The sequence below is a fragment of the Peromyscus californicus genome, unplaced genomic scaffold (genome assembly GCF_007827085.1).
Source record: "Peromyscus californicus insignis strain IS unplaced genomic scaffold, ASM782708v3 Scaffold_21__1_contigs__length_65335640, whole genome shotgun sequence".
Taxonomy (NCBI): domain Eukaryota; kingdom Metazoa; phylum Chordata; class Mammalia; order Rodentia; family Cricetidae; genus Peromyscus; species Peromyscus californicus.
In genome coordinates this window covers 25,747,713-25,891,891 of record NW_026294514.1, presented here as the reverse complement: position 1 = coordinate 25,891,891, position 144,179 = coordinate 25,747,713, and the positions used below count along the sequence as shown (strand labels likewise).

General features: G+C 46.4%; 2 protein-coding genes and 1 long non-coding RNA gene across 6 annotated transcripts; 1 reads left to right on the top strand and 2 right to left on the bottom strand.

Moving 5' to 3' along the window:
- Nucleotides 1-83,159: 83,159 nt before the first annotated feature.
- On the bottom strand, nucleotides 83,160-85,474 carry Rpl37a (ribosomal protein L37a). Its single transcript, XM_052749822.1, has 4 exons — nucleotides 85,359-85,474; nucleotides 84,875-85,003; nucleotides 84,412-84,494; nucleotides 83,160-83,282 (listed from the first exon to the last, which is right to left on the bottom strand). Exons 1-4 carry the CDS (start codon nucleotides 85,359-85,361, stop codon nucleotides 83,219-83,221), a joined length of 279 nt encoding a protein of 92 aa, XP_052605782.1. The 5' UTR covers nucleotides 85,362-85,474; the 3' UTR covers nucleotides 83,160-83,218.
- A 116-nt stretch (nucleotides 85,475-85,590) lies between these two features.
- On the top strand, nucleotides 85,591-93,290 carry LOC128117662 (uncharacterized). The gene is made up of 3 exons (XR_008220881.1): nucleotides 85,591-85,886; nucleotides 87,164-87,317; nucleotides 91,092-93,290. It is a non-coding gene; the product is annotated as an uncharacterized LOC128117662 (long non-coding RNA).
- Nucleotides 93,291-95,350: 2,060 nt separating this feature from the next.
- Nucleotides 95,351-141,572, bottom strand: Smarcal1 (SWI/SNF related, matrix associated, actin dependent regulator of chromatin, subfamily a like 1). Of its 4 annotated transcripts, none has more exons than XM_052749821.1 (18): nucleotides 141,391-141,571; nucleotides 140,367-140,403; nucleotides 138,747-139,579; nucleotides 137,927-137,977; nucleotides 134,379-134,591; nucleotides 133,399-133,449; nucleotides 128,102-128,288; nucleotides 126,292-126,442; nucleotides 124,810-124,968; nucleotides 122,631-122,696; nucleotides 117,128-117,268; nucleotides 114,447-114,662; nucleotides 110,105-110,175; nucleotides 106,969-107,071; nucleotides 102,747-102,929; nucleotides 101,313-101,413; nucleotides 100,011-100,107; nucleotides 95,351-95,659 (listed from the first exon to the last, which is right to left on the bottom strand). In XM_052749821.1, the coding sequence occupies exons 3-18, from the start codon at nucleotides 139,519-139,521 to the stop codon at nucleotides 95,426-95,428; spliced, it is 2,799 nt and encodes a 932-aa protein (XP_052605781.1). In that variant the 5' UTR covers nucleotides 139,522-139,579; nucleotides 140,367-140,403; nucleotides 141,391-141,571; the 3' UTR covers nucleotides 95,351-95,425. The 4 variants fall into 4 exon arrangements, with proteins under 4 accessions (XP_052605781.1, XP_052605777.1, XP_052605779.1 ...); XM_052749817.1 differs by lacking the exon at nucleotides 95,351-95,659 and adding an exon at nucleotides 95,666-96,000 and having other exon boundaries at nucleotides 141,391-141,572; XM_052749819.1 differs by lacking the exon at nucleotides 95,351-95,659 and adding an exon at nucleotides 95,666-96,000 and having other exon boundaries at nucleotides 102,747-102,926; nucleotides 141,391-141,572.
- Between the last annotated feature and the right edge of the window lie 2,607 nt (nucleotides 141,573-144,179).

The following is a 144,179-nucleotide window of genomic DNA, read 5'->3' as shown; positions in this document are numbered from 1 at the left end:
TCTTGTTCTTCACACAGCACCATCTTGTCTCCCATAGTGTTCTGCAAGCACAAAATTCAGTGCTCACAGTAGCTGAGGTGTTATGCCCACTTTGGGCACATGGAGAAACTGATGCTCAAAACTTAAATGATTTGCTCAAGGTCAAAGAACTGGTAAGCAGTAGGACCTCTGAAGCTGTGACCCCTGCTTAGATGTTACACCGTCTCCCATTCCTTCCTACAGAGGTAATAGTGAGTGTTCACATGGGCCCACAGGAAGGCCACCTGGACCTGACTCTGCCATTCACTAGTACAATAGCCTTGGATGAAGTGTTCTCCCTCTTGGGGCCTAGGGACACTCGTTTGTCAAAGACAGTTTGGGACTCATGCTCCCCGAAGACCCCAAATGGATGGTATAGACACTAAACATGGAGAAGGAACCTGGAGTGATGTCCCAACAGTGAGGAGATTGAAGGCTAAAGGCAAAAAGCCCCCCAAGAGTGTCAGCAACCTCTGCTGGGAGAAGCAGATCTTCACCACTGGCCACAAGCTACCTGGAGGGCCATGTTGTCATGGGCCACAGGACCTCAAAATTCCCAATACCGTGTATTGGCTAAAGGGTCACATACGGTCTCTGTCTCCCTCAGGGGAAAGGACACAGTGTGAAGAAGGAACCAGAAAGGGACACATGGCAGGGCCAGGCAGTGTGTACACATGCAGGAGAGGACAAAGGAGGAAGGCTGGGGAGCGCAGGAAAGACTTCCCCACTGAGGAGCTGTCCCTCTGTTTGGGACTTTCTGAGGCTGATTCATAGATGGGTCACCCTGGAGCAGAGGGTTAACAAGATGAGCTGGAAAGCTGGAAGCTGTACATGGAGCACGTGAAATCAATGAGCTAGAAAAGTGGTTTTTCTCCTTTTACAATACGAGCTCTCAAAATATTTCCATCAGGAGAGTAAAATGGTTGTAACATTTTACAGAATTACCTGGGGCCAAGTATGACAAATGGCTGAAGACAGGGAAGAATGGGTTTAGAAAAGAAGCCACTGTGGATGGCCTTGCCTTCGCATCCCCAGGAAACCAGGGCAGAGGAAGGAGAAAGTGGAAGTGTGAACCAGGGCAGAGGAAGGAGAAAGGGGAAGTGTGAACCAGGGCACAGAGGAAGCAGAAAGGGGAAGTGTGAACCAGGGCACAGAGGAGGGAGAAAGGGGAAGTGTGAACCAGGCCACAGAGGAAGCAGAAAGGGGAAGTGTAAACCAGGGCAGAGGAAAGAAAAAGGGGAAGTGTGAACCAGGGCACAGAGGAAGGAGAAAGGGGAAGTGTGAACCAGGGCACAGAGGAAGGAGAAAGGGGAAGTGTGAACCAGGGCAGAGGAAGGAGAAAGGGGAAGTGTGAACCAGGGCAGAGGAAGGAGAAAAGGGAAGTGTGAACCAGGGCAGAGGAAGGAGAAAGGGGGAGCGTGACCATATGAAAACAAGAAGCATTTGGAGTTCTGAGCAGATGTTTCGGTGTGAAGGAAAAGACAACTGGTTGTGAGGTGAGTTTGAGGACATTTCTGGGGTTTTGTTTTTTTGTTTGCTTGTTGTTGTTGTTGTTGTTTTGGTCTCTCCAGGATGTTAAAGACAGGAAAACGTCAGTAAGACAAACTGAGAAAATGGCCTTCAACACACGTGTGAAGCGCTGGCACAGAGGTGCACACCTGAAGTACCAGTGCTGGGGAGCAGAGGCGGGGCGGGGATCCTTGGGGCTTACTGGGCAGCTGGTCTAACCAAACGGTGAACTTTAGTTCCAGTGAGGAAGCCTGTCTCAAAAAAGTAACTGGAAGGGGCTGGAGGGGTGGTTCAGGAGTTAAGAGCACTTACTGCTTTTCCAGAGGACCCAAGTTCAGTCCCAGCACCCATGTCAGGCAGCTCATGTCTGCCCTTAACTCCAGATCCAAGGGGATTCATTCAGTGCCCTCTTCTGTCCTCCAAAGGTACCCACAGCACGCATCACATACAGACACACAACACACATTACATATACACACAGAGACACACAGCACATGTGGAATATGCACACACAGACACACAACATACATGACACATACACAAAAGAGATACACAGCACACATGGACTATACACACAGAGACACTTAAACAAAACCAAATACTAATCTTAAAAAAAAAATAAAGTAGAGAGGCTAGAGAGTTGGCTTAGCAGTTAAGAGCACTGGCTGCTCTTTCGAAGACCCAGGATTCAATCCCCAGCAGCTCACAATCATCTGTGACTCCAGTTGCTAGGAATCCAGTACCCTTTTCTGGCCTCCAAGGGACCAGGCATACGTGTAACACACATACATACATGCAGACAAAAATACACACACACATAAAATATAAAATAATATTATAAAAATAAGATAAAAGTAGGGAGCAAATAAGGGAGGCACATTCATGCATGTGCACCCCATAAACACATGCATGCAGCAGCACGTACATGCATACTCATATCCCTCTAAGTAAACCTCTCGCTGGCACTAAAAAAAAAATAAAACAAATGGAACAAAAGATGTCAGCGAGAGAATGGAGAAAGGTGCTTTAGAAATGAGCACAGTGGTCAAGCGAGGCCTTACTATGCGCAGAGGACTCCCAAGAGAAGGCAAGAGTTTGCCCAGGCTTTCCTGGAGCTGAGATACAGGCTGTGTTTAGAAGCTTTAAGGGTTAGATGCAGAAAGTAGTAAGCTGGACTCCACATCTCTCCCCGTCAGTATAGCTGGTCCTCCCTCTCCTCCAGACAGGATGTGAGGTGGTCTCTGGGAGGGAGATGGAGAAGGGAGGGAATTTGGGTTGAATCCCTTAAAGCAGGCTCTAAAACAAGGGTGTGAGGCAAGTGGTTGACTTGGGGATTGATCCAAGGAAGCGGCAATAGGAAGTGCAGAAGGGAGATGTTGGGGGGAAGCCAGTCAACACAGGATGTGTTTTGGGCCAGGGACTGTATCCAGCGGAGACCCCTGAGGACCAGTAGAGCCACATCTCTCTCTCTCTCTCTCTCTCTCTCTCTCTCTCTCTCTCTCTCTCTCTTTCTCTCTCTCTCTCTCTCTCTCTCTCTCTCTCTCTCTCTCCTCTCTCTCCTCTCTCTCCTCTCTCTCCTCTCTCTCCTCTCTCTCTCTCAATAATTTATTTGTATTTTATGTGCATTGGTGTTTTGCCTGCATGGATGTCTGTGTGAGGGTGTCAGGTTCCCTGGACCTGGAGTTACAGACAGTTGTGAGCTGCCATGTGGGTGCTGGGAATTGAACCCGGGTCCTCTGGAAGAACAGTCAGTGCTCTTAACTGCTGAGCCATCTCTCCAGCCCGAGCCACATCTCTTCAATGTATGTTTCCAGAGAGGTGAAGGAACCGGGGCATTTCTCCCTTAGCTCGCACTAGCCTCTGGTTCCCTGCTGGCTGTGGGCATCCTGCAGGACTCTTCAATGGACTGTAGATTCCAGTGATCATGAAACCATTGACTCAACAACGGAAGGAGACAACACAAAGAGGTTGTGGTCAGAGTGTTGCTGTAACCTAGAGAAGCTGTCTGGAAGGTGACCCTAGCACAGAGGCCTCAGGTAGAAGTTGTGCACTAGTGTGTTGTGCTGTCTGGGTAGCAGGGGCCCCAGGGTGCTTATGGGGGCTGAGGTAGTCAGGTGGGGAGAGCACCTGTGGCTGGAACTTGAAGTTGTGCTTGCAAAACAGACAGTTTTTCTTAGACTGGGGGAGCTGGTTTAGGAGATGCATTGATAAAGCTTCAGGGAGTGAGCCAAAGTCTGCTGCAGACCGTCAACGACGCAACCTTGAGATCAAAGCAATAAACGCCATCACCGTCATGGATGTTGCAAAAGATAGCGTTTGGAGGCAATCTTTGGTTTCAATAATTTGTCTCTAAGGAACTTGATTAGACATAGTGAAGATGAAAGTTAATACCTCTACATTTTATCGATTCGTTTTATGGGGATGCATGCGTAAGTCAGAGGACAACGCATGGGAATCAGTTCTTTGTTTCCACTATGAGGGTTCCGGGGATCGAACTCAGGTCTTCAGGCTTGGCAGCAGGTGCCTCTACCCTCTGAGTCATCTCACCGGCCACTACACATTTGAGGACAAGTCTAAATAAAGGCCAGAATTTTGAAAACTGACCTGCTTTGCTTTACCAAACTCAGAAACTCACCACTGTCTGTGCCATGAGGACCTCACAAGCGATCAGACTCTCACTCTCTGATGGACTGTCTCTTGCTTAGAGCAGAGAGAGTGAGTTTAGGGATTGGGCAGAGAGAAAATGGAATTACATGCCAGTCATGATAATAAATGGAATGTTTTGAAGAAAAATCATCAAAGGTCCAAAGATGAAAGGTGCCAAGAGCCTGAGGGAGAGGCAGACAAATCCAGAATTGATAAGAATACAGTCTACGAGGGGCTTGCGAACAGAAGTGTGTCTTTGGCAACAGTAAGACATGGGAGGAAAGGGGTTTATACAGAGAAAAACAAAGGTCACCAGGATGTATCTGCACTTTCTCAAAAAACTATTAACATGTCAAACTGTGATTACAAAAGCCACGCAGGTGTAGCGCTGAACACAGGGCTGTCTCAAAAGCTTTGTTTATTCTACAGGCCTTAAAAGAATGTGTGCCAGGGTCACCTGGCGGGCAAGACGGCAGTCTTAACCAAAATGGCTGTGGTTGGGACAAACTGAGCCCCTGCAAGGCCTGCTGGTCTACACCGAAGGTGGACGGTCCTGTGCTATATCACTCTCCTGCCTATGGCCCCCGTGAAATGTGTGGCGTGAACAAGCCACCAAGTTCAAGATGATTGCAACTCTTTTATTTGGGTGGGGGGAACCTTTTCTGGTCCCACATTTTGGTCATAATCCTTAAAAGAAACAGGCAGTCGGGAGGGTGGTCAAGATTGGCCCCCACTAGTGATGGCGGTGAAGAAGATAGGAACAGACTAGATTCCCACCCCTCAGGATGGTCCCTGACTAAAGCAAGAGCTAATGCCATGAGGAGGGCTCAGGAAGGGCAGGGAAAATGGAGGAGAAGACTGCAAGAGAAAGCTTCCTCGTTACAGACAACCGATTTCAGTCAAGTTTCTAAGGTTGTTCAGTGGGGGAGAATATGCTCACATCCAGGGGAAACTGGACAGCCATGAGTAAAAGAATCAAGTTAACTCTCACCTTATATTTTATATAAGACTTAAAATGTACCAAAGAACTAAGCATGCAAGCCAAACCTCTAAAAACCCTTGGAAGAAAACATGAGGGAAGGAAATACCTTCCTAACATTAGGTTTGGTGACTCAGTAGGGGGAGGGGGTCATACAGACCTGGAACCCAGGGGACCAACAGTGGCCATCCTCCTGTTGTATGAGTAGGGGGAGGGAGGGGGAATGGAGGGGGAGGAAAGGAAAGAGAAGGGAGGCAGGGAGAGGTGGTCCTCAGAGAAAGGACAGAACCCCGGTGAACAGCCTTTGCACTAAGTTGAAGTATGGATGGGCCTGAGCACATTGGTACCTGACACACGGGCATCAGACTGTATGATGTCCTCTGGAAGCAACCAGAGAAGGGAAGAGCCAAGCTAGGATCAGAAGGGCTGGGGTTGGCTTGGTGGAGTTAGGCCCTGAGAGACCGATGAGGACACTAGTAGAGTCTTTTATTGTTTTTTTATAGTAAATTATTTGTATGAAGCCGAAGGCTTAATTCGGGGGCCAGTGAGATGGTTAAGTCAGTAGAGGTATTTGCCACCAAACCTGATGACTACTTGAGTTCAAACCCCAGGACTCATACGGTGGGAGGAAAGAACCAATTGCCCAAAGTTGTTCTCTGACCTCTACATGTGTGCCGTGGCAAACACATACCCGTCTGTCTATCCGTCCCAACCCACCTCGACATGAACAAATAAAGAAATGCTATTTTAAGAATATTTTTGAAAGACTCAACTCTGACTTTAAGCAGTCTCCACTACACATTGTTATGGTTCAAATGTAAAATGTTCTCACTGGCTCATGATGGCTCCCAACTAGAAGTTCTGTGTTGGGATATTGTGGAACCTTCAGACTAGGTGGGGTCTAGCTGGAGAAAATGCATTAGTCGGGGGCAGGCCTTGAGGGTGATAGCCCAGGCCCACATCTGCCCTCCTCCTTTCTGCTTCCTGGTTTGTGCCAAGTGATGAGCAGCCACACAGCAATGAGCTGCCCCTGCTCCCATGCCTCCTCTGCCATGATGGTTTATACCCGAATCCATAAGCCAAAACAAATCCCCCCTCCCTTAGCAGCTTCTCGCTGGGTATATGGTCACGAGCAACAAGAAAGGATCATGTCCTTAAGGGGTTTGGGAGGGCGTATCATACTCCATAGCTGTGACAATTTTTTAAAGCTAGCCTCTTTAAGGATAGGGCTAACTACAGCGGAACAGCAAAGAAGTTAAAATGAGGAAGGGCCGGCAGTAGTCAAGGCAGGCAGTGAATGACTAGAAACGGGGTGGCCATGGCTTTGACGTAATGGCGTGACAGAATCTTGGAGAGCTCCAGTATGATAAGAGGTGGGAGAACTCCCTTTCTGCTGATGGCACATAAACCCCTCTCTAGCAAATGTGCTCCCCACAACAGAAAATGTCACTGTTCCATCTCATTGGCCCCTGGTCGGTTGTGGGATTCTGGCCCTCCACGGGATCTCAGTCAGTTGAACGATGATCCCAATAAAAGAATGAAGAAGTGAAGGGAGGACCAGATAAAGCCCCGTTTCAGCCTGAGTTTTGCTGAAAACAGTAACAGAACAAAGGATAAAGTGCCCTGGATTACATACTATTGTGACTTTGTTTAACTTGGTGAAGGCAGTTGTTTAGCTGGGATAAAGGGAGTATGTTACTTGGCCATAAATAAATAAATGAGCGAAGAAACTTCTTGGCATTCGAAGTGATTTATAGTTGCGAAGCTGCTACTCAGAGGAGCCTATAAATGCCTTGCCACACAGGCAGGACAAATCCGACTTTCTCCTTTTGATGAATAATGAAACCGCAATTGAAATAACTGAAATCACTAGGTGCATTGCTCAGAGTGGGGGAACAGGGATTTAACCCAGCACTCTCCCAGACCTGTGCTGCTCACTGTGGGGGGGAGGGGTGGCTCCTACTCACATTTTCAACCCGGTCCACTCCTAAATGAGTCTTCTTTCAATCCGCTTGCCTATAACTGACATTTGGTCTTGCTTTGTGTTGCGTTTTAATTTTGTGCAAATTATACAATTCCATGATGAAACATATAATACAAAGACATCTTCTCCCACAAACAAAAGCATCCATTTATCCCATCTCCTATAACTATCAGAAATCCATGCCTTCCTTCTTGCCCTTCTGGTCACTGCTCTTCCCCACCACTCACTTGTCTGTTTCTTTCCCTGGTGTGTGTGGGGGGCTGTGTGGTTTCTCTGGCTCTGTGTCTCTCCTCTCTTCTTCTCTTTCCCCCAGGACCCAGAGTTCTATTCTTTGGAGTCTACCCGCTCTTTCTTTCCAGGGCCCTGCCCCCACCCTATCCCAGCAACCCACCAGAGAGCTAACCGGCAACTGCTGCGGCTCCCACTGTGGGATTTAAGCAAGTTCCTTAGGAGATCATCAGCACACACACTCTATGATTCAGCTCCATCTCACCGAAGACTCTGGTCTTCATGGCTAACCCATCCATTTCTGCTTTCTGGGTGTGACTTTCTTGTTTTTTCTTTTTTGGTTGGGGCTGTGGGGGTGCCTGATTTCTCCAGGCAGTTTTTCAAGCCTCGTGTGTCTGCTATAATTTTCACTTTTGCCATTGTGGCAAAACCTTACTAAGCTTTCCTTTGCAGGCGTATTTGGTGCTCTGTTATAGCCACATTTACCACTGGCTTAGCTTTCTGAATCCTTCTGCAGGATGGGTGCAGAAGGAAGTTTCAGAACACTTCTGGTTGGGGGACTCCTGACTCAGAGGCCCCCGTGGTCCAGCATTGAGTTTGTAGGGAAGCTGCCATAGCCAGATATTGTATAGGACGTGCCAAGGATTTAGGCACTTGCCCATAGATTTCCATCCCTATTTTATCCCAGACCACACAATGGTCTAGCTGCTTTGTTTTACAGATAAGTAAGCAGATCTCATGGCAAGACGATGGGCTGAAAGGGGAACCAATGTCTGAGGTTTTGCTCACTGTCCTGGGTCAAATCTATATGGATTCTCCTGATCCCCACCCCAGGCTTCCCAAAACACTTCCTGTCTCTGGGTATTCTTGCTTTTCCATATGAATACACATTGGATGCACACAGGCACACTCTGACTACCACACTCAGGCCCGACTCTGGAATTATAGGGTGCAGAGTAAAGTAAAAAGTGGGGTCCAGCTGGGGTTATTCCCATGAATATGCTGCTGTCTGGACCCATAGTGGATAATAGGTGATTTTCCAGGGAATTCCAACGTAAGCGCAGGAGCCCTGGGTCACTGGGTGGAGTGTGGGTAAGAGGCCCTTGCTCAGCTGCCCACTGAACAAGCCACGGCACCACACGTTGAGGAGAGACAGCCACACCTTGCCCCATGTGAGACATCTTGGGGTGCACACCCAGCTTGGGTCCTGTCTGTGCCTGCATCCATGTCAAGGCAGATTAGTAGCAGAACATGGTGCACTAACATGTCAGACAGAGAACAGCTGGGGATGGGACCGGAGACCAGACAGGCATCAGGAGCCAGGATCAGGGACAGATATATAGGAGTCATGCCTGGGAGATGGTGGAAGTTAGACCACATCAAGCCTTCTGTGAATGCCCATCTGACTTGACTTACAGATGCAATCATATGTGAGGAATCTCACGATGGGCTGGGCGTAGGGGCACATGCCTTTGATCCTAGGACTTGGGAAGCAGAGGCAGGTGGATATCTGTGAGTCTGAAGCCAGCCTGGTCTACATAGCAAGTTACAGGCCAGTCAGGACCCTGTTGGAAGAAAAGAAGGAAAGAAGGAAGGGAGGGAGGAAGGAAGGAAGGAAGGAAGGAAGGAAGGAAGGAAGCAAGGGATGGAGAGAGGGAGGGAGGGAGGGAAGGAAGGAAGGAAGGAATATCAAGACAGCAGAGCATCAAACCCAAGCCCAGAGCTCTCTGCCGCAGCCATGTGCCTATGCAGCCCCTGTATGTATGGTACTCAGGCCAAGCTCTGGGATTTAGAAGGTCCAGAGAAAATGAGAAGTGGGCTCAACTGCAAACTCCTTAAGGACAGTATATTGCTCCCAAATGACCCTCTAAGCCCCACCGTTCAGTGTCACATGAAGCTTATCCCTGCCTTCTTCCTGCTCCCGGCAGCCCTTGGACTCCATCAGCTCAGCTGTTCTTAAAGCCTCAGTCTACAGATGAGAGGGAAGACATGAGGCCCGCCTCCCACAGCAGCGTCCCGAAGCTTGTGTTTAGATACAGGCTGCTGTGGCTTGGCTTCCTTATTTGCTTATGATGGTCAGGCATGTCTTCTCCAGGATTACAGTAGGTAACGTTCTGATATAGAGGCGGCATGCTCAGTAAATGAGCCAGGACCAGGCACGGATCTGTGTCACATGAACATTCTCTAATCTGCATGATTATTAGCCTGTTTTAACTCAAAGCACCCTGGTTTGTTTCCTCTTAAGTAAATTTAAATAAGAACAATCTTATTCTGGTGGCATAAACTAGAGACCAAGACCACTTGCCTTATAGAAAACAATCATAAAAGTACATGGGGCAATAATAGCTGTATGGAAATCTAACCAGATCCGTAACTTTGCGGAAGCACACAGCCTGTGCTCTCTCTGTTAAAGAAGGGGATTAGCAAGCACTTAACAATGATACACACACACACACACACACACACACACACACACACACACACACACTTCTCTTTGATTTAATCTTCAAGGGGATAGTTCTGTGACATTCCATTCCATGTTGTTTAACTGGTCCCTGTATCAGTTAATGTCATCTCTTGTACTCTGGTCTGCTTGTCATACTTTGAGAAATACCGAACAGGCGGCCAAGAAGCGGGCAAGCCAAGATCCGTGTTCATGGACCAAGACTGCGAAAAATGTGAAGCCCAAACAAACCAATGCGGAATATCATCTGCAGACACAAGGGCTGAAAGAATGCAGACCAGTTGCCCCCACCCCCCAGGGATGGTCTCCGGGGAGAGCACAGGCTGGGTGCTGTGGCCCAAATGGGCTTCATCACATTAACAATGCTTAGGTTTTTAATTAAAGGTGCTTGACTCAAATGGGAATGTTTTTAGGACATTTATTCAATAGTCTTCATCCCTTCATGCATTTAAAGTTTTTCTTAGGGTTTAATAGAAAAGGGAAAATGAGATTAAAGGAAAAAATATTTGCTGGAGCAAAAGACTCACCACATGCCGGTCAGCTGCATGAGCCTGCTTGAGCTGCCCCAACCACTGACACATACAGGGACTTAATGACAGAAACTTCCGTATCCTTCCGGAGCTTACAAATGCCAGATCAATGCACCAGCCGGGGTTGGAGCGTCTCTCCTTCGCTTACAGATGGCTGTCCTCTTCCTGTCCTCATACTTCCCTGCGGGCATGTCTGTGTCTTGAATTCCTCTTCTTACAAGGACACCAGTGATACTGGATTAGAATGTGCCACAACACATCCTATTTTTTTTTTTAAATTCAGTTAACATTTTAATTTTAATTCAGTTACTTTTGTTTTTGTTTTTTTTCGAGACAGGGTTTCTCTGTGTAGTTTTGGAGCCTGTCCTGGATCTCACTCTGTAGACCAGGCTGGCCTCGAACTCACAGAGATCTGCCTGGCTCTGCCTCCCGAGTGCTGGGATCAAAGGCGTGCGCCACCACCGCCGGGCAATTCAGTTACTTTTAATTCAGTTACATCTCAAAGATTCTATCTTCACCCTACAGTCACATTTGAATTTGGGACACACCCACAGCTCAGCTCCTAACAAGGGCCTTAGGAGTCTCTTGACTCCTCTCCTTGCTGATTCTGATGCCCCATCCTCCTCTTCCTGACAACCCTACAGTTTCCTGATGGCTTTCTTACGTATTCTCCAGCTTTGCTGTCTTCGACTCCCACGTCCTGTACCCAGCCCACTGAGCCTCCCCTGTCCTCAGCACTTCAGCTCAGCCTTTCCCGCTGCTGCAGTATACACACCCATCTTTGGGTCTTCCATTCAGCCTTCTGCTCCATAGCTACTTGCGGCTCAAATTTCGGACTCATGGCAACACATGAAGACATCGCTTCTCTCCGATCCAGCCGTTAAACGCCTCCATCTTGTCTTGGCTATGTCTACCGTAGATGCCAACAGCATTCCTTTGCCCATTGTTGTTCTCAAATGAAGCCACCTTAAATAAGTCGTATAGGTAAGGATCATATTTAAGACTCCCCCAAGGATGTCAGTTGACATCCAAGTAGGAAGGGCAGAAAACTCTCTGGATGCTTTAAGTAAGAAACACGTGATACAGCACATGCTTGAACTGAAGGGCGAGTGTGAGAAGCAGGCAGAAGACGAGAGGAGAGCCAACACATGATGGACCCCAGGAACAAGAGCAACACTGAAGAAGTGATGTAGGAACGGAACCTAAGGTGGTTAGGTTTCCCACTCCATGGAACAACTGCATGGTACAGGCCCAGGCTGAGTTAAGGCAAGGATGTTCTATTCCTGCTAAGCCTCTTGTTCCCAATAAATCTTCAGCCAGCTGAGTTCCCCGTCCAGCAAAGGAATCTCCTTTCATATTGCTTGTTAGGGTGAGATTTGCACACATAAGCCCTTTCCTTTTCCCGGAGGAGCAGAGCTGTGGCCTTGGCCTTGCCGTTCGACACTACCATTGTTCACCGAAGTGGGTGTGGAAGACAGGTGACTACGTTCTCCGCTTGGGTAGATGGGCTTTCTCAGAACATAGGACCTGCAGCCTTTTCCAAATAGGAGGGAGCTGACCATTCTACCCAGTCCTGTGTTTGTTCAAGTGTCTACTTCCTAAAATACACACAAGTCAGAGTCCTAGCCCTGTCTCCTTCCCATGCCTAGGCCCACCCCTTCCCACCAGAAGGCAGCCATCCTTACATTGGCTGGTTCCTCACAATGTCTCTGTGAACAAGACCCAGCAAAGCCCTTCATTCCTGAAGAGAATAAACTCAGGCTCCCGCCTCGGCCTGCCTGCTGGAATTCTTACTCCTGTTGCAGCCCTGGCCCTTTGCACCTGAGACATTTTCCAAAGTAAGTTCAATTGTCCTGCCAATGGGGCTCAGACTGAATTCCTAGTTTTCTAAGAGTTTGCGTGGTCACGGTATGAGTCTCTGATCTAATACCCAAATGAACTTGATAACAAGGTTGCCTGCCCCAGGGTCCATGCCAAGCTGCTGTTGCTGGCGTCTCCTCTCGGGGTCACTGGTGTCTCCTCTTAGGGTCACTGGTGTCTCCTCTTAGGGTCCATGTCTTGGTCTGCTTTTGTCTGGGGTACGGCTATATGGACTGGAAGGAGCTATGGGTTGAGTTCAGATCCTTGTATCCATACAGCCCTCTCTCTGCTCCGGCTCTCTATAAAGCTTGGCATGTTGCTTTCCATCTGTGTAATGGCACAGAGGTTGAAAAATACCCCACCTGAGACAGACAGCCACGAGCTACTGGAAACCACCGGTGCAACTTCATCTGGAAACAGGGCTGTCCTGAGAGAAGGATTAAGGATCTTAAGATGAAGAGATTTTCCTGGTGGTTTTCAACGCTGTCACAAATGTCCTTATAACAGGAACACTGCAGGAGAGGACACATGCAGAAGAATCAGTAATATGACATGAGAGGCAAGTGGCTAGAAGCCAACGAGTGTCCGTAGCTCAGCATTCGAAGCAGGGAGTCTCTCTGTTGGAGGCTGATTGTCCTTCTCCCCAAATTTAGATGTTGAAGGCCCGGGCCCAGTACCTCAGAATGTTACTATCCTTGGAGAAAAGACTTTTAAGAAGTGATTAAATCAAAATGAGGAAGGAATGAGACCTATGTCCTGATATGGAGAAGAAGAGACACCCAGAGGAAAGCCATGTTTGGCCAAGGCCATGAGAAGGCAGCTGTCTGCACACCAAGGAGAGAGGTCACGAGGGAAGAGAGCCCTAAAAGCCTTGGTCTTCATTTCCCACCCTCAGTAATTTCTCCTGTTTAAATCATCCTGCCTGTGGCTCTTTGTTATGACAAACTTAACCAATGAATATGCCTGCCAACACCATGATTTTGACCCAAGAATGCTGAGTTCAGGCATCTGGTCTCCAGAATATGAGGACTAAGTTTCAGTTATTTCATGACACCCGAGTGGTGGTTCTCTGTCATGGCAAGCTCATGAAACTAATGTAAGAGATGGCATCTAGCTGACAGCTGATCAAAGGGGTCATGGGTGGACCTGTTTGGTGGTGGGTCAGTACTCTGCACATTTTAGTGGCATCTGAATTTCTTTCTTATAGAGACTGTTTTATATTTTATTTTTCTGCCCAAGTAGAAGAGAAAAAATACACTGGCCATAATGGCCTTTAGGGGCTATTGTCTAGGTTACACTTTGTTGTTTATTTCCTGCTTTGATAGTCCAGCTTCCTTTAATGAACCCCATTGATCAGGGTTCCATGGAGAGCCAAAACATTGTCTGTTCTAATACTTCTTATTCAAATTTTATCTGTCCTAATACTTCTTAGCAGTGGCTGTAGCAAAATAGAGTACTTACTCTACATAAGGCTTTCTGCTAAGTGCTATACCTAAATGTTTTATTTAGTCTGTTGAGAGCATCTTTAGTACAGATAGTGTTGTTATTCTAACCTTAAAAATAGGAAAGTTGAGAGGATTGCAAAAATGGCTCAGGGGTTAAGAGAACTTGCTACTTTTCCAGAGGGCCCAGGTTCAGTTCCCAGCACCCGTGTCTAGCAGCTCACAATTGTCTATAACTACAGTTCCAAGAGGTCTGCCATTTTCCCTGTTCTACATGGGCACTCTATGCACATGGTGCATGTACACACACTCAGGCACACACTTACACATATTAGATAGATGATAGATAGATAGATAGATAGATAGATAGATAGATAGATAGATAGATAGACAGACTGACAGATAGGGAAAATGAGACATACAAGGGTGAAAGTCTTTGCCCAAGGAAGTGGCAGAGTTGGAAGATAAACCCAGGATACGAATACCTAAGTCTGAACCCTTACCTGTCATTCAACTTCAAGAGGAAGTTCAGGGATTCATTTTGTCTTAGTTAACTCCAACTTTCCACTACAAGTTTGAGCAGCCCTGGACTCAACAGATGAATGGATGGATCCATGCATAAATGGATGGATGCATAAATTCATGGATTTTATAGGCAGATGGAGAGACAGAGGAATCCACAGCAGATGGATGGATGGATGGATGGATGGATGGATGGATGGATGGGTGGGTGGGTGGGTGGATGGATGGATGGGTGGGTGGGTGGATGGATGGATAGGTGACAGGACTTCTTGCATCTCAAAGGAAAGCTAGGAAGATGTTCTTCAGGACTGATTTGAGCAAGTTCTCTCAGCTTAACTCCATTACAATTGCTTCTTCCACAGACCAACCTACCTACCACCCAGCTCACCTCTCTGTTCTTGGCCTCTGTGATGCTGGTGCAGGCGATGACTGCATTGAAGCAAGTTCCTCTGCCTTCCTCATCCATTCAGCAGTTACCTGGTCTCCTCCATCCATAAGCGTGTAGACAAAGAGACTAGAACTCCCAGAAGCCTAGTGAGAAAAGTGGATCCAGTGAAACTGTCAGAATTGTGAGGGGTCGTGGACACACGAGGCAGTATTGCTATTCTAGTGTACAGAAGAAGAAAACTAGGTCTAGGGTTGTTAAAAATACTTGCCCCCATATCACGGGAAAAGGTGGTGTTATCATTTACTCTCACTTTCCTGTTCTTTCCACACCCTGAGTCAGTGAGAAAGTACCCTAACTCAGAAGGGAGAAGCTGGGGCTTCCAAACCTGCTTCAAATCCGAGCATTTATGGGAAGGTAGGTTACTCAAGTGGTGTAGACAGAGTTCCTTGGCCTGTACAATGAGACTCTTTATGGCTCAGGTTCTACCTGACCTCACTGACCGGGATCCTAAGATTCCTGGGAGAAAAGACCTAATTCTAGAGCTACATACTGAAGAAACTGACATGCACAAACCTTGTCTCATCTTGTTAGACCTGTCAGCCCAGGCCTTTTGTGGGAAGACTCTAGATCCTCAACAGTAATGGGGAAGAGTCTTAAGAGCCTTGACTCTACATCAGGGATGGTCAGCCTGCCTCCAGATCAGAATCAGAAAATAAAGGACAAGTAGCAATGAATCTGGACTCCCCGCTCCCTGAGCAAGGCCCATAACACCCTTAGAGTCAAGGACATATTTACCTGGCAGTTATAATTGCACAGTTTCAGTTGTCCCTGCCTTGTGATGGAAGCCTGGTCACCATGGAAACTAATCTCTTTTCTAAAGTATGTATTTCATACCTTAACCCCTACCAGGAATGCTCTCCCATGTGCCTTTCTTCTAAACATGTTTTTCCCTCTATATAGGCTGTCCTGGAACTTTCTCTGTAAACCAGGCTGGTCTCAAACTCACAGAGATCTGCTTGCCTCCACTTTCTGGGTGCTGGGATTAAAAGCATGCACCACCACTGCCTGGCTCCTCTAAATTTTTAAAGCACATCTGAATGGAGTGACACAGCATTTTGACCAGGGATTTGCAGTTGCATTTTCACTGACCTTTAAAGAAGCATGATCCCAAACTCTAGAAGAAGATTTCCCACACCTTGGCATTGCTTACACCATGAGCAAATTATTCTGTAAACTAGGGGGCTCTCCTGTGCGTTCTAGGATATCCATCAACATCTCTGGCTTGGACACAGTAGTTGCTAACTGTGCCTTCCTCCCAAATCATAACAATATAATAATCTGCAGACACTGGCTCAAAGTTCCCTTGAGCATAAAATCATACTCAGTTGAAAACCTTCTAGAAGGAAGAATGGTGATTGAGGACTCTCATATCCCCTCTAAATTTTTTTTTTAAGACAAGGTCTCACTATGTAGCTCTGGCTGTCCTAGAACTTACTACGTAGACCAGGCTTGTCTCTAACTTCCAGATATTCCCCTGCCTCTGCCTCCCAAGTCCTGGGATTAAAGGCATGCACCACTACAACAGGCATTACATGAAATTTTTATGGGAATCCCTTTTGGTAATGAAAATAAATTAAAACGATGGGTTAAAGACTCCTGAGATTAGAGGAAAATATATATTATATGTCTCAAATACATAAAATGTGCACACCTGAGAAGATCATTGGCAGGGCTGGGAGTTAGTAAAGCGCAGGCTGCATCAACATGCGGATGTTAGTTTAATCCCTAGCACCCACATACAAAGCCAGAGGCACCTCAGCCTTGGCCAGAGATGCTGCTCTCTGCAGTGGTTCATAGTTCATGCAGAGAGACTCCTAGCGGGCCCAAGTGCTGCGACTAAGTGCCTCTTGAGTGCTCAGCTCTAAATGGGACCTCTGTGTCAATTCCCTCTCCCAGGCTCGATGACGTCATAGAAGAGGAGTGGGAAAAATGGAGGAGTGAGAGGATGGGGACGGATGCTATGCAATGCTGCGTTGGGACATGACATGGCCATTGCGCCCACGCACTCCCTGCAGCTATGATCACCTGCACAGGATCAAGTCAACAGGGTCAGCCAATATTCCAACAGACACCGCTAATTATACTCAGTGGGCTGTTAGCAACATAAAAGAAGATATGAAGTGGGGAGGGGAACATGCCTGGGATTCCTGGGGGAGTGGGATGGAGGAGTTGGGGTGCCTATGATCAAAATGAATTGTTTACATGTATGAAATCGTCAAAGAATAAATAGAAGATATTGTAAGCACATACCTGTAATCCTAGAACTGGGGAAGTGGAGACAGGAGGATCCCTGGGACTTGCTGGCCGGCCAACTTAGCATTTAGTTCTGGGTACAGTGAGAGAACCTGTCTCTAAAAAATAAGGTAGGGCCAGGCGGCGGTGGCGCACATCTTTGATCCCAGCACTTGAGAGGCAGAGCCAGGCTGATCTCTATGAGATCGAGGCCAGCCTGGTCTACAGAGTGAGATCCAGGACAGGCACCAAAACTACACAGAGAAACCCTGTCTTGAAAAAAAAACCCAAAATAAATAAATAAATAAATAAATAAATAAATAAATAAGGCATAAAGCAATAGAAGACTTATACCTTACACACACACACACACACACACACACACACACACACACACACACATGCACACACACAGCTGCACACACATGGACATGTATTGACACATAGCAAAAAGAGATAATCTGCAAGGTTGGTTTCTGAAACATGATGCTGTGGATTATGCTCATTGTTGATAGTAACTAAGCAAAAAGTATAGTCAGGGAGATCAGACTGAGGATGCTGGGGGTGGAGTCAGAGAGATTCAAGCCAGCCACCAGGGAACAAGAAGTGCTAGAGGACAGGTAAAGCCATGAGTCACATGGCAAAACATAGACTAATAGAAATGGTTAATTTAAATGTAAGAGCTAGTTAGTAACAAGCCTGAGCTACCAACTCAGCATCTCAAATAATATAAGCCTCTGTGTGGTAATTTGGAAGTGGCTCCTGCGATGAAAAACTCCTACAACATGATGCACAGTGAACATTTATGTAGGCATGCACAATAACAGTGCCCAGCGGATCAGCTGTGGTCACGACTTTCCATCTCCTACTTGAGAATGGCTGCCCTCAAAAACACGCCATCCTCTGGTAAGTTGTTTGTTGTTATGGAATTCTTCTTCAGATGAAACAAAACAAATGAACCAAAAAGCACTGTGGACACTCCTAATAAGTTTGTTAGAATGTACAGATAAGGTCTTGAGTCTACAACGTGTCTGAAAATGGTACAAGACACTTGAAGAAGGGGGAGGGAGTGACCGGGCTGGCTCAGGCCAGAAGGTAGTTCTCCATATGTGAAGCCAAGAATAAATTAAATATGTCTGGGACTAACTGGATCCATGGAAAGAGACTTGAAATTACGACTGAGTCCTGGGTTCATCTCCTGATGATGGGTTGTGGCTCTCACATTCTCCTCTCTGACCGTTTCCTAAGAGGGGAATGGATCTCTGTGACAATGGCCTATGATGAATCACGCCTCCCTGTGCCCACTCCCCTTTGCTTTGTAACCTTGTAAGTTCTTCTACCAAGGGCTGCAGTCTGGTCCCCATCCTATGAACCTGGGCAGAACTGATACTCTGCACCCCTCTGGATGAGGACTTCAGTGGTCTCCAGGGTTGACATTCACTCCTCTGGGACACTGTCATTGCCACAACAAAGAGGCGCAGTCCAGCCTCCTTGAGGACAGGACCACAGCAGAAAGCGACCTGACCTTCTTCAGTGTCACCGCCCACCCACTGGGGGAATCCACAGAACTTTCTGTGTGCAGCTGTGTGGAAGGGCCCAGGGTTACCGAAGGAAGATGAAGCCAAGGACTCACCAAATTGTGAAAAATGATAAATGGCATTTATTTGAAACTGTTAAGTTTCGGGCTTGTTCGTTGTGTAGCAATAGATGGATGAGCAGCTTGGATTATACAGCAGGACTCTGTCTCCAACAGTAGGGACATTGAGTAGGAAGGGAGAGCTAACCAAGAGTTGTGGGAAAAGGTTGGGCTAGGGGTAAAAAGGAGATTAGCCACCACCCTATTGAGCACCTAATTGTCCAGCATAACATTGTCCAGTGAAGTGGTTAGTGACACTGGACTCCAGAGCTGCTTCTGCACAGTGGGACCTGGTGACACTGGGTGGGATCCTTCCCTATCCCGGCCTCTGCTTCCCTATGTGTAGAATAAGGTGGTGGGTTGAGATCGCTGTAGCTAAAACATGCGTGTAACTTTAGGATTCTAATTATTCGGATGTTTCTTACTTTCAATGAGCTACTCAATGTTGCAGACATGGGCGGCCTGACACATGACTTACACAGACAACAAGGCAGGGGCTGTTTCCCTACATTCACTCAGGAGTGGGAACCACTTGTGTGTGCTCGAATAGTCCAGAAACAGTACAAGTGTGAAGCTTTGGGTTAGAGACCACGAGATCCACATAAATGCGTTATTGCATAGTCTTCTGAGGCTTCCATGGCATTGGCATTGCCTTGCTGTTCCAATCATGTGTGGTTCTAGTCACATAAGATTTACCCTAGCTCCAGAATTTAGTGTTTTCATCTCTGAAATAAACAGATTGGAACGCAAGATGATAGTCTGGGCTTCAGTACTTTCCAAAAAGCGTATAGGTTCTGGGCTCTGGTGAGGTTCACAAAGATGCCAACCAGTCCAACCTTGGAAAGGGCCAACACAATTGGCCAGTGGCCAGTGTGCTAAGGCTGAGAAGTGAATATTAGTTGAAAGCAAGAGCTAATACATTTGGCCCATAGTGCAAGGACTGAACCGGGTCCTCTAAAAGGCTTGGCCGAACTGGAAGTTTAGATACTTTGGCTGTCAAAAGAATTATATCCAACTTGCTGAGAAGCTGAACATGGAAAATATTAATAGCAGCCATAATCACAGCAACCATTAGCTGAGTGCTTACAATACATCAGAGACTAGGCTACGAATGCAACAAGAATCTCAATTTAATCTAGGTAATTTTCCCTAAGTACTTCAGCTGGGAAGTGACAGAGTTGGATCAGGGAATAAGACCCAGGTTTATCAGACTCTGAGTTTTTCCACCTGGTACACTCCCAGAACCCCCTGGTAGACTTGGGGAAAAGCTTTGGCTCATTGTGGCTGCTCAGGGGAACTACTCAGTAGATCACAGTGTTTTTGATTTAATTGCCTTTGGGATAAACTGCTGATTGCCTCTGTTCATTATCCCACTTGAGCCTGTGCTAATATCTCAGGTAGCATATTGCTTACTTTTGCCTCACAGTGCCCGGTCGAAGCAACCAAGGGAGGGAAGAATTACCTGGACCCGTGGTTTCAGTCCATCACAGAGGCGAAGGCATGGGAGAGCGGCTCAGTCCATGGCATCAAGAGTGTGCGGTGAAGGCTGTTCACACAGCAACAATCAGGAGGCAGATAGAGTACTAAAACCAGGGGCCCAGCCATAACCTTCACAGGCCTGCTCCAACTCACCTGCTTCTGCCAGCTGGGCCTCACCCCCTAAAGGAACTAAAACCTCCCCAAATAGTGCCATCAAGCTAGAGGAGCAAACATTCAATACAACAGCCTGTGGGAAACACTTCCGATTCAAACCATAGCAGCTGGCATACCCATCTCTCCCCTCCCAGGAAGTCTTGCTAATATATCTACTTTGTAAACTCACTGAATCTAGATGTTTTATTTGGTACCCTAAGTTCTTCGGGAAACTATAAAGATGGAAATAGCATGGTGGACTGAAAGTTAAGACCAGCAGATGGCCACCAAGAAAGTAAGATGCACACACTGTTTATGATGCTCCTAGCATCTCTCAAAACTCAAAAGTATGAGTTTTGGCCATCCTTATTCAGAGACTATTGACTTGGGTTTAGAAGTCAGCTAAACCTGTGTTCTAATCATGATTCTAGCTTGGTCCAAGTTCTATTTTATTACTTCTTTAAGCCTCAGATCCATTGTCTGTACAAGGCTAGGAGTAAGTCCATTAGAGGTATTTGCTTGTTTGTTATTCTAAGAGATCATGCATTGTCCTAGTTAGGGTTATCACTGCTGGGATGAAACACCATGACCAAAGCAACTTGTGGAGGGAAGAGAGTGTTTGGCTTATGCATCCAACTCACTGTTCATCACTGAATGAAGTCAGGATAGGAACTCAAACAGCACAGGAACCTGGAGGCAGAAGCTGAAACAGAGGCCATGGAGGAGTGCTGCTTACTGGCTTGCTCCTCAGGGCCTGCTCCACCTGCTTTCTTATAGAACCCAGGATCGCTAGCCCAGGGATGGTACCACTCATAATGGGCTGGGTCCTCCCCCATCAATTACTAATTAAGAAAATGCCCATAGGCTTGCCTATGGTCTGATCTTACGGAGGCATTTCCTCAACTGAGGTTCCTTCCTGTCAAATGATTGAACTTGTGTCAAGCTGACATAAAACTATGCAGGACATGTGTCCACAGGGGTCAACTCGTGGACTGCTCCGATGGGCGGTGCTATTTGTAGCATGCTCTCATTGGCTGCAAACCTGGTTCCTTCTCATGTGTGTTAAGCCCTTAGACAAGTTCAAAAGTAAGCCTGCCTCTGGACTTTTAGCATTGTTCCCCTTCCTCTTTCATGATCAGAAGTAGGCCAAATGGCTTTGAACTCAAGCATAAGGAACTCAGCACTGTTAGCTACGAACCACCTAAGCAGAGAGCACCAAACTAGGCACAAGGAAACTGTCTCCTCCGTAACAGAGTCTGACAGCATAGTTGAGACTAATACCCACCCCAGGATTTTTGGCTGCAATAGTACAAGACTGTACACAGCTAAGCACATCAGTGACACAGAGGACACTCACAGATGTCACCTTCAACTCTGAGCCAAAGGTTCATCTCACCTCCAGAAAGAACCTATTCAGAGGCCCTGGGGTCCCAAAGAAATCGTCGTGCAATTGCAGACACAAATAACCTGCCAGAATCAGAGGAATCTCGCTGGCACTTGCTGGGGGGGGGGGGGTGCCACTGCCCAAGTGGTGACAATGATTTGTGTGTGGGCTGCTGTTTCCACGCATAGAGGGCAGAGCTCATGTTTGGGCTTGTCGGGTGTTTCCCACTCAATAAACAAAAAAAGGAGCCACAACAGGACCCAGGCAAAGTAGCGCAGGGAGAGGGCACCGACCAAGAGGTCAGGTTCCTGGGTCTGATTCCATGGTGACTGCTACCTACCTCCCAGCCTGACCTTCAGCAAGACCTCTGCCCTCTTGTGTACACAATAAGGGTGGTGCATCCAGCAGAGGTGTTTGAACTGGACCATGCAGGAGCCATGATTTCCCTCCAGATCTCAGAGACAGAGAATGATGATTCTTCCCTGGACGGCCAAATGATTGTTAGTATTGTCGAAGCGTAGACAAGAGGCTGAGGGTAGAGCAATTGTCATCCACGTAGGCCTGCCTGGCACAAAAAAGAAAGGAAGAGGAAGAGCTAGGAAGGAAGGAAGGCAGGGAAACAGGAGGTCTCCACTGTTCATCTGGTAACGTTGATCTACCTGTGTTACCTCGCCAGGACTCCTTCGTAAAGAGTGTGCAAAATGAAGGTGATGTAAAATGGAGGTGAGAGTTAGGCATTTTTCCCTAGGAAATCTATGGGAGAGCCTCGGGATCTGGAAAGAGGAGAGCTGGCACCTGTGGCTGAAGGTGAGGGAACAGCACAAGAGAGCCCCGAGTCTCAGCCCACCTCTCACCTGTCTTCCTGACTCACTGATGCCCCTGACCTCCAGAATTTCCAGAACCCCAGGACCACCTGAAGTCCAGACAAAGCCCAAAGGAGAGACTGGCCTGTGAGTGTGTTCTTGATGATTCCTCCTGGAGTGCCTCCCAGACCCGAACAAAGGAGCAGGAGACCAGGCCCATTAACTACCCGGGACATTCCAGAGCAGCTGTCAGGTTTATTCTCCAACACTGTCTACTTAGCCTTTTGCCCAAAGTCAACATGGCATGTGATGAAGCTTTCTTCTATTTGATTAACAGATTTCATTTTTCATAGAGAAAGCAGAGCACAAGGCCTAGAAAGTTGCAGTCCTCACGTTTGCAGCGGTATGGTGCATTTTCTACAGTTGCTGAGCCCACAAAGTCCACAGCTCACATTAAGGTTTGCTTTTAAAAAAAATACCCTTTAAGCCAGTCAGTGGTTAGGGCACACCTTTAATCCCAGCACTCAGGGAGGCAGAGGCAGATGGATCTCTGTGAGTTCAAGGCCGGCCTGGTCTACAGAGCTAGTTCCAGCACAGCCAGGACTGTTACACAGAGAAACTCTGTCTTGTGGGGGGAAAACCTTTAAAAATTACACACATACACATTTGTTGACTTTTATATTGAGGTACAGAAATTTATCTCAACTAATTTAGTCCAACAATAAAGACAGGGAACACTGTGACCCCCAGACTTCCCCTCCTCTGACCTCCTCTGTTAGGATTTGGTTACTGTTTGATCTACAGTTTTCATTTTTCTAGGCTTTTATTCTTTACCAATTTGTGCAGATTTTCAACATTATATATTTTTTCAGTACTAGGAATTGAACTCGGGGCCTCATGCATGTTCGACAAATTCTCTACCATTGAGCTAAATCCCCAGGTCTCTTTTTGCTTTGTATTTTGAGATAGTAGATCTCTAAGTTGTCTCAGCTGGCTTGGAACTCACAACTGAAGCAGGCCTCAAGCTCATGATCCTCTGATCTTAGTGAGCCAAGTGGCTTCAATTATAGACCTGAACAGCCCTGCCTAACAAACATTAGAATTCTTAGATCTATAGGAGAAAAAAAAAATCCCCCCTTACGCCAACAAACATCACCAAGTCCACTTGACACTGTCCAGGAACAAAGTCTAAAATGTTAGGTGCTGTGCTCATTCCAGAGACATACAGGTCATGCTGTTGAAATTTTCTCCATGTATGTGATACATGTGGGTGCATCTATGTACAGGTGCGTTCACCTGTGAGTGTGTACATGGAGGCCAGGGGTCAACATTGGGGTCAGGGGTTGGGTGTCTTTCTCTATCACTCTCCATCTTAAATTTTTAATTTTTGTTTTATTATGGGGCTGGGGTGATGGCTCGGGTGTTAAAACTCTTGCTGCTCTTGCAGAGAGGACTTGGCTTCAGTTCCCAGCACCCACATGGTGGCTCACAACTGTCTGTAACTCCAGTTCCAGGGTATCCAACATCCTCTTCTGACCTCTGCAGACTCCAGGCTCACATGTGGTACTCAGACGTTCAAGCAAACAAATACTCATATACATAAAGTAAAATAAAATTTTAAATTATTATCATATGTGTATAAGTGTGCATGATGTGTTGTGTGTATGTTCAGGTGTGCCACAGCACATGTGTGGAGGCCAGAAGACAACTTTGCCAAGTCTCCATCCACTGTATACAGATTCTGGGGATCCAGCTCAGGTCACCAGGATGTGCAGCACGCACCTTTCCTTACTGACTCAGCTCGCTGGCCCTCCACCTTCTGTTTTGAGACAAGGGTCTCTCATGGAACCCAGAGTTCACTGTTTTGGCTAGACTGGCTGGCAAGCAAGGATCAAAGGTTCTCCTGTCTCCAGTCCCCCAGCAATGGGGTTACCTATGTGTATCCCCGTGCCCAGCTTTTACGTGCTGTGGATTCGAACTTGGATCTTCAGGCTTGTGCAGCAGGCACTTTACCCACTGGGCCGTCTCCCCAGACCCTGTTGAAGAAATTTGCAATCGACTATGTGTGTAAAACAAAAGCCCAAACAGTGTCTCATCCCCGTGATTTCAGACCAAGTAGATTTTATGTTGATAAACATATATACACACACACACACCACACACACACACACACACACACACACACACACACACACACACACACACACATGTGTTTCATGTATAAATATGGAAAGAGCAAGTTATCTACATTGACGTAGAGCGGGGATAAGAAATACAAAATTAAGTTAATTTTGTCATTCTCACAGCTTCTTAAATGCATACTATTTGCAAGTATAGCTTTAAAATAACAATTCTTTTATATTTATATTTAATGTTATATTATTTTATTCTTTAATTTTTTTGAGACTTTCATGCTTATAGCCAATGAAATATAATTATATCCCCATCTCCCCCTCCAATCCCTTTATAAGTCCCAACATGACCCCTCCTAAATTCGTGCCTTTTTTTTCTTTTTCAGCCCACTGAGTCTAGCTAATACTCCATGTGTGTGCATGGGTGTGGGAACATCCACCGCAGTGTGGAAAACTATAAGTGGCCACATCCTCAGTAAAGAATAATTCTCCCTTGTCCAACAGATATCCACTACCAATAGCTCCTCAGTACGGAGTGGGTCCTGGAGATCTCCTTCCCATCTATTCCAGGACTTCACTTGGCCTTGCCTTGTGTAGATCTTATGCAGGCAGCCACAGTGCCACGAGTTCATGATTCCGACAGCCGTGTCATATCCAGAAGATGGTATTTCACATCATTCCTCTTCATCCTCCAGCTCCTACCTTCCTTCAATCATCTCTTCCATGATATCCCCAGAGCCTTCCAGGGAAGAGTAATACAGACATTCAGTTGAGAGTTAAGCACTGCATCTCTTTATTTTCAGCAAATTAACCAACTATTCAGCTCTCCATTTACAGATGCCCACTGTGAAAGAAGCTTCCCTGACCAAGGTGGAGAGCAGCCCAGGTCTACGGGTATAAACACAAATATTTAGAAGGCAGTTTGACAGCATCATTTAGCAAAATAACAGGCTCTACCCAAGGCCTATGACCTTCCCCACCGTGGGCTTTTGACCGAGATCACAGATGAGGCATGAAATCCCCTCCGATGGAGCAGGCCTCAAATCCAATTAGACAGCAGCTAGTTTTTCCATAGCAATCGCTCCACTACTGTACCAGTAGGTATATCTTGCCTGGCAAGTCAATAGTGTAGCATGCAGTATCCCATACTGGATAAGCATTGATGCCTTTCTTCCATAGCAGCCCGCACCCCACCCACTGGCACCATGAAAGCTAGCCAGCAGGGAGGAAGTTTCCTAGTCAGCTTATGATTGGTTTTCTCTATGCTCTATAGCCAAAATGCATGGTGTCTTCAGCAATAGAATCTTACCATGGCTAGGATAGGTAACCAAGAGCAACCGTGGGAGTGGAGGAAGCCATGGGTGAATGAAGTCCTGAGTGAATGTGTATTATTGATATGGACCTCAATGCCTCAGCCCCGTGGGAGTGCCAAAGCCTTCCTGGGGGTCTAAGTGCAAATAATTAAACCAACTGAGAAGGCTTCATGAGATTCTTACAGGATGTACAGAGGCACTGGGTTGAGCCAACCCCGAATCATCCCCAGTGAGCTTCACCAGGGAACCACGCTTCCAGGAAGAGATGTTACAAGTGAAGCACTCTCCATGGTGAAGCATCTCTTGGACAGTCCCACGTGTAACTGAACATTGCACACCTTTCACAAGTGCATCCTGGTCAAATCCTGGGAGAGTGTGAAGACCTGACATCCATGATTTACATCTGGTCACGGGCAGGAAAACCGAACATCCAGTAGTTTCCCAGCCCCTTCAAAAAAAAAAAAGTGAGGCTTCCTTTACTATGGAGACAAGTGAATAATCACCCACCCCAGGCCAGCCACTAAAATAAATCCCTTCCTACCAGCTGCTGCCAGCACCACCGCACACTGTTTCCAGCCCGTTTAAAGTTTGGGTTCATTCGCCGGGGCAGTGGTGGCGCACGCCTTTAATCCCAGCACTTAGGAAGCAGAGGCAGGCAGATGTCTATGAGTTTGAGGTCAGCCTGATCTACAGAGCGAGAGCCAGGACAGCCAAGACTACACAAAGAAACCCTGTCTATAAGGAGAGGGAGGGGGTGGGGAGAGTTCAGATTTGTTACTTTAAATCTTGCTATCATTTCAGTGAAAGTGGAAATGAGTCTGTTGGGGGCAGACACATTAGGTCTCTTGAATTAGCAAGAAAAGGGTCAGTGGTTACAATGTTACTGTCACACTGTGCAAGGGTCTCTCTTTGTGCTGGCTGGGAATAATAGCTCAGTTGGAGCCACCTTCCCTAGTATGTTGGAGGTACTGAATTCAATTCCTAGCCATACAAAATAAGAAAGAAAAATTAAGACTTTAAATAATTGGCATTTTTTCTATTTATATTCTACAATGCTGATTTTAAATAAAAACCTAAGAACAGACACTCGCCTGCAGAAGAATCCCTGAGTTGCAAAATTTGCATTTTGTGGTATTCTGTTTTTACCAAAGAGTAGAAATACTGCCCAAAACCAACTCAAAGTTTCTGATACATCTTTATTCTGATGACATTTGACCTTAATAAATATTGCCCTGTGCCTCCATCTCCTTCTAGGCCATTTTCACCATAAGCTGGTGCTAATACAAGAAAAAATAGGCCTTAAGAAAACATTCTTAGTCATACCATGTCTTAGAACCCCCCTGCCTTCTGCATTTGAAACCAGTTCTGACTTGAATGCCAATGGCCTTTCAGAGAGGACTTGGTCAATCATGTTGACAGAGGACATGAATAAGGGATCCCAGTATTCTGTGAGTAATCAGTTACCAGATTCTAAAACATGCTTATATTGTGTACCCACATGAGTGTCACCTGACTACGTAAACAGTGTGTCCACTGGATACTATCTGAATGGAGCAATGAGGTACAGAGGATGCATCTTTATATTTACCCGCTCTGCTCACACACATATTCCATTACACCATCAGTCTTCACTTACAAAAATACAAGTTCAAAGGTGAAATCATCGCTGGTTTTCAAGTAGCCAGCTTTAGTAGTTGATTCCTAGTCAACTGGACTAGGAAACACCTAGGAGACACACTTTGCGTATGTCTGTGAGGGAGGGTCTAGACTGGCTTCACCTGTAAGCGGCACCATTCCATGGGCTGGGGTCTTGAACTGAATGAAAAGGAGAAAGCAGCTGAGCACCAGCCTTCCTCACCTTCTGCTTCCTGAAGAGGCCACAACGTGACCAGCTCCCTCATGCTCCTGCTGCCATGATGACATATGGCACCCTCAAACTGTGAGTCAAGACAAACCCTTCCTTTCTTAAGCGACTTTTGTCAGTATTCTGCCAAAGTGATGAAGACCGCAGAACATTCCGCTAACCACAAAGTCCTCCCTGGTGGACCCTGTGACAGGGCGGACAGGCCAGGCTGCACATCTCTCAAGCTGGCTCTTGTTTCCTTGAGTCTCACTTGCCTGTCCTGTTCCATTACAGGCCACAGCTCTGTCCTTACACGGGAAAAGAGAACCTTTTACTGGCCGCCTAATGCTCAAGCCACGACCCCAAACATCCTTGTGAGTTCTCTCCTTACTTCCAAGTCTACATTAAGTCACCAAGCCCCTACTGTGTATCCTGCAGAAGTGTCTCTCGAGTCCTCCTGTGTCCCATGTGTACTACAGCCATGTGGCTGGGGCCTGCCCATCTACTCAATGTCTGCCTTGCGGACGTCCCTAACTGCTGGTTCTCTCCCGTAATAGAAGCACCCATCTACAGCCAGAGTAAGCATTCTAAGAAAGAAAGAGAGAGAGAGAGAGAGAGAGAGAGAGAGAGAGAGAGAGAGAGAGAGAGTCCCTTCATAACATGCTTATCATAACAGGCTTTGATACCCACCCAGAGGCCCCCAGATACATGCTTATTCTGACCTTCGCTTACAGAACTATTTCTGGGTTGGCCTCTGCCTGACTTATCAGGAACCTTCCTCACTGTTCACCTCCTGTTCAGTGTGCACTTCGACCTTTGCTAATTCACTATGGTTTCTTTCCCCTTCAGCTACTCTTGCTATTTCCCTGCTCTCTAGTCCAATTCTTACATTTCCCCATGGCTGCGTCTGTGCTGCTTCCATTATATAACGCCTCTAAAGCCCTGTCATAGTGATTTCTCTGTATCTCATGTTACAGTTGACATGCCAGAGAGCAGGCGCTCACCCTGTAGTACTTCAAGTCCCTGGCAGGCAGTCTCACGGTCACACTCAATGAAAATGAGCTGCAAGGACAGGCTCTTCCCGGTGCTCCCAAGTGTGTCCTCAGTTCACAGGCCAATAAGAAAAAAGCTCTGGGATCAATGATTGAATGAGTCTAGTGGTACCCGGTCCAACTCAGCATTTTCCCGGGGCTAGCCTTTTCTAATTCACTCACATTCATTAGCAGGCTGTGCTGGACTCTTTATTAGAGTTTCCTGGGCCAATGTTTCCCAACTTTCCATAACCATCAACAGCTCAGGAGACTTTTACTATTAGTAAAAATGCTAAGCCACACACGAAGACGGGATTTCAGGGACTTCCTCATGACCAGACAATGGTCTTGCTAGGACCAACCTGACTGAACAGACCGGCCGAAGCTGAATGAAGAGAGAAGAAGAAGTGGGTTCATGTATTCCGTTTCTGTTGGAGAATGTCACTGCTGCACGCAGGATGGTTCATCCGAAGTGAAACGAAAGCATTTCCTCAACGTTTACTCAGCACATATCTGAGCACACATCAGAGCGTTGAAAAGCCTCTGTGCTTTTAGAAATAAGATTAAGAAAAGAAGAAGAAGAAGAAGAAGAAGAAGAAGAAGAAGAAGAAGAAGAAGAAGAAGAAGAAGAAGCAGCCAGCAGTTTGGAATTGAGAACAAAGAGTCCCAAAATAGGTTCACTTCCACACACCACAGTCACTGCAAAACAATCCTTTGGAAAATTCTTTTTCCTTAACAAGCCTATTTATTTTGTCTCATTGTAGCCTTGCAACGATTCAAGAGTTCTTAGCAGCCTTCTGTCCCAGCTCTACATCCTCCATGTGTCTTTCAGTGCTATCTACCCATAATGCCCTGTTTTGAGATAGCGTCTCACTATGTTGCCACGGTTTGAAACTGTTCATGTTTGTCCCTTTCTCCCAGAGCTGGGGTTACAGGCATGTGCCACCATGCCCGGCTTTTCTGTATGCTTTGCAGCTGCTCTCTCCGTGTGCCTCCCAATCAGTCCACTGGAAGTTCCTTTGTGCTGCTTTCCTCTTGGGTTACAGGTCCCAGGACTCTCATGGGCCCCATGGCTTCTCCCTCAGCACCCTCGGCTGACCTTGACCTCACTCCTTCTCCCAATTCTCTGTTATAAACATTCCCCCCCCCCCCCCCCCCCGGTGCCCTGCAGTTTCACTGTGGTACATCTAAAAGACGGCTTTTCTTTGTCAAGTTTGGGGTTTGCTGTGATTTCTGGGCCAAACATCTTTATCACATGTTCATTCAACTTTCGTCCCTTTCTCTCCAAACACTCCACACCCAGTTGGCACCACGTTCTCTTCTGAACTTCTCTTCCATGCATGTTGGATGCTTCCATCTTATGCTGTCTCTGTTACTACCTGTCAGGTTCCACCTTGTCTCTAGCCAGGTAATCTCCCAGTTTTAGCTCCAACTTCTTGAATTCTTCCTGAGCTGTATCTAATATGCTATTTAATGTGTTCGTGAATGAACTTTTTTTGACTCTAAGAAAACACACTTTTTTTTTTTTTTTTTTTTTTTGGTTTTTCGAGACAGGGTTTCTCTGTGTAGCTTTGCGCCTTTCCTGGGACTCACTTGGTAGCCCAGGCTGGCCTCGAACTCACAGAGATCCGCCTGGCTCTGCCTCCCGAGTGCTGGGATTAAAGGCGTGCGCCACCACCGCCCGGCAAGAAAACATACTTTTTATATTTAAAATCTGACTGATTTTTACTTCTATTTCTAGATTCTTTGTGGTTTTCAAAAACCTTGTTTTATGTTGTTAGGCATTGTAACACTCCTAGTTCATGATCTAAGATGGCTCTATAATCTAAGGTTCTGGAAGGCCTAATCCTGCTGTTTGCTGGGCCTGCAGACTCTAGGTTACATTTTTTTCCCTTGTGTCTTACATGATTTAAGATTGCAAGCTCATCATCAGCGGAGCAATCTGGTATAATCAGCGTGTGTTTCTAACACGGTGTAATTGGCCCAGACCAAAGTTTATGTTATGTTATTTCTTAGCCTAGGGATTTCTAGGTCATACAAGAACTATTTATGTAAACCCTGACATACCAGAGGGTCATGATGGTGGTTTTGAATTCTTAAAGGAGATGTTTCCCTCTCCTGAGCTAGAGTTCATTTCAAAATGAGCAAGCTTCTTTTCCATGTTTTGCACTACAGATGGGCTTTTCATACTCTGTAGTTTTTTTTTTTTTTTTCAGGATATCATTGTCCTTCCAGGATCCTGAATTTGTATTAGTTTCAGGGCCACCACATCAGCTCTCACAAGCTCCAGACTTAATTTCCCATCCCTAGAGATGAACAGCAGAACTACTCACCCCATGGGAACTGTGAGGGTCAATGCAGACCTACCTTCTAGTTTTAGGTTCTCTCTTGGGATCTAAATAATAGGCACTATCTTTCTAAGTGTTTATCACACATGTTAACACACTTAACTCCTGTGACATTCCCTGAAGCAGGTGCTATAAGCAGCCTCATATTCGTATGAGAAAACGGAGAAACGAAGAGGTAAAGCAACAGATCCAAGGTCTCAAGGCCAGCAAGTGAACAAACTCAGATTTGAAAATTGTCAAACCAGCTTCAGTGCCCAGGATCTCACCAGTAATTTTCATTGCTGCTTTAATTAGGGTATTTAGGAGTTTGTCATTGTCTTGTGGTACTAGAGACGAAGCTTCACAAAAGCCAGGCAAGTGCTCCATGCCATTGATATCCAGCCTCATTCAGGTGCTTTTCTGACTGGGAACTATGTAGTCCTCACGTTGCAGTTTCACACAATTTCTTTCAATAAATCTGAGGTAAGAATAACTCTTAACTACACATAGTTTTTAATCAAAAAGATACTCTCCAGTTACTGCTAACAGGTCCCATAGAGGAAAAGTCACACTGTAACTTGTGAGAGAAGCTCCTCCATGTGAGAAGACATTTTTCAGGCTCCATGTGAGAAGACACTCTTTGGGATCCATGTGAGAAGACAATCTTAGGCTTCATGTGAGAAGACACTCTGCCAGGTAGACAAATAAATAAAGATAAAAATAAAAAACAAAAACAAAAATTCAATCAAGCCAGCTGTGCATGTTGACACACACCTTTAGTCTCAAGACTCAGGAGACAGAGGCACGTGGATCTCGGAATTTGAGACTAGTCTGTACTATATAGTAAGTTCCAGGTGAGGTAGGCTTCATAATGAGCTGTCTCAATTAATTAATTCAAACCAAACCAACCAATAACAATAAAACACTTTTTTTCTAGCAGATTCCATATGTCAGTTAAGTTCTTCAAGAAGGTAGTGAGGTAAGTGGGACTTGGATGCCACTCTGACCACACACACACACACACACACACACACACACACACACACACACACACCACAAACACCACATCCACCACACACACATACCACACACACACAAATACCACACACCATACACCATATACATATATACCACATACCACACACGACACACACCACACACACACATACCACACACCACACACCATACACATAGATGCCACATACCACACACGACACACACCGCACACACCCACACACACACACACACACACACACACACACACACTCACGCATCCAGGCTCCAGATCACACACACAAGCAGCTTTAAGCTCCAGTGAGGCCCCTGTTCTGCCCAAACAAAGTCAGCCCTTTGATGTTTTTCTGCAAGTGTGCATCCTGGAAGCATCTATTGCAATGCTGTAGGGTACTGAAGCCCCAGGACTGCCCTGCACACTTCTGTTCTACAAAATCTCAAGCCTCCCCACAGAGCTCTGGAATCTAAAAACAGCATCAGCTTCCCTTTGCTCCACTTCTTCCCCTCTAGTCTGGCTCCTGCCTGTCTCTCTCTCCTGGCTCTTTGTCTCCTTCTCTTTCACCTTTGGCTCAGACCTGACTCTGAAACTACGTTCTCACAAATATGAAAGCGTCTCACAAGACTGCTGTGGGGCTGTTACAGGCAGGAACTGACGCTCTCAGCTGTTAAGAGTTGCGCTACTTCCCAACAACAGTCTCCAAGGAAATTAAGAAGCTGGAAAATCTCAGGCTACCAGGATGCCAGACACTGAGCATCCCAGCTCTATTTCTGTTGCTGTAATAAACCATTCTCAATAAAAAGCAACCTAAGCAAGAAAAGGGTTTATTCATCTGATAATCCCAGGTCCCATTCCATCACCGATGGCACTCAAGGCTGGAACTTGAAGACAGGCCTGTTTGTTAATCTCCACAGCATTACCTCTGGCCAAGGAACTCACTTGACTGCCAGGAGTACAGCAGGAACCATGGAGGATGCTGCCTGCTAGTTGGTCCACAGGCCGGCTTACACTCAGCTTCTTTTCTTATACAGTTCAGGACCACCTTCCTAAGGATGGTACTGCCCATGGTGGATTGGGCTCTCCTTCATCAAATGACAGTCAAGACAGTCTCCCACCTTTACCATCACCACCAGGCATGGCCACAAGTCAATACACAATTCCTCAGTTGAGGCCTGCCTCTCAGATGACTCCAGGCTGTCAAGTCGATGGTTAAAGCTACCCATGATGACACCCTATGTGATGATTTGAATCTGAAGTAGCCAAACTGTCCCTTCGTACCTGGGAACATTTCACACACTCGTTCCTGCACTAGAGGAGTTATTCTGGGAGACTGTGGAACCTGCAAAGGGTGGAGCCTAGTTGGTGGAAATGGGTCAGCAGGAGCAGGTCTTTGAAGGTCGTAGCATGCCCTGGTTCCTGGTGTGCTCTTTGCCTCCTGGTCTACCATGGTGTGAACAGCCTTCACTGCAGGCTCCTGCCAGCACAGACTGCACAGCTATGCCATAGCTTCTCTGCCATGATGAACGGAGACATTCTAAACCAGGAACCAAGCTTTCCCCCTTAAAGTTGTTTCTGGTAGGTATTTTATTACAGTGACACACAAAAGCAACTACGCACTAAGTGATTTCCTACCTGTGGAAGCTTGCGTTTGTTTGCTAAAATGCACATATTGAAGAGAAAAAGGAATATGCTGGCTCACGTGTAATCTGAAAATGCTAGGCTGGGATACTAATCCTTTGATCAGGTCCTGATTTCTCTCTCCTTATCACCGTGTGAACGATATTGGCTTTGTCTCGGACGTGTTCCCCTCCATCTAGCCAGATGGGTGCAATAGTTCAGGCTCCCGACCCTGGTTCAATCCTAATGATAGTGCCAGAATTGATCTTCTAGGCTATCAATGATCAGGAAATGTCCCTGGACTGGGAACTGTCACCAAGGAGATGGAGTGACCTCCACCTGGTTGCTAACCAGAAAGAGGATGCTGGAGAGTGAAGTCCAGCAAAGGTCTGCGACACTATCATTTAAGGGCTGGAGTGGCAGCTCAGTGGTAGAGCACCTGTCTCGCATGCTCAAGGCTTGGATTCAGAATCCACTACTGAGATCAACAAGTTTTTTTTAGCATATGCATTTCACTGTATGTGCATTTTATGGATTAGCATGCACGTCATATGAAAGGTATTATCATCAATATTCCATGTTTTTTTTTAAATCACTGAAGATGGTGGTCATGAGACGAAAATTGAAGTCTCCTTGTGAGAACCATTCTTACTCCATTTTGTCTTCAAGTTATCCCGTTCTACAAACCTTTCAAGTTCACTTATCTGATAGTTACCGCCCATTTCTTTGTGCCATATCCCCTGCATCCGACTGTCATCACAGATCCATTTCATGTCACCATAGCCCTGCCACACACATCGGTCTTTATCTTCTACATACTCGGCTTGTCCTGCCATCCTGCCTCCCCTGACCTAAGTGACTCTTGTCACCACTCCCCTCAGCGATGACGGTAGCTTCCTGGTGGGTGTTGGAGCCTTTATGGCAGGGATCTTGTGTTGTCAGGTTCAGATAGAGCATGGTCATATGCCTACTTCATTTAACACGACGGCTTCGGGTCTTTTTGTTTTTGATTTTAACTTTGAGCCACCATTTGTAAGTCAGATCCTTTTTCAAACATGGTATTTCCAGGCTCTTGAAGAATTGAAGGACCTGGCAATGTGGAAGCTGGCAACATCACCCCACAGGAGTAACAGATAAAACCGTGTGGCTGCGCCCACCTCACCGAAGGCGCACGCGTACCTTAGCTTGCTACTGTCCTCACCTCTTTTAAAAGTGAAATCAAGCCGGCGGTGCACGCCTTTAATCCCAGCACTCGGGAGGTAGAGCCAGGCGATCTCTGCGAGTTCCAGGCCAGCCTGGTCTACAGGGCGAGATCCAGGACAGGCTCCAAAGCTACACAGAGAAACCCTGTCTCGAAAAACCAAAGATAGATAGATAGATTAAATTTTTGAAGAAGGGCCAGTGAGATGACTCAGTGGGTAAAAGCACTTGCTTTGCAAATCTGATACCTTGAGTCCAATTCCTGGAACCCACAGCAAAAGCAAAAAGCAGGGTCTCAAAGGTTCTCTAATCTCTGCATGCACATTATGGCCTGTGTGCACCCACACATGCATGTACATACACACACAGATGCACACAAAGCATATTCTTTTTTATCCCTACCACTGTCTCTCTTCATTTTTTTGGTTTTGAGACAGTCTCCTATAGCCCAGGCTGGCCTGCAAGCTGTAGCCAAGGATGATGTAGCCAAGGATGACCCTGAATTCCTGATCTTCCTGCTTCTACTACTGAAATGCTCGGCTTATGGGGAAGCACCATTATGCTGGCCTCCTTTGCTTTACAAACACAGGAACCCACTTAACTCCCCACTTCTTACCTTGTGCTTTTCTCCTAGCAATATCTCTTGGAGATTATTTTATTTTTTCAATATATTTTATTTTATTTTTATGTGCATTTGTGTTTTTGCCATGGGTGTTGGGGTCCCCTGAAACTGAAGTTTCAGACAGGTGTGAGCTGCCATGTGGGTGCTGAGAATTGAACTCAGGGCCTCTGGAAGAAGAGTCAGCACTTTTAACCCCTGAGCCATCTCTCCAGCCCAGAGATTGTTTTATGAGTCTCTATGTAAAACTAACTCATGTGTTTTATAGCTGGAAAGAATTCCATCGAGGATATACCATGGTGTTTTTAATCCAACACCATATTGAAAGACTTAAGGGATACCTCTAGTCACTTGCTGCTGTAAGCATTATATTGACAAAGAATTTGTTATAAACAAATATTACCTCATTATATTACTATACTTGCATATAGGTGCACACACATATAAGAATAAATACTAGAAGTTGAATTATAGGGTCAAATAGTTTATGCTAAAAGGAAGTTTTCAATTGTAAAATGTATCTCATGGAGAGGGATTAAAGATGGCTCTGGCTATGCGTGCTATCCACTAGCCGAGTCCTGTCGGGATGCCGCATCTCTTTCAGCACACACTGAGTGCCGTCAGGAGTACCTTCTACTTACCCGTACATTCTTAGCCTCCAGTATCATGTGGTAAGAAGTAGCAGCTAAAGAAGAGAAAGGAAAGATTACCTGGAATGCAGACTAAGGCCTGGGTATCATGAACCTAGATGGCTCTTGACCACCCACGTCTCTGACTCCGTGATCTTATAGAATAAAAAGTCACCATGGGGGCTACAAAGATGGCTCACTAGTTAAGAGCAACGGTTGCTCTTTCAAAGGACCTGGGTTGGCTTCCCAGTACCCACATGGTAGCTCATAACCATCTGGAACTCCAGTTCCATGGAACCTGATGCCTTCTTCTGGCCTCCATGGGTACTAGACAGGCATGTGGTATACAAGCATACAGGTAAGCATGTCGTTCCCCCAAAACCCACATGGTAGATGGAGAAAACTCACACACTCACACACAACACACATGCACGCATGCACGCATGCATACATGGTGGCAGTGTCTGTATCCCTCCTCTTCCCACACACAAAATAAAAAAAAAAAAACGTAATAAAATTATTTAAAATAAAAGAATAAGCAATCATCTGGCTCTTTGTATTCAATGTCCACCAAAAGGAAAAACGGAAAAAGGCAAATCCATCCTGCTGCTGGGCTGTAGGAGAGTGAATGTGCCCCCTTTAGAAAGAAGCAGTCATGTTGGGTACGCTGTCTTAATGAGGCTGGGTAAGGACCACACGGTGGGGTTTAGCTCTTCTCTGCTCCGAGGAAGGAAAAAGCTGAGCTGGTAGGAGAAGAGATGTTCCATCAGGGAGAAGATGAACCAGCCCTGTGGCCCCATTTCAGCAGATCCACATCTGCTCGCCAGTCTGGCAGAAGCAGCTGATGAATGGACACCTATCCTTCTCCTTCAGATGTTCCTCCCCCTCCCCCATGGCTTCAGAAGTCTCCCGATCACCATTAGCTCCACAAAGTCAGGAGAGAATGAACAAGCCCTTGGAGCTAACTCAAATCCCATCCAAACCCAACATTGAGACCCTGTGTCCTTTTTGGAAGCAAGGCGCCAGAGAAATGCCCTTAGTAAATATGTGAAATCTGTTTATGCATGAAAGCAGGGTGCTGGGAATATAGAGAGTATGGAGTACCTAGGGTCTGGAAACCTCTTCCTTCCCACACCACAGCTGGATGGAGAGGAAGGAGAACGAAAGAAAAGGAGAAAAGGGGACTGGGTGGAAGAGACAGGCTGGGGACCTCGCGGAGCTAGATGCACCTGGAATAGCGGCAGGAAAGCTTTCCACATTCTGGCTCAGGAGAAGGAGCATAAAGGAATGGAGAGGAGGGGTGAGGAGGAGGAGGCAGGAAAGGAGGGTATATGCATGTGAAGACGTGCGGGGTTCCAGAACACCTTCCTCCAGTCCCCCCGAGCCTCCTCATGGCAAAGGAACATCTCCAGCAAAGCCCACACGATCCACAAGAGGCTGCCCCCAGGGAGACTGTCGACACAGAGTCTGTGGGCAGGCAGGCAGACCGACCGGAGAGGCCTTTCGGCTATGGTTTGCCCTGGTATGTGAAAAATCCGTCCACTTAGATAGTTGGCAAACATTTTGGAGGCAAAATGGAATTTATTAACAGAAAATATTTGTGAAGGATTTTTCCCTCCCCCACCCCTTTCTTTTTTTTTTTCCTCTTTTCTTTCATCTTCTTCCCGTGGTGGAGGACTTCATTAACAAGATTCTTTCATCCTTGCTGGCAGTTTGGGTCATTAAGCCTGGCTTGAAAGAAGTGGGAGATGGCTTTAGGGAGAATGCCGCTCCCCATGAGTCTCATTTCTAAACATGAGTGTCAACTTTCTGCTTTGAGGTGGGGGAGGAAAAAAAAAAAAAACTAGTTAGAAAAGGAATTGCCTTCCCAACAGAATTCCTGCTGTTCGCCATGGGTGGGTTTAGGCTCTGCCATGCAGGCCCATGGACCTAAGTCTGAATCGACAAACTTGTCAGCAACATGGCTCCCACCTTTTCCAGCTTCCTGGCCCTTAGGAGTCAAGTGGTGAGGACTGGAAGGGGCAATGTACAGTCAGTGTCTAGTATGGGATCTGTCCTGAACGGACCGTCAGTGAAGGGCAGCTCTCTTCCTCCCAATGTGGGACCAGCCTGGTGGTCACCCACTCATGGTCGCTCAACCAGGGATTCAGCTGTGGCTGCTTTGAGCATCAATTAGTTAAGGGGAGGGGAAACCCCAGCATCTGGGAGACTTGTAGTTAACCAGAGGCAGCAGCAATAGATGATGCTCCCTGGGGGTTACTGAGGGTCAGACGTTCTACACGTGGCACCAGGGTGGACTTATTTAACCTGCCCGACTCTCCTACTGTTATCCCTACTGTTAGGGATGAAGCTAGACTGTGGCTGTATCAGCACTGGAACCAGTGGACATTCTGAACATTTGAGACTCCCGCATCATTCCACAATGCGGGGGACAACGGAACTGGTCATTTTAGGGACTGAGTGGGCTACAGAGACTGGCTTTTCTAAACCCTACCCCACTTTGTAGTGAAGGAAAGGCAACCCATGGAGGACATGTCAAGACATAGCACAAGAGAGTGGAACATACACACACACACACACACACACACACACACACACACACACACACATACACACACACACCGCACCATTTATGTAACTGGGAAAAGGCCCTGGGTCACATTAAGCAGCTCATCTCTGACAAGTTAGAATATGACAGCTGCTAGAACAAGATTTTAGAAGCCAAGGCTGGGCTGTGTATAGAGATGTGGAGAGAAAGGGGCCTGGGACTCTTAAGGAGTCAGAGAAGACACTTAACGGTGACCTCGAGAAACCAGGATTTCGTTTTTCCCCTCTGGGCAGAGCCCCAGCCATACTTGTTTGCGCTGGTGCAGGCATACCAGTTGGTAGCAGTGGCAAACGTCTGCCTTGGGAAGTAGTTGTTACCCTGCACCTCTCTGCTGCCCTTGATCACCTACTCTCTCCTGGCATAGGCAGATTTCATCCCGTTCAGCGCCCAAGGAGTTAATGTTTGCTGCCACGGAGGGCCTCTAGGAGACACTCCTGCAGAGCCAGTTATCTGTTCAGATTAGTTGAGGACCAGACTCATCCTTACTGTTTTAAAATACCTTAGCCGTTACCCCCAGATGAAGCTACCCACGGAATGCGGCATGTAAACAGAGCTATGTGGGTCCATCTGGAGTGGCTCCCCAGGGGGCAAAGCAGGCAAAGGGAACCTGAAGGGTAGGCACAATTTAGTGGCCAGGAGAATGATGGTTTAGACAAACTCTGATTGAGGAGAAATCTTCCTGCATCAAGCCAGACTTTAAATACAGGGTTTACATGGATTTACAGGGTTTACTGCCCTCTGTGGCCCTTCCCTGACATGGACTCTGAGGACGGGTCCAGCACCCACCACCAACAGTCCTTGATTCCATGTAGCCAATGGTGGCCACCCCCTCCTCATTGCTCATGGCAGGGCTTATGTTTATGTACCAGGAGAATGCAGGTGAGATCAACTCAGAACCCCTCACCCAGAAGCATTTCCAAAGACCTCCAGACCAGCTTGAGACCTGGAAGAGGAGGCCTTCCTCATATGCAGATGTTCTGAGATTAAGATCAGTAACTTCCAGGGGATGGTGTCCCATTTCTTGTGACCCTTGGAAAGAGGTTGCCTGTAGTCATCTCACTGACTCCTATTCAAACAGAGAAAGAGCCATTTAAAGCGAGCAAGGAGGAAAGGAAAAGGCAGGGGAAGCCTAGTCTCTCTCCATCCCTTACGTCATAGGGAAAGCCTGGGGCCAGACCAGGGGCTAATATTTCTGGCTCTGGATCAGGACAAGCCAGGTCTCACTTTGGGGCTCCATTCTTACCAGCTGTCTGCCTTGGACAGGCTACCTCACTGCTTAGGTCCCATTTTTGTTATTTATAGCATTAGACAGTCTCACCTCATAGTCCTTGTGAAGAGGAAATGTGGTCATATATGGATGACATCTCTCCATATGTCCACTGCTAATTCTCCTTTTCTCTCTTGGTAGATTTTGATAATGAAACAAAAACTGTCTCCCAGGACATTGAGATATTTGTGAGCCAAGTTCAAGTCAAGTACATCTCTTCTCTTGTCCTGATCTCGTCTTCCTTTGGACACTCCATACCTGGGAATAAAGCTCAGGAGGTGCCCCCAGGTACCAAGCCAGCACTCTGAAGGCTAGATTCTGAACTTCTGTGCTATGCTATCAAGAATCAACATGAGGCAGTGAGGCCCAGGGGGAGCATGCCTCTAACTTCAGCTCTACACACACACCAAGGAAGGCGGGTCTCATGCCCAAGGCCAGCTTGCACTACATAGCAAGAGCTTGTTTCAAAAGAACAAAGAGCAGGGCTGAGAAAGACAGCTCAGCAGGTAAGGGCATTTGCTGTACCACCCTGGTAACGCGTGTGTGAGGCCCAGATCTCACTTGAGTAGAATGAGGGAACTGACTGACTCCTAAAAGTTGTTCTCTGATTTCCACAAGTGTGTCATGGCATGTGTGGCATACCATACAAATACACTACCACCACCACTACTACTACTACTACTACTACTACTACTACTACTACTAATAATAATAATAATAATAATAATAATATGCTTATTATTATTAAGTAACCAATAAATTGAAAAAAATTAAAAGCAGTGAAAACACTAAAAATGTAAAGGTTCAAAGAAGTTTATGTATGTGTACATGTCTGTGTATAAAATATATATGCATATCACAATCTAAATGTCAATTAAATTCTATTAAACAAATTAAGTAAATAATTAAATAAGTGATTTATGCTAAAACACTATAAAGAATCTATGTATGCTAGGGCAGTATAAAGTCATTAAAGTCGGCCTTGGGAAAATATTTATTGAGAGAAAGAGACTCCTAAAATATAAAGGACAGCGGAAAGTCAAGACTCAAGACTGTATTTATGGCAGGGTCTTAAACACACAGCAGATGTTTGAATACAGATGAAAGACGGGAAGGAAATTCATCAGAATGTGAAATCTGGTGAACCATGAACATTAGCTTTGGAAGCTATCCAATCTCTGCCCACTGCAGAAACATTAGAAAACGCCGAGTAACATAAACAGAAAGAGTTAAAGAGATGAATGGCTAATTTCTAAGTGATACACAAACACACACACACACACACACACACACACACACACACACACACACACCCTGTGATTCCACTTAGGCATGCCGTGAGGAGAAGCTTGTGGGAGACTGAGGCTAAGATGGTTTCTGCTCGTAAAGGGGAAGAGGAAAAACTAGGAGAAGGTCGTGAGGGAGAAGCAGGGTGAGAAGGGAGGCGAAGGGGGCTGCTTGATCGCTGCCACCTTCGTTCAGAGGAGCGGGGAAGTTTGGTGCATTTGTTTGTCAGAGAAAGACAACTTTACAGGCTAGCTGGATTAGGGCTGTTTGAAGGAAAATGTCAGTGCCATTTACAGGCCTAGAGGAACCCCGGGTTCTTCCCAGCCAAGAACCCTGGCTTTCTATTGCAGGAACAAAACATCCAGAGACTTAGAGACTAAGGGGGTAACAGCCATCTACCGTGCGCATGGATCTGAAACCTGGGCTGGGCAGCTGAGTGAATGAGTTATCTCTCCTTCATGTCCTGCCAGCTGGGGCATTTGACTGGGGGTGGGGTACAGGATGGCTGCTCTCAGAGCTGGCATCCTGATGCTAGGGATGGCCAAGTGCCTGGCCAGGCCTGTGGACTTGGAGAGTCGGCCCTTCTCCACATTGGCCTTTCCTCCTCATGGGCTGCCTTGGCATTCTCTCATCGTGGTGGCTAGGTCCCAAGAGTGTCTCAAGAGACGGGAAGTGGGAGCTGCCAGTTCTGGAGGCCCGGGTCCAGAAGTTGGCACAGCACCTCTTCTACCGTATTCATTCATCAAGGAGTCTCAAGGCCAGGTTCAAGGGGAGGGGAGACATCTCGCATCTTGGTAAAAGGAGAACCAAAGAATTGGGGGTTTATATTAACTACCTCCTCATTGCTGCGTCCAAATACCTGAGAAGAAGCAATGTAAGGGGGATAGGTCTATTGGAGTCACAGTTCAGTGGCAATCCAGCACATCCTAGCAGGGAAAGTATGATAGCATTATCAGCTGTCTGGTGACCGGAGGTGGCTTGCTCACATCTCGCTAGGTCAGAAGGAGGACAGGGTTGAGGATGCTGGTGTTCCGATGGATTTTTCCTTTGTTCCTTTTTACTCAAGGAGAGACCTCAATTTACGATGGGATGACCCACATTCAAGGCAAGCCTTCCCTCTTCAATTAATCCCCCTGGAAACACCCTTGCCGACACACCCAAAGGTGTGCCTCACTGATGCCCTACATGCCCCTTAATTCAATCAAGTTGATCATCAAAATCAACTAGTCACTGGAGCTGTATTTTGAAAGAGCCAGAAGGAGACGGGTAAGGCCTGTGCTAGGGACATTGTTCTGGATCACACTATGGTGCTCAGGAAAGGAGGGTGGGATGAAGAGTGGCCTGATTTGGCTTGGGAAAGAAAAGTCCAGTTTTTCTTTTTGGTCCACTTCCCCAGCCCCTGTAACATGACTTCATCCAGCCTTTTTGGCTCCTCCTTATAACTCTTCTGAGCCTAAACTCTGAGCAAGCCCCAGTTCCTGAAGATCCCCAGGCCTCTGTGAGCAAGCAGAAACCCCTACTACTTCTTAGAATGACCTCTGGCTGGGACCCCAGGACACAGCTTTAACGACTGGAAGATGCCAGGCTGTACTCTAGGTAACCATCTTGTTGAGTTCTCCCAACCTCCCTTGGAGGGCCCCATGTCCACTCCAAAAAGCTGTCACATCACACAATACCTAGAACCTATGTTGGGAAATGACCCTAGGAGTGTATGATTCTACAGCCTGTTCTGTTTCTGCTGTGTGTCACCTCCTATGGGACAGCCCACTTTATTTAAAAGAAATGAGTCACTTTCATCTAAGCAACTACTGAATGGGGCATATTGTCTGATCATGAAAAAATGCCTACCCTTCAGCCGCCATCCTTGATAAAGACAGACCACAAAGCCCCACATTTGCTCATGTGCTGATTCCTCATGTTCTCCCTCTTCCCAGGGCCCCAGAGAGGCTGCGGGTTCTACAGCTATGACATATCCACATCTCAGAAGAGGGAGAGAAACGAGTCTTCTAGGAAAGTCTATTACTCTAACCTCATCAGGTTTCTGTGTCCTTCACTGCCCTTTCATGAAACCAGAGACCCAACCACTGAAAAGACACATGAGCTTGAACCTCAGCGCAAAGAGCATGACGCCATCTTTAGAAATGCTGGCAGCTTATGTCAGTTCTATGGTAACGCCTCAGCAACCCTTGTTTTCTAGAGTAAGGGCACTTGGAATCTCGGCCCTGGGTATTGAGAGTGCCTGGGGTGGGAGTAGTCCCCACATCATGTCTCTCCCTCTACAGTAGAGAGACCAAAAAGTGGGCCCAAGCATCACTCAGACAGACCAGGCAGAGCCTAGACTTTAATCTGTCAGTCAGCAAGTTCCAGCACGAGGGGCAGAAACTACTTAGCTGCAGTCACAAACGTTAGGCCTGTATCCACCTTGCTGCCATATGAAAAGCATTTGGGAAGAATTGGTGCTTAAGACCCAAATAACCATCCCTTCTAATTTTGAAGATCTGAGACAAATATTCCATCTATTAATGGGGACTTCTACCAACTTGCTTTCCAGCTGTTCTCCATTTCTTCTCTGTATTTTCTTTCTCTACACATCTTCCTTGCCTGTGCCTGGTCTGAGAGTCCCTTCAGCATGCAAGCTGATGGGGGGGGTTGGGCTTAGATCCACAGTCTAATAGAGTGGGGAGTTTTTCTTTTGAGTTCGTGGGAAATTTCTCACATCTGAAAATCTAGTTAAGGCACATGTATTTATACCTAAGTTCTTTTTCTTGAATCTATTTCATGGCCCTTTCCATTTGATTATAATATGATCTCACACAAGATTATGCACTGTATTAATTAGTTTTCTATTATGGTAACCAATGCCTTCGGTAAATCAACTTTTGAAGAGAAAAGGGTTACGTGGGTTCACAATTTTAGAGTTCTCAGCCCATAATCAGTTGACCCACTGCTTTGGGGTGAGTGATGGGGCTATGACGTAGAAAAAGGTGGGAACAAAAGAAAGAAGAGATAACAGAATGGCAACATCCCCTTTAAGGATATGTCTCGAAAGTCATCTGCTAGACTTCTTAAAGGTTTCCCCATCTCCGAACAATGCCACAGGGTGTGGACTAACTCTTTAACACATGAACTTTGGGGAAATATTTATTCAAAGTAGTAGGCACTAGTCTTGAGAGAGATACTCTACCAGCTATCTTTTCCTCCACACCTTGCTTGTTTAGTTCAAAGACAGCATCAGACATCCCCAGGCCATTTCCTACCAAGCAACACCTTAGAAGAACTTCTCTGTAGGTGGAAGTTTCTCTCCTGCCTGCCTGTTCCCAAATACCTGGCAACCACTTCTTAAATAATTGACTCTGAGGCTTAATATTACTTACAAATGCTCAGCTGGTAGCTCAGGCTTATTACTAACTAGCTCTTACACTTAAGTTAACCAGTAATTCTTATCTATGTTTAACCATGTGGCTTGATACCTTTTTCTCAATACAACATTCTCATCTTGCTTCCTCTCCATCTGGCTGGTGACTCCTTGACTCCCCCCTCCTTCTTCCCAGCATTCTCAGTTTTAGTTTCCCATCTACCTTCCTGCCCAGCTACAGGCCAATCAGTATTTTATTAAACAAATTTGAGTGACAAATCTTTACGGTGTACAAGAAGATTATTCCACAGCACTTCTCTCCCAGAAAAATAAACAGGACATTCTCAAAGAGACACAAATATACAACTTGCCTTTTGTTTCTCTGGGGAGAAAGAAAGAGCATTACAGAGCATCAGTTTGAAACATAAGCTTTCAGGGGTAATGAAAATAAACATAGAAGATGGCTGGCCAAGATGGCTCAGTGGATGAAACCACTTGCTGTGTGAGCCTGATGACCTGAGCGGGGTCCCCAGAACCCACTTACAGATAAAATGAGAGAACTGACTCTACTGGTTACCCTCTGACTTCCTTCCACAAGAATTCCAGAGAACGTGCACTCTGTTTGTCTCTCCATCTGTCTGTCTGTCTGTCTCTGTCTCTGTCTCTCTCTCTCTCTCTCTCTCTCTCTCTCTCTCTCTCTCTCTCTCACACACACACACACACACACACACACACACATGAAATAAATAATTTAAATAAACACGAAAATTTTATTCTAACTATGGCTCTAAACACACCTCCTCTTCATGTGTCTGATTCAATACATTTAGGAAGACCCTGAAATACACCTTGGACTAGAGACACAGTGAGTAACATCAAGCTGCCCCTGCTGCAAATCCTGGTTCAAGCATGTAGCAATAAGGGATATATGAACACTTTTCTGGGATTTTCATTCTTTTATCTATGAGACAGACCAAAGCATTCACCCGGGATCGCCACTTTATATTGAAAAGACGTTTAGTGGAATATAATAAACTACCGATAGATGCTGTGTTAGAACTTAGCAACACCAACCCAGCAAGGGCATAGAGGGGACCATTCTGAATTTAAAGGTCCCAGGGAAGATGGGCTTCCATGGCCTGGGAAATTGCACCAGAACTGAAGCTGGCATTTCAGGCCCAAGCCCGCAGGAAGAGTGCAGGAAGACTAGACAAGATTGGCTTGAGAAGAAAAGCTCTGGAATGGAACAATCCAGAATGTTGAGACAAGGAAGGGATGGTCTGGGGTGTGTGGATGCTAGAAGGCTGGGTAGAGGGTGGTGGCCATGATCTCACTAGACTGTGGCTAGTGGGAGGCCCTGGTATTGTGAAGCTGGAGTTCCATCTCCAGGACTTCCTCCCACAAGACAAGGCAGGCCAAAGGCATCGGTGGGAGAACCGTCCACAGCGGAGGGAATAGGAAGGCTCGTCAATGGCTTGGGTGAATGGGGTACAGGAAACAGGAATCAAGACTGCTTCCTGGTTTTTGTCAGGAGAGTGAAGGAACCGTACTGACAGTACCGGAGAGTGAATGGCAAGTTAGAAAGGGATAGCCTGAAGGATGAAGGCATTCAGGCTGTTTGGAACAAAGTTCACATTAAGTTGCTGGAACCGGAGCCCTCCATGCATACCTCGGAGAGAGCCTGGCTCACCTCATATTTAGTCTCACCCCTGCTTCTCACTATATCCCAAGGTCATGTTTCCGAAAACCTTGATGAATTCATAACTAAGTCTTCCTGGAGGTGGAGAGTCTTGCAAGCTCTCCAGATGAAGCTAGCAGTGAACTCATCCCCTGCACTTCCTTAACTTAGGCCCCTGAAACCATCAGTAGTTCCCAAAGGTTGTATTTAGATTCCTCCATTCTGGTGAAGAGTTTTGTTTTGTTTTGTTGATAGTTGTTTTGTTGGAGATAGAATTTCACTATGAATCCAAGCTAGCCTGGAACTCTTGGTCCTCTTGCCTCAGCCTCGCAAGTGCTGGGGTTACAGTTATGAGCTACCAATACCCAGCTACCTCCCACTTTCTTACAGAGGAAGGGTGAAAGTTTCTGGAGGGACTGAACTCCATAGCAGGTAGTCTTGTGACTTGAGGGATATCGGTATTTCTGAGCATAAAATCACTGGGCCCAAACTTCATTTGTAGATTTCTTTGTATGCTTTTGGTAAAATATCTTTCCTGGGTTGCGTGCATTATTACATATTCTCCTGGTCTGTGTCCTTTACGTCCTTTTTAATGTATGTTCTGATGAACTCTCAGAGGTCACAGACAGGTCTCCTTCCTCATGAATTCTGTCTCCAAGGAAGCCTACCCTTATCCGGTGTTGCAGTTTAGCAGGAATTTGGTTGGCAGAGCTGTGTGGGTCTCTGGGCACCAGAAGAGCAAGCAGGCTCAGAGGCAGCCAGCAACAGGAATTGAGGAAGGAAGTTCCAGATGGAAGCGGCGGAGTGTGAAGATGCTTGGTTGCAGGCCAGCCCTTCGATGGGGGGAGAGGTGTAGGGGTTTGGAATGCCCCTAAAAGGCTCCAGATCAGTGGGGAAGCCACTAGAAAAGGCTAAGCATATCCAAAGGCACGCAGACCCAAAGGAACGTCTGGCATTCAGTGCCTATGTTAGTAAGATTTAAGGAATTATAGACTCCCAGGATTGAAATCATCCTCGCCCTAAAAATACCTTGTCTACCATCCAGCTCTCACCAAGATCACCAGGGCACTGTCCCTGGACAGAGATGGCAATCTGACACTAGTCTTGCGGGGCTTTCCTTGATTCCTTAACACATTTCTCCTGCTTTCAAGGCAGTGTGAAGAAGGAACAGAAGTCCAGCTTCAGACTTTTCTAGATGATTTAAAAGAAACAGATAAACACAGAGGAAGTGGTTACATTAGCAAAAAGATAAAAATGAGGTAACCAGAAGGACTACTTTTCAGGAGGCAGAAATGGGGTGAGATGCACAGTCGGGGTATCTTAAGGAGCCTTGAGTTCTTCTCTGCAAGAGACAACATTGGCCTCAATTTCCTGGTCTATACAATGGAAAGGTTGTTCCCTAGCTCACCTGTGTTAACGTGACAAAGAAGAAAATCCGTGAGAGACGCCAAACCCGCACACTGAAAGCTGTGTGGTGAACTCTAGGAGGGTGTCCTACAAAAGGAATGGGGAGTGAGGGTTCTTCACCCCTAGACCATCTCTAAGAAGCAGAACCGGCTATAATGTGCCCCCAGGGTATAGTTTGAGATTTGTTTTATGTGGTTTCTTTTCTTTCTTTCTTTTTCTTTCTTTCTTTCTTTCTTTCTTTCTTTCTTTCTTTCTTTCTTTCTTTCTTTCTTTCTCTCTCTCTCTCTCTCTCTCTCTCTCTCTCTCTCTCTCTCTCTCTCTCCCTCCCCCTTCCTTCCTTCCTTCCTTCCTTTCTTCCTTCCTTTCTTTCTTTCTTTCTTTCTTTCTTTCTTTCTTTCTTTCTTTCTTTCTTTCTATCTTTCTTTCTTTCTTTCTTTCCTCTCTTTTCTGACACTCCTTCTGTTTTTTATATAGCGGTCTCCTTCCTTTCCACTAAAAGAACTATGTTTCCAGCCCTCAGTGACCCCAAACCCCAAGACCACCTTCTGCCAGCCTCCGTCAGAAGTGCCCCCTGCAGCCAGAGACACGGAGCAGCCCCACATGCGGATAGGGGTAGAAGTGACTGCCGGGGCACTGGCTTACAGCCAGGGGAGCCTGCATCACCCCCTTAAGCCTTCAGCTTTCACGGCAGCCCTGGAGGTCCCTGAATCTCTGCTGTGGTGAGCTAGTGAGAGACTGAAGGGAACCAGCAATGACTGGGATCGCCCAGCCCTGTCCCAGCCAAAATAACTGGGATTTTACTGTAATGGAATATGGGTACCGTAGATGCTTTTGTTTACAGAAAGGGTTCTGTGTCACTAAAATGTTTATAAAATATTTTTTCTGTACTAATAAATTTTATAATGGAAACAAAGCCTGGAGAGGAAAAATTAATCATATTTAAGACTTCTTTGGGAGTCGAATATCAAATCCAACAAAAGAATTCTACTGGGAAAGGTGCCCAGGCTATTGACCCCAAGCTAATGAAACACGCACTGGATTTCATCTACCCTGTGTCCTTACTGTTCCTCTCTCCAGCCTCCTCCATTCACTTAATTCCTAATGCTGCTAAGACCGGTGGGGATGCTGGTACTTAGGAAAATGTCCCCCGTGTGTCCTCTGTAAGGCGCCGCAAACGCTCCTCTCGCCTCTGTTTTGTGCATCCACCATGCCTGATACACCGCTAGAGCGTGAGCACCCAGGGGCCAGGTAATGTCGTCAGTCTGTGTGATTCACGCTAAACATGGTGCCCGTAATAACTCACAGAGCTCAGCAGACATTTTCATGGATGGGGATGGAGGAGAGAGAGGGGGGGAGCATGGAAGCAAGAATTCTCTGATCTCTCTTCTCTAAGCAAGTCAACATCCTTCTACATTTTTTTCCCTTCAGGTCACAAAGGGCTAATGCTGTAAATTCTCTCTGGGGGGAAAGCTGGGCAAGATGTACTTGGGAACCTTCAAAAAAAAAAAAAAACTAGGTTGGCACTGGGGAGGAAAAAGTCAATATATTTAGCCACCCATGGCATGCCAAGGCCTTATTGAGACAGAAATAGGCAATGTAGGAGGAATCGCAGTAAAATATTTTTCTAAGCAGTCAGTGCTGGGCTTTGCCTGAACATGGATACAAAGCTGGGGTGAAGCTCAGGACAGAAAACCCAGAGGATTTGAAGGTGGCTTCTAAATCATCTCAGGACTTAGTCGATAGCAATTCAAATGTGGTGACCAGAGAATGGGGGACAGGGATAGTGTTTTACCCTCCACAGTCCAAAGGCCAGGGCATCCTTCTTGCAGGCACTCTCCAGGACCTCCCACATTAGAGAGACCGGTTTCTCCCCTCACACATACCGTGTGTGGAGTGGTACCAATTTCTCTGAAATAGTCTTCCAGAGTCTACTCAACCATTTCCATTAGGCAACCATTCGTGAGAATTCTGCCTCATCTAGAAAGTTCCCTGAAACTATTTGAGGGGAAACAATGATGCTTTGGGCATAGAACCATGTCACACATTCTGCTTGTCTTTCCTCTGTTAAATACACAGCATTTTGGTCCAGAGGCGTGAGGATGGATTCTCACACCAGGCAGGGTAGGGATGGAAGGGTACCTGGTAGTGGTGCAGGTGGTCTAGTCTGGTTGTCTGACAACATCTGCATACGTGAAGGATCACAGATGCCCTCCTTTCCACATCTGGGCTCACACTGTTCTGGAAACAGTTTTTCCCACTTAGAAATGTGTCACTTGCATCCACATGGAACTGAGCACTCTTTTACAAGATGTGCTTTAACATCTATACCGTGCGGCCTCGTTTGGAAGCCACTTTTTTTCTGGAGCGGCTCTCCAGATGTTAAGTGTGTGGATTGCTTCTTCCTATTGTCCTATTAAAATGAACACTCTCGGGGTGAGGGTTGTGTACTCTTCCCATCATTTCAAGAGGTAGTATTGTCTGGTGGGTAAGAACGAAGGCTTGCCACTGTCCTCACATCTCAAGCTCCATGTCAGGATTCCTTCTTAGACTTGGTCCAGACGGCTTAGCTCACTGCCTTTTTGAAGAAATGATACTTATCTTCTCGGGTTGTTTTCTTTTGTTGTTGTTTGTTTGTTTCGAAACAGGGTTTCTCCATGTAGCCCTGGCTGTCCTGGAACTCACTCTGTAGACCAGGCTAGCCTCGAACTCAGAGATCCACCTGCCTCTGCCTTTTGAGTGCTACCACCACCCTACCCATATGGAGTTGTTTTTAAAATTAAATAAGATAGTCAATGTAATCAGTGTAAAGTTCTTAAACAAGGCCATTAACAATAACGTCCTTAACATTAGCCATTGGTTGAGAATGGACTGCCTAAACTTTGATGGTTGTATTTTCTGAGTAATATTCTCCTTGAAGAATTTCTAGACCAGCAAATTTGGACTTCTTAAACCCTTTGAACCATATTGAAATTGCCCTTCAGAAGAGTCATCTGTATCCTGAAAGCAATTTATGAAGACACTAGCTTTCTCATGGTCTCCTAAAGCCCCCTTTGAACTACTCAAAGTGTTTGCATTTTCTAGAATTCTGTGAAGCAGTAAGCTTAACCCTGTTGACCCCATTTTCTGGAATCTCTTTGCCCCTGGTTTCTCTCTCCCTGCCTCCTGGATGCTTGTTGTATGCCTCTGCTGTCTCCTGCCTTTCTTTTAATGGCTGCTTTCCTCAGAGCAGGCGATACTGAGGCTACTGAGTCCAGACACCAGCAATCTCCTCTTTCTCTCGATGTCATGGGATCCATCCAAAGCCCCCTTGTCTTTCTAATGGACACCGCTGGCCCTGGCTTGCCGCTAATGTTTTTTTTATCACATATGCATTCATTCTGTGTGTGTAGCCTATCTCATCAGATCTCTGTCTCTAAAACCAAATGGACCCGTCCTACTTAGCTGAGGGTACCCCAATTGCAGAGCTCTCCAGAACAGAGTGGCCTACGGCTACGCCTGGAGATTGTCTTGATTATCTTGATTAGTGTCCACTGTGAGCACCACCATCCCTGAGCAGGCGGGCCTGGGATGTATAAGGAAGGAGAGAGCAGAAGCCAGACAGCAGGCCAGTAAGCAATTCTCCTCCATGGTATCAAGGTTCCTACCATGCCTGAATTCCTGCCCTGACTTCCCTCAAGAATGGACTGTAAACCGTAATGTGAAATGAGCTCTTTCCTCTCCATGTTGCTTTTGGTCATGGTGTTCACACAGCAACAGAAAGCCAACTGGGACCCTACCCTATGCTGGTTCCTCTCCTCAACCCCTAGGCAAGTGTTCAGTTTCCATCTTCCTAAAGCCAGCGTGTGAAACTTCAAAGTAACCCTGGACAACTTCTCCAGGATCTCAGCAGTCATCAGATCTGATGGGATTCTTGCTCATGTCTCCTGAGCTCTCTCTTACTTTCTGGGTCTCATCTGCTCTCTGTATTCAAACTTTTATCGTGGAGCAAGCCCTCTGGCCGACCAGTTCCATTTCCCACCCCACATCAACCTGAACAAGGATCCTCCCACACTCCCAGCATTTGTCCGCTCCAAGCATCCTCCAAGACCTCACAGCCTGAATCCAGCCACTCACACTCCTCAAACTGGCACCCAAGGACTTCAAGGACCTGGCCCCCAGTTTTTATTCTAGCCCTGTCTTCTGAACATGGCCTCTTCTGTTTTCATAACCTGGAATGTCCATTTGTTCTAAATTTTATCTGTCCTTCAAATAACCCTCCCTGAAGGCTTTTCTGACCACTCTAGCCAATTGTAATTAGAACAGCTGAGCTATAGGTTACAGTTCAAGAAAAGACTAGCTTTGGCCATGAAGTCAGGGGCTCTGTAGACAGAGACTTGAGGGGCAGTCCCAAACACAGCTGCTGACCCGCATCTAGCTCCCCCTTACCTTGTATAGCAGTAGCTCATCTTTGTCCAAGTGTTCATAGCCTGAGCCTTCAGGGGAGACGTTAAGGACACAGGTGCTGGAGTCCGAGTTCGACATTGAGTGTTTTCACTTGCTAGCCCGGCAGTCCCTGGGCAAATCTTTAAACTTTGAGTTTCAGTCTCCATGAGGACCCCTTCTAGAACATTATTAGAGGCATTTCATGAGATAATAGATGTAAAACACATAACCAGTCCCTAGCCATAATCAAATCTGTATTAATGGGTCATGTGCTGTTTCCACCCTGACTAGACTAACGCCACCGTGGAACTTCCACGCCCCTTTTATCTGCCTGGCTTTGAGTAACCACAGATCCAGCACTGCCTGTGTCCACCCCACCCCCCAACTCCCCACTCTGCCCCCACAGTCACAAAACATCCTTCTGAAAGTACCGTCTTAATTCTTTTTTTTTTTTTTTTTTTTAAAGATTTATTTATTTATTATGTATACAGCATGTATGACCGCAGGTCAGAAGAGGGCGCCAGATCTCATCATAGATGGTTGTGAGCCACCATGTGGTTGCTGGGAATTGAACTCAGGACCTCTGGAAGAGCAGTCAGTGCTCTTAACCTCTGAGCCATCTCTCCAGCCCCCCGTCTTAATTCTTGAGAAGGAGGCCTGCAATTGTCCATTTTACTTTCTGAAGTCTAAACATAAGGCCTGGGAGGGAGTGGGGCTTATTGGTGGATGACGTCACCAGGGACCTAGACTCTCACTTCTTCCTGCCTCTTGCCCATGTGGCTTCTCTCCTCCTACCTCCTCCTTGACCTCCTTCTTCAGGAGGAAGAACTTCAGTCCATGGTCTGTCAGGTCTGTTACTTCTGGGCCTGTGTTAGGATGGAGCATCATGCAGGACCTGCCTCCCTCATGGCAGCTGGGATGCAAAGAAAAGGCCATGCTGGCTCCCTCCAAGGAGCAAGTTAACCGCACAATCCCAGCCGTCGTGTTCCAGACACAGGAATAAGTAGAAGGATGGAGTTTATCCTTGTTGGGCAACAAGTGCCTTCCTCCCTAAGCGGTAAGGACTGCTTGAAGACGGCTTCGGACAAGCTGGGCTGCCCAAAAGAGGCTGAGACCACCTGAGATGCCTGAAAGAGATGCTCTCCGACCTGTCCAGCTGCCTGCAAGTTGTGAAATGCACTCCAGGTTTCCAGCTTTCATGAGCTGTCACCTATGCTGGGGTTGCTTTTGGTGGTACAGCTGTCTTTGCATCATTTCTGCTTCTATAAATAAGCCACACACACACTCACATTCCTGTACTCCCAATAAAACTCACTGGCTCACCAAGTTAGAATTTCATGGTATCCTTTCCTGTGGCCTGCCATTGGCTCCCTATCTGGGATGAGTAGGTGTTGTTCATGTCTCCCAGGAATAGTTTCAGACAACAGTTCTTTCCTGTGGCTGTCTTTAGGAGAGAGGATTTTCCCCATAATCTACTCAGAAAGCTGCCATTTATATCTCATTAGCTAGAATTATTTCACGTGTCTTTTATTCTACCAACTTATGGTGAAGAAAATGGAATTTCTGTAGCCCAATCAGGGTCAGCTTAGCAGTGGCCGGCCCGGGTCATCATCCATCACTCCTGAAGACAGCAATGTTCCTTCCTGCAGAATGCCTACTGGTACCTTGGTCCTCAGGCAAGGATTCCGTAGAGGGCTCAGGAGATCTGGCTCTGGCTTCCACTGCTGCTCTTTGACTGGGTGCCTTTGAGAAGTTCATCCAGTCTCCCTGGGTCAACGTCCGAATGGTCACCCCGCTTACAAGAACCAAGGAGAAGGTTCAGGAAGCCCCTTGTCAGTTTGAAGTGGCTGTACAAATGGAAAGTGCTGAGTGTGCTTAGAGCTTATCCCCTTGCCTCCTCTCTGGAGTTTCTAGAGGAGTCACCCAGGGAATCTCTGGCCTCTTACGCTGGCCTGCCAGCTGCCTTCTCTCAAGCCCATTCCTCCAAGACAGCCTTGCCATGGGTCCACCAAGCCCCACTTTCCATAGCCAGGATGATTTCAAATTTGTTGAAATCCTTTTGCCTCTGCCTCCCAAAATGCCGGGATGGGCCTGATTCTGTAACGTTTCCTTGCCTGTAAAGTGGCAGGGGCTGTGCAGAGTGAGCTCTGAGCTCTAGCTTTGTGCTAAACGTCCACGGGCTTCCTTCCTGGGCTTCCTCTGGCAGGGCCTCCAGGCTCTTCTCCTATCTCTGGTTTTCAGAAGTGGCTCTTGGGGCCTGTCCACCTTCTGTCACTTGCTCCTGGGGGTCCTTGCCATCCTTGGGTCCAGGAGGTCTAGTCACCACATCTCCGATCAGATGCAGCCGCTTCTCCTTCGTCTTCCTCAGGGGCTGCTCCTCAGTTTCCAGGAACTCGTTGCTTCCCCCAGACCCCCTCTTTCTTTTGTCTTACTCAAATTCCTGGCTCCATGGGCCAGGTAGGAGAGCAGTTTAGTTGGACCCAAGCTGGCAGTTCCTCAGAACCTCCCCTGCCTCTGGCACATTCCTTGCATTTGGGCAGGACCCAGGGAGCTGGAGAATTCCTCTCCCTCCTTAGCGTGGGTCCTCGTGTTGGCATGCCAACAGCCCCAAATATTTAAAGCAATCATGAAAATGAGCTCAGAGTCCCATGCCAGAGCCTTGAAAGGAATTAGGCTAAAAACGGGACAAAAGAAGAGGTGAGGCCAAACGGAAAATGCCATGAAAGGCAGTGCCCAGCATGGCCGGGGCCCAGGACTCTCCTCACTGGCTCCATTCATCTGCAGCCAGGCACTGTGCTGGGCACTGCGGAGGCAAAGTTGAATGAATCGCTATCCCAGCACTTGAGGAGCTCCCGATCTAGCCAGGGAAGCCACGGACAACCACAGTACAGTATGGTAAGTATAGACAAGAAGCCACCAAAGGCACAAAGGAGCCATCACAGTGGTGTACCTCCCAAAGTCTGACCCCAGGCCTTCCTTACTTAGGGCAGGTGTCCCCCGCCTCGGGACAAGATAAAAGATGTGCTGCTGGCCGACAGAAGGGCCCGGGCAGATGTGTAGGTATACAGAAGCACACAGCAGCTGAGAAGGAAGAGAATGCTCAGGCATGGCTGCTTTGTAAACTGCAAAGACCCAGCCGCTCCACAGGGATGTTTATGCACATGTAACACACAGAACAGAGCGTGGAATTAGACAGACTCAGCTTATGGTTTAAAAAAATCTTAAAAAATGCTGGCAGAAATGCATACTTGAAGACAGAAGCCAGGTTTGGGGCAGAAAGCCTTTCTCGGAAGATGCCTCCCGGCCAATAGGGAGAACGGGGGCAGTGCAGAGGAACAGCAGCATGGCCCTGTGAGCAATCCAGGCAGCCACCCTGCTGGAAGGGACATGGGTTTACTATGTCACAGGAGTGAAGGAAGAGGGTAGTTGGCAGGCTGGGCAAATTGGCAGCATCCCAGGCACCCAGCACAGCGCCCAGGAAGGCGTCAAGGTTGGAGGCAGACGCCTGAGTGACAGCTGTAAGGAAGCCTCGGGGTACCTGGTTTCCTGGAGGAGGTGGAGACAGTGGGTCCAGTGCCTCATTCTGCCGGAGCACATCATAGTCCTCACGACAGGGGTAGAGTATGGCACTGACCTGAGTCTGGGGTGCTGGGCAGCCACGGTGAAGCCTCCTGGAAAGAAATGAGCCGAGTGGTGATCACTCAAGCTGATGGTCACCGGGTGCTGTAGAAGCCCGTTATGATGAAGTCACCCAGTGATAACTGGTGTTCACCAGCGTATCACTGACATTTATTTTTATTATTATATCTTCAAATGCTTCTAGCATTTACCGGGCACTAAGGAGGCAGGCTATGCTAAACCACACATGTGCTCAACCCTCACAACAACCTGAAGAGATCAGAATTCTTGTTAATCCCATTTTACAGAGCAAATGATTCTCAGATAATCAAGATTTGGGCCATGTGTATTTAATAACAGGAGAATGCTGAATTCGTGTGTTAAAGTTCTAAACACCAGAGAGACTTAATAAAGAACCATTAAGTTAGAAGGCTGTCCTTACAAGAAAAAAAATATTTGTAACAGAGACAAGTACAGAGAGACCATGTGAGGACAATGGTGTGATGTTGGCATCTACAGGCCAAGGAGACAGGCTCCAGGAGGCGCCATCTTGCTGGCACTCTAATCTCATACTTTCAGCCTTCAGAACTGTAGAATTGATTTCTGGTTCTTAACCCCTAGCTGAGTGCTCTATTACAACTGTCTGTGCAGGTTTTCACAGAAAGCAATAACCAGGAGTACCGCAGAGTACCATAGAGATGGGGGACCAGGTCTGCCGGTGTTGCACCAGTTGCCAAGGTGTGCGCATAATGTACTTCCTTATGAGCCAACCTGGAGTCTACCTGAAGGCCTAGCAACAGGTGCTGTCAGAGTTCCTGATCACGCCCAGCCAATGAGGGACAACCACGCAATGCCACCAGATTGGGACACAGCTTTGGGTGCTGGGAGGAGGGTATATAAGGCCTTCCCTGTTATTAAATAAAGGAGTTTGTTGTTTGCCTTCAACTGACTCCCGGTGTCTGTGCCACTGATACAGCACCTTCTCACCCCCTCTCCCGAGGGAGCCATTAGGATCCAGCAACATTCTGGGAGTGGGGTACCCACAGAGGACTGTCTACCAGTGCCTTATTCTCAGCCGTCAGGAGCCAGAGGACCCTTACCATCTTCAACTGGGTTCTGAAAGAGGAAGGCCCAAGATGGCTTGGAGCTGGACAGCAAGAGTCCCATGGTGTCTTCTTTGACAGGATCGGGGCTTTAGAACTGGGGTTTCAAGAGATTAAAACTCAAAGCCTAATGCAAGGCAAAGCCATCGTAACCTTTCCATACAAGTCTTTGGACATTCAACCACCATGAGAAGTGAAGTCAGGGGCAGGCTAATGTTTCCACCTGGCTTGAGAAGTGAGACTGATGCCCCGTGAGAAACCAGACCCTTTCTCACATAAAGTGGGCCCTATCCCAGGGGATGAACTCTCACAGGGGACATCCCTAGAATGGGTCAGTCCCCTAGTCAGAAGCCACCGCATCTAGTCCCTTGGGCTCCTCTAAGGCAGGCATACATTAAAAGGAAGAGGCAGAAATCTCATCTTGAGGCTTGGCCAAACTAAAACTGGTCTAGTCAGAGTGGGGTGAGGAAGAAGGCTTCAAGGACTCTGACCTGCCCTCACTTCAATACCATAGAGTGCCAGGTTGCCTTGAGCTCTTTGGTCAATGTGGAAATCACCCGGAAGTACAGAGAGGTGGAGGTTCCAGGCCTGAAGATGGAGCTTGGGGGAGGCGGGGACACAATGACAAAGGCCTCCTGCAGCTTCCAGGGGTTTGAATTTCTGTGACGAGAACAGACTTCAAACAGGCACAGGCCGCTAGGATAGACGCAGTAGCTAAGGAAGCAAGTACTTCTGGAGGAGGGGGCACTGAGGCTCAAGGGAAAAGGATGTGAATTGCAGAGGACAAAGGAGGGTTTGTTTCATGGAAAGTACGGAAGAGGAAGGAGGTCCTCTCTGGGAAGTATAGAGCTGGCTGGGTGTCTGGGCAGCATCTGCAAGGTGTATGTGTGCATGAGCACGCATTGCGTGATACATATGATATGTGTTTATATGATGTGGCATGCATGCATGTATGTGTCTGGCACATGAACGGGACATGCATGCATGAGTGTATGTGATATCTGACATGGGTGTGCATGCACTCTGTGTGTGTGTGTGTGTGTGTGTGTGTGTGTGTGTGTGTGTGTACACATGCATACAAATGTCCTGGCATTTTAACGGTGTGGATAACTTGGGGAAACATTCCTGATGAGAAGTCAGGCTTACAGAGCCAGAAACAGCAGTGGGGTTGCAGCAAGCTGTGAGAGGGGAGGCATCCAGCAGGAGCCTTCCATAGGGAACAGGGCGTGCAGGGTGGGGTGGGGTGTAGGGATAAGAGTCAGGACAAAGACCTGCTGGATTTTCCATCAGAAGTGTGGTATTGAGATGCAGTTCAATTGATACCCAAATGTCCCGTGTCTCTATTTCATCATTTCCATGCTGCCAGTAAGCAGGGCTTACCATCTGCATAATGTCCAGCCAAAGGAATACGAACCAAGAGGAAATTGCACTCCGGTGCTGCATAATCTGTCTGATCCTCCGGGATATTAGTGGAGACATGTGAGTCTTCACTCATCTGAGCAGTAATGTCCTGATTGTTTCTCAGCAGGAAGTTTCCCATTTCATCTGGCTGCGAGGCAGCTGTACAATGAGAGCAGAGTGATGGTTTTCCGGTCTCACGGAGCTCCCTCGCTGCTCCTAAATCCCACCACTGCCTCAGCTGCTGCAAATGATTCTCATGTGCTGACAGGTCATACATTTCGAGACGAGACACCCGGCAGGAGTTCGGGGCTGTAGTGGTGGGCCGGTGAAGTGAGAAGGATGTTAAGTGACAGGGGCAGGAGCCTACCTGCCCGCTCTCCCCTCCCCCTCCCTTCTGCCCTGCTGGCCTGTCCTCTGCAGCCCTGGAGGGCAGCAGCACATCTTAGGCAAGTCACAATAGCTATGCAGACCCAAGCTTCTGTGAAGGAAAAGCAGCAGGCCCAGAACTGCCTATCTTACGGGACTATGGGGAAGAATGATGTGTCACAAAGGAAGGCTCCTCACGTAGTGCTAGAGACACAAAGCACCCTGAATTGGCAAAAAACAAAAAACAAAAACAAAAAACAGTGGTTGCTGATGCATGCTCACTACAAGCCCCAAGAGCTATGAGGTATTTTAGGTACAGTCACTAACTGAATATTCACAGTCCTGTAGATCCAGCCTCCATCACTGCTGTTATCTTACTGAGAAGGAACCCAAGATACCGAGAGTCCTGATAGCTTGCCTGTGCTCACAGAGCCGAGCTTCTAACAAAGGCAGTAGGGCCTCAGACACTGAGTAAATAGCTGAAGGTTGAGGTGTTGGTGGATGGATGGACCAAGGTCATGGACTCCTAGGAACCTCTGCAACCCAAACGCTGGAAACGTTCGTACCGGCACCACGATGTCCAGAAAACCCAGCTAAACATTGAATGTGGCTACCTAGTGGCCTTGCCCACCTGAGTCGGAAGTGAAGTGGCCTCTCTTATTCATCTGGCTTAGTGTTCCATAGTTTGAAAGGACAGACCTGAAAGATCTAGAAGTCCTAATTATACACCTAAAGGAACTGAAATAAGAGAAAGGACCAGAGAATGGTCACATGTGTCTGATGGGACCAGAGCCTCTCTGCCCAGTGCTGTTTCCACTCTCCGACCACTCTGCCTTTACTTCATACCGTGAAAGTTGTATCCGGATGTAGGGAAGGAACTAAGAACATAAATGCAATGCTGGGCACCTGGGAAGCAGAGGCAGTGAATCTCTGAGTTCAAGGCCAGCCTGGTCTACAGAGTGAGTTCCAGGACAGCCAGGGTTGTTACCCAAAGAAATCCTTTCTTGAAAAATAAGAATGTAAGTACAGATTTAACAGGCCTATGAGCCATCAAATTCTTCCAAAGTGAGGTGGTCTTACTTTGCTATAAGGACATTCCTATTTATGTGTTTCTGGTAAAGTCATCGGACCTGCCCCTCTCCCTTTTCTGCCTGAATTCAGATACACAAGTCTGGGACAGAGGGGACAACTGTGTGGATCATAACCTATGCCTGGGCCAGGTGGCTACCACTGCTTCCCAAGCATGCCTAGCACATTCCACATCCCCACCACATGATATTGGCTGATGCTGTCCCTACACCTGAATCCTGTACCCCTAGCCCCAGGGTTCACTGCAGCTCCCCCAGTCATCAGGACCGGGCAGGAGGCCTCGAAGCTCAAGGATCGCACTGGCAGTGGGTAAGATTCTGTGTTAGCCAGGCCAGGACTCTGTCTTCTGTCCATGAAGGTATGCTTGCTGATTGCCTTCCTAGTTTCCCATCCCCATTTCCAGCTTACCAAATGGGAATCACGACAGTCCCCTCATGCCAAGTTCAGAAGAGTAAAACTGGAAATTCACATTCTTGAACAAATGCTGAGTTCTAGGTACAGGCTGGTTACAGGTGTGACATGCTCCAGACGCTGTCATCACCATGCTTGTCTTCAAGCCACAAAGCACCCCCGTGCTCCAGACACCCTTAGACAGCATCTCTATAGGCAAGGATACTGTGTGCCCAGAAATACTTCAGCACAGCACTGGCACTGTAACCTGGGTGTCATAATTGCCTCCCCTGGTGATCTTATCCCACATGCCGTTTTGATTGATGGTGGTTTGGATTTTGTCTTATCTCCCTTCCTAAGGAGATACTCATCTGTTGGCAAGGACTAGGTCAAGTTCACTTTTCATCCGCTGCACTGGAGCACATGTTCAAAGCCACAGAACAAAGTCAAGGTAGGTGTGTTAAACTGAGATAATCAGGAATTAAAAAAAGAGAGAGAAGTGAGGTGGCACACGACTTTAATCCCAGCACTTGGGGCGGGGTGGCGGGGGAGACGCTAAAGCAGGTGGATCTCTGAGTTCGAGGCCAGCCTAGTCTACAGAGTGAGCTCCAGGACAGTCAGGGCTACACAAACCCTGTCTCGAAAAAAATCAAATAAATAAATAAAGGTGAGTTGCTTGAAGCAAAGAGCAAGAAACACAGATCTCGTTAAAAGCCCGTGGTGACTGTCTCTATAAACTTCAAATAGTCCATGCCAAAGGTGATGTACTTTCCATTACAGCATAGTAAATCCTATAAAGTAGACAGAGTTATCCCTGTGCTTACAGGAAAAGTGAGGAGAAGGAGGCGAACACGCTCGTCAAAGTCCAGATGCCAGTTTGTGTCAGAGCTGAAGTCTGAGCCCAGGCTCGCCTGACTCCCAGCTTTAAGCTAGGGGCAGGCACACCATCTCCTGAGGTCTGGCCAAGGCCCATGTTTGGTATGGTCTTAAACTGAAATAGATTTTGCATTTTAAATACTTGGGGAAAAAATTTCATATCACATAAAATTAGAAGAGATTATTTTAGTGTTCATAAACTTATATTGGGCCACAGCCCCATTTGCTCATTTATGTCATGTCTATCGGTCTTCACGCTCTGGGAGACAAGCTGGGACGTCTGCGGAAGGGAAGGCTCGCCCCTCCGAGCTTGGAACCTGAGTTCTTGACAGAAGAATTTATACCATCCGCTGTATGTCAAACTGACCCTTGCAGACAGACAAACAGGAGATCTTCACAAGCTTCTCTTCTTCAAGGAAAACTTCCACTTCCACAAAAATGCACACTTCTAGAAGGGCTCACACCACCACTGCAGTAATGGAAACTCTGACTTTTTGTATGCGTGCTGAACCATCTCTAATTTTTTTGCCATCACGGGCTCCCAAGTAGATTCTGAAGGCATTGCTGGGGGAAGCCACCGGCCTCTGGGGAAGGAGGTATGACAGGCCAGAGCAAGTCTAGAAGCAACGGCAAAGGGATTTGGAGCCAGAAGCCAGCTTAGCTTCATGAATTCCTTTGCCCCTGGATTCACGGTTTCCTGCCACATCTTGTTCAACTGTGGACATGCCTGGGCCCCGGGCAGGGACAGGCAAGCTGCAGATGATGAAAGCATAGGACCTCCAGGCCCTGGATCCTGAATCCTGCCTCCACCCTGACCGACAGCAGAGCCCCGCCTCAGCAGATCCCTCCCGACTGTATCCTCAATCTCCTCATGTGGAAAGTGAAAGGTTGGCTCAGGTGTTCTGATACGCACACCCACCCAGTGCTGACCTTCTTCAGGTGAATATGTGCTGTATTGATTGTGTAACACACTAGGACCCTCCACTGCCTGTCTTCAGGGTGAGTCCAAAATGCACACTCTATTCTTCATCCAGCTGGATCTTTTGAGGATCTGCGTGTGTCCAGCTCTGTGGAGATACAAAGTGAGAGTAAAGGTGGCCTTCTTAAATTGTTTCGGGAGCTACACAATGACCTCAGGCAAGTCGGGTCCCCATACAGATGCTGAGGACCCGGTTTAGACTCAACATACTCCTGCTGCCTTGATTCCCATGCTTTCACTAAAGCCACACAGCACACCTATGGCCCAAGCATCCTAGGCCCATTTTACAGGTTAGAAAATGGAGATTCTGAAAAGTTACATGGAGGCCAAATGGCTGTTAAGAGTGGCACAAGGCTTTCGAGGCTGGTTTCACCGGTTCCAAAAAGTGAAGACTGGTGAGCTGTGTCTTCTAGCATAATGCCACTGGGTGCCTGTGTGGGTACAGGACAGACATGCTACGATAAAGTTCGCAAAAGAAAAGAAGAATGTATTTTCTTCATGTTAGCCCTTCCACAGCAGAAGAAAGACTACTGAACCAGCATAAAAACATTCTTCTAGAACCAACACTCTCTATGAGGCATATATCTCCGGGTGATTTTTCTTTTCTTTCCCGAGTCTCAGTTTCCCTATTGTAAAACCACAGTGAGGGGCTGGGCAGCAGGATGATGGAGTACCACCAGTGTTCACTGGTCCTCTGCGTATGTACGTGTTCATGAGTGCTAGGCTCGGGTACAGGAGTCGGGTTCGGCTCCAGCCCTGAATCACAAAGCTCAACACAGAAGACATTATCACCAGAACCATAAAAATACAGAGAAGTCCTGAGAGAACCCAATAGTTGGTCCATGTGGGTCCAAAGCACTAAGCTAGGTTTGGAGGGAAAGATGGAGGAAGATTCGTGTAGCTGTGGGGGGTCCCATTCTCACCCCACCCTGCTTCTCATTTGTCAGATTCCGACACTCTGGGTTCTGTTTAGGCTTTGATGACATTTGAGGGCCATCAAAGCTTGGGGATAGCTGTGGCAGGAAGGCCAGACCCAGGTCTTAAGGATAGGAAGGATTCAGACAATGTTACAGGCAAAGATTTGAAGAAAAACTAGGAGACCTTTTAGGGACCCAGCGAGGCCAACAGTTGGTTTAGTGGGAATTAGCGAGAAGTTAAGGGGAGCCGGGAAAACATGGGTATCCTGAGTGCTGATGGGAAATTTAAAACGTAATTGACCAAACAAGGCAGCACACCTGGAACCCCAGCACTTAGGAGAGATAAAAGAGGATAAGGATTTCAGTGCCAGCCTCAGCTACGTAGTTAGTTCAAGGTCATCTAGAGCTACATGAGATTCTGCTGTTTGGTTTTGTGGGACTTTTTTGTTTTGTTTTTTGTTTCTTTGAGACAGGGTTTCTCTGTGTAGTCCTGGCTGTCCTAGAACTCGCTCTGTAGACCAGGCTGGCCTCAAACTCACAGAGATCCACCTGCCTCTGCCTCCTGAGTGCTGGGATTAAAGGCATGCGCCACCGCCACTTGGTGAGATTCTGGTTCGTTTGTTTTGTTTTGTTTTTTTATTTTATTTTATTTTCCGGAGCTGAGGACTGAACCCAGGGCCTTGTGCTTGCTAGGCAAGAGCTCTACCACTGAGCTAAATCCCCAACCCCAAGATTCTGTTTTTTAAAACCAAGATAAGCAAAATAACATGTAATTTGACAACCTAGTAGCAACTCAGATCTCTATTTTGAATACTACTCACACAACATGGGTTTCTTGTAGAGATATTTGACTAGTAGGAATGTTAGTATACAGATGACCCGGAGCATCTGTAATGCCAGAAAACAGGAAAGTAATTCTGAAAACCCTCAAAATTATCAAGTCCTTGTGACATTATGATATATATTTTATTCTATGGTTCTTAGCTCATAACTCCCTCTTTAAAGAGAGCTATAGAAACTAGGATTTTTTCTTCCCCAGCAATTTTGCATGAAAACCCTAATTTTCAGCACCTATCTTTTGGGTTTTTTTTTTTTTTTTTTTTAGTTTTTTGAGACAGGGTTTCTCTGTGTAGCTTTGGTGCCTGTCCTGAATCTCACTCTTTAGACCAGGCTGGCCTCAAACTCACAGCGATCCACCTGGCCCTGCCTCTCGAGTGCTGGGATTAAAGGCGTGCGCCGCTACCGCCCAGCTCAGCACCTATCTTAAAAGGCGTCTACAGAGAGCCGATCTGACCCACTGTGTTCGACGGTAGACCAGAAGCCCCTGCGTCAGAAAGTCTAGCTGCACGGGACAAACGCAGCATGGGGCCAAGGAGACTCTGGACAGGCTGTACTGCCAGCCTGCCTTCTGTCCAATCCCGTTTCTCCAGGATTGGCTCTGCTTCGATCATCCTTACCCAGTGACGGCTCCACCAAAACTCCGAGGATGGGGTTTAGAACTCGTGGTGCAAAGTGGAGGGTTGTACACCCCGCAAATGCAAGCTCCCTGTCCTGTCCCTTACACCTCCCCCAAAACACCTCTCCAGCTGTCCCCTGTGTAAGTGAGAGTGTCTCTGAGTTCTGTCAGCTATTTGGGTCCTCAACCCACGGGGGCTGACTGGCTCCAGGAGGGCTGGTTATGATTTAACTGGGCTGTGGGATGCGGTTGATGTCTGCTGTGGGCTTCATTGCTTACGTGCTGGCGGGGAGATGCTTCACACACGGGGGTCGCCCAAGCGATCTGTGTTGTGAGCAAATGGCAGGGCGACACTGGCTTGATTTTTCCTCTGTGTCCCCGTCGCTGTCAAAACAAGGGAAGCCCAAGACACTGTCGTGTCTGAGCAGAGCCTGAGGAGGCACGGCAAGCTATATACCATGGCTTCCTGGATGGGAGAGTCGTGTAAAAAGACAAACTTGGATGCCAGAAAAATAACATGGAGCTCTTTGATAGTTTAACACTGGCCTTTGCTGGAAGAAATACATTTTACAGCCTTTTTCCAGGGCAGGAGTCCAGTTATTTATACTTTGCTTTCAATTGCGTATATGTGACAATTACTAACAGATGGAACCCGTGAGCAGAAACAGACCCTGGGAAAAGCTAAGGAAATCTGAGTAAACTATGGATTTTTATCACAAAATGATGTATCAACACCGATTCATTAATTTTGACAAATACAGCGTACTAGTGTTTGAGGTTAGTAATGGAACACTATGCAGAGGAGGGACATAGGAGAACTTGGTGTCCTATCTGCTTAAAATCTCTTTTTATCTAAAGTTACTCTAAAATGTAAAGCCAACCGAAGTAAAAGTAAACTTAAAAAAAAAAAAAGTATCTGTGGCAAACATTAGCAGACAGTTTGTTAGAAATTCAGGGTGAGGCTCCTGCCTCAGACTCTGCCTCCCTTGAGCCAGAGATAGTGTTTGCTTAAAGGAGCAAAGCCAGTTTGTGTGGACCTTGGGGACTGGCTCACAGTGGGACTATGGGCGGGATCACTCTGTCCTTGTGCCTATACAGACAGCCTGGCGTGGAGCTATCCAGCCGTTGGCTCCATCTGCCTTACTTAAGTTTCCCCAATCCAAACACCCCAAATCTGCAATCCTACAATGTCTACAAAGTTTTGAGTGCTGCAGTGATACCAGTAGTGGGAAAGTTCCACACCTGACCTCACATGCCTGGGTTGCAGTTAAAAAGAGTGTATACGATTCCCTTTGAGTTGTGGATACAAGGTGTAGGTGACATAGAGATCAATTTTGTGATTGATTTTGGGCTCCATCCCCAAGAGAGCTCCTCATGTACTACTATCTGTAAGTACATAAAATATATGGACCCCAAAAGAGGTAGGGTGGGGAAGGGAGGGCAGATGAGGATAAACTATGCACAGTAGAGAAGAAGTGGCGTTTGTAGCTTACGACTCTCACAGAAGAGGAAGCTCATGGGGGGCTGGCAGGGTTGGTAAGACCTTTGTGGGCTTCCGTAGTCATTCTCCCACAGGCTCCACATTAAGACAAGCACATCTAAATGCAGCCGTGTTCGGGGCTTTGAGGTAGACCAGTGGTTAAGAGCACATACTGCTCTTTTGTTGTTGTTGTTGTTGTTTGTTTGTTTGTTTCTTTGAGACAGGGTTTCTCTGTAGTTTTGATACCTGTCCTGGATCTCACTCTGTAGACCAGGCTGGCCTCGAACTCACAGAGATCCACCTGCCTCTGCCTCCTGAGTGCTGGGATTAAAGGCGTGCGCCACCACCACCCGGCACGCACTGCTCTTGCAATGGATGAAGTCTGGTTCTCAGTACCCATGTCAGGTAACTCATAACCAATTCCAGGGGATCCAACACCTCTGGCTTTCACGGGTACCTGCACTCACCTGCACACATCCACAGACAGGCACAAACATAAGTTTTGTCCACACGGTCTCTCCAGCATAGTGCTAATTGTCCTTCAGGTTTAACTGCCAGTAACGTATGAGATCTATGGTTGCTGTCCAGGTGTGGTTGTCTATGCCTATGATCAACTAAAGATGAGCAGGAAGACTATGAGGTCCAGGCCAGCCTGTATTACAAGCAAGACCCTATCTCAACAAAACAAAAAAACCTGAATTTATAGTTGCTTAAAATTCTTGGATGGTTAATTATTCTTTGTGATTCCTGAAAAATCTGAAAACGTCAGCTAAAAGATTTACAGGAAAAAAAAACCGTTATGTTAAATGTAATAATTAATGGAGAAGTTTTAGCTCAGCATGTATCCATTTTGGTCTCATGGTTTCCCTCTGGTGTCTTCTTTCTTCAGGACTTGGCTTTCTGGATCTGGGAAAGGCTCCTAAGGAGCAAGTACTGTGGCCAGTGACAGCAGAGGCGCAAGATATATCCTCCACCTCCCCGAACAAGGCACCTGCAGAGAGCATCAGGAAATGGAGGCATATGTCTCCCTGACACACATGCGCACACACACACACACACACACGTACACACACAGGCACACATACACACACATGCACACATGCATACACACATGCACACACACGTACACACACAGGCACACATACACACACATGCACACATGCATACACACATGCACACACACATACACACATGCACACACACACACACGTACACACACAGGCACACACACATGCACACACACACACACATGCATACACACATGCACACACATATACACACACACACACACACACGCACGCGCGCACACACATGTATGCACGAACGCGCACACACACACACACACGCACACACCCTTGCACTGTCAAAGAACAGTGTCTACCCACATGACAAATGCTGGCGATGATGGAGGTGACAGGAAACATGCGTCTCCCCTCCTCCGTCTCAGGTCCTGAGATAACTCACTAGGAAAGGCTGCCCCGCCCTCCTTCAGCACCCCCTAGCAGCCTTCCTGCAACTCTATAAATCACCAAGGCTCTATACAAACCCTGTTCAAGGGCTCCACAGAGAACCACTATCAAATAAAATAAATGTGTACGTGTGTGCATGGGAGGCAGGATGCTCCTTAGAAGCTACCCCCAGCATGATTCAAAAGAAGAATCTAAACTGGAGCGTGCCAGGCTGATGCCAATGCAGACTTTGCTTTTAAGAGCACGGCACAGTAGCTTCCCTGCGGCTTCGATCTCGTTGCCTGTGAAGTTGACCAGGGAGGACAGGTAGACGTGGGTTGAAGTTGGGATTGTACAAGTGGATGAAGGCGAGTCGAGGCTTAAAGCAGTCAGATGGCCAGTATGTAAAACTCGTGATTATGGTCGCGTTTTTTCTTCCCCACTAGGGACCCAAGAGATGACAGCAAATTACAAAGAGTCTATTTTACAGGACAGGAAAGAGCAGTGACTGCTGTGTGACCACCAGACCCTCCCACTTCAGAGAGCACAGAGGGAGCCGAACCACCCAATCAGATGGCGCCTAACAGTCCATGGAATGTCTGCAGGCCAACGCATTATTCTTGGATGGCATCTGTTCAGGCACTTAATTAGTTCCTGACATGCTCAATGCCTTGTGTGTACACTGTGTGTGTGTGTGTGTGTGTGTGTGTGTGTGTGTGTGTGTGCACTTGCATTCATGTCTGTGAGTATGACACGTATATGGAGGTGAGAAGACAGCCTCAGGGGTGAGTCCTCACCTCCCTCATTGTTTGAGACAGGGTCTGTTCATTTCTTTTCTACTATACGTACAGTCAGGAGAGCTGGGCTGCGAGCTTCCCGAGGTTCTCCCGTAGGTTTAGACACTTGAACATTTCTGCTAGTCAGTGGCATTGTTTGAGTGGTTATGGGGAGGGTCAGACTTGCTGGACGAAGTACATCACTACAGGTGGCCTTTGAGAGTAAAGCCTCAATTCCAGTTCCAGGGATCCCAAAGAATCATATATACATATATACGTATATATGTATTATTTGACAATTTCATACATGTATATGTATGCAGTGTATCTTTATATATATATATATATATATATATATATATATATCCCCAATAATCATACTCCATCCTGAACCCCCAACACATCTCCCTGCCCACTTCATGTTTTCATCTCCTTTTAAATAACCCACCGAGTCCAGTTAATACTTTTTATACACCTGGCTTCTTAGGTGGGTTCTGGGGATTTGAACTCGGGTCCTTACACTTTCACAGCCCTTTTACCAACTAAGCCATCAGCCCGGCCCCCTGAATTGTCTTCCGATTGTTGTGACAGGTGAGGTAGTGCCCCTTACTCACGCTCACCCACAGAATGAGATGGAAATCTTAAAGTGAACTCAGGTTGTCCTTGAGCTCTCTCGTGCCTCCATTATGACTCTGCACACCCCTGTGGGACTTTCCTATGGAGCAGCCAACACTGACTCAGCAGAGCACACTCCTAACGTCTCACAGCAACCCTGTGGTGTGGAGGGTGGGGACAGGCTTCCCATCCCCTTGCAGCCAGTGAGGCAGCTGGATCGGAGTGAAGGAGGTTTTCCGTGGCCACTACAGGGATTTAGTGAAGGCTGGAGCTCACACCCTTACTTGCCAACACCAAGCAGAGAGTGAACAGGAGGTGGGGCAAGGCTTTACACTGGCAAAGCCCAGCCCCAGTGATGTACTTCCTGAAACAAGGCTGCCCCTTCCAAACAGCGCCACCAACAGGGACCAAGTGTTCGAGGGCCTGAGCCTGTGAGGGACATTTCTCATTCAAACCACTGCAGTCTCAAAGGTAGATTTTTGAAGCGGCACGTCATTTCTCAGCAGTGGCTTATGATCTACCTTCCACGACCTTGGCCAGGTTGTCTATTCTCACTCCACTCTCTCTCCCCTAGCTGCAAACCGAGGCTAACCTATAAGAAGATCTGTCCCCACAGCATTAGGTGGAAATCAAATGAGACAATCTGGGTTCTTTGCAAACACTAAGGCCACAGAGAGATGTCATTATCATTCACCCACTAATCGTCTTTATCCCTAATTGGCTGTTCTTCATAAAGTAGGTACCAGATTCTGTAATTAAATATTTTATTGGACAAGATGAAAGGGATGAAAGGCAACACATGCACATGTTTGCACATGCACACACACACACACACACACACACACACACACACACCTGTTGGCATTAGAATGTAGGCTTGGAGCAATGGTCCTGAACTGAAGTCAACACCAGCCGTGAAAGGGAAATGTCAAGTTCTTCAACCTTTGCACCACACTACAGAAGGTCATTGGCCCTGACTCACAGGGAACACAAATATTTTTTACTCCAATGTGTTTCTTTGTTCAATACACTCTTCCTGTTTCCTCTGAATCCTCTTCACACAGACCAATCTGATAGCTACTTTTGAATACTGACATTCAAACTTGGAATGTGATTTTAAAAACACCTCATAGGCATTTTTTAAAAAAACTTCTGGGTCCCACATCTAGAGATTTTTGATCTCACAAATCTGCACCACAAACAAGCTTTCTGTGAGACTCATGTGTTCTTTGGGATGCCTTTTGGTCTTAAAGGGAAACCCATTCCTTGAAAACGTCTGCTTTTCAGCCTAGTTGAGGACGTACATTGTCAGCAGCCTACGTACAGCAAAGCCAGCACTAACAGGCAAGAACCATGAGAAAGACTGGGAGCACCTTCTCACTGCGGCAGTGGTTCCCAGCACCATTTTATAATTCCAATACGATGCTCAATTTACACCTCTTCTTACGAATCAAATTCTAGAAGCGTTGTCTTTCCCAGATCTCCTTTCTGGACCCACCAGACTAGACTAAGTGACCCTTCTTTGTGATGACCCCACTTAGAGACCACACCAGCCCTCATCTTACATCTGTCTGTGGACTTTACTGTCTACCTTTCCACTAGAGGCCAGTTTCCCCTTTCCCCAGAACATAGGCCATGTCATCCATCTCTGCGGCTTTCATTGTCTGCTCTGGATCATAGGTTATCACAAAATTAGCAGAGTTTGGACTAACATAAGGTAGGTGGGAGGCTCTTTGAGGTGGGAGAGGGGAGGTGAACGCTCTATAGCATGTGAGTGCAAAGACCTTACCCTAGAATTAGCGGAATAGCTGTGAAGCTGATCTTCAGTGAGTAGGAATTTTCACTTTGCTTTAGGGTATTTGAGAAATCATTACAAGGAGTGGGCATCAGAGATGTTCTTTCAATGCTGTAGAAGAGACGTTTGGTTCTTTATACTGATGTTGACGTCTTGAGCTTGTGTCTCGTCTTTGTTGATGCAGCAGATTGTTATAAGTTATATTTCTCTTCACCAATATCTGGCTACCTCCTGGTAAGAAAACCATGCTCAGGCACATTGTGGAACTCACAGCCATGTTTGAAGGGTGGGCAGCAGTGATCTGGGTCACTCCCTAAGGGTCAGTTGTGTGTGTCATCTGCTGACATCATGGGCTGAAGACAATGATAATAGTAGAGCCCACATCTAACCATAGGGACCTAGAATGTGGGCAACAGACATTTGGGAAGTGTTACTAAGATGTAATCCGGCCTTCTGCGGTTTATGTTCAGATGCCCACATGACCACTTATGTTTGATCAATGAAAAAAAAACGACTACTTATATTTAACTATATTGGTTGTGTGTGGGTGTGTGTGCACGCGCTCTTTGGGACTCAGTTTGATGCCTATGAAGTAAATGAAAGAATAATATGATGATGATAAAAATGTCAAATAGTAATGAATGTTTATGAATCAAGCTCAGTACTTTTAAAAATCATCTCGCCGGGCAGTGGTGGCTCACACCTTTAATCCCAGCACTTGGAAGGCAGAGCCAGGCAGATCTCTGTGAGTTCAAGGCCAGCCTGGTCTACAGAGCGAGATTCAGAACAGGCACCCAATTACACAGAGAAACTCTGTCTCGAAAACAATAACCACCACAACAACAAAAACCTCACTTATCCTTATAAAACCAACTAAGATGAGGATTATTACTAAGCTCATCCTATAATCCAGGAGATAGACATGGATAGGCAAGGACACTTGCCCAAGGATACCACAGCTACTTTGATACTGAAAATGACTTAAAAGGCTGAGAATTATTGGTGAAGAGGGATGGTTGTTGACATGGGAGTCCAGCCTTTTGACATCTGTGACCCACCAGGGATCTCACCAGGGACTTAGAGTATGCCACAATTCTGTGACACTGCCATGTGGTCAGTGGCCTCTTGTCTTCAGTTTTGAAAGTAAGACCCATTTTCACCACTGCCCTGGTCTTGCAGGGTGAAGAAAAGCACGTATGCTGTGTTCTGAAGGCCTCAGAGGAAGGCCCTAGGAAATGGAGGGGCTGCCTTGTCCACGGTGGCGGCTGGGCCTCCCTGCTGAGACAGAGGCCCACTCCAGCGACATTCCTCTCCAGAGTCACATCTCACTGGGTAAGAAATGTGCGGCCAAAGCACAAAGCCTTCCCACGCTTGCTGGGAGGATGAAAATCACCTACCCGAGAGGATGAAAATCACCTACCCGAGAATTTGGGAAGGCCAGGGCTGGAGGTAGTTGTGATGGGTTTCATTAGTCCCAGGTTTACAGGCCCAAGGAATTTCATTTCACTTTATCCCCTTAACCCTCACAGCAGGTACTGAGGAAGGAGCAGGGGACAAGAATGGCCCCGGATGGATGTCTGCTACTTTCACAGTGTAGTAGAAGCTGGGCACATACAGACTTCTCATGTCCTGGGCCGAGTCAGGCCCTTCCACGCTAGCTCCCTCTTCTGCCAGGCAGGGGTGAAGCTGTGAGGGACCATTTCTGCTCCCTCTGAAGCTCTCTGTTTCCCTCCCACCAATCTTTCGGGAGACAGAAGCAGGCAAATCACTACGTGTGTGAGGCCAGCCTGGTCTACGTAGCAAGATCCAAGCCAGCCATGGCTACACAGAGCCTATCTCAAAATCATAAATAAATAAGTAAATAAATAAATACAAAGATAGAGCTGAGGCTGGCAAGATGGTTCAGGCGTAAAGTGCTTACTATGTGCCTGTGATCTGAGTTCAATGCTGGTGCTCACATAAGAGAAAGAGAGAACCGACCCAAGACTTATCCTCTGACCTCCATATGCATGTGATGGCATGGATACACACACACACACACACACACACACACACACACACACACACACACACACACACACACACCAGAGCTAGATGAGACCAGCAATCTGACTCCAGGGGCCAGGTGGGGACGGCAATGATCGAACTGCCTTTCATGGCTGTTGGGAAGAGCTGTATCCCACCTGCTCTCATCCCAAGTTATTGGGTGAGCTAACTTAAGTTATGTCTCTCTATCTACCTTCCAGCCACACACAATTCTTCCTTTTCTCACTACTCAAGGGTACTATGGATAAGGAAGTGAAGACGAGGCTGTGAATGTGACCATCCACTGTGTTTTGATTTCCAGGAGTCCTGGAAAAGGTCTGGCCTGTGTCTGCAGGTGTGTGAAGACTGTGCTCATGTGCCTTCTCTGTGTCTCCCATGGCAGAGTTGATAAAGATCTGGTTCCATTTTGTCGTCTTTAACAGAATGGAGGTGAACCATGGGACACGACTGACAATTTTTAGGACCTTTAACAATATGATTTGAACAAACTTCTGAGTTTTCCTACAAGAAAGGGTTTCCTTCACACCACAGGTCAGAGGTCCTGTGACCACTGCAGCCCTTTGCCCATGCTCTGACTATACGCACTCCAGCACCCTCCACTCACAACCCTGCCTTCCTTGGAGCCACAAAGTTCTTACGCCCTCCCCAGTCTCCCCAGAGTCTCCCACCCCCTCCTTCCCTCCCGACCCAGCTCCCAGCTGATCTTGGCCTTGACTCATTGGTGCTGACTCAACAAAGAACAGCAGACCCCCGGGCAGCTGGACAGTGGAGCCGGGCCAGAGTCGGCAGGAGTGGGCAAGAAGGCAGGCCAGGGGCGGGGAATCCATCAATCAGCTTGTCACCAAGTCTTTGCTGAGCCCCCCTGAAGACTTGGTCCCATGCCGAGCTGCACAATGGGGGTCCAGAGAAAGAAGACAGGAGCCTCCATTTTGTTCTGTATCAGCTCAGGATTTCGAGTTGGAGCTCCTTGTATTTGGGGACCACCAAGCACAGCATGGCCTTGCCCACGGTCACACAGAGGTGGAAGTCACACGTTGGAAGGAAAAGTCAGCTCTGGTGTGCCGTGTGCATAGGAAAGATGAGAAGGTATCACCCAAGGAGGGTCTTGAAGCTGCATTTGCAAAGCTTTGGACATAAGGTCATGTCAGCTGTTTATAAATATTAAGAGAGATGAATGGAATCTCTGGAGATTTTAAAGCTCCAAATCACTATTAGCCTCCACATTCTTCCCCTTACAAGACTGCCTTTGAGTCAAAGCATTGTGTTTCTACAGTGTTCCTTGCCAAAATATTAGTCCAAGAAAGTCGTTTTTAAAGTTTTCTTTTTAATTTCCAGTACACTACCTGTGTGCAAAGCCCGTGGAGGCCAGAAAAGAGCACTGGGTCACCTATTGGAGTCATAGCCCATTATGAATCACCATGTGAATCTCAGGTGGTTATGAACCACCTGAGAATCGAACCCAGGTCCTTTGGAAGAGCAGCCAGTGCTCTTAATCTCCAAGCTATCTTTCCAGCCCAAGAAAGTTTTCGAGACAGTGTTTCTCTGTGTAGTTTTGGTGCCTTTCCTGGAACTCACTCTATAGACCAGGCTGGCCTCGGACTCACAGAGATCCGCCTGCCTCTGCCTCCCGGGTGCTGGGATTAAAGGCGTGCGCCACCACCGCCTGACCAAGAAAGTAGTTTTTAAAGCCCACTTGCACATGCAGAGCAGGTAAAGGGCCACAAGGAATACAAGGATGTATTGGGGACCGGCATGAGAAGGCAGGCTGCGTTTGGAATCCTCACACCTCTTCTTCCCACCTGCACAGCTGACTTACAAGCTCAGTTACTCGGTTCCTGGGCTTTGCTAGAGCCTCAGGTCATGAGGAGAAAGGGCAGCAATCTCCCCGGCCTTTGGGAGGCAGCAGGGCTGTTGGTGGTCATTTTAGTCAGGGAAGCAAAATGTGTGCACTGAGCAAAGTTAAGAGTGAGAGAAAAAACTGGTGGTCAAGGATCCTGGGGGAAGAACGCACATGCTTGCACGTCCCCTAAGGCTTGGCAAGGGCTCCCCCTGCTGTCCACCACCTGTACTCCCTCCACGTGGTCTTGAGATACAGAATGTGCTTGGCCCTGGGTGAATCAGCAGAAGAATCCTATTGGCAGTTCGTTTACAGCATCTCATGGTAGCGGCACTTTCTCTCCATCCTATTGGAATCTTTTAATGTTATATCCTCATCACTTGCTTAGATTGGCCTCCAACCATCAAAATCCCTCACCAGATGCCATTCTGTACCTTGGTCTCTTCATCTACAAGAACAGAACAAAGCTAGTAAACAGGGAGATGAAGTTGAAGGACATAACTCATGGGTGAAGTTCATTCTTTCCCCGTTCAGTGACCCCTTTTGGAGTGGAAAACCTTAGAACAGTGAAGCCCTCTATGAGGTTTCGTCATCTATAAAATGGGAAAGGAATCGCATCAGTTTCGGGAGTTTAGAGTAAGGCGGAGAGGAGAGAGTGTGGGAGGAAAGGAAACTAAAGACAGGAGGGTACTATGATGCTACCTACAATACACCAGAGCACAGAGCATGTGACTCCAACGTGGTCGAGTAAATAGGACATGACAGCAGGTAGGGCATGCTAGATACACAGGACTCATGCCATGAGGAACCCCGTAAAGTGTGCTGGGGAGCTGTGAGTGTTAAACAGGTGTATCTAGCTCAAGCCCTTAGACTACAGCCTGGGTGATGCAAGGTGCATGTGTTAGGTAAGTACTTCTAAGCCCTGCCCTCAAGCTAATCGGGACCTAGAGAACAAAACATAGCAGTATACAAGCAGAACAGAACTGAGTTGTGAGTTGAAAGCATGGTTGCTTGGTGGGAGGAGGAGAGGTATAAAAGACTTACAGGAGCAGGGTGTAGTGGAATATGCCTGTAGCTCAGCACTCAAGAGGGCCGAGAGGCAGGAAGATCAAAAGTCCCAGGCCAGTCTGGGCTACATAAAGAGACTCCATGCAGTCACCACCATTGTCCAAAAATCAAGTACACAAACACCACCACCTAATTAAATAACAAACCAACCCAAAGGAACTCAGAAGATCATCAAAAAAGAAAAGACACACATGTAACTCCAACACATCAGTTAAGTACTGGCCTTAACGAGCGGACAATTTCCTGTGTGCACATGGGTGTACAAACTCCGAGCACAAACAGTCCTTCTCCCACTGGCTCCCTCCACGCTACACTTCCACAGAGTCGTCTACCACTAGCTCCACCCAGATACAGGGCTCTCCCGGAATCTCTGTAACCTCTTGGTGCCCCGTGGGGGGTGCGGGGCAGGCTTTTGCTTAGCTTTCCCATTCTCTCTTCACCACTCTACTACATAGTTACAAATTCCAGCGTATGACAAAGTAGTTAAAAACTTCCCTCCTGAACTGACGTTTTCAAAGGGAAAAAATTCTAGTGATCCTAACTAACAACGTGGTCAGAGACCCCCGACACCTTGGTTTGAGAAACTATTGACTTTTAATCTTGTTCCATGGTATGTACTTGTTTTATGGTGCATTTTCACTGCAAAGGAGCTTTTATAATTTTTAAATTCTTAAAATGAAGACTAGCTTTGTTCTAACTAGCAGCTCGAGAAAACATTCAAGTTCATCTTAATTGCATGTTGGTGGGCCATTTGTCCCAGAAGGCCTATGATTATTAACTCTTTTGAGTGTATTTCTTTTTTTTTATTATTTATTATGTATACAGTGTTCTGCCTACAGGCCAGAAGAGGCCATCAGATCTCATTACAAATGGTTGTGAGCCACCATGTGGGTGCTGGGAATTGAACTCAGGACCTCTGGAAGAGCAATCAGTGCTCTTAACCTCTGAGCCATCTCTCCAGCCCTTGAGTGTATTTCTTTACCTTCGTTGACTTGGTTATATTCTGACATTGTGGAAATCTAAAACGGACTTAGCACTTACTGGCCTGTAACTCTACACATGCTAACTGTTTTGAACATGAATTTACGATCCTCTAATCTTTATTCTGAATTCTAAAGTGTTCTGCCCTTTCCCTCTACTCTGTAGCACCCCCTGGCGTTCTATATGGCACTTGCAGTCAATACATTTGGCACGTTTTCCTGCTTTGCTGAAGGGAGTAACATCTGTAGGTAAGTATTTTTGTGACTGACAGGTAGGTTCCCAAAGAATTTGTGTGAAATGTCTAGGTTCCAAGGTCAAAGTGCACCATATAAATCTTCAAAACCTAGAGGAATCGCCATCTGTACCATGACATGTTAGGAGGGTAATTTCCAAAGCCAGTAAACAAAATAAAGTGTGGACATACAGGAATTATTGTCTTTCCCTGTTTAATTTTTTAGGCATGTTTGAATGTTTAATAGAAACATAGGAAACAAAATAAAGTGGAAATTCACAAAGTTGAGGGTAGCTCTAGCCCAGCATGGAAAAGTTTCCATGGTGAACTCCTGTGACGCCCACTTCTCAAGTGTTGAAACATCTTGATATTTTGCTTTTGCTTGGCAGAGATAGCTACGTTTAGAAATTAGCACCCAAACAGGTTGGCGGCAGCGGCGGCGGCGCAAGCCTTTAATCCCAGCACTTAGAGGAGGCAGAGGCAGGCGGATCTCTGAGTTTGAGACCAGCCTGTTCTATAAGCTGGTACAATGGACCGACCGTCATCATCACCTGTAGGCAAATGCTGACTCAGGAGTGACTACTGATACCAAAGACACCCCCTGGTATACAAGTCTCCTTAGAGCAGCTCCTCAGGAACAGGGAAGCTTCCACCTCCCAATAACTGAACCTACCGAGAAGCCAGAAGACAAAGGGACCTATTGGTACAGTCTGCCCAAGGCCGAGAATCTCCTGGAACACACAGCAGACTGCAAAAGGTGATACCTCTAGAAAGACCCTTTTCTGCCTGTTAGGTTGATGGTACAATGAGTCCCAAATAATCAGACTCAGTATTTCAGATTAAATATAGCTAAAGTAGTGTTCCCTAGAAGAAACAGACCAGTTCCTTAGGTGCTAGATTTGAAGCTGGCGAAACAAAAATGCCTTCAGTGCATTGGTTGATATCATTCTCCATGGGTTGGGTCCCACCTCCATCATTTGATTTCTCGTGTATCCTGGTTTGTGGGTAGACAGCACCATATGCTGATAGTTTTTTAAAATATTTGCTGCATCTTGTAGAACTCAGCAATCTAAGTCCCAGCTGGTAGTATCACTGAGCCTCCAGAAAACTAATAAATCTCCTAAGCAAGTTATCTGGATAGATAGGGGACACACAGTAAAGGAATCCCTGCCCCCCCCCCCCCATGAGTGTGACCCTATTGCAATTTTTTGTTTGGATTTTGTTTTGTTTTGTTTTTCAAGACAGGGTTTCTCTGTGTTGTTTTGGTGCCTGTCCTGGATCTCGCTCTGTAGACCAGGCTGGCCTTGAACTCACAGAGATCTGCCTGGCTCTGCCGCCCTAGTGCTGGGATTAAAGGTGTGCACCACCACCGCCCAGCCCTATTGCAATTTTAAAGACTGTATACTATCACAGTGATAAGGCCTTCAGTAGACATAATGCAATTAGAAAGGCAAATCCAAGCCGGGCAGTGGTGGTGCACGCCTTTAATCCCAGCACTCAGGAGGCAGAGCCAGGCAGATCTCTGTGACTTCGAAGCCAGCCTGGTCTACAGAGTGAGATCCAGGACAGGTACCAAGTCTCAAAAAACCAAAAAAAAAAAAAAAAAAGAAAAGAAAAGAAAAGAAAAGAAAGAAAGGCAAATCCAAGCTGGGCAGTGGTGGTGCTCATCTTTGATCCCAGCCTAGTCTACAGATTGAGTTCCAGGACAACCAGAGCCTCAACAGAGAAATCCTGTCTCAAAATAAAAACAAAAGGTAAATCCATACCTGCAACACAGGTCAAACACAGCACACTTTTTTGGGGAAGGGGTCCGTGCTAAGGAAAGGACCTTGGGCCTTGTACATGCTAACCACTTAGACCCTGAATTACACGCCTGTCTCCACATCTACCAGAAAGATGGCACACTGCTGTCTTTGCATAATAAAAAACATCCGCTACAATCACTTGGCCAGACGATAACCCCAGAAATGTTTGCCACGCTGAAGGCTCAATCTATGCTACCATGATTGTTTTGTTCCTGGGTCCTTAGAACGAGCACCACCAAGGTGGTGGTGGGGACAAGAGCTGACATCCTCAGTCCTTTAATGAAAGCAATGGCCTTGCAGCAACTTACTGTTGGGCATGCCTACACCCCTTCAATAGCCTTGCCTCCGTTCCTAAATCCAGTCTCCCATTCTTCTCAGCAGCCACTGTCAATATACAGCTCTACTTCAAGGCGTCCCTTTACATGCGCTGGACAGGACCTGAAATCCTGCCCCAGCCCACTGGAGGACTTTGTTTCTCCTCTTTCAGAACTCTCTGTCCACTTTCAGCTGATGCCAACAATGCATAGATTACAGAGTGCTTTTCTCTTCCGTTAACTGTCAAAGAACTCCCTAAACGAAAACGTAGCAAAGGGAGAAACAGGCAGGGCGAGCAGACTTACCTATACATTCCATAGGAATCTAAGCATGCCATGGTAGTTTACTTGCAGTTTCTAGACTCCACACAAGAGACATACTTTCTTGGTTTTGTGCCTTACCTGTCCATGTTTTAGCATATCAGATGGTCTTGTTTATTCTGTGTAATGTCTACTTTACAGTGGAATGCTGCTATATTAATCTGATTTGACAACTTTATAGGTCAAAGAGCAGTATTTACACAGCATTTTTGATGCACAGACACTTAACGCCGTGTTTATTATATACAGGGCCAGGAGCAAACAATCAACTTTTCAAATGCTTAGTAGGTGTTCAGATCCCTGTGTTGGCTGTGTATAGAATGTCGTTTCCTTCAACTCTGCTAAGTTGAACTTGCCATGTGACAGTACGGAGATGGAATATGAAGAGGTGCTTAACTCAGAAGCCCCCACCTTTAGACTACTAAGTGATCATTTATCCCCTGCACCAGAAGATGTGCTTACGAATCTCACTTCCTCACCTCCAGGACATAATCCACTGCTCTCGTCAGTTCCCTTCCTAATCCCCCCTTTTGCCCCCTGACCACTAGTCCCCTCCCACCAACACAGCACCAGTGTCTCTTACATTTGTATGTGTGGAGGCCAGAGAACAACTTGCAGGTGTTGCGTCTCTCCTTCCACATGCGTCTTGGAGATTGAATCAGATAGTCACACTTGGGGAGGAGGAAGTACCTTCTCTGTTGGGCCATTTTGTCATTCCCGCCAATGCTAATGCTGTTTGGCCTAATGTCTGTGAACCTCATGTGCCTAGAGACCAAGAGGGCATTGGGCCCCTGGAATTAGAATTACAGAAGGTAGGTAGTGCGCTGGGGACTGAAAAAGGTCCTCTGGAAGACTAGCCCGCGCTCTCAACCATCTGAGCCATCTCTCCAGCCCCTCAGTGGGTATTACAGAGTATTACTTCTTTCCCAAAAGCCACTCTCTAGACCTTACCATCAGTGAATGTTCTAGATCCAAATTTAAGGTTTCCTCTGTTTGGAAGGGAACTATCCACATTCATATAGGTGAGAAAAGTGAACTCCAGAAAAGGACTAACTTATCCAAGGACAGCTAACATAGCCAGTAATTAACTAATAATCAATCTCACATTGGAGATTAATCCCAACTCCTACCTAGAGAAATCCTGCCTGCTATGCTATACTTACTTATATTCCGATTTTGTTCCCAAATTATATTTAAAAGCACTTTTGCAGTTCAGGGTGAAAAAGCAAATTTTGACTTGAATTCGTCTTACCCACTAACAGACCTGTAGGTCTCTACCATCTACCACACTATCAACTCTGACTCTCGGGCCCTCACCTTCATGGTTAGTTGTGGGGCCAACATCATGACCTTTGACTTTTATTTCCGGTCCACAAATTTGGGGTTGAAATGCTTCAAGTAACAAAATGACTGTTTCCCAGGAGAGTTACAGCAAAAAACTTAACTTTGGTTCCAACACATGTCAAAATAGCTGTTGTATTACTTCCCATCTTAATTTGGTTCAAAATCCCTTCTCAACACTTATAATCCTTTAAACCAAGGCTCAGTACAAATCCCTGACTACACTATTCAACCCGAGACATGCTTTGTAAGGTATGAGATGGTCTGCAAGCTTACCCCACATAGCGTTTCAGAACTGAATAGGGGAGCCATGAAAAGTTCACAAGTCTTGAATGGTAAAATCATGGAAATTGAAGTCTTAAAGTCAATGTAATGATCCCAAGGTGTTTCTGGTAGTGCCTGCTGGGTTGTATCAGCACTTCACCTCACTGCAGCTTAGCTCCCAACACATCCTTTACACTGATGTGATTCGCCACACACAACCCTGTAACTGTACACCTCAGATTCAAGGCTTTCACAGAAAGATGTCTTAACCACAGAAAACAAGGACTTTACTAATTTTCTAACATTCCTTAATATCTATCAAACTAACTTATCTTCGGATTCATTATACATACTAGAATGTTTGAATTTAAAAACTGTTGAGTAGTTGGCTTAAGTTTCATTTTAAAAAAATTAAATGAGGGGCTGGAGAGATGGCTCAGAGGTTAAGAGTACTGACTGCTCTTCCAGAGGTCCTGAGTTCAATTCCCAGCAACCACATGGTGGCTCACAACCATCTGTAATGAGATCTGGCGCCCTCTTCTGGCGTGCACACAGAACACTGTATACATAATAAATACATCTTTAAAAAAAAATTTAAATGAACTTTGGGTTGTATTTAGGGCATTTCCCAAATGGGCCCATTTCTGTCATTTTGACATTCTCAGCACTGCCAATTATAAAGTCAAAACACCACTTCTGAACGGTGTTCTACATCTACATGGATATATCAAACATCCAACCAAGATCTTTTTTTTTTTGTTTTTCAAGACAGGGTTTCTCTGTGTAGCTTTGCGCCTTTCCTGGAACTCACTCTGTAGCCCAGGCTGACCTTGAACTCACAGGTCCGCCTGGCTCTGCCTCCCAAGTGCTGGGATTAAAGGCGTGCGCCACCACTGCCTGGCTCCAAGATCTTAAACTCACGTGTTCGTGAGTGTACGTAACTTCTACAGGAGGTCAATTCTCTAACCTACCATGTCTCAGGGTCTCAGGGATCAAACTCAAGGTTGCAGGCTTCACAGCAAGCGCCTCCACCCACTGTCTAATCTGACCAAGATTTAACTCTTTATGTGAAACAAACATCTCATTCACTTCTACTCTTTGTAAATGGTAAAACTACAATTATCAGTAAATATTTCACACCCAGAGCCACATAAAATTTCCCTGCAAGGCCAGGCAGTGGTGGCAGACAAGTTTAATCTCAGCACCCAGGAGGTAGAGGCAGGCAGATCTGAGTTTAAGGCCAGCCTGGTTTACAAAGTGAGTTACAGGACAGCTAGGGCTGTCACACACAGAACCGCCGCCCCCCTCCAAAAAAAGAAAAGAAAAAGTAGAAAGCAAGCAAGCTCTGGTAATGCTCAGTTAAAAGACCAAAGGCTCAGAAAACCTAGTGATTAAAACTAGTCAAGTGGAAATCCTGAGCACAGGAAGGGGCAGGGTAAAAGGTGACCTAAGAGAACTGAGAAAGCAGGAATCTAACTTCCAGCCTCACTCCACCGCCTGCTAACTCGTGGCTTCTATTTCCTTAGCCACCAAACACTATGCTTCAACCTTTAACTGGTATCACTAGCCATTGCTATACGCTCAACTGTCACAAAAGCAATTAAAATATGAATCCTGGCTCTGGGGCCAAGACCCAAATTCAAACCCTGCTTCCTCACTGACAAATTAGATTTCTTGGGGGCTAGAAAAATGGCTCGGCAGTTAGGAGCACTGGGTATTCTTCCAGAGGACCCAGGTTTGATTCCCAGCACCCACATGGCAGCACACACCTTGTTCCAGGGGATCTGGTGTTCTCTTTAGGAACCAGGTACACAGTGGTGACACAGATACACATGCACAGAAATAGTCTTAAAAACCATGTAATTTCTCATGCTCAAGCTCAACGAAAAACTGCTCATTCCTCAAGTGGAGGCAGTTACGCTAACTGGGGACACCCCAGTGAGTGGAGTGACTTGAAATTTGAAGCTGTTACGGCTGTAGGTCTATAAAGGCTGAACCCACCTGAGAATGCTGAGGCTGTGCCTGGGTAGGACTAGAGTATAGGCAGCAGGAGACTGTAGAAACCTTAGATCAGTGGTTCTCGACCTTCCTGGTGCTTCGGCCCTTTACTAGTTTCTTTTATAGTGGTGACCCCCAACAACACAATTATGTTGTTGCTACGTCATAACTATAATTCACTTTTGTTACTTACCTATGTACTATCACTTGTTTCCTCTAAGTATGCACATCACAATCAATTCAATCCTATGAATCCTTTGCGTGAACCGGAAATCTGCCAAATCCTAGTTGCTTCAGTTTGCTGCTGATGTGCAGTCAAATCGGACTCCCAAAGGAGCGGGCTATGCGCAAAACTGTCGAGTGCGCATTACAACTTCAGCAACATCTTGAGTCAGATCTAACAGCATACACTTGCACTTAGGAGATGAAAGGAGGAGGACCAAGCATTCAAAGCCAGCCAGGGTCACATAGTGTCTCCAAACAGCAAAAATCTCCTTTTAAACGGAAAAGAAACAAACAAACAAACAAAAAAACACGTAGCATATGCCAAAATGTTATAATTAACCACAAACAAGGAAAAAGTGTTACGTAAATTAACCCATTTATTAGAGCACAGGCAGGTCTCAGACGGTATGCTTCTACTGGTCTTTCAGTTCCTTCAGTCTTCTGATGGCGGACTTCACTGTGACAGCAGAAGTCGTGCTGTTAAGAAAGTTTCCAACACAATTAAGGATGTTAACACAGGAAACCTAAGCCAACCTGCCTCTCAGGGTTCCCCTGCAATCCTCAAGTCTGACCTTTTCCTGGTAAGAATTCTACGATGGTCTCCTTCCTTCCCCAATACCACGCTGCACAAATCCACTAAAGACCATTGCTCAGAAAGTCACACTGGCATGATGGCACTCGCAGAATTCTAAGGTTCTTCTGATTTCTCTACCATTTAAAAAGAAGCTGACCCAGACTCCATGAGATAAATAAAAAATATCTGAAGGTACTTTCCATAGCAAAGGCGGATGACAAGTTTCAGGACACATGCCAGTCAAACAGCCAGACCACAGCTTGTCTGGTCTGGCTGTTCACAGGTTCACCTGTCAGGAGAGCACTCTGGCTTCCATCCTTCCTTCTGCTATCCTAAAACTCAAGATACTTAAACACATCCACACTATCATTTCAACACCAAGACTTCAGTAAAAACTGAAACCATACAATTCAACAACTAGCCACACACCACAGGAACAGTATGCAGGGACCCTAAGGACCTCAGGGCCAGCAAACAGCTACAGGCCCCCAAGGTGCCTTTAATTCTCAGATGCCAAGCTCTAAGGACAAAGCAAACAATGACAGAAAGGAGGGCTCACCTCAGCAACACCATCCGGCCCTGTCACAGCACTAAAGCTTGTTAAAAGGACAAGGGCGTGGAAGCCCAAATAGCCTCACAAATTTTTCTACACAATCCCAAACCAACTAACCTCATTTAAAAACTATTTTATAGAAATAACTTGTCGCCTTTAATCCCAGCACTTGGGAGGCAGAGACCAGTCTGGTCTACATAGTAAGTTCCAGAACAGCCAGGGCTACATAAAGAGACCATAATTTTCAAAAGACCCCAGTAACTGAATAATTCAAAGTAATAGAAGAATCAAATCCCAACTTTTATTTCAAATAGTTTTCTATCTCAATTTTAACCGAAAGAAAACCCTACTTTTAAGAAATCCTAAAGCATATTTACTTTTCCAGTCATAAAGATTAAAACTAGCCCAATATGTGCCAGACCTGGAACATGGGCTGTGCGCTCCATAAACTTCCCCATAGCACAAAAAACTGCACTCACTTGTAGGTCCAGGCTCCACCAGCCACTGTTTTCATGCAGGAACCACAGTGCCAGATGCCAACGGCTCGTCTCTTCATCTTGGTCTACAAACATTTTTTAAAAGTTTTGATATGAAACATGTGAAAACATAAATCAAGATCTCAGAGCCTAGACTAGGTTAAAAAGGCAGCTTATCTATCTGGTAAGCAGGCAAATTATAATCATCCAAGCAGGATATTAGATGCAGACCAACTCTTGGGGGGATTGGTATAGAAGCATTAACAGTACAATCATTTCCCCCAAATAGAGTCGTTCAGGATTCCATCCTTTCCCTCCCCAAAACCAGTTATCCTTCATGTCCTCAGGGATTTCACACAAACGAGGAATGCTTCGCAAACATTAGCCCCCAAATCCTCACTCATTATCTTAACCCTGGCCCACCGCTTACAAAGCACCTGAGGTCCCCTCCCCGCGGCCAACTCACCTTGCCACAGAAGGAGCAGGTGTACTTGGCGTGCTGGCTGATTTCAATTTTCTTCACCATTTTCCGGAGGGAGGCACCATAGCGGGTCCCGTATTTCCCGACGATCCCGACCTTCTTGGTGCGTTTAGCCTGCGGGCAGAGGACATGACAGCGACATTGAGCGATGGAAGGGAGTCCGTGCACACACACACACCGCTGCGCACCAATTCGACTGGGGCCTAGTGCTTCCCGAGCTCAACCCGCAAGGCCAGCAGCGTCCGCGGGGCGAGCGGGGCTCCGGAGCGGAGCATAACCCGCGGAGCTGGGCCAAGCCCCGCCGAGCCGCCACCGGCCACCTCCGGGGCTCCAGACGCGGCGAGGACCCCGACAGCCGGCGGGACACGGGACAGCACAGGCTGCCCGAAAGCGGGTGAGGGCGGAAAACCGGACAGACCGGCAGATGCAGACGGATAGCGACTTCCAAAGCGGTAACGCCGACACTCACCATGCCGCCGGAACCGAAGCCCAAGCCGGAGAGGAAGAGACGCAGTGCGCAGGCGCGGTTTTTAGACCGTGAGCGGAAGTGACGTCAGCGACCCCCTCTAGGCACTGAACTCGGTGTTCCGGAGGCTTACTCGCTGTCTCCCGGCTGGTGCCTTAGGGGGATGTCTAGATTGGGCTGGTGTCCCATCTCTTTCTTGTTCACAAGCTAGAGGAGCACCCTTCTTAGCTTGCACGTACACCAAAGTTATACAAAACCGGTGTGATTTTTTTTTTCTTCCGTTCTGTTCGCGAGGAAACGGGTTTTAGGTGACTTGCTTTTTAAGTGTTTCAGTCTCAACGTTGGGACTGAGTCTCATTGCTTTTCCCACTGTTATACTTTTCGAAAATCGTCAGAGCCTGAGCCAGATGCTAACCATAGTAAAAGCCTAGGATCCGCTCCCAGGCTAAGTTGCGGTTCAGCTGGGACACAGTCGTACTCGTCACAATTAGGAGTTATGAAATGTTGCTGCTCAGAGCTCTGGGGGGTAAGGTAAGGAAGAGGGTCCACTTGAACGCAAGACCCTAGAGCAGCGGTTCTCAACCTGTGGGTCGAGATCCCGTTGGAGCGAGTCGACCGATCCTTTCACTAGAGTCGCCTAAGATCGTTGGAAAACACAGATATTTACGACTCACAACAGTAGCAAAATTAGTTATGAAGTAGCAACAAAAATAATTTTATGATTGGGGTCATCACAACGTGAGAAACTGTATTAAAGGGCTGCAGTATTAGGAAGGTTGAGAACCAAGGCCCTTGAGTCTGGAATTCTCCCAAGAAAAATGTGGTTGGGTTGGAGACATGGCTCAGCGGTTAGGAGCACTGGCTGGCCTCCCAGAGCGCTAGGGTTGGATTCTCAGCCCCACGTGGCAGCTCACAATCGCCTGTAACTTCAGTACCAGAGGATCCGACGCCCTCTTCTGGCCTTTCTGGGCACCAGACACGAACTGGTACACACAGTCGTTACATACAGGCGGAACATTACACATAAAACAAAATAGAAATTGTTTAAAAGAAAGAAAAGTGGCCGGGCGGTGGTGGCTCACGCCTTTAATCCCAGCACTCGGGAGGCAGAGGCAGGCGGATCTCTGTGAGTTCGAGGCCAGCCTGGACTGCCAAGTGAGTTTCCAGGAAAGGCGCAAAGCTACACAGAGAAACCCTGTCTTGAAAAACCAAAAAAAGAAAGAAAGAAAAGTGTAATTGCAAGGCTGGGACTAGTTAACAGTCATTCCAGTTTTGCCTTCGGTTTGGTCCCTTGGTTCCACCCGGGACTTTCTTCCTATTCATTTCAGAAACCGTTCCCTTGGCCTTGCAGGCAGGTTTCTGGTCCAAGCCTGAAACCTTAAATCCCAACATCTTACTCTGTGACCTCCTAGCTTTCTCCGAGGGTCATGAGCAAGGGTCTGCTTTCTCATTCAGGACAGGAAGGAAGTAAACAAATGGTATTACTTCTTCATGTAGAACACATTTTAAAATTTTTGGCTTCCTGTTTTGAAGGGATGGACAGGAGAAACAAAGCTCAGGTAATTATTAGAATATAAGAGTACAAGGCAGAATCCACAAGAATGCTGCTAGGCAGTGTAGTATTACCTGACCATACTCCCAGTCAGAACTCTGGTAATAAGTAGCTTCGGGGTTGGGGATTTAGCTCAGTGGTAGAGCGCTTGCTAGGTTCAGTCCTCAGCTCTGAAAAAAAGTAAGTAGCTTCATTTCATACAACTAAATATTAACTACCTCAAGTGATTTCTTGTGTTTTTGTTTCTTCACAACAGCCTGCAGGCATGCATTTCATTTCTTTACTCTCTTGGAGAAGTGACTGAATCAAACATTGAGTCCTTCAGGATCTGAGTACTGTGCTGAGAGGGTCACGGGAACTCAAGAGCAGCAGACAGAGCAATAATGATGCCAGATGGCACTATTTGAAAGGTGATGTGTCGTGGGAACCGTCTAAGTGTATGTTCCATTTCATTTTCACTGTGATCATTGACAGTTGAAACAATTTTAATCTGCATTGTTAAGATAACAAATTTCAGCTGAGCAGAGGTGGCACATGCCTTTAATCCCAGCACTCTGGAGGCAGAGAAAGGCAGATCTCTGTGAGTTTGAGGCCAGCCTGGTCTACAGAGCGAGTTCCAGGACAGCCAAGGCTACACAAAGAAACCCTGTCTCAAAAAAAAAAAGAAAACAAAATTTCATGTGTTGTTTAGGAACACAGACTCTGTAATTGGAGAATCAGGCTTTTCTATTTTCCAGTTATAAGGCTGTTGACAAGTTCTTTCCTCTTTCTGTATGTTGGTTTCTCAAAGTTCTTTCCTCTTTCTGTATGTTGGTTTCTCAACTACAAAATCTGCATAAGTATAATACCTGCTTCATAAAGTTGTGAAAAGTCAATGAGCTGAACGCATACAAAGTGTTCATCACAGTGTCTGGAGCATAGCAAACACCGTACAGCTGTAAATATCACTGTCTGGATGAAGAATTGAAGGCCCAGAGGTTAAGAACCTTGCCCAGTGTCTCACAGCAATGTAGTGGTGGAACTAGAACACAGTCTTGGGCTGACGATCCCAAAGCCATTTCTCTTCAGTGTTAGCAGGCACTAACCCACATCCATAGTAACACTGAGAAAACAATATAAATCAGGCAGGGTACAGGCCAGATTCTGTAACTAACTTATGGTATGACTTTGGGTGAGCCACAGTCCCTTATATAAAGTACCACCTCCCAACTTCCCAGCAGCCAATGTGTTTACAGTGAGGGGCTGGGCCAGATAACCCCTAAGGTCCCATGTACTTCCTAGCTTTTGTGGTTCCAGGGAGAGCTTCCAGATGCTGAGTACCGTTGGGACAATGGCTGACTGTGTAGTTTATACCATCACTGCCTCATAAAGTCTTATGGAACAAAAGCAGTTCTGTTTTTATCCTCTCTGTGCATTACTTGAGCTCTGGTTGTGTAAATCCAAGGAGGAGAAAAAGCAAAGAGTCTACTGTTAGGATAGTGGGCTGTGGAACTAGTTAAATGAATTTTTTCTATGCATATTTCTTAATATTTCTATCATGAGCATGCACTTCTTTCATAATCTGAAGAAATTACCACTTAAAAATAGTCCCAGCAAGGGTTGGGGATTTAGCTCAGTGGTAGAGCGCTTGCCTAGCAAGTGCAAGGCCCTGGGTTCAATCCTCAGCTCCAAAAAAAAAAAAAGTCCCAGCAAAGGTGGATGGGGTGGCACATACCTGCCATTCCAGCCCTTGAGAAGTAGAGGCAGGAGAAGCGGTAGTTCAAGGTCATCTTCAGCTATGTAGTGGGTTCAAGACCAGCCTGGGTTACTTCAGACCCTGTCTCAACTTTTTAAAATTAACTCTAGCAACCCCAGTGGCAATAAGGACACCAACCACTCAGATCTTGGTTTCTAATATCATCCCCCAACAGGAAAAAAAAAACAAAAAAGCAAAACCAGAGTTCCCTGGAGAAGCAACTGACTCGAGCACTGTGGCAGGAACTGTGTAAGATGAGCCTGGAGCCAGAGAAGAAGGAAACATCTTCAAACCCAGAAAATCCTGTAACAATGGAGGGAAGTCAGAAAGGAGCCGACTGAAAGGGCTGCCAGTAGACATGGTTACAGGATTTCATAAAATAGTGTTGATTTACAATCCAAAGAATAAAATTAATATCCATGAATGCCTAGAAATAATTGAACAAGTCCATGATAAGAAGAGAAACATCTCCTTTAGAGCAGTTTTAAGTCATTTATGTGGACCCTCTGCCTCCTGTTAAGCAGGAGCGTAACTGCCGGTCTTTGAGTATGAGGTGTACAGAACTCTCTTCCAAAGACGATGGCAAGTCTGGAGGGAGGACTTTACAGCAGAGAGGCCTCACAAGTACCACCTTGGACCAGATGATCAAGGTCAACATTAGCAGTGATGTCATACTGGTGGTGTGTGTTCTTGCTATGATGTGGCACTTTACCTTTGTGATCACCATGTCTAGCACAGCTTGGTTCTGGAAACCTAGCTTGGGTGACAAGAAAATAAAGGACAAACACACAGATGCACGTACAGAGAAGCTGGGATCAAGTGGGCCGTGCTTACTCTGATAGAGCGGGACCAATTATATGCAACAACCCAGCGCCTTGACTATGTACAGCCAGGGAGGGAAAGGTTAGCTAGTCGGTGTGAGGGGTCTCTGCAGGGAAGCAGTCTCAGGCCGTAGACATCCAGGAGGGGGAAGCTGTAGTGGATGCCTTCTTTACACTTTGTCAATATTCCCACAGAGACCAGACGAAGGCTTTGCCGGCTCTCTGATCCTGACGTGAGGAAGGCTTTGTCCGTTCCCATGGGTCTGGGGCAATGGTTCCTGTCAATAGTACACACCCACTCAGGACTTATCCACTCCTTACACATTCACTCAAGGCTTCCTCCGCTGGCCATATGTGATGGTCTTCCAAACCCTCAAACTCATAGCCCATCATACTTCTGGAGATGCATACAAGGGTATGGTGTGCATGTGTATACATGCATGTTCACATGTGTGTGAGCATGCATGTGAATATCATTCTCTATTTGATTCTTTAGGGTAGGGTCTCCCAGTTGACCACAGAGCTTGTAAACCCAGGTATTCTGGTAGCCTGCTCATCTCAGGGATCTCTTGTCTTCGCCTGCCTAGTTCTGGAATTACAGGTGGTCTACCGTGTCCACCCTGAGTTTATATGGGTTCTAGAGACCCCAGCTCGTGTCATCAGACTTGAAAGTGCTTTATCTACTGAATTATCTCTACAGCCCAATAGTTCCGTTCTAACCGTGAGAAAAACATCAGACATTCTAATAGAGAGGCTCCTAAAATGTTTCACTGATACTTTCTCAAAATTGTCAAGAACATCAAAAACTCAGAAATCTTGAGAATCTGTCAATGCCAAGAGAAGTCTGGGGTGACATAATAACTGAGTAAACCATGGAATTAAATTAATTAAACTATCAGTGTAGGTTCACTGATATATTGGGTGAGAAGATATACAAAAATATCTGGACTACTTCCTCAGTTTTCTATAAATCCCAAACAAAGTCTATTGAAACCACCACTCAAGGGCACCATAACTAAGAAGGGCAGAGCTGTGTTGGTCTTTGCATCCCAGTGCCCTAACAAAGCCTGGCACACCAAGGGTAAGAATATTTGCTGACTGGGACTTGTTCTTTTACATATCATGTGATAGATTTATAAAGAGTTTTGCAAGTTTGGATTTCCTTGCCTTCCAAGGTCGATCCACTCACTCTAGAACTGGGTGGAATGGGGGGCAGTGGGGTGTTCTAGAGGTTCAGAGAGATCTCATGATTTGTCTGAAGTAGCCAGTAAGTGATGTCTAGACCTCCTGCTGTCCTACTGCCTTTGAAAACTCAAGTCATTGGTTTGCTTTCTCTGCGGTACAGAATACCGCACACTCTGTAAGAGGGAAGATAAAATCAGCTTCCAGTGTCCAGTAGCCATTGGCTCTCTGTGGTGGCGATTATACTATGGAGATGCTGCTGCCTGGATCTCAGATCTCTCAGTGCCTTTCAATCCTGTCTTCTCTCTGCCTTGCTTCAGGATATGTCTTCTAGTCTCCTTAATTTCTTTAGCCTGGGCACAATAAGACAACCAGAGTCACAGCGACTGGATCTGAAGCCTATACAGGGGTAGGAATGTGCTCACCGCATCTCTCTTCCATGACAGGCTCAACGTCCCTTCTGCCCGCGTCGGATGGAAGAATAGCAGAGGCCACAGGAGCAGCCACTTCTTTCCAGAAGGGGACCAGGGTAACTCTGGGAAACTCTCCATGTGAACTGGCTGCTTTTGGAAGCCGCACAACCAAACCTATTTATCTTAGTGCAAACAAACGGGATCGATGTTTGATGGCTTCGGTGTGCAGAAACAAGTATTTGACCTTCCTGTCCCGTCTGGGCTTCCTAACCAGGCATAACTGGAGCCCAGTGGTGGCTGGGTGGGTAGGTCCTGAGGTGGTCTAGGCCATGCTGAGCGAACTGTTTACCCTGTCCCTATTCTAACCTGGATCACCATTCAGCAGACTCACTGCCTCTCCTGGCACAGCCTCTGGCCTGGTGGGGTCAGGGAGGGGATGAGAAGAGACAGAGCATGAGGAAGAATGCGACAAAGAAGCTGAGAACGAGACACTTCATAATAGGAGGGAATTGTTCATGCTCAGAGCGATTTCATCAAACCGAACAATTCTCTCTAAATAGCAAGCTCGAGGATATACATACAAATAGCTCTCCCATAAAATCAGCTCTAAGTGACTGCAGAAAATTGTGCCTCTCATAAAGTCTCAATTTGTCTTATTTATGGGCAAATTCCCATCCCATTAGAGGACCATGAGTTATAGGTGTTCACCACATCGTGCTCCCATACAAGTCTCAGTAAAGATCTTTTCTGAATTAATCACATCATTCTTTGGAAGCACTCCAAGCGCACCTTTCACCTCTAAAATAATGAACTCAAAGCTGCTTCCAGAGAGGGATCCTTTCAGCTGCTGAGCCAAATGGTTCTCTTGGGGCATATGCAACATTTTGTTCGTTCTTTATAAGAAATCTGAAGCATACGTTCATCTCATGCCAGAGCTATAAAGGGCTTATCCCAGAGTCACGGGACTGTCCAGGGTCCTATAAGGCCTCAACAGCTAATTCTGGACACTGAGAATCAACGTGTCCAAAATAGATTCACACTCATTCCTTTTGTAGCTCCTTAAATTCATTTAAAAATCACCCAGTTTTTGTCAAAGGGCCAAGGCATCTGGCAGGATCACGGGTCACTCCTAAAGACAGACAGGGTAGACCAACCTGTAACAGTGGACAAATGCATCATAGGAAATGGACCACTTCAGTATGGCAAATTTGGTACAGTTTTTAAAAGCAAGTTTTAGGTATACACGAAATAAATGCCCCCATCTCAAATTATATGAGCTATTACCTCTAAGAAGCAGTAGCATGGGGTGAGAGGGGGAATTTGGGACTTTCATTTTTTTACTTAAAATGTATATTTCTAGAGTAATTTTATATCAAATACACAGTAGTGAATGAATGTCCCCCCCAGAGTCACAGCTGAATGGGCAGTCTTTTAATATGTGGTGCTGAGAATAACTGTCATCCAGAAAAAATTACCCTTGACCTGTCTCACCCCCGGTGGATGAAGCTGAACATTGAAAGTAACAATGCTTCTGGATAGCAAGGATAACACTGGGCTCGTGCCTGCACAAATGCTTATCTCGGTTAAGCTCCAAATGGTTTTAAAAACTTTTCTTATATTTCACTCTCAGAACGAAAGGGTTGAAAAGTGGCCGATACATTATGGGGTTAGGGAGGAACCTGGTGCTAGGGAAGTCCCCAGGAACCCACAAGGATGTCCCCAGCTAAGACTCCTAGCAATGGTGGAGAGGGTGCCTGAACTGTAGTCAGATTGGGGACTACCCTAACTGTCATCATAGAACCTTCATCCAGTGACTGATGGAAGCAGATGCAGAGACCCACAGCCAAGCACTGGGCCAAGCTCCTGGAGTTCAGTTGAAGAGAGGGAGGAGGGATTATAGGAACAAGGTGGGGGGTCAAGACCTTGATGGGGAAACCCACAGAGACAGCTGACCGGAGCTAGTGGGAAGTCACGGACGGACTCAGGACTGACAGCTGGGGAGCCTGCATGGGACCAAACTAGGCCCCCTGAATGTGGGTGACAGTTGTGTGGGTTGATCTGTTTGTGGGGCCCCTGGCAATGGGACCAGGACCTATCCTGGGTACATGAACTGGCTTTTTAGAGCCCATGCCCTGTGGTGGGATGCCTTATTCTGCTTTGATGCGGGCGGGAGGGGCTTGGTCCGGCCCCAACTTGGTATGCCAGCCTGTGTGGACTACCTAAGGGAGGCCTTACCCTCTATGAGGAGTAAATGGAGGTGGGTGGGAAGGGGGGGGCAGCAGGAGAAGTGGGGGAGGGAAACAGTGGTTGGTATGTAAAATGAAAAAAATTCTTAAATAAAAGAAAGTGGCTGATAATAAAATCCATTGAATGGGAGCAGAAGGGAAACATGGGCAGAGAACGCTGCACAACCAAGTGACTGCCGGCTGCCCCGTGCCCCAGTGACTGACTCACAGGCTTCGCTGTGCCATTCGCTGGGTTAGTTCCCTCACTGAGACGCTGAGATCTGAAAACAAAATCGAAATAGGTATTTTAGACTGTTCCAATTAACCCCTTCCAAGCCACTTAACTGTGATATTCCTGGACTGACTTGGTGGGAAGTGGAAGGGTAAATGGATGATCAGACTTGATGGATCCATTTTGCAAAATAAGGAACAGTCTCAACCTGTGTTTTTTGTTTTCCTATGGGGTCTCCTGGCCCCTGGAGACAGCCTCAGGTCACGGCGCAGGGATCCCTGAGGTTTCTTAAAGCACATGAGACCAAACACACACAGCACAGACTGCAGATGGGTACAGAAGTGACAAAGGAATGTTCCTTTTCCAGTTTTCTCAAAACCAACCAAACCAACCAACCCTTCATTTCCTGGTCCTTAACTCATTCCAGACTTTTCCCTGAGAGAGTGATTGCTGTCTCCATTAATGAGCTGGGTGGGTAGGGAGAGGGCGCACTACCAGCATCAGGGAGGTGGAAACAGAAGGATCAGAAGTTCAAGGTTATCCTTGGCAACATCGAAAGTTTGAGACAGACTTGGGATACATGAAACCCTGTCTCAAAAACCGCAAGTTCTTATGTTAATATGTTGGCTGTATTAGGAGAAATACATTGGCCTTGCTTCTAAATCTAAATCTGCTAGAAAAGTTAAAATCATGGTATGTGGTTTATATTGTATTACTATTGGATTCTGTTGCTCAACCAGAGGCCGGCAAACTACAGAGCATGCTCAGTATCTACACCACTCATTTTTGTATGTTAGTGACCTCAGAATGTCTTTCATGTTTAACGATGGTTTTAAAAATCAAAATAAGTTTATGACAGGAAAATCAAAATTTGCATTTCAGTGTCTATAAATAGAATGTATTAGGAAAGATGACTCACTATCGCTGCCACTTTTGTTGAATAAACCCCACAAGGGCATGTGCTTTTTCTTCCGTTTAATGAGTTTCTATCCTGGACAGTGCCTGGTACTATGAGGTGCTTAATAAATATTTGTAGTTGTTGAAATTTTTTAAAAATTTTATTCATATTTTATGTATGAGTGCTGGGCATGTATAGCTACATGCCAGAAGGAGATCAAATCCTATTACAGATGTTTGTGAGCCACCATGAGGGTGCTGGGAATTGAACTCAAGACCTCTAGAAAAACAGCCAGTGTTCTTAATCCCTCAGCCACCTCTCCAGCCCCAATTGTTGAAATTTTTAACTAGATAAAGGGGGTTGTACTAGGAAGCACTTCATTATTCAAGACTGTAAATTATGACTACTATTGTAACAGGGCCCTCAGACCTTAGGCCCTCAGACCTTAGCACAACTGACTCCATGATGGAAATGCCATTCAGGCTGTAAAACACAGCATGTAGATAATACCACCTGCCAAAACTAAAACAAAGGCCTAATCCATCAGTCCACAGAGTTCTGGGAAAGCCTCTAAATGTACCAATCTTCGTTTTTAGCTTCTATAGTTCCCCTTCTGGCTAACAGTCCTTGTTAACTGTAGTGTATCAGCCCAGAACATGGCTTTTTGTGCTTAAAAGCTCATCCTCAGAAAGGCTCAGGCCACACTGAGAGCACCCAGTGTAGCGGCAGCCTGGCTAATAAAGACTTTCTACTGGCCATGTCCAAGCAGTCTTCTCTGGTGAATACCTCACAACACTCTAAGCCACTGTCACCTTTCCTAATTCAGAAAAGCTAAAAGTAATTAAGCCTCCAAGCAGGCCATCAAGAACACAGGAAGGGAAATGCTGGTACCTACTGGCCTTGGGCTCTTCTACTGCCCGACAAAAGGAACACAAGCTTTTAAACAAAATACTTTATTTCAATGAATCCCATGATTTTTGAATGCTTCCTTTCATTTTTTTCTTTGACGCTTTTAAAAGGTAAAGCTGTCCCAATTATCAAAAAATTCAAATCTCCTTTTCTTTGGTGGACTGTCTGTCAAGGAGTTTTCATCCAAGAAGTCTCCCAGATCCTGGGAACTACTTCCAGAGGTTCCTGAAGTACTTCCTGGGTCAAAGGACTCTGCTGCCTCCAGAAGTTCCATGTCATTTCCATCTTCTTCGAAGGACTGCTGGAACACGTCATAGATCGTCTTCTGTTTTGGGTCCTTTATTAGAAAACATAAAATGTAAAAGGAAGAAGCTAATCCTAACGCTGACCCTCACGGCCACGCTGAGCTGAAAGGTGGTACACTCTATTTAACCAGGGAACTGAGGTGCTCATCAGACTGCGGCAGGAAGCCAGTGACCTGAAGAGATGTCCACCTCCCCCATGTCTTCTCCACTGCCCTCTGGTCGGAGATAAACGAAAAGGTGGGTGCAGAGAAGAAGCTGCTCTCGCAGTAAGATTTATGTTGGGAATGTTTTTTCCTTTCCGTTCTAATTTTCCATATCCACACTTCATTACAGCAGCTCCAGGAATCTTACTTCTTCCTAAGTTCTGGTCTTTCTAAAAGGAAGTGAATTAAACTGTAATTTGTCTCCCATGACACATCATACCTCATTTTCAGAGAGGAGACCTGCCCTTGTGTCTGATGTTAAAGCTACAGATGATCAAAATGCAGGCCACCTGTGTTTGTCCACTGTTGGCGATGTTGAAGCCAGGCCCAGCAGTGACACCCATGACACCGACAGGCTCGCCATCACCCCTCTAGTCAGCTCTCCTGAGCCTAAACTCTCAACGCTGACCATCTCATGGTCCAGGAGCACATTTTTAACATCACTGTGGAAATCCACAGAGCCATAAAACTGTTTAAAATCAAATGCTGAGCCAGGGGGATGGCTCAGTGTGTAAACTGCTTGTGGCTAGGCCTGCTGACAGCAACTGCATATGACGGAAGGCGAGAGCCAACTCCTGTGCATTGTCTCTGACCTCCACATATGTGCCATGGCCCGTGGACAGGACAGACAGACGGACAGAGTGATGAATAAATGTAATAATATACTCTCGGCTAATTCCTATGTCCCCAACATTGCATCTCTCCCTACTTTACAAATCTACCAACATTTTCATAACCCCTCTGCCTGAAATCGCCAGTATGCCTCAAGTCTGGCTCCACAGTTTTATTCCTGCCATCACTTTTTCTTATCAAGTCACTTAAAAAATATTTATGTGCATGTGTGTGCATGTGCCATGTCTGTGGGTACCTAAGGAGGCCAAAGGAAGGCATCAGATCTCCTGAAGCTGGAGTTATAGGCAGTTGTGAGCTATCCAGTGTGGTGCTGGGAACCGAACTCCGGTCCTCTGGAAGAGCAGTAAGCACTCTTAACCACTGAGCCCTCTCTCCAGCCCCTCCAGTTACTCATCACTTGAGCCACAGCTCTTGGTATATGCAAAGACTTCAAGAGCTCAACTGCATTTCTGCCTCAGGCTTCTTGCCGTCTGTATCAACCCGATGGTACTCCCATGCAATCCTTCAACAAGACTCCCTTTGTTACGGCATGGACTCTCCTATGTCCTCCTCAAGTCTAAAGTTACGTCACTGGCTTTCTGGTTCTCTATAATTAGGTCACTATTTCTCTCTCTTTTTTTTTTTTTTTTTTTTTTTTTTGAGACAGGGTTTCTCTGTGTAGCTTTGCACCTTTCCTGGAACTCACTCTGTAGACCAGGCTGGCCTCAAACTCACAGAGATCTGCCTGCCTCTGCCTCCCAAGTGCTGGGATTAAAGGCGTGCGCCACCATTAGGTCACTATTTCTTAACAGAATTCCTCAGCACTGATGAACTTCCTTGAAAACCAATCAGGGGAGCATGACATGTAAGAACTCCAGACTATTCCACTAACCTGTGCCCCAGGTCCCAGCCTTTCAGAACAGGAAGTGATAGTAAAGACCATTAAGCATGCACTACACGTCCTCCCAAAGGATATACTCATCGGCCCCTTTGAGAAGAAGTGCAAGGAAAGGAAACGTTGCTACACAAGGCAGGCCAGAGCAGCAGAAAGACCTGCTCAGGACCCTTTGATTATGAGGCTGACAACACTGCTCACAAACGGGAGCACACGGAATTAACTGGAAGCAGGTTCCAGGACATGACTCTTCTCTCACCCCCTCTTGGAGCATACTGACATAAGCTCCTTTGGCTTCTGTCTCCATGGAGGAGGTAGTGCTTTCTTTCTCCAGGTGTTAGTGAAATTCTTAGCCCCATCCTAGTAAAAGTAGGTAAGCTGATGAAGTTTTAATCAAAAGAAACACCAAAAAAAAGGTTGGGGGGGGGCTGGAGAGATGGCTCAGAGGTTAAGAGCATCAGTTGATCTTCCAGAGGTCCTGAGTTCAATTCCCAGCAACCACATGGTGGCTCCCAACCATCTGTAATGAGATCTGGTGCCCTCTGCATATATGATAAATAAATCTTTAAAAAAAAAAAAGAAACACTGATAAATCTCATTTACATCACTCTGCACTTGTACTTTAGGCAGACAGTTTTTAAGGGATTCAAAGTTTCTGAGGGAAAGGCCAGGATGAGAAAAAGATCTGATGAGAATCCTTTAGAAGTAGCCTCTTTTAGTCGGGCAGTGGTGGTGCACGTCTTTAAGGGGAGGCAGAGGCAGGCGGATCTCTGACTTTAAGTCCACCCTAGTCTACAGATCGAGATCCAGGACATCCAGGGCAACACAGAGAAACCCTGTTACGAAAAACCCCTCAAGAAGCTGCTTTCTTTTCTAAAGTCATTATTAACTTAGCGCAGTCACCACTAGATGAATCAGAGTGCTTTCACAGCTTAAAGGCAAGGCCGTTTTACTGGTGTGTCTTAGTTGCTGTTTTTGTCTAAAAGGGTAAGTTATCATCAACATTCAAAAATATGGTAGAATGTGCTATCTCAGGCCTATAATCCACTAGCTCTCAGAATGCTGAGACAGGAGGACCTTGAGTTCAAGATCTGCCTGGGAGACAGAGAGCCTATCTCAAAAGCCAGTTACTCCAATAATTACACACACAGGTGGATTTTTTTTTTTTTTTAAGAATAAATGAGTGATCAGAACCTCCGACTTTTAAGTCTTAGCCACATGCTCTACAGTATCTCCTTCACACAGAGCGGAGGAAGCACTGAGTGAATGGAAAGTGGCAGATGTAGTCCGAGTGAATGTGTGCTGCTGACATGGGCATGGCCACGTCAGGGACCCCCGGAAATGGCAAAGCCTCCTCCAAACAGGTGAGGCTCAGAGGGATGGCAAAGCCTCCTCTGAACAGCATGTGCAAGTTCGAGTACTTACACACGAATGACCAGTGTGTGTAGAAACTACCAGCTGCACTTCCTCCTCCAGGATGGGTGTAATCTGGGACTGCTCCTCACGTAAGCCCCTGCTGGTACTAGCTAATCCCCGTTCTCAGGCTGTACGCAGTAAACACCATGAGGTTCTGACACGGCCCACCTGACCCAGCTATTCTGTATGTGGTCTGTGTATCTGCCCTTTCTCCATTTCCTAGTCACCCTCGTTAGGTTTCCAGGACCAAGCCATGTGGGACGCAGCAAGGCATGATGGCTTCACCCTCTCCAGGGCCAAGCAACCTCCTCTGGGCACCTCTGACAGAGTACACCAGTCACGGGAGGATGCTCTCTGGCCTCTCACACTCTTTAGGAGAGCTGATGCTACAGAAGGACCAGTGGGTTGAGGTGGAAAGACTTCTATCATGGGCTGATTTCACATGTCATAAGACTATGCTGGGACAGCTTTGTGGAGGCCCTGCTGTACGGCTGGTATTGCTGTCGTACTGAGGAGACAACCTAACAGTGGCCATGAGGAGTGTTCCCTATTTTTCTCATGGCTGATGAATGAACAGCAGCTCAGCCTTGGATGTGGAGTCTTTAGGGCATGTGAGAAACAGCGCGAGTTACCACCAGCACTTCCTCATAAGCGAGGCACACAGATGAACAGAATGACTACAAGCCTGCCCTTCCTTTCTGGCTCCAGGGATGAAGGACACCCCAGAGGTGTGGGAGCCCACAAAGATCCCAACTTGTGGTTTGACTCAAGGTCAGAGAGTCGGGGTTAACGTTGCTCTCCAAGGCTGCGTAATAGGGTGCAAAGGCATGGTTACCAGGTGCCTTATACTTCAAGGCCTGATAACAAGATGCTTTGCCATGGGGCGTGGTTACCAGGTGTTTTGAAGGGTCTACACTTGGTTGTATGCTGTGCTTTGATCTTGAAAGGGGGGAGGCCTTTTGCCTCTCCCCTTGCTAGTATAAAAAAATCCCATTAGAAATAAACTCGAGGCTGATGGGTATTGACCCAGGGCCTCCCAAAGCTCTGTCTTTCTCCGTTTACATCTATATTTCTTCCTATTATTTCTCAAATCCTCACTCCGCCCTTTCAGGGACCCTTCGATAGGTTGGGGCTGGACCCCAACCCTGGGCCCCGATACAGAAGTGATTGACACCTCCCCCATCTGGACCCGAGAGCTCAGCAGCCAGTCCACTGCCTCGCTTTATATAGCGATGAGGAGTCGTGTGCTGGCGTTACCTTGTAGAGGTAATCAGTAGCTTCTGTCATTTCTGAGAAATTGGTCTCGGAAAGCCCAGCTTCCCCCAGAACTTTAATTTTCTCTTGAATCAGAGGCCTGTGGGGGAGAAATGAGATGTAGTGAAAACAAATACCCAGGATCTGAAGACTGATGAAGTGAGCCCCCTCCATTCTTACAGGACTGTGATGTAACTATAACACATTTTTTGCATCTCTCAGCCCTTCCTGAAATACCTGCTCTGTCTCAACTGGAGCAGTCCAATATAATACCAGGCTCAACATTCTCTCTAGTATAAGATGTCTAGGAAATAAATCCTGCCTCATTACAGTAATAATTTGAGTTTGCTCTTAGGAGCTGCCCAGTGACCAAATCCACTTTCAGACTGATATAGTGCACTGTAGAGGTCAGGCCCCCCAGTCACAGGGCTGAACACAGACACGGAGAGTGGGCACTAGTGGAATCACTGAGGAACTTCACATCAGGAAGAGGGAAAGGGACTGAGGAACCTGGGGAATTTTTACTTAGATGGCAGACACAAACTCCAAGGACTGAAATGTGACCCATGAGGCCTGGTGGAGCAGACCTGTAGTTTCAGCACCACAAGAATCTGAGTCCCAGCACTCAGGAGGCAGAACCAGGCAGATCTCTGTGAGTTCCAGACCAGCCAGGCCAGCTACACAGAGAAACCCTGTCTTGAGACTTAAAGATCAAAGTTCAAGACTTTCCTGGGCTACAGAGGGACTTCAAGGCCAGCTTGGGCAACTCAGTGAGGCCCTGTCTCAAAATGAAAAATAAAACAGGACTGGGTGCTAAAGCTTTTGCTTAGTCTATGTGAGGGCCTGCACTCAATCCTCCACACCACAAACAACAAACAAACAACAAACCCACGGACTGCAGCCCTGCCACAAAGCACCACCTGGTTCAGAATAAGCCACATTCTTCACGTCTAGCCCTGAAAGAGGCAACCATCATATCACATATCACAAAAGAGAAAAAAACACTGTCCCCATCCTAACAAGTCGGAAGTCTTAGCTAGGAACAGTGTTTCCTAAACTAAATTCCACCTAAAGTTTAGGTTCCTCTCCCTCTTGCACCAGTGGGAAGAGTCACCTCCCTTTATCCTTACTGGTTCTCCTCTACCCTGCACCTCTCCAAGAATGCTAGTGATGAAGGCAAACATGGTCATGGGAAGCAGGACGCATCCCTAGTTAGTCTCAGCAAAAGTCTAAGGACTGAAGGAGCCAAGGCAGCACACCCCGAGTCACTCAGTTCAGCTCCTCACCCAGGTCCCCCAGGCATACCAAAGGTAGTCATCCGCTGTGCCTTTTGCCACCAGGTAGTGAATGCCCACAGAGTTTGTCTGCCCGATGCGGTGCACGCGGTCCTCAGCCTGGATCAGCACCTGTGTGCCCAGGGAACAAAGCAGTTGAGGAAAGGCCTTGGGAAGCCATCCTACCACAGTGAGGGGCACCGAGCCGTCAGGCCCCACTCAGCTTCCTCTATAAAGCATTTCCCTAGCTCTTGAAAAACTGAGAGGAACTCAGACCTCAGGACCTGGTGTCTATGTACTGAGGGGCTAAGGACAGAAACATGGCACACTCCATTTCTTATCTCTGGAAAATTATCTTCTAGGGGCTGCAGAGGTGGCTCGTAGCCATCTACAACTCAGTTCCAGGGGGAGGTAATGCCCTCTTCTGACCTCCAAGGGCACCAGGCATGCACATTGTACAGTGACATCCATGTAAGCAAAATAATCATGTACATAAAAATATATCTAAATTTTTAAAGTTACCTTCCAAATATCTAGATATGTCACATCCAGAAAAGGGTCCTGCATGATGATCAGGGGTAGATGTGCTCATATGCTGGTAAGCCCCATAATAACTAATACCAGGACACTGATTTATGGATGGCCTCAACCTTGGAGTCTACTCATCATTAAAACAGTGGCTGATATACAGCCAGTAAAAGCAACATGTCAGAAAGTTAGAGGGGAAATAACTTTTTTTCTGAGACAGAAGTCATTTTATGAGTCTGAGATCTGCCATCACAGCCGTCAGTTATCAGTCACATCAAGGACACAACGACATTGCACAAACACCTGGTATTGCCACTCTACCTGAGGCCCCCATCGGCAAACAGCTCCCAGGGACGGTTAACAAAGGCGGCCTGGGTGAGTGCCTCTAAAGGTTTAGTGCTACATTCCTGGAGCTCCACTTGGGCTTTCTCACAGGAGAGATGAAGGCTAGGACTTTTCGAGTCCTCTGCCAGGACTTTCTCATCAGTAAGACAGAGTCAATGATCCCACAGCTGCTGTGAAGACCTGAAACCTGGCCCGCAGACTTGCAGTACTTGAAAGGAGTAAACAAGTACAACATGAGAGTGAACAGAGACAGACAGGACTCAGTGCTGGGAACACTTGCGGAGCATGTCATCTTTTTTTAAATTTATGTATTTTTATGTGCATGAATGTTTTGCCTGCATGTATGTGCACTGCATGTATACCTGGTACACATGGAGGCCAGAATAGACACCCTGGGACTGGAGTTACAGATGATTGTGAGCCATCATTTGGGTGCTGGATTTGAACCCGGGTCCTCTAGAAGAGCAGCCAGTGTTCTTAACCACTGAGCTATCTTCCCCAGACTCAAGAGCAAATCTTCTACCATTCATTTATGGACGTTGTATTTCTCAGCCCTGAGTACACCCAGGAGGATTCCAGTCGAGTACCTTACCCCTGGGTTCCAAAACAGCTCAGCAAACACCACCAGATCAGCCGAGGAGAAGGTGAGGCCCATGTTGGCGGCGGTGATGGACAGCACTGCCACAGCGTGCCCTTTGGACAGCTGGAACTGCTGGCACAGATCCTCACGGTCTGCTGAAGGGGTGGAGCCGTCAATCCGGATGTTCTGAACCTGCTGTATGACAACGAGGAAACTAAGGTGAGCTGCAAAGGTATTGGGGGCTGCAGAGCCAGCTCGTCTAGGCAGGGCCCCCACACAGAAGCACTCCACTACTCAACCCTCTGCCTTCAGGGCTGTCTCTCCTTTTATAAAATGGAAGGCTAGACTGCTACAATTGTATAACCACATACCGTCATAAGAAACAACACAGACAGACCTTCTGTACATGGTACTGAGTTTCTCATGCCTTCTGTAAAAGTATAGAAGAGGATTACCATCAGGATGCTGACTGTTTTTTTGGTTTTTCGAGACAGGGTTTCTCTGTGTAGTCTCGGTTGTCCTAGAACTAGCTCTGTAGACCAGGCTGACTTCGAACTCACAGAACTACATAGCAAGAGCTTGTCTCAAGAAAATAAAAGAAGGGCTGGAGAGATGGCTCAGAGGTTAAGAGCACTGACTGCTCTTCCAGAGATCCTGAGTTCAATTCCCAGCAACCACATGGTGGCTCACAACCATCCGTAATGAGATCTGGTGCCCTCTTCTGGCCTGCAGACATACATGCTGTATACATAATAAATAAATAAATCTTAAAAAAAAAAAAAAAAAAAGAAAAGAAAAGAAAGCATACATCCTCTGTTTTATTAACTCAGTTACTAGTGGAACTGAATTTTCTTAAACAGCCATTGCTATGACCTCTTTTACCTTTCTACTAGGAACCAGTGTTGTTTTTGAAGGTAACTACCATGTTTATACGTCATACAGGTGCTTCTAGTCTCCCTTTTATATCGGTTTCCTTTTATTTTGTATTTAGAGGTATCTTAGTTTTCCTGATTAGATGGTTCAGTGGGTAAAATCGCTTGCTGCCAAGTCTGCCAGGCTGAGTTTGATCCCAGGACCACACATGGAAGGAGAGACCCAACACCCACAATTTAATACTATAAACAGTAAGGTAAAGATTCATTTAATTCCTCTCCTTGGTACATAGGCAGCTACCCAAAAGTTATTTACTGAATAAACTAAATGATTCCTTGGTTATATGCTTTCCAACTGTTGGACTACATGATTCAGTGTTAATGACGTGTACATTATATACTGTGACAGATGATGTCCAGGGTCAAGTCTTTCAATGCTGCTGTTCTTGTTCATAGTTGCCTTCCACACTTCTGCTTATTCTCTGAGATGTCCTTTGGGATAACAGCTAAGGTTCCCTTTAAAAACAAAATTCGATCGAGTTGTGCCCAGTTGTGCGGGTCTGTAACCCAGCTGTTTGGAAGGCTGAGACAGATGGATCACACGGTCAAGATGTGTCTGGTCAAGTCAGTAAGACAATGTATAAATTTTTAAAAAGTGAAAAGGGGCTGGGAATGCAGCTCAGGGGCAGAACACTTCTAACAGCTGAGTTAGCTCTGCCACCCTAGTCAGTGCATTTTAAAAAAATAACTTATTTTAGGATACTTACTTGAAATCCAAGTACTGTACTACACCGTTATACATTCTAATAGTTTTGGAATTAACTGTCTTGGGTTTCCTGAAAACTCAAGAGGGTCCTTCAGAGATTACAGATTCAGCTATTTCAGCCTGCTCCTAAACAGTTTTGTATGCAAGGATCAAACCCAAGAGGGTTAAAGATCCACTTCTACAACTTCCAGATAAAACTCCAAGAGAAAAATATTTACAGCCTTATTTAGAGAAAAAGTTCTTAAATTAATCACAAAAAAAGCATAAGCCATAGCCAGGCAGTGGTGACGCACGCCTTTGATTCCAGAACTGGGGAGGCAGAGGTAGGTGGATCTCTGTGAGTTCAAGACCGGCCTGGTCTACAGAGCGAGTTCCAGGACAGCTAGGGCTGTCTCGAAAAACCAAAAACCAAAAACCACACAAACAAAACAAACAACAAAAAACACACAAAACAAAACATGAATAAACTCAACATATAACTAAAAGATAAAAAGTTAAATCTTTTATTCAAAATAAAGCTAATAAAGTGGAAAAAAAAACCAAGATAATTGATAGATGACTAATATCCAGAATTTATAAGGAATTCTCTTAGTCAACAAGAAAAAGACACTCCAACAGAAAAGCAGCCCCAAATGAGTGCAGGCAGAGTCCTCACAGACTGAGCCCCACTGACCCTCCACACCTGGAAGGAGACATATTTTCCCGGTAGTCAGGGGACCGCAGATAGCATCAAAAACAAAAGCAGGGTTCGTTTTCCGAACTGGCAAAAGTAAAATGTAAGCATCTGATGTGTGAGTGTGTACCAAGTATGGATGAGAACACGGGACAGCAAGGGTTCCTCAGCGGGATTATACATCTGAGCAGCTGTCTCGACAGCAATCCAGTTAAACTGAAGATGAGCCTATCCTATGACTGTGAAAGATCATACTCGGCCACACACAGGCGCATACAGACACACTGTACACACAGAGACACATGTTCAAAGCCGGTGGGCATCAGCAGAAGGCGGAGAGCCATGCCGCCCCACACTACTCTGCAGCAGCGCATGCGCTACACACCTAACTAGTGTCACACCATATGGAGAGATCTCAGAAGCAATGCTGAGCGACACAGGGATAGTCGATACTCACGCTGTGCTACTGCTGATGCAAAGTCTTTAACTATAGAGACCAGATTTAGGAGGGGAAGGACATTGTGGCGGCTACTCTTGGTTGTCAACTTGACTACATCTGGTATTAACTAAAACCCAAATGGCTGGGCACACCTGTGAGGGAATTTTTCTTAATTAAATCATTTAAGGTGGGAAGACCCACTTCTAATCTGGCTCTTTGAGGTGGGAAGACACACCTTTAATCCAGATCTGGGGTGGGAAGATCCACTTTTAACCTGGGCCACACCTTCTGCTGGCAGCCTATATAAGGGCCTGGAAAAGGGAAGCTCTCTCTTTGCCTGCTTGCCTTCACTCTCCACAGCAAGCCTCACTCCTTCACCGGCAGCAGAGCCTACTTCTTTGGGATTCAGGCATCTACTGAAGACCAGCTGAGACATCCAGCCTCATGGACTGAACAACTACTGGATTCTTGGACCTTCCATTCATAGGCTGCCATTGTTGGATTAGCTGGACCCCTAATCCAACAATGGTGCCCCCCCACTCTCTCATATATATATAGTCCTTTCTATATATAGAGAGAGATTCATTCTCTAAGTTCTGTTATTCCAGAGAACCCCGATGAATACAGACATGCACTAAATTCAAGCCAGGGCCTCTGGGGAGGGGAGGGGAGGAACAAAATCAGATTACTTGCTGGGGTCCAAGTATTTTATTAGAAATAAACACTTAGAAACAAGAGACTGGAGGGATGGCATAGTGGTTAAGAACATGCTACTACTCTTGCAGAGGAGCAGAGTTCAGTTCCCAGCTCCCACACTGGGCGGCTCCAGGGATGCCTTTAGCCTCCACAGGCGCCCACACACATATAAGTGATTAAAAATTAAACAAATCTTAAAAATAAAGCAAAATCCCCCAAGTGTTGAAACACAGTGAAGCTTCTTCAGTCTGAGTCAGATCCACGGTGTTGTGTTTTACGCTCTATCCCTTAAACCTTGTGGAAGTGCAGGAAATGAAGGAAGACAAAGAAAACGGACGGTCCTAAACTACAGCAAGGAGAAGAGGAGTGAAAACGGGAGGGGTTCGTTTTAATGAGCATCTCTGGAACTCCCTCCAGACAGCTTTGCTCACTTTATCAAGATCCATCAAACGGTTCTGAGAAGCCTGACACTGCCAGGTGCAACCAATCAAGGCCCCTGGATGACAGGAAGGAGGACGGTCACGTGGACAGTCACGTGGACGCTCGGCCGCTTCCTTGCAGGTTAGCCGTTCTATGAACGCAGAGAATGGGAGAGGAGAGCTTACAGCAGGAGGATGTCAGAACGCCACATGTGGGAATCTGTGGTTCCCCGAGCGACAACTCCTCAAAAGGCCTTCGCAATGTTTCTAGAAACCGTGGCCTCACTTCTTAGTTTAGTCCTGACCCGATGCTGTGCAGAACAAACAGTAGACATCAAGACCCCACCCTGAACTTCAGAGAGGGCTTACCTTCCTCTCGAGCTCCTTAACAACTGCATCCAGAACCACCTTATGGTGTGCAAACACTAGAAACTTCTCTCGTCCACTCTCCAAAAGGTCCAGGATATATTCACTAGAGTTGACAATGATAACAAAGTAGATTAAACACAGAACTGCAGTTGGTTACCCAAAAGTGACTTCAAGAGCCTACAAGGTACCTGCCCGCTCCTGCCCATTCTCTCCTTTTCTGAGAGCCAACCTTCCCCCTTTACTCACATCATGTCATATGAACAGCGCAAAGGAGGAAAACCATCCTCTGACATGTATAGAAAGAGTTTATACTGTCATCCTACATACACAAACTGAATTCTCTGTAAGCAAGAGCACTACGTGTCTCTGGTATGTTACTATGTGGGATTCGCGTCATGTAGATTACTAAGATAATCATCAGCTTTCACGTTAGCGGCTACTACCAATTAATCTGTTTTCAGTACAAACAGAAGCAGGTTAGAGGATTCTTGACACAACCTGTAAGGTCACCGTTGAGAAATAAGTGATGATACAGAAAAGACACGTAAGGGGGACTTTCCACTTCCCGTCTACTGAGACCACAGATGACAGAGCCCATAGTTAACCAGTGCTAATGGAGGTCTTTTTCCATTAATTTACTTTTCTCTTCTATCCAGTGTGTGGTTTTTTTTTTTTTTAAAGATTTATTTATTTATTATGTATACAGAAGAAGGTGCCAGCTCTCATTACAGTTGGTTGTAAGCCACCATGTGGTTGCTGGGAATTGAACTCAGGACCTCTGGAAGAGCAGTCAGTGCTCTTAACCTCTGAGCCATCTCTCCAGCCCCAGTGTGTGGTTTTTTAATTGTTTATTTAACGTGCATGAGTGTTTGCCTACATGTATGAATGGTCACCGTGTGTGTGTAGGGCCCACAGAGGCCAGAAGAGGGCGTCAGATCCCCTGAACATAAATTATAGATAACTGTGAGGAGTCCCATAGGTGCTAGGAACCAAATCTAGGTCCTCTACAAGAGCAGTCAGTGCCCTTAATCACTAAGCCATCTCTCCAGCCTGTACTGTGTTTTTTCTTAACTTCATATTTTTACCTACAAGCCTTGGGTCTTAAAGGCAGGGGTGATCTGTACGGGTAACTATTGCTTTCTTCTTGGGGCACAAGAGCCCTCACCCAGCCTGTGTACAAATCTCCTGTGAGTCTCGAGACCTCCAATCTCTCATTAGACCACATGTCTAATGAGAGATTGTAAATCCAATGTGCATCTTTCAGTGAAACAGACAACAGTATTGCAGAAGGCGAATGTGGAGGCTTGTCTAGGCAGAGTAATCAAGGCCTTCTTTGGGAAGGACAGATCTCGGCAGCTTCCTATGACATAGGCATGTCTGGAAAGGTAAATTACTGTCCTGTAAACATCTAAGACTTATTTTCAAACAAAAATACAACTGACCAAAGTACCAAACTGGACTTCAATTTGTAATGACTGCATTAACAGAATCTAATTATTCTGAAAGACATAAAATTTGCCATGAGATAAGTGAAAGTTGATTGCCATAGCACTGAAATACCCCAGGGTCACAAAATCAACTTGGTCAGCTCATAAAAACCTCTGGCCCCCGTTTTTCTAATGGCCCTTTCCCTCCACATCTGACACAACTCAACTGCTCTGCCCCCTTCGAGTTTCTCTTTCAGTACCAGAATGGACACATTCACCTACTACAATACTGCTGCCTGTCTCACTGAATGAAAGATGCCCATTAAAAAGAAAATGAACAGCAGCAAAAGGGGGAGAGAAGCAGCTAGCAGAGGAAATTGGGTTTTTACAATTTACAATCTAATTTCTACTCATTAGACGTGTGTGACTGGAAGATCTAGAGACACATGAGATTTGCTCAGTACCTACACTTTAAAAACTGGGCCAGTAGTCACCCTCCAGATTCAACAAAGAGGCTCTAAGTGTGAGATACATTGAGGTAAAGATTGTTTAGAAACAATAAAGCACCGCACATTTTGGACAGAATTTTGACAAGGCATGGCCCAAGTTTATGAGGTAACAAGATGGCTGGACTTGAGCATGGGATGCATTTCCATGTAGTGTGCTTGCCTACTCTGCACAGGGCTCTGGGTTTGAGCTCTGGCATTGCAACAAACAAACAAAACCAATACCAAACAACCAACCAATGAGGATTTGTCTCAAATTCTAGGGAAAACAAGTAGTTGGGGGGCTGAAGAAATGCACCTCCCAGACCTTTGTGGGAAACGAGGCAGACAACTGCCCCCTTGCCATCTGTCACTCAGCAGCATGTAAGAAATGGGTCAGCAGGGGCACTTCAGGGCCAGGCAGGTTGACCAGGGGGTGTGGGGATGAGTGAACGGACCAAGCCAGTTCGGTTCCTTTCTCTCTTCATACACAGGTCTCACAGACAGTGTGGCACTACTTGGCTCACAGAAAATTCGCTTTCATCGTGAATGAATCACTTGGGCCACCATCCCACCAACAGCACATGATGTCAGGCAATGAAAAAAATCAGGCAAAGTGCACATTGTTAGGATTGCCTCAAGTCCCAACTGCAGTGATGTGCATGTATGTCTGCGTGTACAGAGGCCAGAGAGCAACATCAGGCATCCTCCTTAATCTTCACAAGTGACCTCAGTCAAAAGGTCTCTTACTGAACCTGGAGATCGGCTAGGCTGGCCGGCCAGCAAGCTGCAAGTATCTGTCCATCTTTGTCTCCCCACAGCTGGGATTACAGATGTGGGCCGTGGCCCCAGGCTTTCTTTTGTTTTGTTTTGGTTTTTGGTTTTTCAAGACAGGGTTTCTCTGTGTAGTTTTGGGGCCTTTCCTGGATCTCACTCTGTAGACCAGGCTGGCCTTGAACTCACAGAGATCCTCCTGACTCTGCTTCCCGAGTGCTGGGATTAAAGGCGTGCGCCACCACCACCCGGCGGCCCCAGGCTCTATATGTGTGGCAATTATTTCCTATTTTACACCCTAACTGGATCTATCCCACTACTCATTGCCCTTATTTCTATCCCAGACTCAAGGCAAGCACTACACTCACTGGGCCATCTTCCTGTCCCATCCCGCAATCACTGCTTTTCAACATGAGAGCTCACGAAAGGTGACCAGTGGGGATCACTTACATGACACAGGGGATTTTAGCTTCTGCTGTTCTGTTGAAGAAGACGATGAGCGCTTCTTTCTGCTGCTGTTTCTGTGGGAAGAGAGGATGAGAATTTAAAAACCTACTCTCGGTGCTCTGGAATTAGCTGACCCAACTGGAAATACTCTGAGCTTTCTCCAGCTTAGCAACTACTCTATCCTAGCACATTTCAAAACTATTACCCAGTGTTTGTATGACTCCAGTTCTGATTTATTTATTTATTTACTTATTTTGGTTTTTCAAGACAAGGTTTCTCTGTGTAGTTTTGGTGCCTGTCCTGGATCTCACTCTGTAGACCAGGCTGGCCTTGAGCTCACAGAGATCCGCCTGGCTCTGCTCCTGGGTGCTGGGATTAAAGGCGTGAGTCACTGCCGCCCAGCTTTCCAATTCTTCTTTTAAAAGACATATATCAGGCTGGAGAGATGGCTCTGGAGTTAAGAGCACTGGCTTCTTTCATATAGCCCGGGTTCAATTCCCAGCACTCGCATGGTGGCTCACAGGAATCTGACACCCTCTTCTAGCCACACCACAGGCACCAGGCTCACACGCAGTACAAAAGCATAATGTAGACAAATCACCCATACATAGAAAATACTAAGGGGTGGTAGCAAGGATGGAGCACTGGCTCAGCAGTTCAGAGCACTTGTTGCTCATGCAGAGGACCCCACTTTGATTCCCAGCACCCACATGGTGGCTCACAACCATCCATAGCTCCAGACGCAGTGTATCCAATGTTCTGATCCCTTCAGGCATCATGTACGCATGCACATGGTACAAAGGCAAAACATTCATGCATAAAAAATAGGAATAAGTCTAATACATTTTTAAAAAATAAAACATATATTGCTCATTACATATATTATATATTCATATTTAATTATATAAAAATATATTTTATACAGAAGGTTATATGTAGACATATAAAATGCCCATGTATAGGCATATAGAAATATATATATTTAAAAGTGTATATATGTGTGTATGTATGTGTGTGCATATATATATACATACACACACACACACACACACACACACACACACACATAAATATTCTACCAAATAGCAGAAGTAGAAATTGTAGTGTTTCTAGGGAGCTCAAATATCTGGGCTTGGAACCTGATGGTAAGAGTTCAGTAGCCAATACACATAAAGCAACATACCCAGAAAGTCACAAGTACTCAATAAATGCCACTTATTCTAAGTGTTTACCTTTATTCTACAGAGCAGACATCTATTATTGACGTCTACTGTATTTTTCTTTTTCTCTTTTTGCAACACTGGGGATCAAACCCAGGGACCTGCACATGCTAAGCAAGTACTCCACCACTGACCTACATCCCCAGCCTTGGTGCATTTTAATGTGGGAGAAATCAATAATTTTATCTTTAAAAAGAAAGGAAAAACTTTCCCAAACCAAGCAGACATCATACTATCCATGAATGGTCACATTTTTTTTCTAGTTGTGGGCAAAGGGTTTTTAAACAACTTGTACCCTTTGTTCCTTGACTCCTAGACTCTTATTAAAATAGATGCACTGGGGTTCTCAGATTTCTTTTCTATACTGGAAATTTGAATGGCCGGCCCAACGACAAGGGAGAAGGGATGCTGTCACCGGGACTCTGCATGGCCCTGTTTCATTTTCTTCTTCGCTGATCAGAAACCAGCTTTAGACAGAGGCCATTATAGCCAGCTTTCCTCAGCCTTTGAGGAAACATTTCCAGCTGAAAAATGAGAAAAGCTTTCATGATAACAGGTTTTATAAATTGGCTCTTTGGCCTTCACTTTTATACACAAAGGTTATAATAATGTCTTGCAGACAGAGAGGTGTCAAAGAACAAAGAACCAGTCCGTGACAGACAAATCAGCAGAGCCTGACGGAGCGACCATGATGTAGGCTGAGAGGCACTTGGGCTAAAAGTAAGGATAACAAGGGTCCTTCTGCTGAGCCGCGAGTCTCCTTATTTGGCTAACACCATGAAAACATGGTTCTGTTTAACCTCATCGACTGGGGGTTTCACAGCTGTGGGGTTTTGTCTGTAGGCATCCTATGCACTAGCCAGCCACTGCTTCTGCTTCCTGGATGAAGTTAAACATCGGATTTGCAGCAGACAGCAGGGGTGGGCTGAAAAGGGCTCTGGGCTCTAGGCTGGATGTTGGAAGAACTTACTGAGCTCAGACTTCACTTCCACAATCTCCGAAAGAGGATGAGAACTCTACGGTATCTAAGACAAGGGTGATAGTCACCAGAAGGCAGCAACTGACACTAGCCTTATGGATCTCCAGCACCCTGTCCTACTTATGAAAGCATTAAGATATTCCCTCAAAAGAAAGGGGTTTGTATGGCTGCTTAAAGTTAGGAAATACCCAACATTCCTAATTGTCACGACTTATCTTTAATTTTACCAATAAAATATTGTTTTATTGGTTTGATGTGAAGTCAAGCTATCAGGCTGCATGTGGAATAATATGTGGAGTTATGCAGCACACTTAAAGAGCTGGACACACTGGTGCAGGTTTAAAAGCTGCTCACTCGACTGCTGAAGTACCACAGCGTGCGCACGCACACACCCAGTGCTTTGTTTTAGTTCTCTCTCTCTCTCTCTCTCTCTCTCTCTCTGCTTTTCTGTTTTCTTGGTTTCTATACCAGATGTTCTCAAGCTAGCTCCAAAGGCAGACCAGGTAATAGTGAGAAACACTTACTCCATTCACACATACAACAAACCACCGCCATACTAGCAAAAACCAAACCAAAACTGTATCTTTGAATCTAAAAATAATGCATGCCTGTCTCCCCATTAACATTATATTTGCTGCCCTTGTTCACTGGTCAGGCAGTAAGGGCACACCTAAGAAGTACAAGCAGGTGGATCTCTGTGAGTTCCAGGCTAGCCAGGTCTACATAGTAAGACCGTGTCTAAAACACAAGTAATGGGCAAGGATGAGCTCAGTGGTAAACCACACATTCAGTATGAGCAAGGCTCTGGGTTTAATCCACAGCACAGCCCCCACAACCCCCTGTGAGAGACAGAGAGAGAGAGAGAGAGAGAGAGAGAGAGAGAGAAAACACTTAAAATTTATAAATAAAGTTTCTATTCACTGAATTTTATTTGTAAAGATCAGCAAAAGATCACCAAGATTGATTTTTAGGACAGTGCTTTCTGTGCTACCAAAATATAACTACACATGGTGGCATACACCTACGATCTCAGCCAGCAGGAGTCAGAGGCAGGAGGATTGTGAGTTGGAGACTAGCCTGGGCTATGAGCAAGACCCTGTCTCTAAAGACAAACCAAAGCACGAGCCACCACAACAAAAAGACCATGATCCGTCCTGTCCACATCAGTGGAGAACTACCACAGAGACTACACCTCCCTTTCCCGGGGTATTCAGGTCATCACATGTAATTAAGCAGACAGTAAATATGCTATGACAACCCGCCAGGGCTTCCTCTATCCCGCCCAATTTCTTTTTCTTTTTTAAGATTTATTTATTTATTATGTACACAATGTTCTAGCCTGCATGTATCCCTGCAGGCCAGAAGAGGGCACCAGATCTCATTTTAGATGGTTGTGAGCCACCACGTGGGTGCTGGGAATTGAACTCAGGACCTCTGGAGGAGCAGCCTTAACCTCTGAGCCATCTCTCCAGCCCCCCACCCAATTTCTTACAAGTTACTGGCCAGCCTTGCTTCTCCCGCCATAACACTGAAAACACTGCACATTTCATCACATTCATCTTGTTCTGTGCATTCTGTCACTTCTCAGAGGCTGACATCGCAGAGGTGGCTGACTGCCTTTGTCGGGGGACTATCGGGGTCCAGACGAAGCTCTGTGATGTTCAAAAATTAGCAAGGGTTGTTTATTTTCTTGCTAATGAAAAACATAAGGCTTTCTCCCAAAAGACAGATAGAGCTGGTGTAGAGTTCTTCATAGCACTTCCTACAGTGTAACACTGAAGAAGAGTATGAAGTAAGAGCCGACCAGCAGGGCATCTTGTATGCTGTATCTAACCTCAGCTCTGTGAGCCTCATTTCACTCTCTGTAACTACAAACTGCAACTCCTGACAACCCAAATGCATGGCCCAGTGCCACATCGGCATACTTGCATGCATGCTTTCTCTACATGCACGCATGCATGCATGCATGCATGCACGCACGCACGCACACACATGAGTAGGTCAGGCTAGGAGTGAAATGGGTTGGCTCTTCTTGCTCAGGCAGGGTGAAAAGACAGTGAAAAGTCACATTTGGAGAACTCGGACCACACGCACAGAGCAGCTTTCAGGACCCCCGTGGAGGCACCCATTTCACAGCTCCACTCACAGTTTTGATCTCCGTCATTTCTTTGGCTGCTGCATCCAGGGTCGCCTTGGCCCTGGTGCTGATTCGACCAGGGTTGACCACCACCATCTTGCGCTGCTTGGCTGGAAGCTGGGAAAGGACGTCAGACTTGAGCCGCCTCAGCATGACTGCCTCCTCCAGCAGCAGCTTCAGCTCACCCAGGTTGGAGGAGCCCGAGTAGTCCCAGCCCCAAGGGAGCTGAGGAGAAAGACAGGATGTCTGTTAGCCTCAGAACTCCAGGCAGCACTCTGTTTTCCTGTCGCCCCACTGTGTTCAGACCGCTTCATGAGGCTTCACAAGACTGAATGAACCCCAACTGAGACAGATGAGGGTAGAAAGGATGCGGGAAAAGCCAGGCATGAGATAAACTAAAAACCCATGTCACAGCAGCCCACAATTTGAAACTAACATTTCTATCAGCTTAAATGATTGATGTTTGGGTTTGAAGAGCCCAGAAGATAGGTTTGTGCTGGTCTGGCTGGAATCAGATCACAATTTTGGAATTGAGGGTTCCCTTGAGCAGCGGGTAGGCTGAGAGTTCAGATTCTACTCGCTCTCCTATAGCTACAGAAGGTGTGAGAAACTAACATAAAAACCCTGGCTGGGTGTAATGACTGACAGCAGAGCATTTGCCGGGCATATGCCAGGCCTTGGGTTTGAACCCGTCACAGCAATCAGTTCATCAGATACCAATCAAGCAAGCATCAGTTATATCCTATCCTTTCCCAGTACTCTCACTAGAAACAGGACCGATTTCTTAGCGGAACACCAGAGAGCACAGGGCCTCTGCTGCTCTGCATAGTCACAACTCAGTTGCTTTCCTACCTCGCCTTCCCCTGGACCATGAGCTACCTGAGGTGAGGAGCTGGGCTTGCTCACTTTTGAGGAGTCAAACGACCTAGCACAATGCTGGAGACAGGGTAAGTGCCTGCTAAACTGGGGGAAGAAAGAGATGGCCAAAGATGGAGAGAGAGATTGGTCTAGTGCTGTTTTTTTAATTTAAAAAAAAAAAAAGAAAAGGGCAAATTCAGGGGAAGTTCTTAGTAAATGCCCCTAGACAGTCACTGGGTATCAGATGAGCTTGGTACAGTGGGCTTTCTCTAGTGAGGTCTCTTAGTGAATGAATCAACTTGTCCTCTAGGATAGACTTTGGAAAAATCTCGGAAAGATGTGAATATCATAATTAATTTGGATATCTTGTCCCCAAGTTTAATGCTCTTATCTCTTAACCTTGTAGGTTAAAACTGAATAATGCCGAAGATTTTAAATCACATTCTAACAAGGTCCCATGCACTGGGCTGGGAGGAACAAAGGACATGAGGAAGACCCAGACACTGTCTACACCTATGGTTTGAGGTGAGGAAAGTGAGTAGGAAGGAGTTGAGGATGGAGCCACACAGTGTCAGCGACTAGGGAGGGGTGGCCGGGCACTGGGAACAGAGGAAGGGATGAATGGGGTCAGAAGGATGACTCCACCTTTAGTGCTTCCACTGGGTGGTACCTACAGACTCAGCTAGTTGAGGGAGGGATCCCATTCAGAAAGCAGATCATTTGCAAATAGGACCGAAGTAAAACCACACAGGAAATGTATAAACAGTCTACTCTGGAAACAATCCTGGAGAAAGTGGGTTGCAGACTGTGTTAATGAAATACATGGCTTTTAAACACATTCAACAACTGAGAAGCCACCTTCACAACAACCCAACCAAAGTCTGCCATTAACTCTGCAAAGCACTGTAATTTACATTACATGTACTTTGTGAGTAAATGGAAATGTTTTAAAATATCTTTTTTAAAGGAGTTTTAAAATATGGGAATCAATCATGAATTCACATGGCAGGGATTTTCACTCAGAGATTGTCTGTGAGTAACTGCAGCCATTTCTCCAAAGTATCAGTGGCTTTGATGCACATAGAAGCTCGCTATATTTGTGATTTGATCATAAGACAAATGACGAAGGTCTGACCGGGTGAGGATTTACAAACAGTGATACTGATTGCATTGCATTTCTGTTTGCAGTACTCTCTCTCTTCCATCCTTGGAGAACTGGAGCTGTGCAGGCGGCAAGTTTGGAGTCATCTTCAGAGGGGTGATTTGTGGGCCAGGGGCAACTATCCCCTAGGAACCACCACTCAGGAGCACAGGCTCACAGAGAAGCCCTCCCAAGTCCGCTTGAAATCCTGCCCCACTTCATCTGCTCCAAGAGTCACTATGGTCTTTTTGTAGAGATCACTTCCTCCCGGGCCAAAAACCCCATTACTTCACTGCTTACTTGGCTCTGCCTGGGCCCTTCCCCCTAACTTGCCTCAGTGCCTTTTCTGCGTCTGCTTCTGGTGTGAACTTTCCTTCTGCAGCCCCAGCTCCAAGCCTTGCACAGGAGCTGTAAGGTGGACCCAGACAGCACCGCTCAGAGCCCTACACATCCGTGCAGTGACTACTGGACCCTTTCCTAGAGAACACCTACCTGCAATCACCACATGTGTTAAAACTTGGAAGGATGGATTTCATCTCACCTTTGAAAGCACTCTAAGGTCAAAACCAGAGGCAAACTATAATGAAATTTTTGTCTGGTTTTCCGGCCCATTTCTTGGTTCATACATTGGAAAGAAAGGTGTCAACACAAAGGTAAAAGACTAGGGGGCTATGGAGACGAGAATGAATACCCGCTTGGCATCACAGTAGCGAAGTCCAAAGGCATGAAACTGAGGGAAGAATGTCGGCTTGACAGCAATGATCTGTGTGTAGAGCTCTGCAGGCCGGGACATGGCTGGCGTGCCCGACAGGAGGATCACTCTCTTGGCAACCTAGAGACAAAACAGCCAGAGATGCTCTCAACACAGTGAGGAGAAAATGATGGGGACTGCTACCCCATGAGTGATTCCTTATTACAAAATAGCAAAAATGCCACACTGGACTAGCAGCTGGAAGCCCCACATCCTACTCCAGGAACAAACCCCAGGCCACAGCAGCTTCACCTTTCACTTCCTGGCTCTCAACTTTAAACATATACATTTTAATTCGTGTGCATGTGCATGTGTGTGTGTGAGAGAGAGAGAGAAGGTCATCGGATTCCTTGCAGCTGGAGTCAGAGGTGATTATAAACAACACAATTCTGGAAGAGCAGCAAGCGCTCTTCACCACTGAGCCTTCTCTCCAGCCTGTTCTCAACTTTTTGTTTTTTTGTTTTTTCGAGACAGGGTTTCTCTGTGTAGCTTTGTGCCGTTCCTGGATCTCGCTCTGTAGACCATGCTGGCCTCGAACTCACAAAGATCCGCCTGCCTCTGCCTCCCGAGTGCTGGGATTAAAGGCGTGCGCCACCACCGCCCGGCTCCTTCTCAACTTTTAAACATCTCAGATCTTTCCTTTATCAAAGATGCCAAAGACAAGCCTCCCTCCAGAACTGTGTGGTCTCTAAATCAGGGCGGGCGCTCTAGCCAGAGAAAAAGACCACACGTGTTGCAAAACCCAAAGAGCACTGCTGATGTGAGCATTAGATGGCCTTCCTTCAGTCCCTCCTAGGTGCTGTCACAGCACACACACCTCCCGAACCATCTTGACTGGGGCCCTCGTTCGACCGCAAGGCTCTTGAGAGTGTGATGGCTATTCTTGGTTGTCAATGTGACGACATCTGGAATTAACTAAAACCCAAATGATCTGGCACACCTGTGAGGGATTTTATCTTAATTAAATCATTTGACAGTGGGAAGACCCACTTCTAATCCAGATCTTTGAGGTGGGAAGATCCACCTTTAATGTGAGCCACACCTTCTGCTGATAGCCTTAATATAAAGGACACAGATGACGGAAGCTTGCTCTCTCTTTGCCTGCTTGTTCTCACTCTCTAGCAAGTCCATTCCTTCACTGGCATTAGAGTCTACTTTTTCAGGATTCTGGTGTATACTGAAGACCAGCTCAGACATCCAGCGTCATGGACAGAACTACTGGATTCTTAGAACTTCCATTGGTTCCAGCCAACCAATGTTGGAATAGCTGGACCACATCCTGTAATCGTTCTAATAAATCTCTCTCTCTCTCTCTCTCTCTCTCTCTCTCTCTCTCTCTCTCTCTCTCTCTCAGTTCTGTTCCCCTAGAGAACCCTGAGTTCAGGACGGGGCTGTTCCTACTTACTTTCTGTAGCACTTTGTGCCTGGCACCAAGTAGGTAATCAATCAATGTACACTACATGCTGAGAAAAACTCAGAGGAAAGCTAGTGAGTGCTGCAGGGAACGTGAGGTAAGCACAAGGGATCCCGTGTTGGAACAAAGAGATCAATAGGCCTGAATTTCCTGCAGAACAGATTTCTGATATTCATGTTAAATTTACCATAATGACCCTGCTAACATCAAGAGTAATGATAGAGAAAGCCTGTGTAGAAGCCTCCAGTTCAGTGGTTCTCCACCTTCCTGACACTGCGACTCTTTAATACAGTTCCTCATGTTGTGGTGACCCCCCCTTACCATAAAATTATTTTTGTTGCTACTTTATAACTGTTATTTTGCTGCTGGATGAATCATAATGTAAATATCTGAAATGCAGGATATCTGATATGTGACCCCTGTGAAAGGGTCGTTTGCCTCCCACAAAGGGATTTCGACCCACAGGTTGAGAACCACTGCTCTAGCTGATGTTTTTGTATATATTGTATGTACATATTCATGTAGGTGTGTGCAAGTGTCATGGAGGTGCACATGGGTGACGTGTGCACAAAGGCCAATGGTCCATGCCACGTGTCTTCGTCAATCACTATTTACCTTATTTTCTGACACAGGGTTTCTTATTCATTCAGCTAAGCCATCGGGCCAATGAGCTCTACGGATCTGACTTTGCTCAAAACCCAGCGCTGGGGATCTGAACTCAGATCTCCATGCCTGTGCAGCAGGCAATTACTCACTAATGGTTTAAAGGAAAAATATCTGTTCTAACTTCACTGTATTTTAAGACTCAAGCTCATTTTGTAACTACTAAGAACCTTAAATGGTGGGCCCCAGACCAAGCTCACTGACCAAGCTCAGCCTGGGTCTGCAGCAGCCTGCTGGGCAGTGGGCAGGAGGGAAACACACAGCCGGCTGATCCAGCTCCAAGGGACTCCAGGTTCTTCACTTCCCTGACTCAGGCCTGACCTAGGCAGATCACTCCCAAATCATACCTCAGTGAGATGGGAAAGAGCGAGACCAACAGGAGACCGTGCCACCACAAATATCACGTCGCCACGACTGTGAGAGGTGAAATCCCCTCAGCTTTGGGAGAGACCCCACTGTGGAGCTCAGCGCCTAGAAACTGCTTGCCAACCACAGTAACCTCGTGCTAACGGCAGAACTACAAGGCAGTCACAGGAAGTACATGTCCAAAGGGAGGAAAGCAGGTTTCCAAGTGGATACGCTGCTCATGACAATAAATAAAGGTGTAACGGTAAGAAAGAGGATTCCTCCAAATATACAATACACACAATTCTCAAAATGCGCTTCTGCCTTCTCAGTCACGGCCGGTGCCTAATTCCATTCTGATGGCAGAGCCAGGAGTTCCTCTGGCTGTGATTTCCTGCACAGTTTAACGCAGGCCCATTAAAAAAACAATGGGCATCCTGAATGGTGTCTGTAGCATCTCTGTTTGTGGCTTTAGCCTATTTTAAGGAAAGTGGCAAGAGCTCCCCCCACCGCCCCCCAAAAAAAGTGGAAACAGAAAGTTTCAATAGGAGACATCTGCCCACCATCTAGAATGTGCTCCCAACGCCTGGGTTTGCCTGGGGACAGAGCCTGGGCTACACCAGCTCCCAGGTCAGGCGGCAGACTCACCCTGGGATGAGTCAATCGTTAGTTCCCTCATACCCTTCCCAGACGGAAGTGACAGGGGAAGGACTAAGGGAAGGGTGTGGGGGCTGAAAAGCAGAGGGTGTACTGCAGGAAAGAGAAAGGCTGGCTTTGAGAAGAAACCAGAACAGCATCTCATCTGCTATGGAATGACGTAACCTGCTCCCTGTTCAGACCCAAAACTGTGATCAGTCATCTATAAGGCCTTGGATCTGTGCCCAGCTGGAAATAGTTGCTATGCTTGGTCTATCTCTGAGAAACCCACACCTAGGAAAAGAAAATGTATAAGATGATAGAAACCCCCAATGCTAAGTTAAACACTGTATCGTCAACTCCCCAGGCTGAGGAAAGACAGTGGCATCTGAGAAAAACACAGTGAACAACGTAAAAGACTATGTTTGGTGTCAGGAAGACAGCAGTTCCTAAGCAGACACTGTGAGGGCAGCTGGCCATCTCAGCCGTTTCCTCAGAGCTGAGCGGCAGAAGTCCTGCAGGATACTGCAATGCAGGACAAGTTAGAGCATCTAATGCACCAAGGAGAACGCCCTGCAGTTAGCCAAAGCAGATAAGCTACGCACAGAGGTGAAGTGTGAGCCCAGGGATGCTTGAAGCAAAGAACCCGGGTTATTTCAAGTCCATACAACAAATCCAAAGAGAACAAAGGGTACACATTTTGGTGGACTTATACAACAGAATGCTGTATGTAAGGATGAGGCAGTCATTTGGAATGATTTTCAGGACACACAATCCAGGGAAAAATAATAGGTATAAAGCAGTGGTTGTTATAAAACTAGGTGTGGGGAATGGATGAAGTCCTGAGTGAATGTGTTTTGTTGACATGAGCATGTCCATATCAGGACTCCAGTGCCACACACCATGGGAATGGCAAAGCCTTCCCTGGTTTAGGTTAGGGAAATGACAAAGCCATCCCCTTGTCCAAGTACTGATGTTAAGAGGACTGACCGTCAGCTAAAATCAGTGTATGCAGAAACTAGTAACCACAGCTGCCTCCTCCAGATGACTGCAACCTGAGAATGCTCCCTACAGAAACTTCCCACTGAGATGAGCTAGCCACTCTCCTCCTCCAGCTGCATAAGAAACCTGCTTCCTCATTCAGCGGTATAGAATAAATACACGGAGTTTTCAGGCTGCTAGCGTGCCTCTGTCAGAGCACACAGCCCACCCAATCCCAGCTTTTCAGTAGGTATGTCTATTGCCTGCTCTCTCATCACCCCAGGCAGGCCAGCTCCAAAACTGGTTGGAGCAGCTAGGTACAGTGGCCCACACCTGTGATCTCCACAATAGAGAGGCAGAGGCAGAAAGATCAGGAGTTCAAGACCAGCCTGGGCTACACAATGCCCTGTCTCAAAAAGGAAGAAAAAGGAAACAATGAAAATCCAGGGGCTGGAGAACACTCTGCAGGACAGAAGAAAACACACATTTAGAATCAGGCTCCTACAGAAGTAAACCATAAATCTGATAGCTACGGCTATCTCTGAGGGACAGCAAAGACCAGGGGTCCAAAGATGGGAGGAGAAGACAAGTTTTTTGTTTACTTGTTTTACTGTACTGTAATTTTTGTAAACTTAATCATCTATTTATTTTAAAAGCAAAACATAAACAAAAACCTCAGAGTTTTAGCTGGCATCTCATTTAGCCGATTATCAGAACTAGGGACTCCAGAACTAAACATGGTGTCACAGACCTGAGGAGTGGGGTCCAGGATACAGAACAGACAAGGGTCGGACTTCATCAGAATGTGTACAGAGAAAGACTTGACCCTGCTCTACAGGCCCACTGTTGTCCACCCTGAAGCCAGAACACACCCCAGCCCACGGACGGGCTCAGGGACAGGTGTAGATCTGAGAACATGTGGGAAAAAAAGATGTACACAGTGGACCATCGAGTTAACCACAGGCCTCAGACAATGGTTAATCAGCTTACCTAGATCAACCAGGTAAGCCTCAGCTTTGCCGGAGGTTCTCTCTGATGCCCACAGCCCTGGCCGAGTTCTACACTTAGATAACATATCACACCCTGGCAGCTTTGCCACTACAAGTGATGTAGTTTCTCCTGAGCTGTTTAGTGACATGCTGTTACAGGTCCTCTTGTACTGGCAGGAAGCCAAAGGAAGACTCAGAGTCTCTTCTCATCTGAGTCTGTGACCCTCAACAGGACTTCACGTGGACGGGGTTCTTGGCAGAATGTAAACTAGCACATAACCCAGGAAGAGATGCCCAATGCCAGCACTGAGTCCCACCCCTAGCTCATCAGCCTGGGCTGTTTGGCCAGGACGCCCTGCATGCCTGAGCAAAGAACGTTGTATCAAGGCCCTAAGTCTCTCTCGGCCACACTTACCTTTAGGATAGGCACAGCTGCTCGGCAGCGGGCAGTCTTAATGTTTTTGAGGAAGTGTGATTCATCCTGAAAGAAAACAGCCACATGAGTAAATAGAGACAGTCCTTGATACACAGGCAGTCCACATGACCTCTGGGGACCATTATGTTGAAAACATGGCATTTGATAGATTTACAGTTGTACATTCTGTATATAAAGAAACATAAAAGTTTCCATATTTTCTAAAAACAAAGGTGTTGTGAACATATTATTACCCAGGAGGGAAGTTTTTAGGTTGGCATATTCCAGTTGCTTGCCAAATAGCTCTGAGCTATGGTACCGTTTCTTTACCCCTATAATGGATATAATGCTAGCTCCTAGAATATCAGATCTCTATGTGTGAAATAAGCTAATGCAGGGGCAGCCTGCAAAGCAGTCCTACTACCTAATGAGTATTTCTTGTGTCAGGGGCTACTAGCGATCCTACCTCTGTCCCTGAATCTGTTAAGTTCCCCCAAATTGCTCCATTTCAGCTATGACAAATAAAAGGGGCCTCAAAAGCACAATGGGCAGTGTGAGACTTCTCAAAAGTCCAGAAAGCATCCCCCACATTCATGATCCTGATTCAGGATAAGTCTTCATAAAAGTCACGAGAAAGCCATTTATAGAGAGAAGTTGCAGAAAACATACCAGGCATGAAAGGGAACTGGCCCTTTCAAGCATGGGTAAAAAGGTACCACTGCCAGAGCAAGCCACAAACAGCAGCTCAAGAGAAGAAGCCTCATCCGCCGGGCGGTGGTGGCGCACGCCTTTAATCCCAGCACTCGGGAGTCAGAAGCAAGCGGATCTTTATGAGTCTACAGAGCAAGGTCTAGGAAAGGCTCAAAGCTACACAGAGAAACCCTGTCTCGAAAAACCAAAAAAAAAAAGAAAAAAGCCTCATCTACAATGTGTGTGTAGAGAGCTGCCACTTCATCCCTTACTACAGTGAAGCCAGAAAATGGCAGGCTGTATGCGGCATCTGAGGACAGACCAACCCTAGTGGCTAGCAATTTGTCCAGAATCTCAAGGCTGGGTGAGTGATGAGCCAGGAACAGAAACACATGAATTCGGAAGCCACATGCCACGTGCCACAAAGCTCCAGTCAACGGTTCTCCAACATGCTAAGTCAACGGTTCTCCAACATGCTAGCTCTGCAACTAAGGACAAGGATGGACCAGCCTGCACTGTCAGCTCAAGGGAATGAAAGGCAGTGCCACTTGGGACCACAGGAAAGAGTAGTGGTTATATATGAAACAGCTAATACAAGGTCACGGTCAGCAAAGGCAGCCATCACTGGCCCTACATCCTACAGCCACCGAGACCATCCCGGAATATTTCTGTTAATACTTCATTTCACCAGAATGCTGCAATCCTTTTAAAGCCACACCTGAATTTGTGCCAAGACCAACATGACTCCCCCGAAGCCTCATTACTCAAATAGCTTTGATAAAATATGTGTTCTTGTTTGCACACACTAAGAATATAGGGTGGTTCTCATTTCCAGACCACACTGACTATCCCCCGAGGTCTACAACCATCTCTTCTCTTTCCCTGCTCTGGGTTCCAGCCGTGTTTATATTTGGGAACCATGCCCACATAGTCTATGCTGACAGCTGGCTGGGCGCCAAGTCTGCCCAGGTGTTCACGAAATGTGTGAAGAGCGCAAAGGAAAGCCAGTTGCTGAAGCAACACTGTCAGACTTGGAAGCAGGTGCAGATGTCTTTAAAAACAACTCAAGTAAAAACTGCTTTTCTTCTAGCAGGGATGGCGACGTGTCTTCATACCAGGTGGAAGAACATGACTGATTGCTGAACTCTACGTCGGAGCCACATTAACAAGGTGGTACCAATGCATGCACACACCCTTGCAGACAAGGCTTCAGGCCTTGGGACCCAGAATGGTCTGGTGCACACATCCTGGCCTCCATCCCTGGCCTCACAACACAGGAGGGATGGACTATTTTAAATGCTCCTCAGGAAAGTCTGGTACACAGTCAGGTATAAGAGCTGCTTCAGGAAAGGAATAGATCATTCCCTACCAAAGAAAGGCAGTGATTTCTATTGCCAGAGAAGATCAATGAGGTCAAATTCTCAAATCTGAGGAGCCCTTCAGAGTGTCTAAGAGGTCAAATACTTCAGAACTCTGCCAAGTCACTTACGATAATGACGACTTTGAAGGGGGTTTTTAGCTGCTTTTCCAACTTGCTAAGAAGATCAAAACTAACAATGTTGACTAAGCCAGCTGTTAGGCGGCCCTTCCCGGTCACCACCACGTTGATGTTCTCTGGGCTCAGAGACGGCAGCCACCGAAGAAAGGCCTGCAGGTGACAGGGGACAGTAAAACAAAGTGACGACCCCAGCCAATGCATTGACAGCGTTCTCAGTGGGGACCAAGTTTCACATTCCTTGAAGACACACTCCCTCTCCACATCCTCCTGCATCTGCCAAACCTGGTCATGTCTCTCGGCCTCCAGTCCACTCCTCCCTCTTCGCTATTTACTGACAGGACTCTCTCCTGTGAGCAGGCCCCTCACATGCCTATGATATCTTCTCTGTGATCTCTAGATGGTCAGCACACCAGTTTCTGCTTGGAAGAATATGATTCAAAGAATTTTATGAAGGCCCTACAAGAGCCTCGGACAATAAAGGCAAACTGGGTTTACTGAGGAGGATAAAAACATTAATGCCAGTTTTCTTCAAACCACCTGCTGTCCCCCAAAGCCCATCACTGGATAAATCAGGCAACTTGGGGCTGCAGGAAGGCCACTGGGTGCCCCCATATTGGAGCCTGAGCATGTACGTGCCCCTGGCCTTGCTTGGGTCTCCTATGTCCAGACATCAATTCTCCAGTCTTGGTCCTGTTTAGAAGCAGCTACCTCACTCTTTCTGGACGTTCTGAGGGAAATCTAACACACACAGATATATACTGGGAGCTCTCTACAGGTAGTGGCAGGATCCAGACCTCACCAGCAGCAGGCTGAGGTACATCCTCTGCACCCTGACACCTTAGGAAGAAGTCACCCATGAGGAGACTGATACCCCACATCAGCAGCATAAAGCATGAAGCTTGGGAAATAAGCTAGGTCTTCCTTCACTGAATGTGCTTAAATTAAAAAAAAATTCATTATTCAGTGTTTACATCAGGCTTCCATCTATTGGGGTGTCTGGGGAACATAAACATACTATGGACTCCACCCTACAGCAAGCCAAACTCTGAGCAGAGAAGTCAGGAAGATGCCTCCTTAGGAGGTAGGTGCACAGCTCTTGACCTCCTAGAGACCTAGTTTATCTGTAGAGTGGGTCACTGAGTGCTGTGTCACAGAACTGGAGAAACAAAGGAAGTAAAGACAGTCCAGAAATTGGGTGCAGTACAGAAAGAAGGTCTTGTTTACAAGGGCACAGAGGTACGGCACCTGCCGAGGGACTGGCACTAGGTCCCTAAGCTAGTGACTGCTTGGCTTGCCTCCCTCTGGGGATAACATGACTGACTCCCCATTCTCAGGGACCAATTCGCCTTCCTGATGGTCTTTGACCCACATCTAGACCTTTGAAGACCCCAGGCCTTGCCTCTACACTGTAATTGGGATGTTCTAGCCCTAAGGAAGCCCTTCCCAGTGACTCCAACATAAAAAAAATCTAACCTGCTCCCAGGTGAAGCGCACAGAGGAGGGTACGACCACCAGGAGCGGCCATTCCTTTCGGTAAAAAGCTGCTATACAGATGGCTTGGATGGTCTTCCCCAGGCCCATGTCATCAGCAAGCAGCAGGCGGCCTCTTTTTGATATGGCAAAGCTGCAAACACACAGGGTAGGTGAGCATCACAGTGCACGGGGCCATTCTGTCCATCTTAATCAACCTGCCAGCACAGAGCCGAGGGCCCTCTGTGCAGGCTGCAACACCGACAAGAACGTGCTGTGCTCTCAGCAAGGCTCTCTCCAGAAAGGACAGGGCAGGAGCCATTTAGGAGACAGACTAGGAGGACAAGAGAGAACCAGACAGTGCAAACGCAGAATGTTAAGTACGCTGGAGGAGGATGCAGGAGACGACCGGCCACAACTGGAGGATGAAGGAGTCAGGAGTGAAGCCGCGGTGAGAAAACTCCACCTGAACCAAGCACAGGGGACCACGAGAGGTCATGATGCAACATCCACATCCAGGGGTTTGATCTCCCTTGAGAAACGTGCCCGGGAAGGACAGAAAGAAATGAGAGTCAGTGGAGTTAGCAATGCGGCATCCTGAGACTCAAAGCTCACTCCACTGCTCAGGAGCAGAGTGGAGCCAGCAGTGACTACAACCACTGGCAAAAAGGACAGAGAGGGGAGAGGATGAGAACTTGGCTCTAGCAAAGGGTTTTTTCGCAGCCTGGCAGCTCCCAGGCACTTAAGTGCACTGGGCCTTGCTGACAGTCTATAGACGAGGGTAGAGCCAGACAGGCCTGAACTGGAATCTCAACTTGATTACTCAGTCGCTGTGCCTCCTGATGTACCTGCAAGTGCACCGGTGAGGTCGGAGAAAGCAGTGCCTGACCCACAGCTGGGAGAAAGAGTGAAAAAAGCACTTATGATTGGTATGATTGGTGCCTGGCACCTTCCTCAACCCAGAGAAACAGTCTCTGTTATAACCATCATCCCACAGAAGGGAGGGAGGTAGCGAGAGCAGAAACAGTGAATGACTTGCTCGTGTTGCAGATGAATCACCGAGAAACTACAAAGAGTCTGCGCATCAGACATCTGGTCCCCAGCTCCAAACTCCAGTCCTCTCTCATCGGATTTGTGAAAAACTGATTGCTGGCTCAGAAACCTAGTAATGAGCTGGTGCTGGTGGATAGCTCTTCTCTTTCCCTCTTACACTGTAAAAACAGAGAGTAATCTCTTCTAATCGGCTTGTGGGCACTACAAGACTTTTCAGCTGCCCTTGGCCTTCTGGTAAGTTCCCCAAGATGCAACAACTGAGTAGCTCTCTGGAGACCAGAGGCCAGCACACCAAGGCCCAGCAGCACATGGGCCAATGGGTATCCTGTCAGGGTACTTCCTCGTCCTCTCCGCAGCCTCAGGAAGCAGCCTCCCTTTCTGTAGCACAGAAACAGCCTTAGTCTATGCTGCCAAACTGGAACACCAGCCACAAAGCCCCTGAAAACAGCACCTGGCTGAGCAGCGTGTGAGCTAAGGAGAAAGCAGAGCTAAAGCAGAGAATTCTGGGGAGAAATCTCTTTCCTTCAGCTGATGAGCACCTGCAATCCAAAGCCCTGGTTAACTCACGGAATTGGGAACCAATGGTAACAATAAGCTTTGGGAACAGCACACCTGGCTGTTTAATGCTTAATCTAGATGCTTCCAGACATGTATGCAATGAATACATGTAAGGATTCATAAGAGGCATTTGACCCCCACCTGAGCTAAGTGATGAAATTCAAGCGAGAGAGAGAGAGCAAGAGGAAGACCAGGAATCTACCTAACTCCCTCTCTCTGGAAGGGCATGAGGTTAGACACAAGCTTGGCATCCACTCCAGAAAGGTCAGCTTCAGGCACATCTGCTTGGGCATTGAGAGACGTCTTCTCCAGCTGAGATGCAAATGCCAGGGTCACTGTCTTGGGCAGAGGGTCCAGCCGAACTTGCCGGAGATCACGTGACTTTGTAACTGGAAAGATAAAACAGAGGTGTGTGAACCAGAAAGCACAGGTCCAAAAGACCTGGACAAAGAGAAAGGGCTTTAGTACACAGAATTCGGTAAGAGGCATTCTGCTACACTTCTTACGAGGGCTAACTGCAGAACATGCCGCTAGCGGAGCACTGGACCAGACAAACGCCGGTGTTTTCTCTCTAGTCCTTATACCTACAGGTAAGAGGGTATGCAGTAATGCGAAAGTGGTTTGGCTGACTATACCATACTAGAAAGAACGGTCAGAGGTTTGTGATTTTTTTCAACCTGATTAATTTTCTTTCTTTATAGCTCCATTCAAATACAGAAAGGCTCATACCTACTAAAATAGCCATTCAAAATCATCCCAGAAAGATCCTAAAAAAGCCAGTCTTCAGTAGAACGAAGCCTTGTTCTGATGGCTTCAGTGTTTGGGGGAAGAGAGGGCCCTTAAGTGGCCTTCTGTCAACAGCAGAAGAAACACGGTGCTCTTCAGAGAGAAGCCACTAGGGTTCCCAAGTTAGACTGGCAGGACCACAGTGTTACTAACAAACAATAGCAAAAGGCAGAGTGCACGCACAGGCCGTCAACCAAGACAGACACACACTTTCAACCTTGTTTCATATGAAAATAACAATCTCCTCTGGAGAGGGTTTTAGAGTTGTCATCTCTACAGGGAAGCAGCTGAAGTACCTGTCACTGGGAGTGTGCGTTTGCATGTGTGTATGTGTGTGTGTGTGTGTGTGTGAGTGTGAGTGAGAGTGAGAGTGAGAGTGAGAGTGAGAGTGAGAGTGAGAGAGAGAGAGAGAGGGAGAGAGAGAGAGAGACACTCAGTGAGTAAAAGAGCTTGCTGGGCAAACGTGAGAACCAGTTTGGATAGCCAGAACCATGTAAAGGCCAGATGCACAGCATGAGTCTAGAATCCCAGGTTCCTCCAGGGAGACAGCAGGCAAACACAGGAGGATCTCCTGGAGTTCCTGGACCAGCTACCTTCATGTATGCAGCAGAAAAGCAATGAAGAGACCCTGTATCAAAGCTAGAAAATGAGGCTCCAGAGGTTTCCTTCAGATTTCCACACACAGGCCACAGCTCTGTAGACCAGGCTGGGATCAAACTCACATCTGCCTGCCTCTGCCTCGAGTGTTGGGATTAAAGGCATGCTCCACTACCACCTGGATACAACATTTTTTTTTTAAAACTGGTAAAATTATGGTTCTCTTGAACATAGAAGCAATCATGATCAACTCTGTTCAAGATACTGTTTCTTAATACTTCAAGGGTATTCCCAAAGTTCTGGGCTTCAACCACCAGTGGATTACTAGGGCTAACACAGATGTGAACACGGACAGCTGTGCCATCTACTGCTGGCTTCAGTTGCTTAGTATTTTTGGTTTGTTTTGTTTTGTTTTTAATTCAATCTTTGTCCTTTACTAAATATAATTATCAGGTGCTAGTGAGATGGCCCAGCAGATAAAGATGCATGCCGCCAAGGCTAGAAACCTATAGTCAATCCCAGGAACCCACATGGTAGAAGAGACTGGCTCATATAATTTGTCGTCTGATCACGTGTGCCACAGGCTATGACACATGGAGATATATAGCCCTCCCCACTCAAACACAATACATACATACATGTATGTATATATATGTGTGTGTGTATATATATGTATGTATATATATATATATATGTGTATATATATATATGTGCCACAGGCTATGACACATGGAGATATATAGCCCTCCCCACTCAAACACAACACATACATATATGTACACACACACACAAACACATACCCCAGTTGTTTCTGGAAAGTTTCCATGAATAGAATTAACAACAGAAATTAAGTTAGGTTGATGGCTTTAATATAAAGTAGGCTGTTCCATACTGATGTAGAAATCTACTTTTTATCTCTTAGATTAAATTGGAATGTGCTAATTTATACAAACTTCGGGAGATGGAGCACTCAATGTACTTGGCAGAGGCCATTCTCATCAAAATTCTAGAAGTCTTCAGAACTCAAGTACCTGGGGAAGGAAAGCTAGGCATTGCTGAGAGGCTGGCTTGCAAGGCCTCTGTTAGCACCCCGTTCTTTCAACCACTCAGCGAGGACGCACCTGATGCCACTGTCTCATACAGCTCTGTTTCCAAAGTCTTGTGCTGCTAGTTCAGCTCACCGGTGCTTCTGAGCACTCCGCCCTCCCCTGTCAGCGCTGCCTATTGTCCTTTCATGGGTGCTGGTGAATGACAGGCATGTGCTGTCTGGCTTCGTGAGTCATACAGAAGTTATTTCTACAAAAAGCTTGCTGGCAGAATGTGCTAGCCACACAGCTGAGAGATGCGAGTGTTTCCAAACAGCAGCTGACAAGACGGGATCATGGAGAACCCTTCTGGACTGTGACAGCCAGAGAAAAACAAACGGCCTCATGCCAATTTCACTGTGGGCAGAAGGCGTCCAGTCACTTGGAAAGAAGAGAAACCTCTGAGTCCCTTTCCTAGAGGAAATGACTCTCGCCACGTCTGTGATGACACACTCAGGCCTCATCACCATTTCTTAATTAGCATCTCATGTGTGTGCTCAACTAGCTTGGCGTCAATAATCTGATTTCACACATGAGGAAGAGGATGTGCAGGGAAGAAAGAAGGTGCAAATTCCCCAGGTCTGCAGCACAGATGGAAACTGAACCAGGCTCTCTCCGGAGTGCCCACTCGGGCCTCTCAGTGCTCAGAGCTGGCTTCAGAACTTCTTAACGGTTACAAATGCAGGAGGAGTTTAAATCTTACTCCCACCACCACTGATGCCACTGTGACCCCAAAATGTCCCCAGTAAGGCAAGCAAAGGTTTGCTTACTGAGACAATAACCAGGAAAAAACAAATAAAAATTATAAATCTCGAATTACCGACTCCGGGTCTAGAGAATTACTAATGTCTAATACAAACTCTAGAAGTGTGCTCATGAGTTCACTAGATATTTTAAATTCTGTAGCCTGCAAAACATTAGGAGCCACGACGCACGGTTTCCCAGCACTGCGTTCATCAGCTAATGCCAAGCATCCTGCACTGTCGGTCCATAAAAGGCAGAGAATTTTATTGCTCACATATTTGTCTTTCTTGGTCAAGAAAGGCAATGAAGGGACAGGAAAGAACTAATTCCTGTCTCTCATCAAAAATTCAGGTTAGGTCAACAGTTCTCTTTGCATCAGAAGCTCCAAACAACGGTCAAAGAACTTCCGATCTGCACTGGCCATCCTTCCTGCTTCAACCAGTTTTCATGGATACTAAAATAGCACCACCTCACATTCAACTTAACCTTGCAGTTTACAGGTTAAGCCTTCCTCAAGGAACAAAAAGTTTTTCTTTTGTATTTATTATTCCTTTGTATTTGTCTGCCAGTGAGACAGATACGGATTTTAAAAAATAAAAAAATTTAAAAAAATTAAAAAAAAATTTTTTTCAGATAGGGTCTTTTTTTTTGTTTTTTTGTTTTGTTGTTGTTGTTGCTGTTTTGTTTTGTTTTTTTTGAGACAGGGTTTCTCTGTGTAGCTTTGCACCTTTCCTGGATCTTGCTCTGTAGACCAGGCTGGCCTCGAACTCACGGGAGATCCACCTGGCTCTGCCTCCCGAGTGCTGGGATTAAAGGCGTGCTCCACCACTGCCCGGCTCAGATAGGGTCTTATGTAGCCCAGGCTGGCCTCAAGCTTGCTAGGTAGCCAAGGATGACCTTGAACTTCTGATCCTCCTGCCTCCACCTCCTGAGTATCGGGATAATAGGTACATGCCACCACACACACTGGATCAAACACAGGCCTTAGGTATGCTAGGTAAACAATGATCTCCAGCCCAAAAATGCCTTTGCTTAACAAAAGGACAGTGGGACACAAAATAGTGAGCCATCCCCCTGATGTCTGAAACTACACAGTAAGTCAGGAGACATGGGGCACAGGAAGCAGCCCAGCTCTGCCCTCTTCCTCAAAGCCCTAGCCTGAAGGACAAGAAGCTAATGGCAGTAGGGTGGTGGTGGCACATGCCTTTAATCCCAGCACTCAGCAGGCAGAGCCAGCCTGGGCTACAGAGAGAGTTCCAGGAAAGGTGCAAAGCTACACAGAGAAACCCTGTCTCAAAAAACAAAAAAAAAAAAAAAAAAAAAAATAGGAGGAGGAGGAGGAGGAGGAGGAGGAAGAAGAAGAAGAAGAAGAAGAAGAAGAAGAAGAAGAAGCAGAAGCAGAAGAAGAAGAAGAAGCAGAAGCAGAAGCAGAAGCAGTAGCAGAAGCAGCAGCAGCTAATGGTTCCTCACTCCCAAGGCTGGCCAGCTCACTGCTGTGACTGGTACCAACACACAGCTCCTCCCACCATCTGGGAGGCCCAGTAAGTCCACAGGGCACCAGGAAGGGGAAATACAACTGAAAAAATCACTACTGCTTTACGTTAGAGAAGACTAGTGTTCCAGAGCAGGATGAGCTATGACCACAGCCACACCACAGCCACCTGTCTCTGGCACATGACAATTCTCGTCCATCCGAGAAGATACGAGGAAGAAAAGGTAAGCAACCAGGCAGCTCCCTTTTGTGGTCATGGTAGCAATGCACACGTCCCTGCTCTCGGTCAGTCTCTAAGTCCTGCTCAAATTCTTCGCATCAGGTCCAGACTTCTGCATCTGACAGAAGGCAACCCACGATGCAGCCTCAAACCACAACCCCCTCCTACCTTCTTGGTCATCAGGTTCTGGAGGTAAACTGAGAGGCTGTCTAACGTAACTTCCACTCCAGTTATGTGATCCTGGCACTCCTCTGATTCCCCACGTCTGTCTCCTTCATTTTAACTGTCTAAGATGGCAGGAAGACTTCCAGGCCCTGAGAACTTCAACAGTACCACCGTGCCCTTATGGATCAACAGCCCTGTGTGTGAAAGGTTTTCACAAAGCTGCTGGTGCCAGCACGCTTGAACGAGGCAAGCTAGACACTTCTCTCATTCAGCGACTCTGCAGGCAAGCATATGGAGGTACCCCTATTACAGCAGCGGGGAGGAGAAACCTCTCTTCAGAGCCATTTTAAGGCTAAGGCCATGATGAAAGGCTAACAGCGTGATAAACAGCAGAGAGGTAGCTTTCTCACTCAGTTTATTGTGCTCCTCCAGGAGAAAGCTCCACTTCCTGGTCTTGGCATCTGCAAGGAGGAGAGAGAAAGAGGCACACACTCACTCACTCGCTTTCCAACTACATGAACCTCCAGCAAGCTCTCATGATGGGCGTGGTGGTCCTGAGGTTGGTACCACAGCCACCACCAGGGAACTTCTTAGAAAGACATCCACCACCCCCCAATCCCATAGCTACAGTGTTAGCAACCGGCGTTTCCTGCGCATGCCCAAGCCTGACCCCACTGTCTTAGGGCACAGCTGTAGGGCAACTACTGTTCTTTCTGTTCTTCTAAGGCTAAAATAGAAACAAATGGGCTTTTAAAAATGTTTTTTTTTTTTTGTTTTTTTTTTTTTTTTGGTTTTTCGAGACAGGGTTTCTCTGTGTAGCTTTGCGCCTTTCCTGGTACTCGCTTTGGAGACCAGGCTGGCCTCGAACTCACAGAGATCCACCTGGCTCTGCCTCCCGAGTGCTGGGATTAAAGGCGTGCGCCACCACCGCCCGGCTTAAAAATGTTTTAATTATTTTTATTTCATGTACATCGGTGTTTTGCCTGCACCTATGTCTGTGTGAGGGCGTCAGATCCCCTGGAGCTGGAGCTACAGACAGTTGTGAGATGCCATGTGGGTGCTGGGAACTGAACCCGGGTCCTCTGGAAGAGCAGTGGAACTCTTAAGCACTGAGCCATCTCTCCAGCCCCAGCAAATGGGTTTTAAAGTCGAGGCAGCAAAGCACCTGCACTTGTCAAGACAACCCTGGCCAGGCAATTAAGAAAACAATAGAATGTTCTCTTTGGGAAGCTCAGCGATAAAGCAGCTGCCATTACGTGTTGACTCTCTGTGACAAGTGAGGTGTCACTGTCCTGTAGATACAGTTATACCTCATCAGGAAAGTCAGTTTGACAGTCAAAGACAGAGACAAACAGTGCCATCACAGATCTCTCGGAGATCAACCACTTGCCGTAATTCCTGGAATCCATCTGTTTAAACAGTGCGATCACCTCCTCCGAATAGCCGATGTCAACCTCGAAGCGCGCCCGGGAGATGAGCATGCACCTCCCTGTGACAAAGGCAAGGGACGGAGCTGAGGGAAGGCTGCTCTGTCCCCTGACACTGCCATCAACCTCTTCCAGAGGCTGGAGGAAGACCGTGGAGAGTTGCTCGGCTGCTTTCACTGTGAAGAGGAGGAAAGGATGGAAGTAATTAGGTGGGTGACACTGGATGACTTTCCCCTGACCCACGGCACTCAGAAAGACAAGACAGGGAGCAGGGCAGGGCAGCAATTCTTCTGTTCCCTAAAATTGTGAACTTAAAAACAAAAAACAAAAACAAAAAAACCCCACAGATATCAGAAATTAACAGAAAGGTGTCGCTTGTGACGACATTAAACGTTGTAAGTAATCTCAGTTGTGCCTGAGACTCTGCAGGAGTTAACACACCACAAAGCACCCATGGGACCCTATGCTGAACTACTCTACCAACTGCTTAGACAACAAGGAGGTGAGACACAGGACTGAGGCCACAAGGACACGGCTTTCCACATTACTGTATCACCTATCACTGATGCGCTTTTCGGTCTGTCAAAAAAAACAAGGGGGAAAAAAAACGATACTTATTTGAAAGGCAAAGGAGGTGCAGCCAATTAGAAAGCAGGAGGGAAAGTGACTAGAAAACAGAAATGTTCAACTTTACAAATAACGGAAGGAATGGAAAACCATTTTTTACTATCAACATTGCAAGATAAAACAAACAAATAGCAAAAACCACAGAAAGACATTTACATTACTAGGTGAGAAAAAAAACTTTTGGGAAAAGTGGTGAGACAGGCATGAGTTTAAGAGGTGATGCTCATGACTCTACTTCTGGCAACTGAAAGTACAGACAGAAACTTGTGCGCACAGGGCTTCCTTACGGACGCAAAACCAGGAGACAGGAAGCAAATTAAACAGCAAGAAAATGACGTGGGCAACGCTGCCATATTCATACGACAAGACGTTACGCAGTCATTAACGTTTTCTGTCAGTAAGAAGTTTTGGAAAAGACAAAGTACAAAATTTACTATGTTCAATAATGCAAAATATTTTGAGGTTCACAGTGGTCTATCATAATGATGACACCCATATTCATCACACTGAACCAACTGCCAGCTTTCATTTAAAATGAAAATGTTTATGAGAAAGGCAGGGTACAAATTATATACAAAGGTAACATTGTTTCACTTAACGACAAAAAAAGTGGGAAATGAACAGAATCCAGGTGTCAGTAGTGGCTGAGTCCAGAGACTGTGGGCCTAGTTAATCCTCCTTCTTTGGGCGTTAATATGCTCTGTGTTTGTGTGGTGAATGTGGGTAGGGCTAAAAGAGCAAAATCCAGGTTAGGAATATAGCTCAGTACCCAAGTGCTGACCTAGCTTGTCTGAGGTCCTGGATTCAATCCTCAGCATTATAGTAAGGGGAGGTGGGGGTATGTGTGTGCAGAATCCACAGACACATTTCAATCGGTAACTGCTGGGAACACTATTTATTGATATGTGAGAATATTAACAAGAATAACTGGGCCAAGGATGCACGTCAGTGGTTGAGTAATTGCTTACTATGCACAAGACTTTGAGTTTAATCCTCAGTACTTAAAGAAAATAAAAGCTGGGGGGGAGGGTGCACACCTTGAATTCCAGCACCTGGGAGGCAGAAGCAGGCGGACCTCCAAGTTTGAGGCCAGCCTGGTCTACAGAGTGAGTTTCAGGACAGCCAGGGCTACACAGAGAAACCCTGTCTTGAAAAACCAAAAAAAAAGTATAATCTGAAATAAAAATTATAAAAAGACACAAAAATAATAAACCTATGTGAAACTTAAAAATGGAAATACAATTTCTAATTCCAAAGCTGCTGCAGGTGACATCAGGACATCCAGAGGGTCCACATACTCCAGTCAGCTTCATCTAAAACCACATGGAGACTTTTGTGCCTAATACTCTTATTTAAAAACAAAAAACAGGTGGAACAGTACAAAAAAGTAATCATCCCACACAAAAAGTCAAGGAGAAAGGCCTCAGGAGGGACCAAGCCTGCCCACACCCTGACCTCAGATTCCTTTCCTTCAGAACCGAGCAAACACATTTTTGTTCTTTAAGGCCCAGTCCTCAGCAGCCCTACCAAAGAGCAGGACACCACCTAGCCACGTGTTTTACAAAGACAAGACAAAGAGAAAAGTCTGCAGAAATTGGCCCATCACTCCCCAGAAAATGTCCTGGTGAACCCCAAGAATTCTACCTCATATGCCAGATCCTCAGAGAAGTGATCTGAGCATGCATCCTCAGCTCCTGAAATGGGCAGAGGAGAATGGGTGCTGAGAATGAGGAGAGACTGGGGAACAAGAGGAGTGCCAGCAATTTCTTTGACAGAAGCAGCAGGACAAGGGGACAGTGTATCAGGCTTTCTTTGGGGCCACCAACCAGCTCCCAAATCATGACACGGAGACTTATTATTATGAAGGCTCAGCCTTACCTTAGCTCTTGTTTTAATCTGTTTCTCTTTATCTACGATTTATGCCAGGGCTTTTTACCTTCCTTTCCTTCTGTATATCTTATTTTTCTCCTTCCTCCATGTCTGGCTCGCTGGTGGCTGCCTGGCTTCTAACCTTGGGGGTCTCTGTCTCTTTCTCCCTTGTTCTTGTCTCTCTTCTCTGTCATTCTCTACTTTTCTCTGCCTGCCAGCCCCACCCATCCCTCTTCCGCCCAGCTATTGGCCATTCAGGTGCCTTAGGCAGGCAAGGTGAAACAGCAACACATCTTTACATAGTTAAACAAATGTAACACATCTTTACATTGTTAACAAAGGCAGCAGAAACAATTGTCATATACCTTCACACCATTAAAGAAATACTCTGTAACATAAGCATACCTTCACACCATTAAAGAAATACTCTGTAACGTAAGCAAATGTAACACATCTTTGCCTAGTTAAACAAATAGTCCACAACAGGACACAAACATTGGTGTAAGACAGTGGTGCAACCAGAGCTGACGGTGACTGGACCCATCACGATAGACCTGCCTGAGCTCCTGAACTTTGGGGTTCACTAACCAGTGTCAGAGGCTAAACAATCTTCTCCCCAGGAGCAAGGCCTGACACAGTCACTGGTCACTGCTGGCGCTGGCAGAGCCCTGGGGGAACAGGCACCCTGGTTTGAATTCCAGTTGAAGAACGAATTAGCTGTGTAGCTCTGCATTAGTTACTCACTAGAGACTTCATTTCCCCATTTGTAAAGTGGTTATTATGAGAGATAACAGAGATCATGTAACGTAGGACTGAGAAGACCCAGTGCACAGAACCCTTAGGTGCTAGCCCCTGCTAACTTCGCACAGAACCATTAGGTGCTAGCCCCTGCTAACTTCACATAGAACCCTTAGGTGCTAGCCCCTGCTAACTTCGCACAGAACCATTAGGTGCTAGCCCCTGCTAACTTCACATAGAACCCTTAGGTGCTAGCCCCTGCTAACTTCCCACTTACTCAAGGCTCTGTAGTCGCTCATGCTGAAGTCCCACGTCTTTGTAATAGGATCTGAAATAAACAGAAGGCTGATCACTTTGCGTCTTCATTTATTCTCTGACACTCTGTGAGAGTTTATTTCCTGAACAGATCACGGCCAAATTCAAAGTTGTTGACTGGCAGGCTCTCACAGGCTTCAAGAAATCTCTACATGAGACAAACAGCAAACTGGTAATTCCGTTTCGTGCAGACAGCAGCTCAGGCCCAGGGAAGGCATTTAACTAAGTGGGCTGAGGCAGTGAGGATGAGAACCCAGCTCCTCTGAATTGCTGTGTAGTTGGGCAACGATATGGGCAATAGCTCTGAGGAAAAGCAGAGCTAGCCACACCCCAGCTCTCCCATCAGGTCAACTAACCCAAGCACATTACTCAACATCACTGAGGTAGTTCATCACTTTCAAAACTGAAAGGGAAAAAAAAAAAAAAATCCACGGATTTCAAACTACTGTTATTGTTGTTGTTTGTTTGTTTGTTTTTTTTCCAGAGCTGAGGACCGAACCCAAGTACCACTGAGCTAAATCCCCAACCCCTCAAACTGCTTTTAGGCTTCAATGCGACCACACTTATGCCACACCTGGCAGAGGAGCTGGTTCCTCAGCAAAGAAAGTTCTCACTATGACCATATACTAGCTAAGTTTGACAGCTGCTCGAGACAATGTCTATTACAAAGGGAAACGCTAGCTAAAATAGAAAAAATGTAATGTGCCAACGTGCCCTCTTAATATTTATGAGAAACTGTTAGAAGAGAGTCCAAAAATAGAAAAGAGAAAAAGCCTCATTACCATAGCGTCTGCTGGGCAGGGACTTAAACATGGCAATGAGCTCTTTGTTGTAGCCGATCTTCACCTGGAAACGATCTCCCATCCTTACGCACGTTCCCTGCAGACAGCTTGTTTTTTGGGATGAGGTTTGCAGTTTCTTTGGGGGTCTGCCTTCTGCTCTAGATGTTTTTCCCCCTAAGGCATAAAAGGTGTCCGAACCACCCTGCCCAGAGGTGGAGGGCTTCACTGTCTTGGCCTCTAACTCAAGATCTCTGGGAAATGGTCCAGAGGAGAAAGCCGCTGTGTCCTGGGCACTCTGTGCTTTACCCAAAGGCTCCTGGGGTGTGGTAGCAATGGGCATCGACTTGATCTGATGAGAAGCCTGGGGATGACCCTGATCTGACTTATAACCCAAAAGCTGCTGGTTACAGATGTTTGGAGGACTCGGGGCAGGGCTTGAGCAAGCTGTGGACCTCCCTCCTTGGATCTTCCATATCCCCTTTGCCGGCTCTGGTGTGCTGGGCTGAACATGGTCGGAACCCTGAGGTCTCTGATCAGTAGGAAATGAATTGTTGAGATTCTGTGGCTTGAAAAGGACACCGTGGCCCACTGGCTTAGAAGGCCCCGCTGGAAGATTCAAGAAAGGACCCTGCTGGGATTGGGAAGGGCCAGCAAGAGTGGGGCCTGAAGCTGTGCTCTGAGGCTGTTCTGATAACTTCTCAGCTCGACGGGCCAGAGCCTTTTGTCGATTCTCTTCAATCTTTTTCTTCTGCTCCTCTGTGAGTGGCAAGGACATTTTAACACCAATGGGCTTACGCAGGAATGTCGTCTTTTAACTAGGAAGCTGGCAAAAGCTGTGAAAGGTAAAAAGACTGAAATAAAATTATGTTCACTATGTTCCTACTTTGATTTAACAAGTTTTTGTCCCAGGAAATGTATTAGAAAATGCTGTGGAATAATCCTCTTGTACACCATAAAGATTTGTCACTAAAACTGGTTTAACAAAATGCTGATTGGCCAATAGCCAGGCAGGAAGTATAGGCAGGGCAACCAAACTAAGGATGATGGGAAGGAGAAGGGAGGAGTCAAGAGTTGCTTGCTAGCCAGATGCAGAGGGAGCAGGAGATGAATGTGCCATGCCAATAAAGGTACTGCCATGTGGCAGATCATAAATAAGGAATATGGGTTAACTTAAAATGTAAGAGCTAGTTAGTAATAAGCCTGAGCTATTGGCTGAGCATTTATAATTCATATAAGCCTCTGTGTATTTATTTGGTACCAGGTGGTCAGACGGGAAATGTCTGTCTACAAGAAAAAGCTAAAGGACAAACTGAGTTTTCTTTTATAATTAAAATGAAAGCATACACACACACACACACACACACACACACACACACACACACACGCGCGCGCGCAGCATATGCTAAAATAATGACATTGATGAAAAAGCAAACTAAATCCAAAACTGATTGTATTTCAGCTGGTGTATTTTTCTCCTTCCCATTCCCTGGTCAAAGCGAGTTAGCAGATCCCAAGAAAGTTTTACAGTGAAATGTAACTTTCATTAGAAAGGACAAAGACTACTACATTTTACACTAGAAAGGTTAATGGATGAGACAGAAATAGACCAACCCTACATACCATGGCGTGACACTTGCTAAAATGAACTGTTTCCAACCTAGAAGAAGGAAAAAGAGCATTAGCCTCACAGAGACTAAACACTGAATTCTCCCCTTGTATTAAATCCAATCCTCACTGCATTTCTGTTAATCAATCTGCAGGTGGCCTTAGAGCCTGATTTCCAAAGTGCAACACCAAAGTGACTCTTAGAAAAATAAAGAGGAGAAAGGGACAATGATCACTGTACCAAATCTGGATACAAAGATGTAAAAGGTCGAGTTGAACTGTCACACATTACCATGTTAATTCAGAGCAGAGTTCTGAATTTTTCTTGCCACATACTTGGAAAACACAGATATTCATTACAAAGTAGGGCCATCCTATACATTTTATTTTGTACTGTGATTTAATTTACCCTTGCCATTTTCCTATAGGCTGGACCAGCTTTACAATACTCTAGAAGCAGGGGCCAGAACACCAAATTCTCTGGACGGGTTCTGTCTAGGCCTTATATAAATGGCATGCCTTATAATGTTTATAACACAGGAAATACTCCAGTAGCACTGTCGGTCGTCAAAGGAGGGTCTAGACTCTAAACTTTATAGGGTTTAAGATTTTCTTCCCTGCTGATACTGCCTTTAAACAAAACACCCCGAAACATCTCATCTCACGGATGTTACACTCCAGCCAGCCAGCAGCAGGTAAAACTCTCCATCTGGTGCTCAAGCAGGGTGATCAACCTAACTGCCAAGGCCTGGCTGGTATGCTGACTGACCACCCCAGTCGGGGAGGTGAGACCACGGGATGAGAGGTCCCACTAATAAAGCCACAAGCCACAAATGCACCCCACCCCACAGACGTCCCTCTTTGCTGGGACCTAGGCTTCACTTTCTTTCTGGGACACCTCCCGGGCCCCTGATGAGAGGGGACGCCCCGCCCTACTTGGCGTTCCATTTGGATCCTTCCTTCCCCGCCGCTCCCACCTCTAGTCGCAATTTGGTCTCGTCCGCAACGCCGCTGCCTCCTTCCCAGACCACTTTCTTACCTAGCGAGGTCCGGAAAGCGAGGCACCTTCGCAGAAGAGCCCTCGTCCAGGAGCGTCTCCAAAGCTTTGCCTAGGCAGTTTACGCTTCTAGCCGGACTGTTAGAGGAACTAAAACTTAGAGCGGCGCGAGTTGACCCATCTTGGGGCGGACCATCTTGGCCTGCGAGTGGCTCGGCCACCGTCGAACTACACTTCCCAGCAGCCAATACGGCCGCAGATCCCGGTCATAAACTGGGGGGATGATAACACATTTAACGTAGGGCCTTCTGGGGTTTGTAGTTTGAGTCCGAAAGCCTGCCCATCGGGGGGTTGGTGAACTGGAGGTGTGACATTATGGGCGGGGCAAGGTATGGTGCACCCTGGGAGTTGTAGGTCTCGGTCTCTCCAAATGTTTAGCCAGGCGTAAAGGCGGCCAGTGATGCTGAGCATTCAGTGTAGTAGTATCAGTGGTGTCTCCGGTGGACATCTCAGACAGCCAGACTGATTAATAAAGATTTTCCCGACACACCCCTTTCTAATAGTGTTGTCCTTGTAGTTTAAGGCCCAGCCGCCTCTCTCGTGGACCAAACAGGAACCCGCGCTGTTAGATCCTTCATCAGTCCGTGTGATGATCATTAAGATGAACCTCGATTAATCCTTACTACAACCTATGAAGCGTAGACAGGATCTCTTGTCTGGAAATTCCTACAGACCCGCACCATCATAAGATTATTATTACCTTTTCTCTCTCTCTCTCTCTCTCTCTCTCTCTCTCTCTCTCTCTCTCTCTCTCTCTCTCTCTCTCTCTCTCGTTTTGCTTTTTAGGTTTTTTTTTAAAAGACAGGGTTTCTCTGTTGTAGTTTTTTGGTGCCTGTCCTGGATCTCACTTTGTAGACCAGGTTGGCCTCGAACTCACAGAGATCCTACAGGCTCTGCTGGCATTAAAGGCATGTGCCACCACCACCTGGCGGCTTGTCCCCTCCCCTCCTGTTTCTTTCTTTCTTTCTTTCTTTCTTTCTTTCTTTCTTTCTTTCTTTCTTTCTTTCTTTCTTTCTTTCTTCCTTCCTTCCTTCCTTCCTTCCTTCCTTCCTTTCTTTCTTTTTCTTTCTTTCTTTTTCTTTCTTTCTTTTTCTTTCTTTCTTTTTCTTTCTTTCTTTTTTTCTTTTTTTTTTCTTTCTTTCTTTCTTTCTTTCTTTCTTTCTTTCTTTCTTTCTTTCTTTCTTTCTTTCCTTTCTTTCCTTTCTTTCTCCCTCCCTCCCTCCCTCCCTCTCTCTCTCTTTCTTTCTTTCTTTCTTTCAAAACAGGATCTCTCTCTCTCTCTCTCTCTCTCTCTCTCTCTCTCTCTCTCTCTCTCTCTCTCTCTTTCTCTTTCTTTTCCTTTCAAGACAGGATCTCACCCTGTATCCCTGACTGGCCTAGAACTGACAGATCCTTCTCTGGAGTACTGTGATTAAAGGTGTGCACCACTACACCCGACTCTGTTATCCTCGTTTTATAGATAAGAAAACTAAACCAGAACTGGTCCACAATGTTCTCAAGGCTCTATTCAGCTAGTTTGTTATTCTGATCTCAAAACCCTTGCATCTCTCAGATACTTTCATAGTTAGTTGTCCCCATTTCTGGGCACCAGCATTTTTTTTTTTTTTGCCCCTACAATGATTGAATATAATCTTCTATCATAAAGTGTATGTGTGAAGGTTGCTATGATTCTGTTTTCAAACATAGCTCATTACAAAGAGGTAGATCTCTGGATGCAGAGTTAGTCGGGAAAAACAGCCAGATATTTAAGGAAAAGAAGACACAGTGGTGGGTGTGTTCTTTGATAGGGAAAGAAGATGATGTGGGAGGGAGAAGAAAAGAAATTCCTTTACAGGGAAATCCAAAAATCCCACCAAGCCACCGACAAGTTAGGTAGAGTGGGATGCATATCCCAACATTCGAAGCTACATTTCTGTGCATTTGTTTTGATTTTCTCATAATAATCATATATTTTGTGTCACTTGAAACATTTTGTTAATAACAGAGGCTGATGATTTAAGTAAGGCTTAATAGAGAAAGTATTCGAATCTAGTGTGAATATTTTGAGGTATGTCCACCAGAGAACGCTCTAAAAACTGAAAAGAAAGATGGCTCAGAGGTTAAGAGCACTGACTGTGCTTTCAGGGGTCCTGAGTTCAATTCCCAACAACCACATGGTGGCTCACAACCATCTGTAATGAGATCTGGTGCCCTCTTCTGGCCTGCAGGCATACATGCAGACAGAACATTGTATACTTAGTAAATAAATAAATCTTTAAAAAAAAAAAAAAAGAAAGAGAGAGAGAGAGAGAGAGAGAGAGAGAGAGAGAGAGAGAGAGAGAGAGTCTTTATAACAGGCTGGCAGCTATATGGGGAACTTGCCTAGATCATGCAGCCTGGATCCTCATAGCTCTTTACCTTTTATACACAAATCGCATCCCAGTTGGCACACTTCGGTTAGCAAGAACAGTTAGCCAGAAGCAGAACTACAGGAGCCAAAAAGCAAGGTTAGTATATTTAGGGGCTTTCCTGGATCCTGGAACTATGGACCAGGTCTTGATGGATTAGGTCTTTGTTCTCATTTTGCAGGTTTGGGGCCTACATCCTAGGCTTTGAGGTGAGAATGGTACCTTTAACATGGCACCAGTTGTGCTAAGGTCTGGGGGCCTGTTAAGTAAACATAGCCATAGTGTCTCCATTTTTCATTTGTTTTTAATCTCCTATCTCCTCATATGATTTTCCCTCTGTGTGTCTGTGTTTTTGTTTTTATCTGTAAAGACAAAAGTCATTGA

What these genes read in the sequence shown, in the direction of transcription:
- Rpl37a (XM_052749822.1), bottom strand. An exon ending in CCTGCTCCTTCTGTGGCAAG is followed by an intron (nt 84,495 to 84,874) that starts GTGAGTTGGCCG and finishes AAATGTTTGTAG; the next exon opens with ACCAAGATGAAGAGACGAGC. An exon ending in GGTGGAGCCTGGACCTACAA is followed by an intron (nt 83,283 to 84,411) that starts GTGAGTGCAGTT and finishes CTTTCTTAACAG; the next exon opens with CACGACTTCTGCTGTCACAG.
- Smarcal1 (XM_052749817.1), bottom strand. Translation starts at nt 139,521, where the DNA reads ATGTCCTTGCCACTCACAGAGGAGCAGAAGAAAAAGATTGAAGAGAAT. An exon ending in CCTTCAAAGTCGTCATTATC is followed by an intron (nt 122,697 to 124,809) that starts GTAAGTGACTTG and finishes GTTTTCTTTCAG; the next exon opens with GATGAATCACACTTCCTCAA. An exon ending in CAGCTGTGCCTATCCTAAAG is followed by an intron (nt 117,269 to 122,630) that starts GTAAGTGTGGCC and finishes TTTTGTCTCTAG; the next exon opens with GTTGCCAAGAGAGTGATCCT.